Source organism: Budorcas taxicolor, chromosome 2 (assembly GCF_023091745.1).
Source record: "Budorcas taxicolor isolate Tak-1 chromosome 2, Takin1.1, whole genome shotgun sequence".
In the NCBI taxonomy this organism is placed as follows: domain Eukaryota; kingdom Metazoa; phylum Chordata; class Mammalia; order Artiodactyla; family Bovidae; genus Budorcas; species Budorcas taxicolor.
The window spans coordinates 22,013,874-22,158,052 of NC_068911.1; the positions used below are offsets into that span (position 1 = coordinate 22,013,874).

Here is a 144,179-nt window from a genome sequence, read left to right on the forward strand (position 1 = left end):
AATTAGTATCAGCAAAACCAAGAAATTATTAAATGATGCAAGCAGAAGTCTTTTAAATAGGAGACAAAGAAACATAAATAAGGCCTCAGGAGAATGGGAACCAGGAACTTTCTGGATCTCTCAGGAGGAGGATTTTGTGGGCTTTTTTTTTTTTAGTTCCCCAACCCCTCTCAGTCTCAGGGGAGCCCATGAAGAATTTGATTGGGCACTATTATGCCAATGAGCTAGATTTTGGGGGTCAGGTGTCTTCATGTCCAATAAGCCAGCAGCATGAGAGTAGGATTAAACATGAGAGCAGATGTCCACCACTATGGGAGAACAGGCAATTTTCAGAGCGTGTGGCTATGAGTAAAGACGAAATCTTAAAATGAAGTGAACCAACACTTCCTTTTGAGTTAGTAGTACTACTTCTAGGCCACTTAGGAAAAGATACATTTAGATAAGACTCCCCTGCTTCCTTGATGCCTGCTTCCCTGGTGGCTCAGATGGCAAAGAATCTGCCTACAATGCAGGAGACCCAGGTTCAGTCCCTGGGTTTGGAAGATCCCCTGGAGAAGGGAATGGCAACCCACTCCAGTATTTTTGCCTGGAGAATTCCATGGACAAATGATCCTGGCTGGACTATAGTCCATGGGGTCTCGAAGAATTGGATAAGACGGAGCGATTAACAGTACTACTATGCTGTCCCCTGGGCTTCCCAGGGGCTCAGTGGTTAAAAGAATCTGCCTGCAGTGCAGGAGCTGCAGGAGACACTGGTTCAAGCCCTGGGTCGGGAAGATCACCTGGAGGAGGGCATGGAAACCCTCCCCAGTATTCTTGCCTTGGAGAATCCAATGGAAAGAGGACCCTGGTGTGTTACAGTCCATGGGGCCACACAGAATTGGACATGACTGAGTCAACTGAGCATGCATGCACACACACTGTCCCCTAAATGCACAGATTTTGTAGATTTGCTTGCCCAAAGCACTGGTGTAGTGGTCATCTGTTTCTTCTATTTTTTAATCAACATTTATTTCCTCTTGTTCTGGGGACATTCTGAGTTTCCTTTGGAGAACAACTCTGCCTTCTTTCCTAATACTTGAACTGTGGTTCAAGCTGGATTGATCCCACCTCTGGCTCTGGGTCTGGCCAATCAGTTTATCTTACCATACAGGTCACAGTGTTTTGTTCAGGAGTGGGCATGGGCACCAATTTAAGCCAGTGAGAGTCAGGCCCACATAGGATGTCTTCTGAAAGACTGAAAAGGTGAACTTTCTTTACTGTTGGAGCTAGTAGCAGAAAGGACTGTGTAGTCTAAGAAGTGCTGGGAAAATCACATGAGACCTGGAAGCAATAACAGAATAAAGAAAAGGAGAGCTAAGAGATGGAAAGTGTTCCAGCCCTGATGATAACATGTGAGTCTCAGGACCTAGCACAACCCAAAGCTGGGTTTATCTTCTAAATTTTTCAGTCATGTTAGTTAATACATTGGCTATTGTGCTTAAGATATTTTGAGTTCAGTTTCTCTCACTAGAAATCAAAGGAGTTTCAACCAACAATCTACTTGGTTAGGGTGATGCCATCTTCTGCTCCTTAAAGTGTATTCCATATCCAGTCCCAGATGCAGGATCTACAGACTTTCTGGAGAACATTATTTTTATGTCAAATAATTCCAGTAAGGGCCGTCTTTCACAACTTGAGCTTATGAAAAGTGGTGACATAATAGACAATCAGGGCTTCCCCAGTGGCTCAGACAATAAAGAATCCACCTGCAATGTGGAAGACCTGGGTTCAATCCCTGGGTTGTGAAGATCCCCTGGAGGAGGGCATGGCAACCCACTCCAGTACTCTTGCCTGGAGAATCCCCATGGATAGAGGATCCTGGTGAGTTACAATCCATGAGGTTGCAAAGAATTGGGACACAACTGAGTGACTAAGCACACATGCACACGCACATGCACACGCGCACACACACACACACACACCAATCATTCTTATTTCTTAATCCAACCCTAGTGTCCAGTGACCTGAATACTGTTTCTGCACATTGACTTACCTTGGGCCAGTAGCATTACTTTTCATAATAGTAAAGAAATGAAAATCTGGTTACATTAATCTTCGACGACATTTTTTTCTCCAAGGGACATAAATGCTTCTAACAAAAGTTAGCATCATTTTCTAGTATAAGAAACATTATTTTGTTAATCAAATTCTTTAAGGCTCAAGAGACATGCTTATGAGGGGACTTATTGAAAGCACCTAAAAGACAACTATTTCAGGAGAGTTCTTGATGGACTCTATTTCTCCTGGCTGCATGGAATCCATTCCACTTTCTACTGGCAACAGAGCCTGTATTTTCCTTTGGGAAATCATCTTCCCCTAGCTTACAGCTATATGATTCTGGTAGGAGCCCCCTACTTCATCACCAACCACAGCATTTTTCTCTCTGGCCATCATTTGTTCAGGAAGGGTATGCTTCCTGAGCCAGCTGATAAAAACCTTCCCCTTAAGAGAATTTAATCAGCATTTCGCTAACAGGTGAAAAGGCTTCCCAACTTCCTAGCTATGTCAGAAGGGTTTTCACTGCCCTGTATCCAACTTACTTGGCCTTCGGGAATTTCACATTTTATCATACATCACCTAAAATATTTTAGTCTACTTCTAGTACTTATTTGTAATCTAAGTAGAACTCTGTATTTTGAAAGTATCTGAAACAGACAACTCTGAACTAGTTTAGTTTTAAGATGGAACAAATCATCTCATATACTGAGGAATTTGGTTTCAGCTTAGCATAAGCCTGGGTTCAAAAGATGTCACACACACAAAAAGATGTCACCAGGACCTGTTTTTGGCTATGATTAAGTCTTGGCTCTACTTTCTCAGTGTTCGTGCCATTTTCTGTCCAGTTCGATCATAAGAGGATTGCATTAGCTCCACTCTCTAATGTACATAATTGAGTCCAGCAAGACTTGTGGGATAGATTGTAGACTTCAGAATAGATTGTAGAATTAGTTTTGAATTGTCCTTGTTGTTGTTCAGTTGCTCAGTCATGCCTGACTCTTTGTGACCCCACGGACTTCATCATGCCAGACTTCCCTGTCCGTCACCATCTCCCAGAGTTTGCTCAAACTTATGTCCATTGAGTCAGTGATGCCATCTAACCATCTTGTCCTCTTTCATCCCATTCTCCACCTGCCTTCAATCTTTCCCAGCATCAGGGTCTTTTCCAATCAGTTGGCTGTTCTCATCAGGTGGCCAAAGTATTGGAGTTTCAGCTTCAGCATCAGTGCTTCCAATGAATATTCAGGGTTGATTTCCTTTAGGATTGACTAAGGAACTCCTTCGGAGAAGGCAATGGCACCCCACTCCAGTACTCTTGCCTGGAAAATCCCATGGATGGAGGAGCCTGGTAGGCTGCAGTCCATGGGGTCACTAGGAGTCAGACACGACTGAGAGACTTCACTTCCACTTTTCAGTTTCATGCATTGGAGAAGGAAATGGCAACCCACTCCAGTGTTCTTGCCTGGAGAGTCCCAGGGACGGGGGAGCCTGGTGGGCTGCCATCTATGGGGTCGCACAGAGTCGGACACGACTGAAGTGACTTAGCAGCAGTAGCAGCAAGGAACTCCTTGCAGTCCAAGGGACTCTCAAGAGTCTTCTCCAACACCACAGTTCAAAAGCATCAATTCTTTGGTGCTCAGCCATTTTATGGTCCAACTCTCACATCCATGCATGACTACTGAATTGTCCTAATTAGGCTTTATTACCTTGCTTGAAGCATGTCCCAACCTCTACCTGAAAGCTGTGATTAGAATAGAGAATGCGTTGATATGCTTAGGCTTGGATCACATGCTTAGGTTTGGAACCATCTTTACCCAAAACACATGGTTTGAGAGTGAGACAGTGGTTGTTTTTCCAAAAGCAAAATTCAGGTACATTCTGGGTTTCAAAACAGCTAAACTTCCATAATTTCCCCAATTTCCCTTCTTTGGCACTTGCTCTTGATTATTGTCTCAGTGAAACATTGTCTTCTCTGTTGTATCAATTTATCTAAAATTTGCTTCTGCTTTTTGAAAGTTTTTGTAATGCAGAGTCTGCAAAGATTCTGGGTTTTAGAGGATCAAGGTTTGGAGACTCAAGAAGCCAGTCATGAGAAATACCAGGAGATCTTAAATCTTCTGGGGAGTCAGAGGAGAATCTGAAGTGATTTAGAAGGCTCGGTTAAACTGATGCTAAGGCTTAGTCCTCAGTAGCAGAGGATTGGCTAAGTGTGGGAACTCCATCGTAATCATTAAGTATGCTCCCAACTTTGGCTCTTTCCAGGTTTCCTGTGGCTCCAGTACTGTGTTCCTCAGTACTTGTGGATGTTACGTTGATGTTACAAGGATGGGATCAAGAGTCTCTAATCATGCATGCTCATTTACCCAGTTTTGGAAACCTATTCTCTTTGATCATGGAGGAGTAGAGGACAGGATCCTTAGGTTTACTCATGCAAATTTCATAATGATTTTTCTGATGCTTCTCTTGCAGCAAGCTTGCTTTAGATGATCAGCACCATGGACAGCAGCTATGGGTGCAGTCGTGGGTTCTCCCTGTATGCAGGAGGTCTCTTATGATATGTTCCTCTCCCCCAAAATGCCACTTGCAGCTTTGAGATGGAAACTGCAAGAAGGATGAAATAGTGAAAGTGACCTCCTCCAGCCAGCACATGACTGATAAGAGATGTCACAGTCAGATTACCTTTAGAACTAAAAACATAGTTTTTCTTGATATTTGCATTTGAAGTTACAAAGTCATCACAAACACTGAATTAGCAAATACTGAGCCATTACATTACTCTTAGGAGAAACTGAGAGCTAAGTTCTGGGAGCCTCTGGTCACAGTGTATTCATCAACTGATCAAATACATTTTTGAAATGTGTGTTTCTGTTTTAAAATATCTTATTTAATATATATTGTTGGTGCTCCCCTGGTGGTCCAGTGGCTGAGAATCTGCTTTCCAAGACAGTGTACATGGATTCTATTCCTGGTTGGGGAACTAAGATCCAACATTCAGTGGGGCAAGTAAGTCCGCACGCCACAGCTAGAGAGTCTGCATGCCAAAACTACTGAGCCTGTGCACTCTGGAGCCCACACATTGCGATGAAGAGCTGGTGTGCAGCAACTAAGATCTGACACAGCCCAAATAAATAAATAAACATACAAAATATTATATATATATATATAGTTAGTACATCACCATTGATGAACGGTGTTCACCTATGGCGTATGCCTCATGAATGAACAAAGCTTATCTAACACACATTTTCTTTGAAAGGCACATCACAGCCTTCTTGTGGGTAGAACAGTGGACAGCACATCAGCACTACACTTGGAGGCCATTTTAAACAACAAGGTCACCAACAAAAGGCACAAAAGTGGGAAAAACTGGGACTAAATAGGCTCCAAAACCTAGCTTGTTACAGCACGGTGCTCAAAGGCAGAGAAGATGGACATCCCAGCTCAAGAAGAGAGAAAATCCCCCCTCCTCTTTCTCGTCCTTCTATTTGGGTCCTCAGCAGATTAAATGATGCCTGCCTACCCTGGTGAGGATGGTCTTTCCTCAGGCTACTGCTTCAAATGCTAATGTCTCAGAAAGCTTCACAGAAGCACTCAGAAATCATGTTTCATCAGGTTTGTGGGCATCCCTTTGCCCAGTCAAGTTGATACATAAAATTAACCATCTCAGGATACAAAAGGTACTCAAAAGTTATAGACACCAAATCCCATATGGCTCTCTGTGATTTAGTTTGCTCTCCCTTTTCTGTGTCTTAGGGTGGAAAGTTAGATTACTGATTTGATGTGTGTGTGTGTGCGTGTGTGCGCGTGTGTGCGTGCGTGCTCAAACATGTCTGACTCTATGTGACCCCATGGACTGTTAACCACCAGGCTCCTCTGTCCATGGAATTTTCCAGGCAAGAATACTGGAGCGGGTTAACATTTCCTCCTCCAGGGGATCTTCCCGACCCAGGGATTGAGCCCACCTCTCTTGTGTCTCCTTCTTCAGCAGGCAGATTCTTCACCACTGAACCATTTGGGATGCCCTTGAATTGATATCTTTCTTCTTCTATTTTAAAATATAGGTGTTTAAGGCTATAGATTTTCCTCTAAAAACTACTTGAGCTGCATCCCATAATTTTTGATATGTTGTGTCTTCATTTTCACTCATCTCAAAGTACTTTCTAATTTTCCTTGTGGTTTCTTCTTGATCATTAGTTTTTTAGAAGTGTCTTGTTGGGACTTCCCTAATGGTACAGTGGCTAACACTCTGTGCTTCCAATGCAGGGGGCCTGGTTTCAATTTCTAGTCAGGGAACTAGATACCACAGGCTTCAACTAAGAGTTCACATGCCCCAACTAAAGATCCCACATACTGCAACTAAGACCCAGCACAGCCAAATAAAAGAAAAAAAAAATTTTAAGTGTCTTGTTTGATTTCCACATTTCATTTTCCACAATTCATGTGTGAATTTCCCACACTTATTTCTGTCACTGATTTCTAATTTCACTCAACTGTGGTCGGAGAACATATGATATGTGATTTCAATCCTTTTAAACATATTGAGGTCAGCTTTATAGCCTCCCATATGGTCTATCCTGGATCCCTACATGAGCGAGTGCCACTAAACCCGTTACCATACTAACCTCATATCCTACTACTTTCCCGTCATTCCCTCACTTCCAAACTGCCCTCGTCGTCGCTATTTCTCAAACAACCCAGACACATGTATATCTCAAAGCCTTTGCATTTGTGCTCCCCTCTGCCTGAAATGCCGGTCTTCCTAATTTTTCCCAGCTCATTGTTTCACCACCTTGAGCTTTGCTCAAAATTCACCTTTCCAGCAAGTCTTGCATGACCACTCTATTTAAATCAGGTTTGTTCCTCCTAACTGAATTCTAGATATCTACTAGAAGCTTTCAGACTTTTTTTCTAATTGTATATTTTATTGGCTTTTGAAGACAAATCATCAACCTGTATTGTAATCATTTAACCTATTTTACACTCATTTCAGAATTGCTAGTGCTTATTACAAAACTCTACGCCATGAGGTTAATAATGGCCCCCTGGAGTTGCACAGGGCACAACTGATTAAGATTTCACTCAGCTTTGAGTATTGGAAGAACTGCTTAACAGTGGCTTAAACAACTGAGTCTAGAAAATCCAACCAAAGCAGCGCTCAGATGGAAATGTATAACTTTAACACATGTATTTTAAAAGAATACTTCTTGGCAAAGTTGCAGAGAAACTGGATCTCTCATACATTGCTGGTGGCAATGTAAACTGGTACTCTGGAAAGCAGTTTGGCAGTTCCTTATAAAACCAAATGTGCACTTACCATAAAGCTTAGCAATCACATCCTTGGGCATTTTCCCCAGAGAAATGAAAGCTTATATCCAGACAAATATCTTAATGGAAATATTCATTACAGCTTTATTTGTAAGAGTCAAAAACTGGGACTAACTCAAAAGTTCTTCAGTAAGTGAATGGTTAAACAAAGTGATACATCCATACAGTTGAGTAGCACTCAGTAATGAAAGAATGAATGTTGACAAACGTAACAACATGGGTGGATCTCAAGGGCATTACGTTTAATGCACAAATCTAATTTCAAAAGATCATACATTAGAGGATCCCATTTACATAGCATTCTCAATTGACAAAACTATGGAAATGGAGGACAGACTGATGGTTGCTAAGAAGCAGGGATGGGGGTAAGAGAGGGTGAGTAGGAGTATAGCTGGGCAGCAGGACTGAGTTGCTCTGTGGTGGTAGACCAGTTCTGTATCTTTATCACAGCATAGTCACCTAAGTCTATCCATGGGACTGAACTGCACAGAGTTCCCTCCTCTCACATATACAAATGAGCACATTTGAAGCGCATTGAAAACCAAATGGGGTTTGTGGTCATTCAACGATGTTGTACTAATATCAGTTTCCCGGTTTTGATATTGCACTTTAGTTTTATAAGACATCATCATAGGTAGGAGCTGACCAAAGGGATCAAGGAACTCTCTGTACTAGTTTTACAACTCCTTGTAAGTCTTGTACTATTATTTCTTTTGGAAAATATAAATATATATTTACTTATTTGGCTGTGTCGGGTCTTACTGCGGCATGTGGAATTGTTGATTTTCGTGTCAGCATGTGAGATCTTTAGTTTCAACATGGGGATCTAGTTCCCTGACCAGGGATCAAACCCCGCTGCCTTCACTGGGGGCACAGAGTCTTAGCCGCCGGATCACCAGGGAAGTCCCTTGTATTATTATTTCAAAGTAAAAAGTTAAAAAAAATTTTTAAAGACCATCTGAAAATCAACACTCTATGCTACCATCTCAAGAAGCTAGAAGAAGAACAGCAAAGTAAAACCCAAAGGAAGTAGAAGGAAGGAATGATAAAGAGCAGATAAGAATGAAGTAATACAAACAAGCTAATTATAGAAAGCTACCTAATTACTCTGGTGGTGTAAAGCCTCATTCTTCAAGGTGATCTTGGTAGTTCTAGGTCTTCTGCATGTTCTTATAAAATTCAGAGTTAGCTTGGCAAATTCTGTGAAGAAATCTTGCTGTGATTGTGATAGGGAATGTGTTGAATCTATAGACCAAATTTTAAGAGAATTACAATGTTGAGAAATTGACATTACAATTGACATTGTAATGACAATTACAATTTTGTCAATTTACAATTGATAAAATTGACATTACAGTATTGAGTCTAACTGTGAGTTTGGTATATCCTTTCCTTCATTTGGATTTTCTTAATTTCTTTCAACTGTATTTTGTAGTTTTTAGTGTAGAGGTCTTATGTTTCTTGTCTGATTTATTCCCAGATATTTGATGGGTTTTGTCATAAGTGATTTTATTTTAAATTTCATTTTCTGCTTGTGTTACCAGTACCTAGGAGTTAATACAACTTCTCAAGGGTGTCAAGGTCCAGCCTTCTGTTTTCTTTGACTCCATCATCTTTAGGATCTCAGGGTTGAAAAATGACCTCTTCATCTCTTGGTCTGGAAGAGACTTTCCTGGGCGGAAGAAGTAAGTGACAATGTGGAACGGAGAGCACCTAGACTGGAAGAGAAAACTTTTCCAAGAAATCTCTACAGAGGTGTTAGGCATGAGGATGCTGTCTGGCTACTTTCTGGAGGTGAAAATGGTATTTTTAAACCAGGTTCATTGCTACCCCCAACAACAATCAGATTTTATTGTTATACCATGAAGGGAGGGCTTCCCTGGTTACTCAGTGGTTAAAAAACAACAACAAAAAATCTGCCTGCTGGTGTGGTAGACATGGATTCTATCCCTGATCCAGGAAGATCCCACTTGCCGTGGAGCAGCTAAGCCCACGTGCCAAAACTGCTGAGCCTGTGCCCTAGAGGCCGTGAGCTGCAGCTACCAAAGGCCCACACCCTGGAGCCTGCGCTCTGCAACAGGAGAAGCCACCACAGCGAGAGAGCAGCCGCTGCTCAGGGCAACTAGAGAAAGCCCACGCGCAGCAATGGCCAAATAGTAAGTCAATAAAACATTTAAAGGGGAAAAACTCAGAAGGGGAGAATAGATATTAGGTAGCCAACTGGCACTGACAACCATATGTTTAGCATCTTCTTGCTAAATTACTGGGTATTCTTACCAGCCTCTCAATATGGCTAAGGGACAGTCCTTTTTTTGTTATTTTTTAAATGTTCATTGGCGTAGAGTTGCTTTACAGTGTGTGTAAGTTTCTGCCGAATAGCGAAGTGTGTCAGTTATCCATATACATATATTCACACTGTTTTAGATTTCCTTCTACGGGACAATTAGGGACAGTTTAACTCAGTGTTTTGTGTTATTTGACTTATGTAAATATTACTCCATGCTGACCTGTAATTTTACTCCTTCTGAGCTAGCCCCCCAAACCCCAAACTCCTTAAAGGATATCAGCAAAAGAATAGGTGAGGGAGGGACGTCCTAGAGTCTGTGATCAGCTTACGCACAATTCTCTGATTGGGTGATGGTGGGATGATGTTACTGGGTGATGTCACAGGGGTGAACATTATCAGCCCTTGGGCTTCAGGAGGCTACATGCTCATGGTCATCAAGAAGTTAACATCTTCCATTTGGTGGGAGTTTCCACCTCTGTAAAACAACTCAGGAAATTGGAATCCAATATTAATACTATTATCTAGCTACTTCAGAAAGGAGCTAAAGCAGAGAATATGGGGGAAGGGTTTGTCTCAAGAAGGCCCCACAGAGTCTTGTTTGGTAACAATTCAACTTCCTAGGAGATTTCTGCAACTTTATCTTCCAACACTTATGTTCAGTTTTAAAATTATTCCATCAAAACTTTAATTCCCCAAAGTAATTTATATTCTAATTTTTAAAAAATCGTGTTATTGTTTCATAGATACAATATCTTTTCTTATCTCTTTGAGTATGTTAAGTGCAATTTAAACATTTTTTTCTTTAGCTCTCTGCTTTGTCTCAATTTCCTCCAAAGGAAGGAAAATATCCTACTTACATGTCTGATGATCCTGAATTATTTTTCTGTTTAAAAGATGTTTGTAAAGTTAATTAATTTTTAAATTTTTGGCTGTGCTGGATCTTCACTGCTGTGTGCGCAGGCTTTCTCTAACTTTGGTGAGTGGGGCTACTGTTGCACTGCCCAGGCTTCTTTGCTGCGGCGGCTTCTCTTGTTGCAGAGCTCTAGGCACACAGGCTGTAGTTGCAACTCAGGCTCAGGAGTTGCGGTGCATGGACTCAGTTCCTCTGTGGCATGTGGAATCCTCCTGGACCAGGGATAACCTGTGTCCCTTGCACTGGCAGGCAGACTCTTATTCACTGTACCACCAGGGAAGTCCCTGAGCTATTTACCTTTAACAGTAAGGTATTAAAAAGTTGTGAATGTGAGATGTGTCTTTTCAACTCAGAGGGCTTCCATGTTGGGTAGGAATCTACCAGCCCTTTGTGTCAGACTCCCAAAGGTCACTGCATGCAGAGCTTATTCAGACCCCTTCTTCTCTAGAAAAGCATGCTAATTTCCTGCCAATGGTCCTCTGTACCAGTCTGGGTCCAAAAGTGGGTCAGGTTAGGGATGGTTTCACAGTTTTTAGGTGGCTGTCTCTTATGTGGTTCCCTACTTCTCAGAAGAGTTCCTCTTGCCCCCCCTGTACTGGGCCTTGTTTCTCTGAATTTGGAATCTCTCTTGTTTAATGTCTTTGTCAAATATACTTCACGCTGGAAGCTGGAGCTAGAAGCGTCTTTGCTTTGACTGTGCGTGATAAGTGAGGGTACCTAAGGATCTAAATACACAATCTTCATCCAGGCTCTCTATTTTAAGCCCCATGTGACAGTCACTCAGCCATGTCCAACTCTTTGTGATCCCATGGAATAGACCATGGAATCTTCCAGACCAGAATAATGGAGTAGGTCAACGTTCCCTTCTCCAGAGGATCTTCCCAACAGAGGGACTGAACCCAGGTCTCCCACATTGCAGGTGGATTCTTTACCACTTGAGCTACCAGGGAAGTCCTTAAGCCCCATGCTTTACCCCATCTTTTGCTAATGTCTGATGCCCCTCATTCCTAATTCTATTAGTTTGCCAGGGCTGGCATAACAAATTACCCTAGGCTGGAGGGCTTGAACAACAGACATTTATTTTCTCACATTTCTGGAGGCTGGAAGTCCAGGATCAAGGTGTTGGCAGGTTGGTGTCTTCTGAGGTCTCTCTCCTTGGCTTGTAGGTGGCTGTCTCCTCCCTGCGCCTTCACGTGATCTTCCCTTTCTGTGTCTGTGTCCTAATCGCTTCTTACAAGGATATCAGCTGTATTGGACCATGGCTCACCCTAAAGACCTCGTTCTAACTTAATTACCTCTTTAAAGAGCCTATCTCTAAGTACGGTCACATTCTGAAGTCCTGGGATTAGGACTTAGGAAGTGAGGGGAGGGGCAATTCAACCCATAACACTGAGCTTGTAGAACTGTAGAATCTCTAAGATTCTACAATTTCGCTTGCTTATTGTTTTCTTCCTCTGTTTAATGCATGTGTGCTCAGTTGTATCTGACTCTTTGTGACCCCATGGACTGAAATCCGCCAGGCTCTTCTGTTCATGGGATTTTCCAGGCAAGAATACTGGAGTGGGTTGCCATTTCCTCCTCCAGGGGATCTTCCTAACCCAGGGATTGAACCCAGGTCTCCTACATCTGCAGGCGGATTCTTTACCACCTGAGCTACCAGGGAAGCCCAGAGGTGTGTGTGCGTGAAGTTGCTTTAGTTGTGTCTGACTCTTTGTGACCCTATAGACTATAGCCCATTAAGTTCCTCTGTTCATGGGATTCTCCAGGCAAGAACACTGGAGTGGGTTGTCATGCCCTTCTCCAGGGGATCTTCTGGAGCTGGGGATTGAACCTGCATCTCTCCTGTCTCTCCCATCTCCTGCACTGGCAGGCAGGTTCTTTACCAAAATGGCACCCCACTCCAGTATTCTTGCCTGGAAAATCCCATGGATGGAGGAACCTGGTAGGTTACAGCCCATGGGGTCGCAAAGAGTCGGACACAACTGAGCGATTTCACTTTCACTTCTTTACCACTAGCGCCACGGTATTTCTCAGTTCTGCTGATAGCTTTACCTGATTTACAGCTATTGAAACATCCTCACATCTCTCTGCTGGGTTATCTGTTAGTAAGTTGACAGCATCACCTCTCTTTTATGGTTTCCTCTGCACCGCAGGGAAGAAACCTAGAATTACATTTCCAAGAATCTCTTTCATAATGTTTACTCACGAGAGGTACCAACAAAGACTTCAGAAGATAAAAGAGAAATTGCCATTCTCTGTCAACATTTATGGGCAGACGGGTGAGCAGACAGTAAACATGAAGTTCTCAGTATCTTCCTGGTAGGGACAATAAATCACTCCTCTTAATATTATGGGTAGCTGAGCAGACCGCAGGTCCTCCCAGAGCTACTGAGCAGGGGTGGGAAGAGGGTGAAGTGGGCAAGGCAGGATTGTGTAAATGCAGGACCAGATGTTTTCCGTTAAAATGTTTTTAATGAAAAAAAATTAAATTAAAAAAATTCTCTTGTAAAATTTTGACATTTTAATCATCATAGATTTTTTTTCGTGCATTGTTTGGCTTTTAAAAAAATGGTAATAAAACAATCTTCATTTTGCTAAATGAGTTGTGACGGTTAATTTTAAGTGTCAAGTTGACTGGGCTAAGAGCTGCCCAGGTAGCTGGTAAAACATGATTTCTGGGTGTGCCCGTGAGGATTAGCATTTGAATCAGTAGACTGAGTAAAGACCCACCTTACCAGGGCAGTTGGGCATCACCCGCTCCATCAAGGACCTGATTGGAACAAAAAGGTGGAGGAAGGGTAACCTGGATATTGTTTTGCTTGAGCCAGGCTATTCAACGTCTCCTGCCCTTGGACATCAGCACCCTGGTTCTTGGGCCTTCAGATTTAGACTGGGAGTTAAACCATTGGCCCCAGATTCTCCAGCATTTGGACTCAGACGGAATCATGCCACCAACTTTCCTGGTTCTCTGGCTCACAGACAGCAGATTGCAGGACTTTTCAGCCTCCACAACCATGTGAGGCAAATCCTACAATAAATCTCCTTATATACACTTATCTATGCCATTGGTTCTGCTTCTCTGGCGACCCCCTAATACATGAGTGTTTTGGTACCTTCTTAAAGTTGGTGTCCAAGGTGACTGTCTCACTAGTTTCACCCTATGCCCGACCCTGCCCTTGGGATGCACAGAGCTGTCAGATTGTTCCAGAGATTCACTCACTGTTGTGCCAAGGGGTGAGATTGATGACAACGGCTTGCCTGTCCTGTGTCCCCCAGCCTTGCATTGGTGGGGTAACCGCTACATTTCCACTTCCCAATCAAAACACTCAGAGTGGCTTCTATTCTTCTGATGGAACTTTGATTTACACAGTCTATCACTGACTGTATGCTCTTGTTTTTTTCCTAGTTAGAGTATAATTGCATTACAGTGTTGTGTAAGTTTCTGCTGTACAACAGAGTGAATAAGCTATATGTTTACATATCTTAACATATCTTAACCCCTCTTTTGTAGGTTTATATCTTCTTTATTTTTTTATTCCCTCTCTCTCCCCTCACCTCCCTCCACACACACATACACATACAGACACACATACACATACCCTACTTATCGGTTATGATTCTCTAGTATCCTGACTAATACAAAGCATTACTTGATATCAACATGACTTATCTCTGAGTGGTGTTAACCTTCATCACTTGGTTTAGGAAGTGTCTGCCGGGTCTCTCCATCACAAATTTACTATTTCTCTCTTCCCCCATTTTGTTCTTTGGAAGCAAGTCATTAAGTCTCGCCCACACTCAAGAAGTAAATGTGCTTAAAAAGAAAACCTCATATCATTGCATCAAGTAGAAAATTAGTGTGGCCACAAGCAGAAAGTGAATGTAAAAACAAATGGGGGAAAACAAAATGATGCAATTGAAATCTATCCAGACAGGTGTTCAGTTATCCAATCATAACAAATCACCCCACAACTTAATGGATTAAAACCACCCAACAATCTATTTTGCTTGTGAATCTGTAGTTTGGGCAGGGCTTGGCAGGTAAGACTTGTCTTTGATACATGTGCCTCATTGGGTGGAAGGACAGAAGGGTGGGGGACCCTTTTCTGAGTGCTCACTTACGTGGCTGGCAAATTGGTGCTGGTTACCAGCTGGAGTTCAGCAAGGCCCAGGGCTCAGGGTCTCTGGCGTGATCACTTTCCATGTGAGCCTGCCAGTGTGGCTTGGGCTTCCTCACAGCATGGTGGCTGGGTTCCCTGGGTGAGCATTCTGAGAGAGAGAGAGAGACAAGAGGAAGGTATATAGCTTTTATGATATGGCCTCAGAGTCACATAGTTTCACTTCTGCTGAGCTCTCTCAGTCAAGGCTGTCACAAAAGTCACCAAGTTTCAAAAGGGAGGGCACGTAGATTCTACCCTTGATGGGGAATAGCAAGGTTCTCAAAGAGCGTGTGGAATAAGAACCACAAACTACCCGAACTGTGCTGCCTGCTGAAGGCTCTGAACTTGTTTTAAAAGGGAGGGAAAGAAAGAGATTAGCAAATGGTGGAGGGGTTTACAAAATGTACTGGTACCACAGAGAGACTTTTCCTTTCAAAAGGAAATGAGTGACAGGAACATACTTTGCTTAGCATGTATTTCTGAGTTGGTAGAGCTACCTTGAACTTGCATTTCCTTGACACATGAAGATTGTTCAATCTTTCATGAAGATTTTTCATGACCATGATGTTTTTTAATTAATAAAGATGTGCTTGAGCCTAGTTACAATGATTTAAAATTCCCTGTCGAAAACTGTAATTATGTTTATTGTTGTTGTTCTGTCGCTGAGTCGTGTCAGACTCTTTGCAACCCCGTGCACTGCAGCACGCCAGGCTTCCCTGTCTCTCACTATCTCCTGGAGTTTGCTCAAACTCATGTCCATGGAGTCAATGATACCATGCAAGCATTCTCATCCTCTGTCACCCCCTTCTCCTCCTGCCCTCAATCTTTTCCAGCATCATGGTCTTTTCAATGAGTTGACTCTTCACCTAGATGACCAAAGCTGGACCTTCAGCTTCAGCATCAGTGCTTGCAATGAATATTCAGGGTTGATTTCCTTCAGGATTGACTGATTTGATCTCCTTGGAGTCCAAGGGACTCTCTAGCATCTTCTGCAGCACCACAATTCAAAAGCATTAATTCTTTGGTGCTCAGCCTTCTTCGTGGTCCAGTTCTCACATCTATACATGACTACTGGAAAAATCATCACTTTGACTCTACAGACCTTTGTTGACAAAATGATGTCTCTGCTCTTTCATACACTGTCTAGGTTTGTCACAGTTTTCCTTTCAAGGAGCAAGCATCTTTTGATTTCATGGCTGTAGTCACCATCTGCAGTGATTTTGGAGCCCAAGAAAATAAAATCTGCCACTGTTTCCATTTTTTTCCCCCATTTATTTGCCATGAAGTGATGGGACTGGATGCCATGATATTAATTTTTTGAATGTTGACTTTTAAGCCAGCTTTTTAACACTCCTCTTTCACTTTCATCAAGAGGCTCTTTTGTTCTTCCTTACTTTCTGCCATTAGGGTGATATCATCTGTATATCTGAGGTTATTGATATTTCTCCTGGCAATCTTGATTCCAGCTTGTGTTTCATTCAGCCTGGCATTTCACATGGTGTACTCTGCATATAAGTTAAATAAACAGAGTGATGATATACAGTCTTGACGCACTCCTTTCCTAATTTTGAAGCAGTCCATTGTTCCATGTCCGGTTCTAACTGTTGCTTCTTGATCTGCATGCATGTTTATCAGGATGCAGGTAAAGTGGTCTGATATTCCCATCTCTTCAAGATCTTCCCACAGTTTGTTGTGATCCACACAGTCAAAGACTTTAGCATAGTCAATGAAGCAGAAGTAGATGTTTTTCTGGAATTCCCTTGCTTTTTCTATGATCCAGCTGCTGCTGCTGCTAAGTCGCTTCAGTCGTGTCTGACTCTGTGCGACCCCATAGATGGCAGCCCACCAGGCTCTGCTGTCCCTGGGATTCTCCAGGCAAGAACACTGGAGTGGGTTTCCATTTCCTTCTCCAATGCATGAAACTGAAAAGTGAAAGTGAAGTCGCTCAGTCGTGTCCGACTCTTAGCGACCCCATGGACTGTAGCCTACCAGGCTCCTCTGTCCATGGGATTTTTCCAGGCAAGAGTACTGGAGTGGGTTGCCATTGCCTTCTCTGATGATCCAGCAGATGTTGGCAATTTGATCTCTGGTTCCTCTGCCTTTTCTAAATCCAACTTGTATGTTTGAAAGTTCTCAGTTCATGCACTGTTGAAGTCTAGCTTGAAGGATTTTGAGCATTACCTAGCTAGCATGTCAAATGAACACAATTGGATGGTAATTTGAATATTCTTTGGCATTGCCCTTCTTGAGATTGAAATGAGAACTCACCTTTTCCAGTCTTGTGGCCATTGCTGAATTTTCCAGATTTGCTAACATATTGAGTGCAGCACTTTAAGAGCATCATCTTTTAGGATTTTAAATAGCTCAGCTGGAATTCCATCACTTCCACTAGCTTTGTTAATAGCAATGCATCAATCTAATACTTCAATCTGTATGACAATCTTTACATCTATCTGTGTCTCTGCAAATGGCATTATCTCATTCCTTTGTATGGCTGAGTAATATCCCATTATATATACACCACATATCACATATATAGCACAGCTTCTTTATCCATTTCTCTGCCAGTAGACTTTTAGGTTACTTCTATGTCCTGGCTATTGTAAATACTGCTGCAATGAACAATCAGGATGAGTGCATCCTTCAAATTATGGTTTTCTCCAGATCTATGTCTAGGAATGGAATTGCTGGGTCATCTGGTAGCTCTATTTTTAGTTTTTTAACTAAAAAAAGCACAGCTGGGGGGACTGGCACACAGAAAGAGCCAAAGGATCCCATGCATCTGGGTGGGGCACTAATAGTGCCTGCCACAACCCTGGAGCTTAGTGAATGTCTGGGCAAAGAAGGACCGGGGCAGTAGATAAGAGAGTCACCACCAGTGATAAGAGAGTCACCAAAAAACAAAAAAGACTCTTAAGATAATCCTTGTAAGACTATGCTAGGAAATTGGAAAACACGTGTGCTTTTCTAGCAAAATAAAATGACTAAAATTAATTATTCAAGAGAAGAAAATTTAGACAGACCAATATTTTTGTTGAAGTATAGTTGATTTACAATGCTGTGTTAATTACTGCTGTACAGCAAATTCATTCAGTTATATGGATATCTACATTCTTTTCAAAATATTCTTTTTCAAATGGTTTATTACAGATATTGAATACAGTTCTGCGTGCTTTACAGTAAGATCTTGTTGTTTATCCATTCTATATATAAAAGCTTACATCTGCTACTTCCAATATCTCACTCTATCCTTCCCCAGCCCCCTCACCCTTAGCAACCATCAGTCTGTAACTCAATGTCTGTGATTCTGTTTCTGTTTAATAGATAGGTTTATTTGTATCATATTTTAGATTCCACTTATAATTGATACTTTGCTGACTAAGGTCCGTCTAAGTCAAGGCCATGGTTTTTCCTGTGGTCATGTATGGATGAGAGTTGGACTGTGAAGAAGGCTGAGCGCCAAAGAATTGATGCTTTAGAACTGTGGTGTTGGAGAAGACTCTTGAGAGTCCCTTGGACTGCAAGGAGATCCAACCAGTCCATTCTGAAGGAGATCAGCCCTGGGATTTCTTTGGAGGGAATGATGCTGAAGCTGAAACTCCAGTACTTTGGCCACCTCATGCGAAGAGTTGACTCATTGGAAAAAACTTTGATGCTGGGAGGGACTGGGGGCAGGAGGGGAAGGGGACGACCAAGGATGAGATGGCTGGATGGCATCACTGACTCGATGGACGTGAGTCTGAGTGAACTCCGGGAGTTGGTGATGGACAGGGAGGCCTGGCGTGCTGCGATTCATGGGGTCGCAAAGAGTCAGACACGACTGAGCAACTGAACTATGAACTAACTATAACTGATATCATATGGTATTTGTCTTTCTCTTTCTGACTTACTTCCCTTAGTATGAGATCTGGCTGCCTCCATGTTGCTGCAAATGGCATTATTTTGTTCTTTTTTATGGGTGAGCATATATGCACCACATCTTCTTTATCCATTCATCCACACAGACCAATATTAATGGATGGAAACTAAAAACTATTTCAAAGAACTCTCCACCCTACTAGTTCCAGAGAGTAAATGAGAGAATTCTTAAAATCTTTGAAAACAAACACATCATTTAAATTGTTTCAGAACCTAAGGAAAGTAAAGATGTTTCATGGTTGTATTTTATTTTTTTAAAGCTGGTAAAGGTGAAACCTGACCAGGATAGTCCGCACACACACATACACAGACTGCAGGCTGGCTTTCTTACAAAAATAGATTTAAAATTCTATGTAAAATAGTAGCAAGTAAAAGCAAGTAGTAGCAAGTATGGAAGCTGTAGGAAGATATGGGCCTCTTCCTAATTTCCACGAGCTAGTAATCAGACCTAGAATTTAACCCAACCAAATGGATGCTTTCACTTCAGGCTTAGAATTTTCAAGATATGATAGCAAAAGTTCAAGACAATCAGAAATTATTCAGGATTATTTTTATCTGGTACAGCAGAACCAGGGCTTCCCAGGTGGCTCAGAGGGTAAAGAATCTACCTGCCAATTCAGGAGACGCAAGAGACGCAGTTTCGATCCCTGGGTTGGGAAGATCCCCTGGAGGAGGGCATGGCAACCCACTCCAGTATTCTTGCCTGGGAAATCCCATGGACAGAGGAGTGTGGCAGGCTACAGCCCATGGAGTCACAGTGTCTGACACAATTGAGAACACACACACAGAGCAGAACCCAGGGTCCGGAAGTGTAGCTGCCACCGTCCAATGGTGGTGCGAGCTTTGGTGGCAGCAGTGTGTTCAGCTTCTCCAGTGGTGCCAACAACGATATGCCAGATGTTTACGGCAACATTTTCTGGTGCAGGGTCCTACGCACTGTTTTCCTTGGTTTCCCAGGTTTGATTCTGAAACTCTTCCAATAGTTATGTGTGCAGCTTGATATCCATGCTTCCAACAAACTCCCTTTCTTTTTGAGTGAGTGAGTGAAAGTCGTTCAGTTGTGTCCAACTCTTTGTGACCCCATGGACCATACAGTCCAAGGAATTCTCCAGGCCAGAATACTCGAGTAGTTAGCCTTTCCCTTCTCCAGGGGATCTTCCCAACCCAGAGATCGAACCCAGGTCTCCCACATTGCAGGCAGATTCTTTACCAGCTGAGCCACCAGGAAAGCCCAAGAATACTGGAGTGGGTAGCCTATCCCTTCTCCAGCAGATCTTCCTGAACCAGGAATTGAACTGGGGTCTCCTGCATTGCAGGCAGATTCTTTACCAACAGAGCTATCAGGTAAGCCCCTCTTTTTCAAGTTAGCTGAAAGTAGTTTGTATTGTTTGCTACCAAGAACTTTTGATGGGTACACAGGTCAAAGGGAAAAACAGCATATGCTCATTTCTGTTGATGCCCAGAGGCATTTGATAAGCTTCAAGACCCATTTCTGATAATAACTTTTTCTGAAGTAGAAATAAATGGATACCACTTTAATGCAATAAATAATATATATCTCAAACCAAAAGCAAGCATCATGCTTAATGGTAAAGCATAATGTCAGGAACAATGCAGGGTTTCCCACTCTCATTGCTATTACTTAACAGAGTTTTAGAAGGGCAATTAGACAAGAGAAAGGAAAAGAGGAGGTACAAATATTTTAAAGGAAGAGGCCAGGTTATTATTTCATGCACTGATATGGATTCCTGAAAAGCCCAGGAGAATCAGTTGAAAATTATCAGAAACAACTAAAGTACATCAAGGTGGATGGTTACAAAAATAATTTTTCCCTAGAGATAAAAAGCAGAAAATATAATGGCACAAAAATATCCTATTCATAATAGCAACAAATAGGAACAAACTTCTTAATGTTATGCAAACCTACGGAAGGAAACTAGTACTCTGAGAGCCCTTGTCTAACTTCTAAAAGATATATTTTATTCTCAGGAAAGATGATAAATATTATGATGATGTCAATTTCCCTCTAAATTAATCTATAGAAATTAACCCCCCAAATAATTAAATTCATTTGAGAGAGTAAGTGAACAAACAATAAAATACTAGGAGATATTACCCTACCAAATATTTCAATATATTCTGTATCTATATTACCATGGGATATAAAGACACCTCAATAAGAAGAGAATTTTAAAAATTTAAATGCACTGGCTCTCTGCTGTGGTATGAGTTTTTTTTTTTTTTAAAGTTGCAGCATGCAAATGCTTAGTGTGGCATGTGAGATCTAGTTCCCTGACTGGGAATTGAACCTGCATTGGGAGGATGGAGGCTTAGCTACTGGACCACTAAGGATGTCCTGAGAAGAGAATTTGTTTAAAACCCTACGTGTATGTGGAGTTTGACATGTGATAAAAAGTGATATTTTAAAGCAGTGGAAAAAGGTTAGATCATAAAAAAAAAATGGTGCTGGGACAACTGGCTAGCCATGTGGGTGGGAGAAAAGGCAAGATCCTTACCTCATTTCTTATACAAAAATAAATTCCAGATGGAGCTAACATTAAAACTAAGAAAAAGGAAAAAATAGAAACCATAACAGTACTAAATGAAAACACAGATGAGTAATCTTTTGATCTCAGTGTTCCTAAGCATGTAACAAAATTAGAAATCCTTAGAGAAAAAACTGATCAATCTGACTTAGATAAAGTAATTTAAACTCACCATTTGATATAAAAACACTGTAAAGATGGTGAAAGATAAATAACCAAATGAAATTGCATAGACTAAGGAATAACTCATATATAAAGGGCTTTCATTAATGACTATTTATAAAAGGAAAACACCAAAGGAAAAAATAGGCAAAAAATGCATCCAGGTAAATCACAGGAGCAAAAATACAAATTGCTGATAAAAAGGCACAACTACTCATTTTTTGGTTGCAAACAACGGAAGCGGACAATGGTTAGTTTCAGCAAGGAAGAAATTTATAGGAAGCCTATCAGCTTAGCTTACAGAATCAACAAAACTGGAGAAACAGGCTTGGGCAGAAATGCAGGGAGGCAGATACCAGTAAGAACTTGCCTCCAGAGCAGTCAGTTGGACACTCACCACCACCATTCCATGCACTTCACCACCAGATCTTTCATAGACTATAGAGCCACTGCTGCTGCTGCTGCTAAGTCGCTTCAGTTGTGTCCGACTCTGTGCGACTCCATAAATGGCAGCCGACCAGGCTCTGCTGACCCAGGGATTCTCCGGCAAGAACGCTGGAGTGGGTTGCCATTTCCTTCTCCAATGCATGAAACTGAAAAGTGAAAGTGAAGTCGCTCAGTCGTGTCCGACTCCCAGCGACCCCATGGACTGCAGCCTACCAGGCTCCTCCATCCATGAGATTCTCCAGGCAAGAATACTGGAGTGCGTTGCCACTGCCTTCTCCGAAGAAGGTGCTATGGTTCCCTAATTTCTTCAAAGCACATGACAGCCATGGGATTCGAAGTGGCTGGCTTGGACAAGCAAGGAGAACCAAAAGGAGGGCCCAGGCAATGGTGTTACAGTTTGCCCAAGAATGCAGTATAAACAAGAGGGGCAGGGTAGTAAACTTCCTCTGGTCTTTGACTACTCTCAGTTTTATCCATTGAAATAAAGAACTCATTAATACTTATTGTCTGCTAGGCATGCATGGCGGTAAAGGAAGGAATGATGTTCTGGAAAGCAACTCTCAGGACAGTCACGTGGACAAAGTTCATCGGTGGAGAAGGTCAACGGTTGTTTGCAGCAATCCAGTCTGGGCCAATTCCAGAGCTGTCTTGGGTATGAATTCTCCAGCTCTATTTAAAGTAGCTCAGTGTCTCAGTTCGGGTTCCCCTTAGATCAGAGCCTGAGACAAAGACCTGGGTGCAAATAGTCTGTTTGGGAGCTGATCCTGGAAGCAGGACTGTGGGATTAGGAAGAATGAGACGGGAAAGTAAACAAATCCAGAAAAGCGTGCCTCACTGAACCAGTTAATATGGAAGACAACTGGGCTCAATCTTGCTGGAGACTCTGAAGAACTCTGATGGATGCACTCCACAGCTGCTCATTCAAAGGATGGGAGGCTGGGGTGTTTTCCCACCAGCAGGTAGTTCCCACTGGTTGAAGGTTGCCCCTGCTCAGGGGAAGAAGACTTATTAATTCAACTCCACCTTGCGAGTTCCCTGGCTTTAGGGAGAACTCTAAAGCAGACAAACAAAGGAACACCAGGTGTCTGAAGTGTGGTGGTGGGTGTGTGTGTGCTGTCACATGGCAAGGACTTACACAGTTTATAGCAGTGGCTGAAATTAGAGCTGGGCTTAGGGCATAAGATATGAGGGATCAAAAGCTGTTGCTATGCTGTTTCATTCTAAAGCAGTTTATTCATTCAACTGAACATTTATTAGAACCATGGTCAATGCTGGGTATCTGTGGTCAGTAAAACAGAGCTAGTTTCTGCCTTAAAAGCTGACAGTCTTTTGCAAATTTTGAGCAAGTGTGATTCATGCTATGGAGGTGAGTTCAAAATGGAGATGTGCTTAAAAAAAAAAACCAAAGCAGCAGCATAGCGAAGTAACCTAACTTTCAAGTTAGACTGACATCTACAGAGACCACAGCACCAAGACCACTCCCGTATACTAGAAACAAGCAAGCAAGAAAACCAACCTTCAACATACTGGCCCAATATTGTGATACAATGTTGTCAAACTGCTTGAAATTCCACCAAAAGCTACTCCCCTCCCCCACCTCATTTTTGGTCCCTCCCTGCTCCTCAATTTCATATTTGAAAAAATTCAAACATGTCTGCAAGGTTTGAGGGCTGTTGGGTTCACACTTTAGTTCGATCAGACTGCTTTCTTCCTGATGTCCAGATGAGCTCAAGATGCAGTGGGAATGGAGGGATTTGGGGACTAGGGGGACTAGTGCAAAGAACCCACTGAGGGTCACCATAGGAGTCCTGCTTAATACTAGTGGGAGGTCGGAGCCAAAAGCCATTCACTCCAAAACATGGTATAAGGTGGGATTAGGTTTTACAAAGACGACAGGCTCTCCTTTTCCTCATTTCTCCCTTCTGCAGTAACCAGGACTCGGGCGAAGAGTTAGCAAAGAGGAGAATCTACAGAGGTCACAAACCAGTGTACTGGGCAGCACAAAGATGTACTTTTTTTTTTTTTGCATTGTTTTTTTTCCTTTATATATATATATTTTAAGTCAAAAAACAATCTACGTAGAAAATGGACAAGACACATGGAAACGTTTCACCCAGGATGGTAAATAAGCACCCAAAAAGATATTCAGCAGTACCAGGCAGTAGGAAAATGAGATAACACTTTACACACCTATCACAACAGTTAAAATGAAAAACAGTGACAGTACCAAAAGCGGGCAAGAACGTGGAGAAACTTGTTCTCATATATTGCTGGTGGGCAGGTAAAATAGTACAGTCACTCTGGAAAAAAAAGCTAAACATACACTTATTATGTGATCCAGCAAATGCATTCCTGGATATTATCCCAGAGAAATGAAAACAAGTGTTCACACAAAAACCTGTGTATGATTATTCATAGCACTATTATTCAGTTTAGTTCAGTCACTTAGTCGTATCTGACTCTTTGCGACCCCAAGAACTGCAGCACGCCAGGCTTCCCTGCCCATCACCAACTCCTGGAGCTTGCTCAAACCCATGTCCATCAAGTCAGTGATGCCATCCAACCATCTCATCCTCTGTCGTTCCGGTCTCCTCCTGCCTTCAATCTTTCCCAGCATCAGGGTCTTTTCCAGGGAGTCAGCTCTTTGCATCAGGTGGCCAAAGGATTGGAGTTCAGCATCAGTCCTTCCAATGAATGCTTAGGACTGATTTCCTTTAGGATTGACTGGTTTGATTTCCTTGCTGTCCAAGGGACTCTCAAGAGTCTTCTCCAACACCACAGTTCTAAAGCATCAATTCTTTGGTGCTCAGCTTTCTTTATAGTTCAACTCTCACATCCATACATGACTACTAGAAAAAGCATAGCTTTGACTAGATGGTCCTTTGTTGGCAAAGTAATGGCTCTTTTTTTTTTTTAATTTAAAAAATAGACTTTTCACCTTCCTTTAAAGAATCATATGATCTGAGCCCTCATTTCTGCATGGAAACAATTGGCTGGAGGTGAGTGGCAGTACCCCCTTTAGAAGGATGTTGATTTGCAATTTGCCAGTGTTCCCACCATTTCTTATATTCTCTCCAACACTGAGTTAAGTCACTTAAAGTAGTAATGGTCAATATGATGATTGAAACGCCAAAATGCTTTACTCACTGATGTGCCCTTCTGATATTTGAGTGTCTGTGACCTTTTGTTTAGAGGTCAAGTCTAGGGGCTTTGGAACATACTTGGGTTTGAAATGGTTTAAGACTCTACCAAACTCAAAGGGGACAACAGAGGATGAGATGGTTGGATGGCAACACCATCCAACCAACGGACATGAATTTGAGCAACGGTGGGAGATAATGAAGGACAGGGAAGTCTGGCCCCTGTTGCAGTCCATGGGGTCACATAGAGTCAGACACAGCTTACTGACTGAACAACAATCTCAAAGCAACTGAATGGAAGATTGAAGGAGATACTGCACTGCTTAGCACAATGCTTGTAACAGCAGCTACTCTCAGCATCCACTAATAAGAGAGCATGCAGAAACCCTGTTAGCTTCACACGCCGTACTCCCAGTGTCTAGCACGGTGCCTGGCATATAGAGCTCAAAGGGGTCTGGGAAGAAAGGTAAGTGGCGCCGTAAGACATGCCTGCCGAAAGGTGTTAGGCTCTGCGATGGCGTTCGAGGGGCACGCAGAAGGTCGGGGTCCCTCGGGAGCCGGGCGGGGCTGGCTTGCCCAGGATCCGTTACGACCATGTCCATCAGCTCATCCAGGATCTAGTTAAGAAGCGGCATTCTCATTCATGCACTTTCCCAAGGCCTTCACCATCAGAGCAGCCAAGACCGAGACCCTCCCCGGGGGTCCACCACCCTGCGCTAGCCGAGCGTTCGCCGGCGGCGCCTGGACCTTGCCCACACTAGACATGGCCTCTCTCGGGCTTCACGCAGCAGGACCGCGCCCGGAGCCGCCAGTCATCGCGTTTGACTGAGGAGGCAGCTCCGTTCCCTCAGTCAACATGGCGACCGCGGCGGCTTCAGCGCTGGGCGGGCAGCGCTGGAGGCGGGTCACGTGAGCGACCCAGCTGGGCGGATCTCGCGCGCACCCGCCCGCCCAGCCGGCCGCGGCTGGCTAGCTGGCTTGCTGGCTTGCTCGGCGGCGCTCTGAGGTGTGTGGGGCATCGAGCCCCCCGGCCCGGTGAGGCGCGGCGCTGCGCGGCGCGGCGGGATGCGGCGGCGGCCGTGGCGGGGCCGCGGGCCGGGCGGGCGGGCGCGGTGATGAGCGTCGGCGGCCACCGCCATGTCCAAGGTAACGGCGCCCGGGCCCGGGCCGCCGGAGGCGGCGGCGGCGGGCGGGAAGGAGAAGCGCTCCTTCAGCAAGCGGCTGTTCCGGAGCGGCCGCGCGGGCGGCACCGGCGGCGCCGGGGGTCCCGGGCCGGCCGCGCCCTCCTCGCCCTCGTCGGCGCGCTCGGTGGGCAGCTTCATGAGCCGCGTCCTCAAGACGCTGTCCACGCTCTCGCACCTTAGCTCCGAGGGCGCCGCCCCGGACCGCGGCGGCCTCCGCAGTTGCTTCCCGCCCGCGCCGGCCGCCGCGCCCACGCCGCCGCCGCCGTGCCCGCCGCCGCCCGCCTCGCCCGCTCCGCCCGCCTGCGCCGCGGAGCCGGTGCCCGGGGTGGCGGGGCTCCGGAACCACGGCAACACGTGCTTCATGAACGCCACGCTGCAGTGTCTCAGCAACACGGAGCTCTTCGCCGAGTACCTGGCGCTCGGCCAGTACCGGGCGGGGCGGCCCGAGCCCTCGCCTGACCCCGAGCAGCCCGCGGGCCGCGGCGCGCAGGGCCAGGGCGAGGTCACCGAGCAGCTGGCGCACCTGGTGCGGGCCCTCTGGACCTTGGAGTACACCCCGCAGCACAGCCGCGACTTCAAGGTGAGCCCTTGGGCAGCCGCCCGCCCAGGGCTTCCTTCCCTGCTTCTGTCGCGGCCGAAGCACTGATGCTCTGGGTGCCTCAAGAAAGAGGAGTGGGCGCGAGTCCGGGCATAAGATGCGGAATGCAAGGAGAGCCGTTCATTCATTGATTCATCGCGCGTTTAAGGGCTTGCTGCGTGCGGTGGGCGCAGGGGAAGGATGGAACAATGGGCAAGACCGTCCGCTTTCCTGGGAACTTACATTTTTTTGGGATGGGAGTGTTGAGCTTGGGTTCAGATCCTTGTTTTGCCACTTACAAGTGGTGTGACCTCGGGCAGGTTTCTCAGCCACTCTGGGCCACAGTTTTCTGCTCTATCCCTGGTGGCTCAGAGGATAAAGCCTCTGCCTGCAATTCAGGAGACCCGGGTTCGATCCCTGGGTTGGGAAGATCCCCTGGAGAAGGAAATGGCAACCCACTCCAGTACTCTTGCCTGGAGAATCCCATGGACAGAGGAGCCTGGCGGGCTACAGTCCACGGGGTCTCAAAGAGTCGGACACGAGTGAGCAACTTCACTTCACTTCACCTACTTCATAGGTGGTCGTGAGCGGCTTACAAGTTGATATGTTGGGTTGTGAGCTGCTTACAAGTTGGTATGTTGGGTTGAACCCTATGAAGTTACCCATTGTTGACCGCTCTGTCTTACAGATTGGCAGGTTTATAAGGTTCAACCTAGTACCTAAAGTGTTTCCGTTGTGTGTAGTACTGTGAGTGTTTGCTGCCATTATTATTTTTATGATTAAGAAGTTAACGAGGTAATGTCAGGTAGTGGTTTGGAGGAGGTACAGGCTGGCGATGTGACTCCTGTGCTGGCGGGGTACATTACATGGGAAGGGGAAAGGATTAGGACGACTTCTCGGAGGAAGTGACTTTCTGAGACTTGAGTAACCACAGGGAGAGCCCTCCTTGAGGAGCTCTGGGGAGAGCGGTTCCCAGGAGTAAGGAAAGTGCGGACGCCCTGAGATGGGAAAGAGCTTGGTGCCCTTGATCGACAGGGTAATTCTGGGATGGGTGCACTCTTTCTGTAAAGGGTTGCATAGCAAATATTTTAGGCTCTGCTGGTCAAAATGCAAAATCGGGGATAGGAGGTAGTTACTTATATAACAACAGAAAACACATTTCTGCTCCTTTTTTTTTTTACTACCTAAAATAAAAATATAATAATTGAATATAGTATTTTGTGATAACAGCTCTACCAAGGAGAAGAATGGGACTTTTTTTTTTTTTTTCCGGAGAGGATAATGATTAGCTTAATTGGAGTTCAAAATTAATGTTCCCTGTCATCAAATTGATTGCAAGTATTCATCTCTACAAACTATTCTTCGCTCGTGGGCTGTACAGAAACAGGCAGTGGGCTCGATGTGGCCCTTGGATCCTTGTGGGTGTGTGTGAGCCAAGAGCAGAGTGAGTGGAGGGCTGGGGCCAGATGGTGTAGGATCATTTAGGCTGTAATAGGAAATGGGCTCTTATTCTAAGCAAAAGGGAAAGATGATATGGGATTGTTGGGATGATGTGGGATTCAGGTGAGAAACGTATATAAATAGAAGGAAAGCACAGAGTAAGAAAGTTAATTCCTTTTCTATTCTCTTTTTCGATCATACCAAAGAGAAGGTCTCAGCTTGGTGATAGCACGTCTGTAACAGTTCTTGCTCACTCCCCCATCATTTTTTTTTTTTTTTTTAAATAACAGAGAACAAGCTTCCAGTTAAGAGACTTGAGTAGGCAACAGTAGCTAGAATTGAATATGTTTTCATTGGATTTGTTTTTACATTTGTCTTCTATTTATGGCAGATGGTACTGGCTTTCTGTTGGTGCTATGAAGTTTCTTTCTAAAATACTTCTATTTAAGCAAATGATTTGATTAAAATATAAAAGGGTCAGCTATCTAAGGAATCAGCTCTTGGTCGAGGACCTACTTTCTTGCTTTGGAACAACACTCTCTTCCTCTTTTAATACATTTTACTTACATTTTATTTATGTTGCTCTACCCTGTTTTTCTTTAAAAAAGTGGTCGCTATTTGATCTTGGAAATTTGAATGGAAATACTTGACAGGGATAGGGACTGGAAAAAAAAGAGATTCATGTCAGAGATCTCAAAATAAGAAAATAGGAGAGAATGCCAGCCCACCAGCTTCTATCAGTCTTTTTTTTTCTGCTTGTGCCTGAAAGTAGCCACAGCAGTTGCCAACTTTGCAAGGTCATGGCCCAGTGTCTTAAATTTGGTTTTCTGTTCCAAAATGTGAAAATCAATTTCTACAGCGTTTTTGTATGTGAACATTTTCATTGCTTTTTAAGAGGTTGAGTTCACTTTTTTGTCCATTAAAAAGCGATCACAGAAATGGGTCAATAATTCTAGAAAAGTATGCTTTGGCGAAGTTGAACAGATTCTTAGAGACCCTGTTTTTAAAAAATGTAATCTTCTGAACCCTTAGTAGATTTCACTTTGCATTCATTCATTCTCCTCCATCTTTTGAAGGTTTATTCAGTGAGTTAGGAATGCATTTAGTCTAGAAAGAGCAAACCCCAATGAGGGTTCCTTAAGCAGTGTGTGCTGTGCTTAGTTGCTCAGTCGTATTTGACTCTTTGCTACCCCATGGACTATAGCCCGCCAGGCTTCCCTGTCCATCAGCAACTCCCGGAGCTTGCACAAACTCATGTGTCCATGGGGATTCTCCAGACAAGAATACTGGAGTGGGTTGCCATGCCCACGTCTAGGGGATCTTCCCAACCCAGGGATTGAACCCAGGTCTCCTGCATTACAGGCGAATTCTTGACCATCTGAGTCACCAGGCAAGCCCAAGAATACTGGAGTGATTAGCCTGTCCCTTCTCCAGGGGATCTTCGCGACCTAGAAATCGAACCAGGGTCTCCTGCATTGCAGGTGGATTCTTTACCAATTGAGCTACCAGGGAAGCCCTTGCCTTACGCAATAAAGATGTTGAATTAGCTCACCTGTGAGAAGTCTAGAGCTAGGTGGTTCTCAGGTGGTACAGTGGCTTAATGGGCCCACTTAGAACCCAGACCGTTTCTGTGTTTCCATTCTCCTGTTCTTAGGTATTACTGGCTGTTTTCCCTTAATGTTTTTCACCTCAGGGCATTCTACCCAGGCAAGGCAGGAAGTCATTAGGGAAATAAAAGTTCCTCCAGAAGCCCCCTCCACAGGCTTCTGCTGACATCTCATTAACTATAATCATGTTGCTTGACTGCCCCTGGCTGCCAGGGAGGCAGGAAGGTGGAATGTGATTTTCCTGGCTTAAAAGAAGAGACAGTAAAGCAGGGGATTTTCTCATAGGCAGCCCACCAAAGTGCCTCACCTGCCTTGTGCCAGGCACTCTCACTTGGGGAAGACTCTGCACCTGTGAAAAACAAAGAACGTTGAACAGGAAGCCAGTGGATGCTGACACACCGGTCACCACGCCCCCCTCACCTGTTGGTGGCAGGCATTGATATTTGAGGCAGATTCGTTTCTCTCAAGCTCACATTCAGAACCCTGCTGAATTCTGGGCCACTACCAGTTGACAGAGGAGATAAGAAACAATTTACCATCTTCAGATAATTTTCCTTGCGAGCTCAAAAAAAAAATGCTTAATATGTCTTTGAATGTATTTTTGTTGACTTATGACTTCAAGTTACTAACAATTTTGTTTGTAACATTTTCAATTAGGAGTCTGAATACATTGATTTCAGCCTTAGGAACTTGCCAGGAAAACAGATTTTTGGTTTTGGGTAAGCTGGATGGTTGTTAAGGTTGGATTTTCATTTTCCAGAATGAAAGAAGTTGAGTGGTCCAATCTTGGTAAACTATAAGAAACTTCTCTAGCAGCCACTTATATCTTTTTCTCTTTTTGTGCAGACATTTTTCTCCTGCTCTTAAAGTAGTGGTTCTCAGCCAGGGCACTTCTGCCTCCCCTATCCCCCCAGTCCTGGGGACATTTGGTGATGTCTGGAGACCCATACTTGGGTATCACAGCTGGGGTGGGGCTGCTGCTGGCAACTAATGGGGTGATTCCAGGTTGGGGCTGTCATACAACATGGGTTTCCCGGGTGGCTCAATGGTAAACAATCCACCTGCCAGTGCAGGAGACACGAGACACAGGTCCAATCCGTGGGTCAGAAAGAGCCCCTGGAGTAGGAAGCAGCGACCACTCCAGTATTCTTGCTTGAAAAATTTTGTGGATAGGGGAGTTTGGTGGGCTACAGTCCGTGGGATGGCAAAAAGTTAGACATGACTGCGCACAAGTCATGTAAAAGAGACTTTACTGGCAGGATCCTTGGATCACTGTCTTATTAGTAAAACTGTGAGGGTACGTAAATCTTTTTGAAGCTTGAGTGCTCAGTGTTCTAAGAGAAAATAAGTGTATTGTCCTCACTTTCATAGGATGCTCACTTGGGTGTTCCAGGTGTGTACAGATGGTCTCTGATTTCTCGTACTCACTGCCCTTTTGCAGTAAGTGAAAGGCGGATGGTCATCTTTCAAGTAACAAAGATAGGTTTTATAGCAGCAGTTTTCAAACTGTGCTTCCAAAGAACAACTGGAACAGAGTGATCTACTGATAAAAGAACTATGGGGACTCCTTCCAAATCTGTAAAACAAAAAGTAATTGATGAATCGAATTTTCTCTCCTGCATTTTTTTCCTTGAACTTTGGTGCCTGGTAGTGCTTATTTATTAGTGAGAGTTCTTGGGTTACAAAGGGAGTATATGTGTGTAAATGGTTACAAATGGAGTATATGTGTATAAATGAGTAGTGGCAGACAATTTAGCAATCAGGCTTCCACTGGCTCGGATTCACAACTTACTTTGTCACGGACTTATATTGGGGAGCTCTGATTTTATGTACAGACCTATGGTGAAAGTTTTCCTGGTTGTGTGAAGCAGTTTAGTGCCTTGGCATCTCACAGTGGTTCCTAAGAAGTAATCTGACTTCAGGATGTCCCTCAAATTGATTTGAAAAGTAGGAAACAAAATGAAATTGTGTTGCTCACCTTCTGATTTATGACAGTGTTAAATAGAAAGACTGTCCCTTCCTGGTCTGTTTCCTTGTCTGTCAAACGTGGTCACCTCTGTTTGTGAGTTCCAAAGCTCTGAAGGAGAAAGGCAGTGAGATTGTCATCAAATTGTAGACTTGGAAGAAAACTCGGGTGAGGTGTGAGTGATCCTCAGCCTTTCTGGGTGAGGAAACTGAGGTTCACCTGCTGGCCAGAGGTTGAGGGAGAGTTCTGACTGCGAGTTTGTCACCACCCCACCCCTACCATGCCAGTGCACACACGGAGCTCTGGTTCTGTGGTTTCCTTATCAGCACAGCCACTGAAACAACAAGTCTCAACGTAAAATGTACAAACAGGCCGGGTGGACATGCTGAAGCATGTAGCATTTTTTCCCCTCTAAGTTTGCAGTGCCAAATCCTAGTGAAAATAAGGTCAGCTGCAGCTAGCTTTATGCACGTGCTGTTGCTCCTGAGGCTTAGGTACTTTTGGAAGTCTTTAAAAAATTCTCCTTTCAGACCATTTAAATGCATATAACAGACACATCTCCTGCATTGATGGGCTCGCACTCCCCATAGAGTTCTGCAACTTGCTTTCGTTTATGTCCCTGTCCTGGACTTGAAATTATATCACAGACAGCATAGCTTTCATTGTTTTTTGTTAATAACATCCAGGTCCTTGTCATTCTTTTTAACAGTTGTATAGATGCCCTGGTGGCTCAGGTGGTAAAAAATCTGTCTGCAGTGCGGAGACCTGAGTTCAATCCCTGGGTCAGGAAGATCCCCTGGAGGAGGGTATGGCAGTCCACTCCAGTATTCTTGCCTGGAGAATTCCAAAGACAGAGGAGCCTGGCCCGCTGTAGTGGGTCCACGGGGTTGAAAAGAGCCAGAGATGACTTCATGGCTGGCACACACAATAGAGGCCCACTCGTGGTGTTTTGGTTGTATAGTTTTTAACCAGTCTAGCCAATCCTTCACCATGGATCTAGTCTCCCTTTCTAAGCAGTAATTCTTGGCTGTGGTGGGCCTCTCCAGACTGCCTAACCAAAGCCTGTGCAGGACAAGACTCTGACCCATCCACGCTGCATGCTAGGGCCTCGCCCCTGACGTATGTTTCCTCTTACAAGTGGCTGCCCTATTCATCAATTTTCAAACTTACTTTCATGCGGGTCAGGTTTGTGCCTCTAGGTATGCCTATTCTCCATGCTCCTTCAGCATGTGGCTCTCTCTCCAGTACATGCCCAGCTAATGTGTGCAGCTTCATGAGAAAGCACAAGAAAAGCGTAAAGAAGACTAGTTGGGGAACAGATACACAGGGCAATTGTGGAATTGCATGTTTGCTGACTTACACCACGTTTACTGAGCAGTTATTGTGTACAAAGGGACTGGTTTAGGGGAGGGGTTGGGGATAGAGGATTAAGTGTGAGGATTCTGGGACGGAGTTCCAGCCATCAGAGAACTTACCAGTTTTATAGGGAAATTTTTAAAAAATTGTATTGACTGGTAAAGTTCAGAGGGGGTTCAGAGAATGGTGAAATCATGGTGAGCGGAAGTGTAAGTAGAAGATTCATTCATTCATTGTCGGCTGTTAAGCTTCTACGAATGTATGAATTTATGGAGCTCCTAACTCCATATCACATGCTGCGCTAGTCATTGGGTACGTGTGCATGTTCAGTTGTGTCTGACTCTTTGAGACTCCATGGACTGTAGCCAGGCTCCTCTGTCCATGGGATTATCCAGGTAAGAATACTGGTGTGGGTTGCCGTTTTGTTCTTCCGGGGATCTTCCTGACCAGGGATGGAACCCTCATATCCTGCATTAGCAGGCAGATTCTTTGAGCTACGTGGGAGGCCCCAGTCATTGGGTATATAGGGGTAAACCAAGCAGCATGGTAATGTGAAAAAATCGTGCCAGATCCTATGGTCCATTCCTTCCTGAAACTTTTATTGTTACAGAGGAGGCGGATGTATTCATCAGCACACACTGGTAAATGTAAAATGTAAAATTTTAAATTTATTAGAGGACTTCCTTGGTGGTTCAGTGGTTAAGAGTCTGCCTGCCAGTACAGAGGATACAGGTTTGATCCCTGTTCCAGGAAGATCCCACGTGCAATGGAGCAACTATGCCTGTGCGCCACGACTGTTGAGTCTGGTCTGCAGCCTGGGAACCGCAGGTCCAGAAGCCTGTGTGCTCTAGAGCCTGTGCTCTGCAGCAGGAGAGGCACCCCAGCGACCCCTGCTCACTGCCGCTGGAGAGAGCTCTCACACAGCAGCTTAGGCCAAGCACAACAAAAAATAAATACAAAAGCAAAATCATTAGCGCTAAGAAGAAAAAGCTAAGGTGTATGAGAGAGAGTAATGACCAGGTAGGGAGATTAAAATGTATTCAAAAGGCTTTGCAGGAGCAGGGCTGGGGGTATATTTGAAAGTCTTGACAGGCCTTTTTCATGGCTTAGAGAGCTAGGTGGGCCATCTGATAGATGAAGCTGGGAAAGGAGGCTGGGTGTGCAGAGGTGGGGCCTGTAGGACCCCCTTGTAGGGCAATATGAGGGGATTAGGTTTGATTCTAAGAGCAGTGGGGAGCTGTTGCAGATTTTAAGCAGAGTTCTGGCATGATCTTGAAACGTAAAGTGATCGCGTTATGAGTCTGAATAGTGAACACAGGCTGGAAGCAGGGAGGCCAGTTAGGAGGCTTTGCGAAGGTAAAGCTACCTACCGGTGGGGCATGGGATGGAGAAGCAGATGGAGTTGAGATATATCTGGAGGTGAACTCGACAGGACTTGCTAAAGGATTGATTCCAGGGAAGGCGCTGAGGCAGAGGGAAGCAGTTAGGGTAAGTCCCCGGCGTTTGTTTTGAGCAGCAGGGTGGTTACTGGTGCTGTGCACTTACTTGAGGAGCAGCAGCTTTGGAGTTCAGTTTCAGATGGGTTAAATAGGACACTCGAGAGGAGTCTAGTTGGCAGGTGGATAAGGGAGTCTGGTGTTCAGAAGATCGGGACTGGCTAGAGATAAAGATTTGGGACTCTTTGGTCTATAGGTGATATTTAAAACTGTGGGAAGTAGCTTAGAAGTGGGGTTTGAAGATAAGTAAAGCTTGGCCCGTTAAAGGAGAGAGAGATGCCATTTCAGACTGTTGGGGAATAATCTGAGTAAAGGCACAGCGTCTGGGGCCAGGAGGCCCTGGGCTCTCTGCTGCGGGGGCCTGGGATTTGGAGCGGTTTTCCCAGCCATGGCCCTGTTGACATACCTGAATTATTGGCTGGGTGAGTCTTTGCTGTGGGGGCTGTCCTGGTGTTGCAGGATGCTCAGCAGCGTGCGTGTCCTCTCCCCACTAGGCGCGGGTAGTTCTCTCCTGCCCCCACCCCAGTCATGACAATCTAAACTGTCTCCAGACTTTGCCAGATGTCCCCTGGGGGGCAAAACTGCCCCTGGTTGAGAACCACTGATTTGGTGAGAAGAGGAATTAAATGTAGATGTCTGAGGAGGTGGAAGGGGACAGATTAGGTGTGGCCGTGAAAGTGAAGTCGCTCGGTCGTGTCCGACTCTTTGTGACCCCATGGACTGTTGCCTACCACGCTCCTCCATCCATGGGATTTTCCAGGCAAGAGTACTGGAGCGAGTTGCCATTTCCTTCTCCAGGGGATCTTCCAGACCCAGGAATCAAACCCAGGTCTTCTGCATTGTAGGCAGACGCTTTACCGTCTGAGCCACAGCCTACCACAACTATTTAGCCTTGAGGCAGTAGTCAGCAGTGATTCAAGGGAGGCTTCTTGAGCTGGGCAGACTCTGGTTTGATGAAAAAGGATGTTTCTGAAAAATGGGTCTGATGGTGAGCAAAAGCGAATACGATGGAGGAGAAAGTAAGGGTTTGGAAAGGGCAGTCACAGGAGTGACGTGAGGAGGAGGAGGAAAGGGTGCATCCAGAGACATTTTGGAGGCTGTCGTGATATCATTAAGGAGACCCCATTAGGGCTGCCCTGGTGGCTCAAACGATAAAGAGTCCACCCGAAATGCAGGAGACCCGGGTTTGATCCCTGGGTCCAGAAGATCCCCTGGAGAAGGGACTGGCTGTCCTCTCCAGTATTCTTGCCTGGAGAATTCCATGGACAGAGGAGCCTGGCAGGCTACAGTTCTTCGGAATGCAGAGTCTGACACGACTGAGCAATTAACACCAGCTAAGAGATGGAGAGATAAAGGAAACACCAGGGTCAGACCTGGGTGATGGAGACAATAAGGGGAGCGCCAACAGAGACGGAGCAGTCCAAAAAGGGGCACTGAGGGCAGAGAAGATCATGACTGTAATTTGAACATGTGGGGTCGGGGGTCATGGAATACCTAAGAAGGAATCTTAATAGCTTGAATTCAGCTGCATAGAGGTGAACTAAAGCCAGGAGTATTGAGTGTGTAGTCAGAAGCCCACGGCCAGCCCCTTGGGGGAAACTAAAAATAAGGGGATAGGAGGAGGGAAGGACTTGTTGGACTTGTTAAGGGGGCAGAGAGAGAGGCGGAAAACCAAGAAAGCTGAGTCATGAAGCTTGTCTTATTTTGGTTGACTTCCTGCTCTTAGCCCTGAATACAGTGTAGAGCTGCAGAAATATCAGTTTGTATCCATTAAGAGTCAAATTCAGGTTGAGGTATTGTAGACATAATTCATTAAGTCTACAGATTTATTGAGCACGTTGCTTGTGCTGGTCCTGTGTTGGGAGGCACCGGGCTGTACGAGGATGAGTGAGATGGTCCATGCCTGTAAGGTTCTGGGCCTAGAAGGGAAGGCAGGGGGAAAGAATCAATTGCAGTAGGGTCGGATGAGTGCTGTGATAGAGGTGTGTACGCAAGTGCCGTGCAAACCGAAAGGGGGGGTCTGAGAGTGGTGGGGGACTGGAGACATGCCCCTTGGGCTGAGCCTGGAAGGATTTGGTAGGAATCCTCTTGGTGGATAAAGGGTGAGGTGGGAAAGGCCTGTTGGAAGCAGGGTGGAAAACCCATCATGTTCAAAGGCTTAGAACCTCAGACAACTTGGTTTATTCAAAAAATTTCAAGGTCTAGTGTGGTTGGAGCAGAAGGGTACGGTGGTGGATGGGGTGGGGAGTAATGCTTTGGGCAAGGTTAGATCTCTGACCTTGATCTAGTTTGGTTCTCTACACATTCCCAGGGACAGAGCTTGAACTTCAACTCAGGGCAGTGTGATGATAACATTCATGTTCTCACTCTACTGAACATGTTGCCTTGAAGCGCCATCAGTTTACATTTTTGTACTTGTCTACATATATGGTACTTGTCTACATTTTGTACTTATCTACATATATGGTACACGTTTTACGTAGCTTCTGGCCAAGCTGCGTTGGATTATGATTTTTTTTTTCATGCAACCTATAAAACTTTTTCCCATGTTTCTAAATTGTAGTCATTATATTGTTTAATGATACATATGGTGTCATACTGCTAAGTGATAATTTAATCATCCAGTCCTCTTCTGTTGGGCAGTTTGCCCCGTGAAAGTGAAAGTTGCTCAGCTGTGTCTGACTCTTTTCAACCCCCTTTTTGAGAAACTGTAAAACTGTTTCCTGCAGTGACCACACCTTTGTACATTCCCACCAGCAAAGCATGAGGGTTCCAATTTCTCCACATCCTTGCCAACACTTGCTGTTTTCCATTTTTTTCAAATAATAACCATGTTAGCATGTATGAAGTGTTACCTCATTGTGGTTTTGATTTGCATTTCCTTATGACCTAAATGAAATCCTATGACTATATAGTAAGAAGTGAGAAATAGATTTAAGGGACTAGATCTGATAGATAGAGTGCCTGATGAACTATGGATGGAGGTACATGACATTGTACAGGAGACAGGGATCAAGACCATCCCCATGGAAAAGAAATGCAAAAGAGCAAAATGGCTGTCTGAGGAGGCCTTACAAATAGCTGTCAAAAGAAGAGAAGCAAAAAGCAAAGGAGAAAAGGAAAGATATAAGCATGTGAATGCAGAGTTCCAAAGAATAGCAAGGAGAGATAAGAAAGCCTTCCTCAGCGATCAATGCAAAGAAATAGAGGAAAACAACAGAATGGGAAAGACTAGAGATCTCTTCAAGAAACTTGGAGATACCAAGGGAACATTTCATGCAAAGATGGGCTCGATAAATGACAGAAATGGTATGGACCTAACAGATGCAGAAGATAATAAGAAGAGGTGGCAAGAATACACAGAAGAACCGTACAAAAAAGATCTCCACGACCCGGATAATCACGATGGTGTGATCACTCATCTAGAGCCAGACATCCTGGAATGGGAAGCCAAGTGGGCCTTAGAAAGCATCACTATGAACAAAGCTAGTGGAGGTGATAGAATTCTGGTAGAGCTATTTCAGATCCTGAAAGATGATGCTGTGAAAGTGCTGCACTCAATATGCCAGCAAATTTGGAAAACTCAGCAGTGGCCACGGGACTGGAAAAGGTCAGTGTTCATTCCAATGCCAAAGAAAGGCAATGCCAAAGAATGCTCAAACTACCGCACAATTGCACTCATCTCACATGCTAGTAAAGTAATGCTCAAAATTCTCCAAGCCAGGCTTCAGCAATACGTGAACTGTGAAATTCCAGATGTTCAAGCTGGTTTTAGAAAAGGCAGAGGAACCAGAGATCAAATTGCCAACATCCGCTGGATCATGGAAAAAGCAAGAGTTCCAGAAAAACATCTATTCCTGCTTTATTGACTGTGCCAAAGCCTTTGACCATGTGGATCACAATAAACTGTGGAAAATTCTGAAAGAGATGGGAATACCAGACCACCTGACCTGCCTCTTGAGAAACCTATATGCAGGTCAGGAAGCAACAGTTAGAACTGGACATGGAACAACAGACTGGTTCCAAACAGGAAAAGGAGTATGTCAAGGCTGTATATTATCACCCTGCTTATTTAACTTCTATGCAGAGTACATCATGAGAAACGCTGGGCTGGAAGAAGCACAAGCTGGAGTCAAGATTGCCTAGAGAAATATCAATAACCTCAGATAGGCCAGTGACACCACCCTTATGGCAGAAAATGAAGAGGAACTAAAGAGCCTCTTGATGAAAGTGAAAGAGGAGAGTGAAAAAGTTGGCTTAAAGCTCAACATTCAGAAAACTAGGATCATGGCATCTGGTCCCATCACTTCATGGGAAATAGATGGGGAAACAGTGGAAACAGTGTCAGACTTTAGTTTTCTGGGCTCCAAAATCACTGCAGATGGTGACTGCAGCCATGAAATTAAAAGATGCTCACTCCTTGGAAGGAAAGTTATGACCAACCTAGACAGCATATTGAAAAGCAGAGACGTTACTTTGCCAACAAAGGTCCATCTAGTCAAGACTGTGGTTTTTCCAGTGGTCATATATGGATGTGAGAGTTGGACTGTGAAGAAAGCTGAGTGCTGAAGATTTGATGCTTTTGAAGTGTGGTGTTGGAGAAGACTCTTGAGAGTCCCTTGGACTGCAAGGAGATCCAACCAGTCCATTCTAAAGGAGATCAGTCCTGGGTGTTCATTGGAAGGAATGATGCTGAAGCTGAAACTCCAATACTTTGGCCACCTCATGCGAAGAGTTGACTCATTCATTGGAAAAGACTCTGATGCTGGAATGGATTGGGGGCAGGAGGAGAAGGGGAGGACAGAGAATGAGATGGCTTGATGGCATCACCACTCGATGGACATTAGTTTGAGTAAACTCTGGGAATTGGTGATGGACAGGGAGGCCTGGCATGCTGCAATTCATGGGGTCTCAAAGAGTTGGACATGACTGAGGGACTGAACTGAACTGAATGACTAAGGATCGTTAGTTAATGACTTAACTTTTGACTTGGATTATCCTATCAAGTGCTTATTGGCATTTGTATATCTTCTTTGGAGAAATGTCTATCCAAGGACTTTCCTCAGTTTTGAACTGGATTTTGTTGTTATTGTTGAGTTGTAGGAGTTTTTTATATATTATGGATGTTAATCCCTCATGATGTATGATTAGCAAGTCTTTTCTCCCGTTCTGTGGGTTGTTTCACTCTCTTAACTGTCCCTTGGTGTACAAAGTTTTTAATTGGGATGAAGTCCAGTTCGTCTTTGTATGTTGCCTTTGCTTTTGGCATCATATCTGAGTAATCATTGCCAGATTTAATGTCATGAAGTTTTCCCTGTTTTCTACTAAAAATTTATATTTTGGCTCTTACATTTAGATCTTTAATGCATTTTGAATGAATCTTCGTTATGGTGTACAGTTCTTTTGTATGTGGGTATTTAGTTTTCCCAGCACCACCGCTGGAAAGACTACTGCGTTTTCTTTGTTGAATGGTCTTGGTGCCCTTGTCAAGAACCAAGTGTATATATGCGGGTTTATTTCTGGGCTCTCTATTCTATTCCATCGATCTGTATCTCTGTCTTTGTTTCCTGTCAGTTTTTCAGCACACTGTTTTGTTTACTGTAGCTGTGTAGTAGGTGTTGAAATCAGAAGTTTGAGTCCTTCAAATTTGTTCTTCTTTTTCAAGATTGTTTTGGCTGTGGAGTCCCTGAAGGTTCCATATGAACTTCAGAATAGGTTTTTATTTTTGCAGAAAATGGCAGTGGGATCGTTATAGGGATTGCACTGAAGTCTGTAGGTTGCTTTGTGTAGAATCAGTATCGCAACACTATTCTTTCAATCCATGAACTGGAGTGTCTTTTATAAATGTATTGTCTTTAATTTTTGTCACTTAAGTTTTACAGTTTTCAATGTATAAGTTTTTCACATCCTTGGTTAAATTTATTCCTAATTATTTTATCCGTTTTGATGTTGTTATATACTTGAAACTGTTTTCATCGTTTCCTTTTTGGATTGTTCATTGCTTGTGTATAGAAATGGAACTGATTTTTTTGGTATGTTGATGTTATATCCTGCACTTCGCTGAATTCATCTATTAGCTGTCTCAGTTTTCTGTGACTCCTCAGGGTTTTCTACATATAAGATCATTTTTTTGCAAACAGAATTTTATATCTTTCTCTCTAGTTACCTTTTTTTTTTTTAAATAAAGCTTAGTTGATTTACAATGTTGTGTTAGTTTCTGGTGTGCAGCAAAGTGGTTGTTACATATACATATTCTTTTTCATATTCTTTTCCATTATAGTTTACTACAAGATATTGAATATAGTTCTCTGTGCTATACAGTAGGGTCTTGTTATTTATCTCTTTGTAACTGCCAATCCCAAGCTCTTAATTTATTCCCCCTCCCCCTTCCACTTTCTTGCCTAGTTGTTCTGGCTAGAAATTCCAGTATTCTGCTTAATAGAGGTGGTGAAAATGGGCATCCTTGCCTTGTCTCTTCATCTTAGGGGAAAAGCTTTCAGTGTTTCACAATTGAGTGTGACGTTAGCTGTGCGCTTTTTAGATGCTGCTTTTATCACATTAAGTTTTCTTCCTTGTTTGAGTGTCTTTGTCATGGGAGAGTGCTGAATTTTGTCATGTGCTTTCTCTGAATCAATTGAGATGATTATGTGGTAGTTTTCTTTCGTGCTATTGATGTGGCATTTTGAAGTGAAGTTGCTCAGTAGTGTCCGACTCTTTGTGACCCCATGGACTATAGTGTCCATGGAATTCTCCAAGCCAGAACACTGGAGTGGGTAGCCTTTCCCTTCTCCAGGGGATCTTCCCAACCCAGGGATCGAACCCAGGTCCTCCCGCATTGCAGGCGGATTCTTTATCAGCTGAGCCATAAGGAAAGCCCAAGAATACTGGAGTGGGTAGCCTATGCCTTCTCCAGAGGATCTTCCTGACCCAGGAATTGAACCAGGGTCTCCTGCATTGCAGGTGGATTCTTTACCAACTGAGCTCTTGATGTGGCATGTTACATTGAGTGGTTTTTGTATGTTGAACCCCCTCGTTCCAGAAATAAATCCTACTTTATGGTCATGGCATCCCTTGGGATTTTGAAGGTTCTTTTCTTTTGGGAAACTTTATAATAGCTCTTTATAGAATAGTGTAGATGTGTGTAAGGCAACACCTTCATAAACTTAGAGCCATTTGATATAGATACTTCTCTCAGTCTATTGCTCTTTTAGCTTTGTTACTTTTGTGTATTACAGAAGGTTTTACTGTTTTGGAACCTGTCCTTTTTCCTTATTGTTTGTGTTACTATACAGCTGAAAATTTACGCTTTCATACAGGATAATTTTTCTATTTTACTTTTTGTTAGTTTTTTCCGTTATGTTCTGAAATATTTCTCTTTCCAGTAGTTGGGGTTTGGTTTAGTTTAGTGCATGTGGAAAGTGGGGATTTATTTTCAGGTTTGAGATCTCCCATCTTATATAGTATAGTGAGTGGTTGAGAACCTGGACTGTGGAGCCAGGGAGCCTGTGTTTCAGTCATGGCTGCACCACTCACTAGCTATGGGACCTTGAGCAGTTAACTCTGGGCTTAGTTTCCTCATTTGTAAAATGCGGATAAGAATATATCTACCTCATTAAAAAAAAAAAAACAAGAGAAAAACTTGGCCGAGGGCCTGACATGTCATCAGTGCTAGTGAGTGTTAACTGGTATTGTTACCCCAACCTTATTATCACCCTGTTATTTATAGGAGTCTTCTCCGTATTTAGAGCTTTATGGCCTGCTTTTGAATTTTGTATCGTTTCATCAGTACTTTTATTGGTATCACATGGCATTGTTGTTGCTTGTTCTTTTCATGCTAATCTTTTTTCTCCTCCCACTGTGGAACATTTATTTTTGTTCTGCAATAATAGACATGATTACAACCAGTGCAGAGAAGTACTGAGTTTATTGGGTAAGAAGTGTTACCTTGCTCTTCTTTATAAGTTCTCCAGAAAGAGTTTTGAATCATTTTTGTCAGGTTTCAGAAACTAATCCTGTTTGAATTTTAGGGTTAAGTATCTACATTAATTTGGGCAAAGGACTTGAATAGATGCTTCTCCAAAGAAGATGTACAGATGACTAACAAACACTTGTAAAGAGGCTCAACATCATTAGTCAGTGCGTACATGCTCTACATTAATTTGGGAAAAATAACTGTCTTTGCTGAATGGCTGCCTGTCGCTGATAAAATCCACAACTTTAAACAAAACAAACTAATAATAATGTTACAGTGAGAAAACCTGGCTGACTGATAACTGAGGGAGAAATTGAAATAGTTATTAAAAGAACTGCCTGTTCCCCCAGAAGATAACAGAATTGGATGAATTTAGTCATACATTCTTCCAAGGATCAGATAATCCTCGTATTGCATAACTGTCCAAAGGGTAGAAAAATTTCCTCTCAGAGGCAAGAGGATTCTGTTTCCTAAACCTGTTCATGTCTGTTTCCTCCAGGCAACTGCGAGGCCCTCTAGGGCAGCGAGTCTGTCTTGCCCAGCACTTTTCTGTTGGAGGTGCTTGGTTAATCTGAACTGAAGGTGCCTCAGCAAGGAAGGACAGCTTGCAGACCCGCCTCAGCTGTAAACATCGATGTGCCGGTGATGGGCCATTTCTGTTGTACACAGATGGGCCAGACCTCCCTGAGAACTGTGAATTAACGCTGAGGCTTTAGGCCTTGAGAGAGGAGGGGAGAAATTGGAGAAGGGGGTGGTATGCCTCACTATACAGAATTTTTTGAGCAGGTTGTCTGAAAACGGCATGAACTGCCTCACCTCAGTGTATTTTTATCACTGGACAGGTCTCACCAGAGTCCTGGGTGGTCTTGTAAGGGATAGTTACACAGCCTATAATAGACTGGGTTGCATTCAGTTTATGTCTCATTCCTCGTCTCCCGCTCCTTTCCTCGAACTTTTGAACGTATTAAAAAAATGCACATTAAAGCAGAGTTGACAGTGTTTGGCAGCTTAACATGAAGGGTAGAGAGACGAAGAGATGAAGATAATTCGGATGCTTTGAAACAGTGCGCCTTAGGAGGGTGCTTTTTGAGACTGAAAGCACAGTGGAAAGCCATTCTACAGGTGGATGGGTGAGCTCAGTTTTAGACAGTTCACATAGTATGTGAGCATAAGAGCCCTAGGAAAACTTGTGTGCTGGTGTTTTTACATTTGTGGAATGTCTGTCATCTATCAGGCAGGGACTATAAAGTGCATCACCTGAAGTTTTCAGTGGCCCATGCAGAAAGGTGCTGATGTGGTCTGAAGTGGAAATCTCTCTGAAACTGAGAGAGATGTAATAATGCAGATGCTGGTCCCTAGCTGGTGGTTTTCTGTCTTCCTCGGTGGGGCTGCCTCTGCCACTTTTGTTTACGGTGTGTGGTGTGGTGGATTCTTCCTGCCGCCATCTGTGCGCTGGTCACAGTGAGGGGCTGCTGAATGGGGCAGTGTGCGCTGTGCCCTTCTCCACAGCTGTTTCCTATAGTGAGGACTGGAAAACAATGACCTCATGATTTCCACAAAAAAACCTTTTATATATAGTCATGGAAAAGAAATCATTCAAAACCGAGTAATTTAAGGTTTTGTCCCCTGTAGCTTTTTCCTTCAAAATGATTCTTGTTTGTTCTGCTAACTAGTCGTTCATTGGCTGTTCCTCAAATGACCTTTTATGTTTCACAAACAGAGTGTTTGCACTGGAGCACGTGGGGATATCTTGTTTTTTTGTTCGATTGTGATCTTTCTCTGTTTAGAAACCATTGTTTTATGCCACGAACTGAGGCAGTTCCTAGAGGAACTGGCCAGTCACCCAGCATCTGTTGCTTCTTCCCTCCAGTTGTTGAGCTTGGATGGTAGCGTTGTGTCCACAAACAAACAGTTCACGCTTCAGAAGACTGCGTAGGACTGGACAGGAAATGCCTTCGTTGCTTCTACTGTGGGGAACCTTTGTAAGCTCCTTACCAGCTTAGTAACTTCTTTTTTTTTTTCTTCTAACTTCTCTCTCTTTTTTTGGTTTTGTGAATTCTTTGACTTTAAGAGCAAGACAAAGCTGTCTGGTTCTCAGGAATGTAAGAAACGATAATAATCATAATCATGGAAATACCATTTGTTTGTATGGAGCCATATTAAGGTACATTCACATACAACTTTTTCTTTTGGCCACGCCGCGTGGCACGTGGAATCTTAGTTTCCCCTGCATTGAAAATGGGAGGTGCTAACCACGGGGCTGCCAGGGAAGTCCCTGCTCCTCTCCTTTTGAAAAATCTGTGAACCCATGAATTCTGAACTCAGTCAGAAGCCTGGTATGGCCGAGGCCTTGGGGTGGTCACTGAGCCTCAGTTTCCTGATTCTCCTTTTCATTGCCATGTGATAATATCAGTGTCACAGATTGTGTGTTTAACCACTGAACTGCCAGAGAAGTCCCTACAATTTTTTCTTTTAATCTTCATGACAGCCCTGGGAAAGGAGCATTGCTATTCCATTAAAAAAATTAGGATACAGAGCTTCAGTGCTAGTAAGTAGCAGGGCCAGGACTCAAGCCTTGGGTGGGTTTTATGAAGTTAAAGGAGAAGATGTAAAGTAAGTATTCCAGAAATAGAAGGTGCTCATCCCAAGTCTATGGACACCCAAATTACCCTTTCCCATTTCTAAAGTCTATCCTATTGACAGTTTTTCTTGCTGCCAGGTTAATCTTAAAGGTTATCTTTAATTACGTTATTTCTGTTTTCAAAAGTTGCCTTTAGTTTTTGTTTTGTATACAAAATGTATAAGTTTCTTAGCTTTGCCTTTAAACTTTTCCAGGAAGAAGGCATACCAGGCCCATTAAAAAAAAGTTACTCAGTAGACATACAGTTATGTTAATTTGTCCTAAATGTTTCTAATGCTTACTTTGAATTCTGTACTTCTCTCATCTTAGGCTGGTGAAAAAAATTCACAGACAGGCAGCTGTCTGTGGACCACACTTTGAAGAGCACTGCTGTACAGCTTCTCAGGGTCTGATTTTGTTTGTTTATTCCTTTAGTTTCAGTGAAAATATAGTCTGTGCTTTTCCTGTAAAACGGTAGTTAGATCTAGAGGTTTAATGAGATTGAGGGTTGAAAATTTTTTTTTTTTTTTAAGCCCTCTTATTTTTTACTGGTAAAGCTAGTTTCTGAAAAGTGTTAAGAGCTCCATCAGGAAGCCTGTTCTGTCTGGCTGCATCACTCTCAATGTTAGCAGTCCTTGATCCATTAGCTCATTAAGGGTTGAAAAATGGCGGTTTTAATTTTAACATGTCTCTTCCCTTATTAGCTGGAGTGCTTCTGTAGAGATTCTTGCCCTTGTCGTCGGTTTGGTTACCTCAAAGTAAATTTTGAGAAGAAAAACAAGATAAATATTTGGTGGGTTTTCCCCCTTATTTTCTAGTTTTCAAAATAATTACTTGATTTCCAAATAGAGTCAGTGAGTTTTTTGTTGTAACTATATGAACTTATGGATTTAGATTCGTGTTTGAAAGGTGTGTATAGTCAAAGCTATGGTTTTTCCAGTAGTCGTGTACGGATGTGAGAGTTGGACCATAAAGAAAGCTGAGTGCCAGAAGAATTGATGCTTTTGAACTGTGGTGTTGGAGACTCTTGAGAGTCTCTTGGACTGCAAGGAGATCCAACCAGTCAGTCCTAAAGGAAATCAGTCCTGACTATTCATTGGAAAGGCTGATGCTGAAGCTGAAGCTCCAATACTTCGGCCATCTGATGTGAAGGGCTGACTCATTGGAAAAGCCTCTGAGGCTGGGAAAGACTGAAGGCAGGAGGAGAAGGAGACGACAGAGGATGAGATGGTTGGATGGCATCACTGACGTGATGGACATGAGTTTGAGCAAACTCCAGGAGTTGTGGATGAATAGGGAAGCTGGTGTGCTGCAGTCCATGGGGTCACAAGGAGTTGGACACAACTGAGCAACTGAACTGGACTGAGTCAGTTATCAACCTTATTATGCCCAACTTGTCCTATTTTTGGCCATTGAGATAAGTTGGCTACCAAGTCCTTTTGTAATAGTCTGTGATGGCAATGCAAAATACAGAAAGTTAAGATTTTCCAGGCTTATCTTATATGTTTCCTGCTCCACATGTGGAATCAGTCATTTCTTTAGGGAGACTTAGTTCCTTTTGGTAGCAGATGGTTCTGAGAGGCCACAGTCGAGGCCATAGGGGTGTACCTGGTTTCCTGGGTCTCAGTAGACAGAGTGAGGAAACGTGTGATTTATAAGTCAAGAATTCATATTGATAATTTCATTCTTGATGAAAGTGAAAGAAGAGTGAGGAGAGTGAAAAAGTTGGCTTAAAGCTCAACATTCAGAAAACTAAGATCATGGCATCTGGTCCCATCACTTCATGGGAAATAGATGGGGAAACAGTGGTACCAGTGTCAGACTTTTATTTTTTGGGCTCCAAAATCACTGCAGATGGTGACTGCAGCCATGAAATTAAAAGATGCTCACTCCTTGGAAGGAAAGTTATGACCAACCTAGATAGCATATTCAAAAGCAGAGATATTACTTTGCCAACAAAGGTCCATCTAGTCAATGCTGTGGTTTTTCCAGTGGTCATATATGGATGTGAGAGTTGGACTGTGAAGAAAGCTGAGTGCTGAAGAATTGATGCTTTTGAACTGTGATGTTGGAGAAGACTCTTGCAAGTCCCTTGGACTGCAAGGAGATCCAACCAGTCCATCCTAAAGGAGATCAGTCCTGGGTGTTCATTGGAAGGAATGATGCTGAAGCTGAAAGTCCAATACTTTGGCTACCTCATGCAAAGAGTTGACTCATTCATTGGAAAAGACCCTGATGCTGGGAGGGATTGGGGCAGGAGGAGAAGGGGATGACAGAGGATGAGATGGCTGGATGGCATCACCGACTCGATGCACGTGAGTTTGAGTGAACTCTGGGAGTTGGTGATGGACAGGGAGGCCTGGCGTGCTGCGATTCATGGGGTTGCAGAGTCGGACACGACTGAGTGACTGAACTGTACTGAACTGAATTTTATTCAGGAATTCAGGGTTTTTATTTAACCTCATTGATCTTACATCTATATTTCTCCTAAGCTGAAAATCCTATTCTTAACCCTAGTGTAAATTCTTGTTTACATTATCTCACAATGCATTTATAGTCTCATCACAATAATCTCAATATTAGCACCAACAGGATGAATATTTAAAAGTTTAAGATTAATTTTTGTCTCTAGGATATGTCCTACTAGGACTGTGCAGTCATATTTTTGTTTTAAAGTCTCTTGGAATAGTTCTCAAGTGTGACTTAGTCACCATTGTGATATATACATTCATTTGTTCTTTCTGCTTTTGGTCTTTCGGACTTGCTTTTCGGAATTTAGTTTTGTGGTGTAATTATATAAAAAATAAAATTCATTTGCCTGAAGTCAGATATACAAAACAAGATCTGTTCAAAGAAGCCTAGTTTCTGATGACTGTATTCTATTCCCTTTCTCTGTAAATTTTATGATTTATTTTTTCATTGTTTTAGTAGAAGCAAATATGTGTGTTCATAATCTCTCCAACACACATACATACATGATTTTCTTTATCTTGTTTTCTTCTTGTAGGTAACATGGGTGCTTAGCAGTTGCCCTGCATAGCGGGTTATTTTGTGTATTCCTTGTAACAGTGTAAGGTGGATATACCTATTTTTTTCTGTTTTGTGGACGAAGAAACAGGCATTTCTCCAGACCTTTCATCCTCTAATTCTTGTTATTCCCATAGTGTTGGGTGCTGTCCTTTATGTTTGTATTCATAAATGAATGAGCAGGGAACTCACTTTTGTATTTTCTCTGCTTTGAGCAATGATGGGAGCAGAGAAGGACTGTTTTTAAACTGTAGGAAAGGAAATTCAGCCTTTTCTTTGAGGTCAATAGCTCTCTATAGCTGGATAAGAACACATTGTAAAAAGAACCTTTTTCCTGATCAGAGGTGGTCCGAGCAATTATAATGATACATTTACTTGAAACATTCTTTAATGTTACCCTAAAATAAGAGTTCCTTTTTGACAGTGCAGTGACAGCTTGGTAAATCTCCCTCATTTTAGAGTCTTTTATGAAAGTTATAATAAAGTAGGATAGCTAAAGAAAACGCCTTTAAAAGCAACAGCTCATAGGAAATAGCTACCAGTTAATGATTTCAGGATTTTAATAGTGACAGGAAGGAGGGAGGGTAGCCTCATTTCCCTGCAGGCAGGGGAGATTTGGGAGCTTGGGCAGCTTTTTATCTCATATCCAGCAGGAGGAAGGGTTAGCTGAGTTAGAGACCTGTTGGTCGCTGCCCTTTGAGCCTTTATTGTGACGTCAGGCAGCTGGTTAGGCTGTAGTTACTGCCCCACCCAGTTTCTGATGATGCTTCAGTGCCTGAGGCCAGTGCTGGGAGGAGGGTAAGGGCAGCCAGGGTACAGGTCTCCTCCTTTCTTTTCTTTCAGTTTTCCAACCAGGGATCAAACCTGGGCTTCCTGCATTGGAAGCACGAAGTCTTAACCAGCGGATTGCCAGGGAAGTCCCTATTCCTTTCCTTTTGAAAAATCCGTGAACCCATGGATTTTGAGTTTAGTCAGAATCCTGGTATGGTTGAGATGTTGGGGTAATCACTGAGCCTCAGCTTCCTTATTTTCCTTTTTGTTGCCATGTGATTGTATCAGTCTCACAGACTGTGGTGTTTAACAACCTTTGGTTCCTTTACACCTGAGTGATGGAAACACTTTAGCAGGAAAACTCCACCAGCCCAGCTTGTGAAAGCAAGCCTAGAACATGGGAAAGGGAGCTTGGTAGGAAGAAGATGTTGATGCTTTCCAGCTGTGGTCTGGAGAAGACTCTTGAGAGTCCCTTGGATAGCTAGGAGATCAAATCAGTCAATCCTAAAGGAAGTCAACCCTGACCATTCAGCTGCCATACTTTGGCCAGCTGATGTGAGGAGCCAACTCAGTAGAAAAAACCCAGATGATGGGAAAGATTGATGGCATGAGGAGAAGGGGATGACAGAGGATGAGATGGTTGGATGGCATCACTGGTTCAAAGGACATGAGTTTGAGCAAACTCCAGGAGATAGTGAAGGACGGGGAAGCCTGGTGTGCTATAGTCCATGGGGTCGCAAAGAGTCGGACACAAATGAGTGTCTGAACAACAACAGGGAAGAAGATGTGGAGACTTCTTCAAAAGGCCACTATAGTTAAGTGCTGAGGAAAAATAAACGTGTTCCACATAAAATTTTCTCTGGGTCTGGCCTTGTGATTCTGATTGTTTTGAGCTCACCTTTGATGAATGTGTGCTGACCTCTTGAATTGTGGGTTGTTTTTGAAGGCATGGTATTTAAATCTCCAGTGTAACAATGCTAGATGATTCACTGAAGTGTCTGTTCCCCAGAGGGACTCTCTCTGCGTGATACATTCTGCATCATTTTGTTGTCACCCTGTGATTTTTTTGAGTGACAGTAATAATACATTCATCTGACTTTTTGAGGGAATAAGTGTTTTATGTAAGTTATTTCCTAGATAATTATTTAGATATCAAGTCTTTAAAAGGTGAAGTTTTCCCTTTTTGATAGATGGCTTGATAGCATATTTTACATACTCACTTTTCCAGGGAGGGAATCCTGGACATAGTTTATTCTCTCTGGTGATTTGGAGTATTATGAGCTTCATCTCTTGCACTCTTCTGTAATATGGAGGTATCTTTGGGGACAGTGGGACTGTGCAGGAGTTGATAAATGGTCCAGAATTGCTTAGATTGTTTGAATTCTTTCTTCTGCTTTTGGTAATACTCCTCCTTGGTCTCTCCCATCCTCTGTCACGGCCCTTCCTTAGTTTTCTCTTGCTTTATCCGGTTTTACTTTATCCTGGGCATCTTCCTCATTCCTGTGTCTTGCAGTTTTTAATCTGCTTCTAGTTAACTAACCAGATAAATAGAATGGACTCAAGAAACACTAAATATTCTGCATTAGGGCCTGGGATCTGACTAGATTAAGAAACTTTAGTATTTCCTTTTTGAAGTCATTAAAAAAAACCTTTTTAGTGAAGTATGGGACACATACAGAAAAATGCATAACATCATTAGTGTACAACTCAATGAATATTAAATCCTAAAGTGATACTGAAGGACAGAAATGGTATGGACCTAACAAGCAGAAGATATTAAGAGGTGGCAAGAATACACAGAACTATACAAAAAAGATCTTAATGATTCAGATAACCATGATGGTTTGATCACTCGCCTAGAGCCAGACATCCTGGAGTATGATGTCAAGTGGGCCTTAGGAAACTAGTGGAGGTGATGAAATTCCAGCTGAACTATTTCAAATCCTAAAAGATGATGCTGTGATGGTGCTTCACTCAATATGGGAGCAAATTTGGAAAACTCATCAGTGGCCACAGGACTGGAAAAGGTCAGTTTTCATTCCAATCCCAAAGGCAATGCCAAACAATGTTCAAACTACCACACAATTGCTCTTGTTTCACACACTAGCAAAGTAATGCTGAAAATTCACCAAGCTAGGATTCAACAGTATGTGAACCGAGAACTTCCAGATGTTCAAGCTGGATTTAGAAAAGGCAGAGGAACCAGAGATCAAATTGCCAGCATCCATTGGATCATCAAAAAAGCAAAAGAGTTTCAGAAGAACATCTGCTTCATTGACTACGCCAAAGTTTTTGACCGTGTGGATCACAACAAACTGGAAAACTCTTCAAGAGATGGGAATACAAGATCACCTTACCTGCCTCCTGAGAAATATGTATGCAGGCCAAGAAGCAACAGTTAGAACCGGACGTGGAGTAGCAGACTGGTTCCAAATTGGGAAAGGAAGATGTCAAGGTTGTATATTGTCACCCTGATTATTTAACTTATATGCAGAGTACATCTTTCGAAATGCCAGGCTGGATGAAGCACAAGCTGGAATCAGGATTGCCAGGAGAAATATCAGTAACCTCAGATATGCAGATGACACCACCCTTATGCCAGAAAGTGAAGAGGAACTAAAGAGCATCTTGATGAAAGTGTAAGAGGAGAATTAAAAAACTGGCTTAAAACTCAGCATACAAAAAATGAAGATCATGGCATCCGGTTCCATCACTTCATGGCAAATAGATGGGGAAACAGTGAGAGACTTTATTTTCTTGTGCTTCAAAATCACTGCAGATGGTGACTGCAGCCATGAAATTAAAAGATGCTTGCTCCTTGGAAGAGAAGTTATGACTACCCTAGACAACATATTAAAAAGCAGACACATTACCTTACTGACCAAGGTCCATCTAGTCAGAGCTATGGTTTTTCCAGTAGTTACATATGGATGTAAGAGTTGGACCATAAAGAAAGCTGAGCGCCGAAGAATTGATGCTTTTGAAGTGTGGTGTTGGAGAAGACTCTTTGAGAGTCCCTTGGACTGCAAGGAGATCCAACCAGTCAATCCTAAAGGAAATCAGTCCTGAATATTCATTGGAAGGACTAATGTTGAAGCTGAAGCTCTGATACTTTGGCCTCCTGATGCAAAGAACTGACTCATTGGAAAAGACCCTGATGCTGGGAAAGAATGAAGGCAGAAGAAGAAGCGGATGACAGAGGATGAGATGGTTGGATGGCATCACCGACTGGATGGACATGAGTTTGAGCAAGTTCCGGAAGTTGGTGATGGACAGGGAAGCCTGGTGTGCTGCAGTCCACGGGGTCACAAAGAGTTGGACGCTACTGAACTGACTGAACTGAAAGTGATATTATCAACCAGATCAAGAAATGGGTTGTCACTAGCTGTCCAGAAGCTCCCTTTTTTTGGCTCCTCCCAAAACCTATATCCTCCCTCTTCCCCAAATGTAACCACTTTCCTGGCATCTAACATCACTGATTAGTTTTGCCTGGTTTTGAATTTTACTATAAGTGAAATAAAAATATGTTTTTATTAAAGACAGCTTTCCTGAGATGTGATTTATATACTGTGTACTTGCCCATAAAGTGTATATAGAATTCAGTGATTTTGAATATATTCACTGAGTTGTGCATGCAAAATCTCAATTTTAGGACATTTTTATTATCCCCAAAGAAACCCCATATGAATTAGCAGTCATTGTTCATTGCCCCCAACCTCCCAGTGCTAAATGTTCACTAATCTGCTGCTGGTTTCTATAGATTTTCCTATTCTGAACATATCATAGAAATGGAATCATTCAACACATGGCCCTTGCATTTGACTTCTTTCACCTAACCTGATGTTTTTCAAGGTTACGTTGTACCATGAATCACAACTTCATTCCCTATGATGGCTGAAAAATACTCCGTTATATGAATGCACCATGTTCTGTTTATGACACTTGTTGACTGACATTTAGATTGTCTCTTCTCTTTGACTATTAATGAATAATGAGGCTGTGAACATTCGTCCCAGGTGGTGCAGTGGTAAAGAATCCACCTGCCAGTGCAGGAGACACAAGAGACTCGAGTTCGACCCCTGGGTCAGGAAGATCCCCTGAAGTAGGAAATGGCAACGTACTGCAGTATTCTTGCCTGGAGAAACCCATGGACAGAGGAGCCTGGTGGGCTATAATCCGTGGGGTTACAGAGAGTTGGACAAAACTGAGCGACTGAGCATATACCCACACACAAATACTTAACTACAAATTTTGTGTGGAAATATGTTTTCATTTCTCTTGGATGTATACCTGGGAATGAAATTTCAGGGTCATATGGCAACTCCAAGTTTAACTTTTTGAGCACCTACCCGACTGCACAGCGCCTGCAGCATTTTACATTCCCACCATTGCTTGCATGAGGGTTCCAACTTCTCTGCGTCCTCGTCAGTATTTGTTATTGCCTGTCTTCTAGTATAGCTATCTTAGTGGGTGTGAAGTGGTATCTCAGTGGCTTTTATTTGCAGCAGGGAGTCTTTTGTGTCTGGTTTCTTTTGCCAGAATTCGTTATGAGTAACATCTCTTCTGGTAAGTGTAATATCTAAAATATGATAGAAAACTTGGAAAATATGTGACAGTTGAAAAAGGAAAATTGAAAATGTATAAAAGTTGTTTAGCATATTACTTTTTTCTCCTTTTTTGGTGTGTTTTAACATAATTGAGATCAAACCGTGTAATTTTGCATTGTGTGATTGTCTTCATATTGTATTATATAAGTCATTTTTTTAAAACAACTCTTTAGATGAAGGTTCTAGTACCTATTTTTGGATTGTTTCTGGTTGCAGTGAACATATTTTTAACATACATTTTCATTTTGACTTTTTCTTCAGGATATTTAGAAGTGAAATTCCTGTCAGAGATTATTTATTTTGAAGGTTCTTAAATCATGTTGTTTCTTCATTTTGGGAAGGGTTGTGCCATTAGTAGTGTAAGAATGTCTGTCATGCCCCACTGTTGCAGGAAAGAAATCCTGAAGTTGATAAGTGGGGAAGAGTATTTTATTGTTTTGATTTGCGTTTCTTCATTGATAGTGAAGGTCACACAGCTTCATCTGTTCTTTAAAGTGGGAGGACGCTTATATGAGAGTGACATTGGGATAATTTAGGGAATTACCCAGTTTGAATTTCACAGACTTCTTTTTGTTTGCTCTCTGTGTCTTCACATACTCTTTGAGTTAGCTTTCATGTTCTACAGGCAGATGAATAAGTCCTGTACCGACTGTGTGTGCGTGCCTGTGTGCTAAGTCGCTTCAGTCATGTCTGACTCTCTGCGACCCCATAGACTGTAGCCTGCCAGGCTCCTCTGTTCGTGGGATTCTCCAGGAAAGCATTCTGGAGTGGGTTGCCATGCCCTGCTCCAGGGGAGTCTTCTCGACCCAGGGATCAACCCTTGTCTCTGGCATCTCCTGCATTAGCCGGCGGGGAGTCCTCCCTGTACTGACTAGCATTGGCTGAAATTGGGGCATGTCAGACCAGGTCTAGACTAGAAAGGTTCTAGCACTTTCCCTGGGAAAGCACAGAGCCCGAACAAGCTGGAGGCTGCCCCTGTGGTGGTTGTGTGCTGCCTGCTTCTCGAAGTGAGGGTTGAAGGAACCTGCGGAGGCCGGCCAGATTTGGAGACTACAGCCGTGTCAGCCTGGCTTGGCTGTCAGGTGTGCACAGTGCTGGGCGTGGAGGAGAGTGATATGGCAGGTGCATGACCTGAAAGCCTCTTTAGCCAGTTAAAATTTATTGGGAGTGCTCATGGTTTATGGCAATATGAATGTGTAATTCATAGTAAAATTGACTGGGTCTCTGCTTATGAATAACATCTCTTGATTACTAGTAATTAATGTTTTAGTTATCAAAATGCAATCACAGAATATTGATTCAAAACAAGGCTATTTCCAGAATAATTTGAATCCCTTTAGAAAATTGTCTGTTTGGTCAAAAACATTTTAGATCTGATTATCATCAAATACCAACATATTCAAAATCACGAGGACGTATACTTTGCCAGTGAACACACACACACTGATTATAGAAGAAGTTTATTTGGCCTTGGAGTAGTTCAGGGCCTCGTGCCTCCCCCACTCTTGTCTTTGCCACACTGTTCCACCTCCAGTTATGGGTAGGTCTCTTTGTTGCTGTTGTTCGGTTACTAAGTCATATCCAATGCTCCCGACCCCATGAACCATATAGCATACCAGGCAAGAATGCTGGAATGTTCAAGAATACTTCTCTGTTCATGGGGATTTCCAGGCAAGAATACTAGAGTGGGTTGCCAGTTCATTCTCCAAGGGATCTTCCTGGACCAGGGATCGAACCCATGTCCTCTGCATTGACAGGCGGATTCCTTACCACTGAGCCACTAGGGAAACCCGTAGTTCTCTTTACTTCCACCCCACAGGGGAGTGACACTCAGTTGAGAACATCACTGGCCTCTGTGAAGGTGAGCAGGACCATGTGCTGAGTTCATAAGCCAAGCCCGTTTCCCCCTTGTCTTCCCACCACTTCATCAGGAAGCTGAGGCTGCTGCTCTTTTTTTCTCTTCCTAGAGCTGAGCTTTCACCTCCCACTCCGCAAGCCGGGAGGCCTAAAAAGACCCCTGGTGGGTGGCTGGAGGCATAAACTCTTTTTCTTTCCTCTCTCTTTCCCTCATTTTTCTTTGGTCCTGGTTGCTTTTCCCCCTACTGGTAAGATCCAAAGATTGATTTAGGTTTTTGGTTTATGGTTAATAAGGCAGGAAACTTTGATTTAAAACTCGCAAGATCTGTCTAGCAGAGAAAAAAATTCTTAGCATAGTGCAGCCTGACTCTCAGGGATTTGGGGCCAAAACCTCAGCTAGAAGTAAGGTCTGTGTTTGTTTTGTTGGTGTTTTTTTTTTTTTTTTTCTTTTTGCCAGCCCTTTCTGTGAATGAGATTTGGTTCCTTGGCCAAAATACTAGGGTGTACTAAGATCACCCTGTGTACCACTTGGTTATCGTTATCAACAAATTCATTTAGAAAATGTGGAAAACAGTGAAATACGTAAAGGAAAAATCATTCCAAACTTGCCCCTTTAAGGTAACGGTCATTAATGTTTTGGTGTATATTTACAAGGATAAAAAGCTAAAAGGTCTTTAAAAAATGTTTTTTCAAAGTTTGAAACCAAACTCATATGTAGTTTTGTATCTTCTTTCCACTGAATTTTATTATATATGTATTTTTAGTAATTTCTAAAACTTTGAAACGTTTGTAATGTTCTGTGGGAGGACTGTACAGTAACTGCTTGGGTTTTTAGATGGCTTTTCCAGTTTTTGTTTTGAGTGTGTTTATGTTCTTTGGCTGTGCTGGGTCTCTGTTGCTGCGGAGGGCTTTCTCTGGTTCTGAGTGGGAGCCCCTCTCTAGCTACAGTGTGCAGGCTGCTCACTGCAGTGCCTTCTCTCACTGTGGAGCATGGCCTCCAGGGCCCGTGAGCTTCCGTAGCTGTCGGCACAGGGGCTCAGTAGCTGTGGCTTGCCCGGCTTAGTTGCCCATAGCATGCGGAATCTTCCCAGACCAGAGATCAAACCTGTGTCCTCTTCATTGGCAGATGGACTTGCCTCCACTCTGCCTCTAGGAAAGTCCCTGTTTTGAATTTTAACTGTTGAAGATTATTGCATTTCCCATATGATGACCTTTTAGTCACATCAGGGCTTGGGTGTTTCCTTTTTTGATTGTGTTGATAGCTAAAATTCTCCCTCTTCCTTCTTCTTCTTCTTCTTTTTTTTTTTTTGTTAAGTTTTTAAAAAAGCTCTATTTTACTATAGTTGGGAAGAATCTTAGATTGTGTAGGAAAATGTCCAGGAGACTAAAAAGAAGACACTTGAGTTTCTTGAGTTAGTTGATCGGATGCATAAACACATTTTGGTGACCCAAGTTAACTTTGGAATTGGCTCAACTTGGCCAGTTAGAGGGTCCTAGGACGGATGGAATGACGAGATCAGAATCATCACCACCAGCAGGCCAGCCTGAGCGTTATAAGGTGAACGCTCCCCTTTGTATTTGCTATTGGCAGACAGATGCAGCTCTCTCAGGGCAGATGGTTGACTCTCTGGTTTGCTTTCTGTAGCAACCGGGACGCTCAGGCAGGGCATATTTCTTCACATGCTGCAAGCTGACATAGTCCGAATTCCTCCTTACTCCTTGAATAATAACATTTCAATTAGATAGACTGCATTTTTCTTTCTGGGCCATATTTCAGTCATAGGAAAAAAAATGCTAGTTAGAACAAAACAGACACTGATTAACACAGATTTATTTAAAAGCAAAGCAGCTCCCAGAAGCCTCAGGCTTGGTGCCACTGTAGGTCAATCTCCAGCACATGTTTTGTGTCTGCATTGAGACTGGCGCTCAGGATGAAGAACCCAAGCCCTACATGATCCTGAGTTGTATAAGGGAAAAACCATTCATTGAAAAAAGTTATTATGGGTAAAAATGTTTCAAGGTCATTTTAATCAGATGTGGGCTTCCCTGGTGGCTCAGCTAGTAAAGAATCCGCCTGCAATGTGGGAGACCTGGGTTTAGTCCCTGGGTTGGGACGATCCCCTGGAGAAAGGAAAGGTTACCCACTCCAGTATTCTGGCCTGGAAAATTCCATGGACTTTATAGTCCATGGGGTTGCAAAGAGTCAGACAGGACTGAGCGACTTTCACTTTAATCATATGAGGTTGGAGAATAGTGATAACACTGGACAAGTTACTTTACTGAGCCCAAGGTCTGTAAATAATGATGTTAATACTGTACTTAACAGCCTAGGGAATTTCTGGGGATTAATTTTTATAGGAAATAATACCTATAAAAGAATTAGTACAAAGCCTGATACATTAAAGACACCCTAATATTAACTTGTTGTTATTATTCTTTGTGTCACGTACTGTATTTGCTAGTTTTCTAGGAAATAATACTGAATAAGACATCCCCGAGCAGTCTAGTGGTAGAGACGGATATGAGATTATGTATCCTGGTGTTTTGAATAAAATGCAGTAATTGATATAATGCAGTTATGACAAAAGAGCCTCCCATAAGTTTTCAGTGCTTTTGGAACTGAAAATTTAGGGTTTTTTTTAGCATGGCATGCTCTTTCTCAGTCTTGGCTTCACATTAGAAATAGAATTGTTAAATCACATTTGAAAAACAAAACTGTTGATGAACAGGCCCCACCATAGACCTAATTAAGTCAGTATCCCATGGCTGCTGCCACGTATGGTTTTTATTTGTTAAATAAATTTTCCCAGGTGATTCTGTTGTACCACCATGAGTCAAGAGCCAGTGCCTTAGATATTTCCTTCTCTTTTTCTTTGTCATTTTCCAGGATTATACTATACCATAGGCTAATTCCTTGCTTTTTTCTTGACTTTTGAAACTTACATGATGACAGGTATTTAGAGTTTAAAATGCTTTTGTGATTTCATGAAAGCCTCACAATGGTCAATTTAAAAAAGTATCATCATCCCCGTTTTGCAGAAAAGATAGCCAAGGCTCAGAAAAACTACACATTAAGTAAAAGTTGGACTTAAACCCAGGTATTCAGAATCCAGTCTTTCTGTTTCTACTGCATTTCTACCAGAAATATTCAACCAGTGTCGAAATACTTGAAGGTCTTCTCTTGCTGCTGTGTTTTCTATTGATACAGCTTTATGATCTGTTGAAAAATCTTGTTCATTGTTCATCTAGCTGAACCGCTTGTGGTCTGTTTCTTTTATTCTGGCTCTAATGCTCTTGACCATACTTCCAGCCTTAGCTATAATTTCTTGAAATGCACTAGCCATTTCTCAGTCCTTGTATTACAAGTTTTTCTTTTATGAAAGAATAGTAAACCCTTTCCTAATTTTTGTTTCATCAGTAAGTCCCTGCCACCAAGTTGTTCTGGTATATATTAATTTAATATTGAAAACTAGTAACTATAAGTATCCCTTGCTGTCCAAATCTGTTTTCTTTTCTAAGTTTGGAACTTGAGAACTTGGACACAGGGGACACCTGTGGTTGAGCTACCCTTTGTTTGGCTGTCGGTCTGGAAGGATCAAGGAGCTCTGTACCAGAATAACTCACTCGTCCTTATGGCCAAACGTGTACACATGAACAAGTGGTGTGTGGCGATCTCTACAGTTCTCCTTGAGTTGTCTTTCCATCCTAGAAGGAAACTCCTTTCCCATTGCCTCCTTCCTCCTCTGTCTTTCTCCTCTCCTCCCCAGGGACCCAGCTCCATCTTTCTGAGAAGGAGAGGGAGCAGAGGGAGACCTTGGGGGGTGGGAGTGGAGGGCATTCCAACAGTAGGGAGCATGGAGGCCGTCCAGTCTCTTTCAAGGGCGGTGGTTGCCCCGGCTGGCTTAGTCCTGAGGGCCTCTCTGCCTCGTTTGCGCTGTTATGTGAATAGACCTCCCCACCACAGGTGAAGATACAAGGAGGAAGGGCTGGATGAAGGTCACAGAGAGCCCTGTTGAGTGTGGCTGTGTCCTATACCCTGGCATGGAATTCTGTTTTACAGGCACTTTGTCTGTCACTGTTTTTTATGGGTCGTTATCTGCTTTTACGGTTTTCATCGATTAGTACCAATTGCATCCCCTATGTTTTTAGTTAGTTATTCATCAGCTTAAGAAGGTCAGATACAAGAGATGAAACTTTTCTCAGGACAAGTGCTTATCGTTCTGTTCTTTCCAGCACAGCCCAGAAACCAAGTTTCAGTTTTATATCTTTCTCTTAAAATGTAAATATATTGTCCTCCCAAGTTCTTCTGTTCTTTTCCAGAATCACTGAAAGTAAATTCTGTGTTCCTTCTGGCATAGAACCAAGGAAAGTGAGTGGTGATTTGGTTTGATAAGTTTTGGCAAGCTACCTTTTCTCCTAAAGAGTAAGCCAACTCCTGATCGTTCATGTCAAATATTGCCACATCCATTCCCCATGGAAAGAAATCACCAATAGCCATTGCTTTGTCATCTTTTTGGAGTTAGGTAAAGGATGTCTTGTACCAGTTACTGTATTTTCCCTGGAGCCCAGGATTCTGCTGCTTCAGTCCTAGGGCTATATGGAATGAAAGGACCTCATGTCTAATTTTTTTCTTAAACTCCAGTTGGATAGACTTCATTCTTTTTCTTTTCTGCTTCCAACTCATTTCCGCCCCCCTCCCCCCCACCTTTAAGGGAGAAAAAACATTCTCTGTAGTTCTAGACCTTAAGGTTTTATTTGAAGTGTGAAGAGAAATTTTAAGAGGTTTGAAGGCCCTAAAAATGTGTTTTGACTTTTACTCATTGTTTAGTAACTAGATGTTAGGGATCATCTTGAATGAAAAATTGGAGAGATGGTTAGGTTTATTTATAGTAGTACATAAAGTATTTAAAGCAGCAGTTTCCAGTTTAATGTTTTTACAAATCAGCGTCACACCCAGATTCTGCAGAGTAGACACAGACGTGTAAGGTTACACAGATGTGTGATTTTACAGATGTGTAATTTTAAGAAGGTTCATACTCTGTCATAGAAGTGACAAATTTATATGATTTCTCAGATGGCAGAAATATTTACAGATGACATATTCTAGTGATAATCAACTTTTAAAAAACCTGCAAAACTAGAGGAGGATTAACTGTATGACATCAAATAAACTAAGATTTAATTAGAAAAAAATGATAAAAGACAAACGACAACAGTGCCAGATGAGGCCCCGAAGAAAAGGCAAATCACTTGCTGGTATTCTAGGGGCAGAGTTCGGGTAAAGATGTGAGATGCCGGGGTCTCTACGATGGTCCAGCTCAAGTGCTTCCTCGCGTGAGCAGCAGTCAGTTCAGTGAGTCCCCGAGATAGCCAGCGGTGTGGGGCGGGGCCGTGCTGGAGCCCAGGCTCCTCGACTCCTATTACGTTTCCTCTTCTGTAACACACATTAAAGGATGGTTCCTACATTATTCTGTGTTTTGGTTTGTCTGGGGAAGAAGTGAAAACGATCCCAGTAGTCCCTTGGGTCTCTGCAGTGGGAAGAAGTCACCACTGAGAAGAGGGAAAGGAGCCTTTGTGTTGTGCTTGTTCAGTGAGGTTTCCTGTAAAATCTCCTTTAATTTGAGATGCTGTGATTTAGGATGGGCTTGGCCCTAGAGCAGATTTGGCTGTAGTTAGAGAGGGCTGTGGAAGTCCTGTTGCTTGTCAAGTCGTGCCCAACAAGAATCTTGCTGAGCAGCTTCAGCCCAGCACCTTTTACACAGCGACTGGAGAAGTGCTGGATGAGTTGAAGTGATAATGGCAGGAAGCGTAAATCAAGTTTCATGCAATCTTGATAAAGAATTGAATGTTGTCCCCACCCTGAATTTGATGGACACTGTGCATAAAGTATCTGTTTTGACACATAGAGAAGTATTTTATTTCCGCTAATTAGTTTCTTAGGACGCATATGCTGGGAACTACCCCTCCTCTACTTTGGAAGTAAATAAAGGAGAGGGTCTTGAGCAGAAGCTGGTTATGCTGCCAGCATTTTGCGTGCCTCATCTATATGCCAGGAGGCTTGTCTTTATCCCTGTTGAACCTAAAAGTTCCTCTTGGCAGTTGGCCTCTGCTTCCTCCAGAAAACAAAAACAGCGTTCCTGCCGCCCTGTCTATCACTTCTCTGAATCCGTGACTATCCTTCCCTCCTCTGCTGTCTCTCCCTGCTCCTGTTCAAGGCAGTTCCTCTGCCTCTTTTCTGAGTCCTTCCTTCTCCCTTTACTGGAGAATCCTTTCGTCAAGGATGCCCTTTCTGCTAGCTTCTCCCCTCAGCACTTAAGTCCCTCTGTCCTGTAAGTGTGCCCTCTGGAGAAGTAGAGCATTGGTCTTCCTTCCTTTTATAACGCAGCTTCTTGGATATGCAGAGTGGTATTCTTGGTACCGTTCAGCTGCCTTGCCTTTTCTCCTGTACCCTCTCTGATCTGTGTCACTGAAATGGAGCAGGAATCACTCTCTTGATTTGCTGTTCTGAAGTACCCCCCTCTGTGCTTGTCGAACCTGGCTTTCCTGCGGTGGTTTGAGTCGGTTCCATCCCCTTTAGGGTTCTTCTCCCGCGCCGTGTGGTGCCACTCTCCTCTGGCTGTTCCCTAGGGTCCTCTTCTCGGGCTTCTTTTCTGGGACTTGTCCCTTCTATAAGATTCCGTCCCAGATGCCCACCTTTTCTCATTAAATGTTCCCTGGATTATTTCTCTATGCTCATAGGATAGAGTGTCTTCCCTGTGGCTCAGATGGTAAAGAACATGCCTGCAACATGGGAGACCCAGGTTCGATCCCTGGGTCGGGAAGATCCCCCTGGAGAAGGGAATAGCAACCTACTCCAGTATTCTTGCCTGGAGAATCCCACGGACAGAGGAGCCTGGAGGGCTACAGTTCATGGGGTTGCAAAGAGTCGGACACGACTGAGTGACTGACTCTTTCACTTTCACAGGATAAGTGTACGTGCTCTGATTGAACTTACCAGCTGAGATCTTCTCCCTGAGCACCAGACCTCTCCTCACTGGGGATCCTGTGAGTCCCTCAGACTTAACTTGTTCAAAGTTCCGCAGGCCTCCGCCTCTTCCTCTGTTCCCAATTTCTTTATCCACCGAAGTCAGAAGCTAAGAACCTCAGTGTCATCCAGATGTCTTCTGTGTATCACTCAGTATAGCGTCATCGCTCATGGGTTTCTCTTCCCGCCTGAATCAGCTGCAGGCTCACCTGCCAGTGCTGCTGACTTCTTTTCTTTCTTTCTTTTTACAGATTCATTTTTCTTTGCTAGGAGGTCTCTTTCTTCTGTGGATCACATTTTTCCACTGTCCATCACAATGGCTCTAGTTTTGATTCTGCTAAATGGGAAAATAATTATGGCCACAAGCCAAACCATTTCAAAATGGAGCAAGATGTCAAGTATGTGAGATGCTACAGAGGGATTGAGGAAAATGAAGGCTGAGAAAGAAGGAATTAGATTCGGTGACTAGGTGGTGTCAGACCTCTGGTGAGTTCTGTAGTGCAGTGATCTCGTTACCCACACCCACTCCCCCTTTTTTATACCTGCTTCTGAGGTGGTGTCCGCATGGTATCCTTCAGGTCACACAAATTCTTGTTTGTTACCAGGGTCCTTCCTCTTCCTTGTTCACTTTATTCAGTTAGTGAGCTTTGCCCATGACACCTCCATATTCTCTCTCATTTGTGTCCCTTTAAATTTTTTCCTCCTTAAATTCGAATTTTGTAAATCATCTTTTTGTTACTCACATTGAATTTGATCATCAGTTTGGGATGGTTCTTCCTAAGTAAAGATTTATCCGTTTTCATCTCTGTTATCATTATCTTAATTAGAAAATACAGTGGATAGTTGTTAGTTCTTTGGCTTACTTTGTCATTCTTCAACTTTTAACACTGTTGATCACTCTTTCCTTAGCTGTCTGCTCTTGACTCTTGGGACTTCATTATCTTGATTTTCTTGCCACATCTTTGATGGCCTTTTCTTGGTCATCTTTAAGGGCCTCCTAAATAGAGCAGTCCTCTGGATTCTGTTCTCTGGCGGATCTCTCATGCTCTTGTCTGGACAGTGTCAGTCATACTCATGATTTCAAGGACCACTCATCCCTTCACCCCGAAATCCTTATCCTGAGCACAGACTCTTTCATTGAGTGCAAGACCTGTTTTTTTCAGTTGCTTACCAGGTATGTCCATTTGGAGGTTCCACAGAACTTCAGATATAGTGGATTCTAATAGGAACGCATCACTCTCTTTTCCAGACTTCTTTTTTTTTTTTTAATCTTGTCATGATGAAGAGACCCAGCAGTGGCCCATCATTCAGATAAAGACACATGAATGACGCTAATGCCTCCTTCCTCATTTTGCACATTCGTTAGGTCACGTGCTTGGGTGTGCTAAGTCGCTTCAGTCGTGTCCAACTCTTTGTGACCCTATGGACTGTAGCTGTCCAGGCTCCTCTCTCCATGGGATTCTCCAGGCAAGAATACTGGAGTGGGTTGCTGTGCTCTCCTCCAGGGGATCTTCCTGACCCAGGGATCAAAGCTCATGACTCTTAGGTCTCCTGCACTGGCAGGTGGGTTCTTTACCACTTGCACCACCTGGGAAACCCTCATTAGGTCACAAATCTTATCAATTCTGCTGCCCCAATTTTGGAATCACTTTCAAATTCGCCCTCACAGACTTAGCTTAGACCCTTAATCTCGTCCCATAGTTTCATTTGTCTCCTAACTGTGCTTCCTTTGTGCAGTTGTCTCCCCTTCTTTCTCCCTGCTTTCAAATCCATTACTGATAGCTCACATTTGAGTGCTTATTATATGTCACTTATTTGTGAAATGTTTTGCATGTATTCACACTTAACCATCACACTAAACATTTATTATCCTTTTTACTTTGGAGCAGAGTAGGCCAGGCCTCACCAATAGTAAGCGGCAGGACAGAGATCTGAATTCAGGCTATATGCTTCAGAGCCTGTGATCTTAATTTTAATTCACTGCTTTACCTGCAGCCTTTCACTGGCTACTCCTCTTTGCAAAGACTAGAATCTTTGGAAGCAAGTCACTGTCACAGTCCATATTCAAGGTGGTAGGGTTGGGGTTGTCGGGGTTAAGGTCCAGCTTCTGGAGGAGAGATTCTTGACACATTATTTAGAATTATTCTTTAAGGGAGATTTGCCTCTTCCTACTTATTTACTCAGTCATTTACCTTATGTGGACTTATTTTATACTTTGGCTTATCATCCAACACTGTAATACTTACTTTTACCAATTCTCATTTTTTCTTTTACTTTTAAAAAAATTGAAGTTATAATTGGCATATAACATATTGGTTGCAAGTTAACATAATGATTTGGTATTTGTAACAGTTCTTATATTTAAGATGTTCAAGTTTTAACTATTCTTTTTTTTTTCTATTAGTGAATTAGAAGTGAATTTTTTTTCTATTAGAGGTCTTAGCATGCTGTTTTGATTGTTTCCTTTAGACCGTGTTCCTAAAAGCAGGATTGTTGGGTCGGTGCATTTAAAAGTTTTTGGTGCACAGGTGGGGCTTTTCTGGTTTCATATCTGCTATCTTTACAGGAAGTACTCACTAACACCCTTGAGATCTTGCATTCCTCTTTGGGATTATGGATGGTTTATTTTTAAAGCCAGAAACTTACTATTCATGCTGATTTATCTACTCGTTTAGAGTATTGTGTCAAAAAATGCACTGCAGTATCGGGGAAATTCCCAGCACGATGCCCAGGAGTTTCTGCTGTGGCTTTTGGACCGAGTTCACGAAGACCTCAATCACGCTGTGAAGCAGAGTGGTCAGCCTCCTCTGAAGGTAAGGGCACGCCCCTGGGGCACTCAGGGAGTGCTGAGCTGAATGGAGGAAGGAGGGAGTGTAAATTCTTCCAAAGCTCCTCTGAGTAGTTGTTGCAGTTTGTAGTTAGTTAATACTGTGAAACTGACTAAGTGAGTTTCGTGGATACTTAGAGGCTGTCTCCCACTGCGCTGGCAGCTGTCAGGAACAAGAGTCGCTGTCTCCAAGGAGCCTATACTCACGAGAGGGGACACATGTGCCTATATACCTTTAGACTGACATTAGACTCAGTAAACTGTCTTTAAAGCAAAAATTTGCCTTCTATTCCAATGAGACATAGTCTGTAGATCACTGGAATGTGATCTACACACAATCAAAGAGGAAATGTATGGACGTCTCTGCTGTTAGGATTAGACTTGAGTGTAGGAACTGAACCCTTAGAATTTTCTTACTGAAAATCAGTGATTCATTATCATTTTTTTTTAATGTCTTAATATGACAGACAAAATGATTTATGTAATGGAAATAAAGTGTTATTCTCCTCTCATAGCTTTAAAAAATTTTGATAATTCTATTCTGTACCTCAGATTTTAAATTTCTAGTTTTGGTAAGCTGTTAAATTATTCTGACTCAAGGTCCTTTGACCCTGAACATTCTGTACTGTCATATGACTGTGCGCTTGTCGCTGACTCTCCCTCCAGACTGAGACGTGCTCAAGATCAGGCGCTGTGTCTTACCTCTCTTTGCATCCTTATGCCTTTTGCAGCTCTCTCTGCACGTGGTACCTGATGCTCAGTAACTAACTGTGGTGATGGGGAGGGGGATGAAAAGCTTAGGTAAAATGTGAGTAGAATGATTAGGCCTAAGTAGGCAGCAGAGCTAATAGGTGCTAGAGAACAAATTCCCTTTAGGCAGGAATTGGTACTTTTGAATGGTTGAGATTATTCCCTGGAAGAGGTTGGAGGGAGCCTGTTGAGAGCCGGAGGAGGATTGCAGCGCTCAGGGGAAGGACTGCCCAAGGGCCTGGACGGTGTGGAGAGACAGACAAGCGCTGTGTCTGGGAGAGCCTGTGAGGCCATGAGTCCATGCGACCCACGTCCTGGCAGCTGTGTTCTGGTTCCTTGAGCAGGTGCCTGGCAGCTGTGTTCTGGCCCCTTGAGCAGGTGCCTTTCCCTGAAACATCTGGATCTGATGCAGATCTGGCAAAGGCAGTCTGGGACATTTGTGACATCTTTAAGCTCATCATCAGTCAAGACCTGGCACTTCTAGTCTGTGAAGTTGTACTTTATTTTTCTTTTAGCCACCATCAGAGACTGATATGATGCCTGAGGGACCATCTTTTCCTGTCTGTAGCACTTTTGTACAAGAACTTTTTCAAGCCCAATACAGGTATGAGCAAATTAAATTTCCCTTATGTTGTCTGCTTATATAGTTCGAGGTGATCTTAATGGGAGTGTCTTACATTCTTATTTTTGAAGATCTTCTTTGACGTGTCCTCATTGTCAGAAGCAGAGCAACACCTTTGATCCTTTCCTCTGCATTTCTTTGCCAATTCCTCTACCCCACACAAGGTAAGAACAGAGTTAATCAAATTAAAACTATGTTCCTATATGTTCCTTTTCTTCCGTAGGCTCCTCTATTGGGGCTTCTTACATATTTAGACAAGTAATAGCATTAGTGATAAATTGAATACAGGCATTACTAAAGCCTTAGAGAAATTTATAAATGCCAGTCTGAGCCTGTGGGGTTGGCAGGTACATGGGGCAGGCAAGTCTTTTTGGTTGGTCTGGTTGTATTTTGTTGAGCTGGTTGTCCACCTGTAGTATGGGAGCTGGAGAAGGTTGTCGAATGCCTCCTAGAGCCTCTCGAGACCTTGCATTACACTTTTGAATTAGCTGTTTTATTTGAACTGTTGCTCAAAAAAAAAGTTACGCTGTTTTAAAGAAACCACAAGGCACAGGACCAAGTATTGGTACGCTGTATGGTGGTTTTAGAAACGCTGCCCTTTCCAAGGCGTTCTTCAGCGCTCTCACAGGGGCCCGTGGGCACACGTCCATCTCCTCCGCCATCTTGAGCCGGTTCTCTCGAGTTGTTGATTATCGATGGATAGTTCTGCATGGGTCCAGCTGAAGTGTGGGTTCGCTTTAGTGCTGTTGATTTCATGTCAGAGTTGTTTTGCTCGTTCATTTTAGTTGAAGTAAGTGACTAATGAGAAGGTCTGACTTTGATCTGCACAGGCCTCTCTATGTCACCGTAGTGTATCAGGGGAAGTGCTCTCACTGCATGCGGGTTGGTGTGGCCGTGCCTCTGTCTGGGACTGTCGCCAGGCTTCGGGAAGCAGTGTCCATGGAAACAAAGATCCCCACTGATCAGGTAATAAGCTTGCTAAGACCGAAGACACACGAGCCACAAAAATACTGCTTTCTCTTCGTCTGGAATTATTTTTTTAACAGTTCTCAGCCAAACATGGTTGGATAGAAATTTAAAACTAGTTGCTTGTACTGTTGAAGATAAAAACATCAAGATCCAAAAGAGAAAAATATACACAAAAAACTTTTCATGCTTCATTTAATTGTGTGTATATATATATTTAAAAGGAAAAGCTGTGACTTTACACCAAGACCTTCTTTCAGCTTTGTTTATAGAGTATAATTAATTAAACCACCACCACCTTAAATCATTCTGTGGATGCTCATGTGGGCCACAGGGAGAGCATCCTGTGGTATTTGAAGGTCAGAGGCTTAGAAAACCCAACCAGTTGTTCTTGAAAATTCCTTCCCATTATGGTGAAAAGAATGAGCATATTGTTAGTACTGTACATACAGGGGTCAGTGTGGTTTATTTTCTGATTAGAGTGTTTTACCTTGTTTAGATAAAAAAAAGGAAAGTTGTAACCCCCTCCAACCCCCAACCTTTCTTTTTTGGGTAAATATTAGAAACACAGTTGTATTGACCCGAATAATTTTGGCCTGTTTGTGACTTGACATACTTTTACATACCTCTTTTACTCAATTCACTGTTAGAGTTTTATTCGGGAAAAAATTCCCCATTTAAAATTTACCAAGGAAAGATGATTCAGTGGCTGAGCGGCTTTTCCCTAGATAACGTCTGAATGCTGCTATGTAATCATGTAAATAATGAAGGTGTTTCGTATTTTGGCCTCCTGTGACCTCATCTGGGAAGTACTGCAGTAAAACAAATACCACCAGCAGTGCTGCCCCGATGCAGCAGTATTTCATATTTTCGTAGGCCAAGTGCTCACAGATTGATAAAATGTTCGTGAATTTCCTTACTTTGAAATGCCCGTTCATTCTTTCTTTTTTTTGTAAATTCAAGGCGAGGCGAGAGAGAGAGGGAGGCTTCGGTGTGTGTCTGAGGCTAATCTGGTTGTATCTTTAAAGCCTGCAGTGCTGTCTGGCTCTTTTTGCATTGTTTAAGTGAGTGGTATAATTACAGGTTTGTCTTTGACCTCAGCTTGCTGGAGAAAGTGACGTATACTTGGATGTTCACCTGCAGGAAAACAGTGTGTTCATTAAAATCATTAGAAGAAAAATGTGAGAGGATTGTTGTTCTTGGATTGCTTGTGGACTGTGCCACCAAGCCCCTTTCACCTCATTGACTCCTAGTATGTTTGTGATAGTAGAGGGGGCCTTAGGGGCCCAGTCCAACCTCCTCATCTGAAGGAGGCCTCGAGAAACCATGTGACTTGTTCAGGGTCACGGGGCTGGTTGGTGGCAGGTCGGAACTGGAACCTCTTCAGGCCTGGTCCAGTCCTTTTTCACTGGACGGTGCTGCTGAGCATGTAGTGAGGTCTCTACGTGTCTCCATTGTCTTTTCCCCCATCTTTTAATTTTCTTTCTTTATAAAGCAGTCAGCCATTTCAGAAGCTTAATAAAAGTTAGTGAAAATGAAAGTACCTTGTATTAAGGATCTTAGAACTAAGGCTTATTAACTTTACTACTGTGTTGTATATTCATTTATATTTTGTCTTGTGCATATACTTTATTTACTATTTTATGAAAATGGAACCGTGTACTCATACTTTCCTTTTCCGACTTTCACTATTTACTTAGGAGATCTTTCCATGTTAGTGCAAATATTTGTAGCTTATTCTTTGCAAGAACTTTTTAATTCCAGTAGAACTATAGTATAGTTAACTAGTTCCTTTTGTTGGGCATTTGAGTCAGTTTACTTTTTTTTCCAGTACAAATCTCTAGGTTATTTGACATTTTTTAATCTGAAAAGAAGAAAATTTAATGGTAGAAAATCTCAGAATCAGATGTAGACTCTTATCATTGCTGTGAGGCTGGATAGTTGTATAACCTTAGGCAAGTCACTCCATCTCTCTTTAGTTTCTTCTCCCTGTGAAACAAGGGCTTTAGACTTTGTAAGTGCTGACTCTCTTCACCAAAGCTGGATATAGTGCCCCAGCACTCTGAAATCAGAGTTTGTTGTTATAAAACCACAGAGGATATTGTGCTTCCAAGACTCTCTTATTAAGGGCAGATCCCCCGGGCGTGAGGAGGTGTTTCCACGCCCTCAACTCCCCTGCAGACCTGCTGATCTGGAGAAGTTCACAGCTGGATTAGGAGATCAATTCTTACTGACTTTCCAGTTACCCAACTATTTGCATTTTTCCCGTTTTTAGATTGTGTTAACAGAAATGTACTATGATGGGTTCCATCGTTCCTTTTGTGACACAGACGACCTGGAAACAGTCCATGAAAGTGACTGCATTTTTGCCTTTGAGACTCCAGAAATATTTAGGCCTGAAGGAATTCTCAGTCAAAGAGGTAAATGAGCATCTGTTTCCCTAATACCACCTGGGTTTGCAGGTTTAACAACTGTCTACTCTTTTAGCTTATTGTATGATGGTATAATTTTTTGAAATTGTGGTGAAATACACTTAACATACCTTTTTATGATGGTATCCATTTTAGGTAACATATTTCCCTCGAAGAAGGTAATTCTTGAAAAGAACTTTGTTCCTGGCCTTAGGTTCTTCAGTTCCTAGGGCTTCTGTTCTTTTCACTCTGCTCCAGGGGTTGTCAAGGCACCAGTGCCACCTGGGAACTGATGAGAAATGTAACCTTTTAGGTGCCCCTCCAGACCTACTGAGTGAGAAACGTTGGGGGCAGAGCCCAGCAGTCAGTTAACAGGTGATTCCGATGCAGGTCAAAGTTTGAGAACTGCTGCCAGTCTTACCAGTTTTTTGCACTGGTGATTTTTAGAACTAAACTCTCTTCTAGCCCCTATTTTTCTTCTGGTTGCGTGCCCTGACTTTCAGCGGTCCACTGGAATCTCTGCTTAGAGCTCCGCAGCATCTCACACTGAGCATTTCTTTCTCGCTCCTCTTGTGTTTCTTCTGTGGAGTATCACTGTCCTTCTTTTCACCCAAGCTTGGCCCAAGTACTTTTCTCTCGGATTTTGACTTAAATTCACAACTGATCAAATGCTCTGTAGTTTTCCTCTTCATTCTACTGCTGCTGACACGGTGCAGACCAGTCTCAACTGGGCTTTTCTGGTAATTTCTTTACCCTTGGGCTTTCTCTTGTTCAATTATTTCTTCACAGTGCTACCAGGCTTATTCTTACATAGAGTTCTGATCATGTTACATGCTTATTGATGTCCCAGTGGTTCCCTTTTGTCTGCAGTTAAATCTAAATACCTTGGAAGAATGCCTGGCCCCTTTTGTCTGCATTTAAATCTAAATACCTTGGATGAATGCCTTGCTTTTTTTCTAGCCTCTCTACTATTAGGTTGGTGCAACAGTAATCACAGTTTTTGCATTGTTGAAATTGGCCATTTGATAAATTGGAATACATTCTAAATAAATGTGGTGATTATTTTATACATCATTTTAATGTGTGTTTCTTGCTTTGTGTTTTTTTTTGTTTGCTGTTTATTTTATATTTATTTTAGACTATGGAAAGAATGTTAGACAAAAAGCAGATTCAAGCGATTTTATTTGAGTTCAAAATGGGTTGTAAAGCAGTGGAGACAATTTGCAACACCAACAACACATTTGGCCCAGGAACTGTTAACAAATGTACAGTGCAGTAGTGATTCAAGGTGTTTTGCAAAGAAGATGAGAGCCGAGAAGATGAGCCTAGTGATCAGCCATTGGAAGTTGATGGTGATGATTGAGAGCCGTCATCAAAGCTGATCTTACGACTACATGAGAAGTTGCTGAAGAACCCAGTGTTGACCATTCTATGGGCATTCAGCATATGAAGCAAATTGGAAAGGTGAAAAAGTGCAGTAAGTGGGTACCTCATGAGTTGACTGGAAATAAAAAACATCGTTATGAAATATTGTCTTCTCTTATTCTACACAGCAACAACGAGCCATTTCTTGATCAGATTGTGACATACAATGAAAAGTGGATTATAAACGACAGCTGGTGATGACCAGCCAGCTCAGTGGTTGGACTGAGAAGAAGCTCCAAAGCACTTCCCAAGGCCAAACTTGCTCCAAAAAGAGGTCACGATCACTGTTTGGTGGTCTGCTGCCCATCTGAGCCACTTGAGCTTTTTGAATCCTGGCGAAACCATTACATCTGAGAAGTGTGCCCAGCAATTGATGAAAACTACAGTGCCTGCAACCAGTATTGGTCAACAGAAAGGGCCCAGTTCTTCTCCACAACAACAACTGACCACACTTTGCACAACCAACGCTTCAAAAGTTGAATGAATTGGTCTACAAACTTTTGCCTCTTCCACCATATTCACTTGACCTCTCGCCAACCAACTACCACTCGATAAGCATCTCAACAGCTGTTTGCAGGGAAAATGCTTCCACAACGAATAGGATGCAGAAGATGCTTTCCAAGAGTTTTTATGCTACAGGAATAAACAAACATTTCTTATTGGCAAAAATGTGTTGATTATAATGGTTCCTATTTTGACGAATAAAGATATGTTTGAGCCTAGTTATAATGATTTAAAATTCATGCTACAAACCCTTAATTATGTTTGCACCAACCTAATATATTCCATCTTCTTTCCCATGTACCCTATCCAGATTTACTCTTTATTCCTTGAACATGCCACATGCTTTTGTACTTTCCCTCCTGTTTGCTCTGCTGAAAATTCATTTCTGCAGCTTTCATTAACACCTACTGTGTCTCCCCTAAGCACACATTCCAATCTCCTCATCCCACTTGTCCTAAGCAGGCACTATTCTGCTTTCTGTCTCTGTAGATTTTTCTAGTCTAGATGTTCATATGAGTAGAATCATATAATATGTGGCCTTTTGTGACTTGTTTCTTTCACTTTGCATAATGTTTCCAGGTTCATCCATTATAGCATATATCAGTCCTTCAGTTCTTTTTATGGCTGAATATTATTCTGTTATATGTATATACCACATTTTCTTTATCCATTTTTCTGTCGATGGGCATTTGAATTTCCACCTTTCGTCTGTTATGAAATAGTGCTGCTGTGACCATTCATGTACAAGTATTTGTTTGAATGCCTATTTTCATTTTTTTTGGAGTATATACCTAGAAGTGTAAATGCTGGGTCATATGATAATTCTATGTTTAACTTTCTGAGAAATTGCCAGACTGTTTTTAATAGAAACGGCATCATTTTTTCCTTCCCACCAGCAATATATGAAGGTTACAGTTTCTCCACATTCTTGCCAATAGTTGTTATTTTAGCCATCCTAGTGAGTGTGAAGTGATATGTTATTGTGATTTTTATTTGCATTTTCCTAATGATAAATGACGTTGGTCATCTTTTCATGCATTTTTAGGCCATTTCTTCTTTAGAGAAATGTCTGTTCAAGACCTTTCCCTCCTTTAAACTTGGGTTGCTTATCTTCTGTTTTTCAGTTATGTGTTCTTTATGTTTGCTGGGTACTAGACCCTTGACAGATATATGATGCAGATATTTCCTCCCATTCTGTGGGTTATCTTTTCACTTCCTTCATACTGTCTTTTGATGCATAAAAGTCCTTAATTTTGATGAAGTTTAGTTTATCTTTTTCTTCTTTTGTTGCTTTTGCTTTTGATGTCGTTTCCAAGAATCCATCACTAAAGCCAAGACCACGAAGATTTATCTGTTTTCTTCTAAGAAAACTGTAAGTTTTAGCTCTTAGATTTAGGTCTTAGATTCTTTTGAAGTTAATCTTTGTGTGTGGTGTGAAGTACCATTCTTTTGCATGTGAATGTTTGGCAGCCCCAGTACCATTTGTTGAAGAGATTTTTCTTTCCTCGTTGAATGGCCTTGGTGCCCCCGTTAGCAGTTCTCTTCTTCCTCTTTTCCTTCACCTCTGCTTCCACAGGTCTCTGGTGCCTTTAGTTTCTGAACCTGTGGTAATTCTGTATTGTGGGTTGGTCAGCTTTCCCCACTGCCAGCTTAGGATTCAGTTTCCTCTCTGTATTTTCAGGCATATGCTTTTGTTTTTTTTTTTTAAGTTGCTTTCTAATTTTAATTGCGTCATAGTAAAAGGCCAGAAAGCCTGTCCTCACTTCCCCAGCCCCACACTGGCAGACTGACTCCTGCTCTTCCGTGTTCCAGCGTGGCTGCTGCTGGTCTCTGACACTAGCGTCTTGTGTGGAAATGCTGGTTTCTTCTCTGTCCTTCCTACCATACTGTGAAATTCTTTGTAGCTGGGACTGCATTTTGCTTCATCTTTCTGTACCCAGAAAGATGAGTATAATTCCTAATACATGGTCAGAGCCTTTCCCCAAATCCCCTTTCATATCCCAGTTGCTTAGGGTTAACACTGTTTCTATTTATAAATGAATTTGGTGAGGTCCATGGTTATATAAGTGCCTTTGTTGGAAGAATATAGCACTTAGCGAATATGTGTAAGCCTCTGCTCTTTACAAAGGCCTCATCAGTATTTCGTTGATGCCTGTGAGGCTATTCTTTTCCCCATTTTACAGGAGAGGGAGCTGAGACTTAGAGAGGTTAGGTCAGGGGCCCAGGTCACACAGCTGGTAATGGTGGGGCTAGACTTTGAATGTGGAGCTTGATTTTTCAGCAGCTGAGTGTATCCTCTCATCTCGTTAGGAATCCTGATCACTTTTAGCAGAACAGGTCTTTCCAACCTTACCTCTGCTAAGAACCTAGGAAAATGAGCCCATTAATTGTCTCAAATTCAGTATTGTCTCAAATTCAGTATTTTCTCATACCAAAGTTTAAAATGGTTATGAAGTGAAACCTGCTGCTCTTTCGTGATTTCTTTATGGTATTTAAGCTTAAGAGGTTTTCTTTACTAGCTTGGTGAAGATTCAATTCTTCCTTATTTCTAGTTTCTGTGTTCTCATTTTTAGACTCTAACTAATTTGGAATTTATTTGGTATTAACTAGATTCAACAAATGCATAGTTAATACCAAAATAAATTTGTTCAATACCTGTTGCTGGGTATTTAGCTTATTGCTGGAGTATTGCTATGAATACTTTTGTGTAAACCAGCTTTTATTTTATTATCTTTCTGGTAATACTGTTATTATTTCTTTGGTGTGGTGGTGGTGGAGGGCTTCTTTTCTCCAGTTGGGATATCATTTCCTTAGGCTGTCCTTCCAAAGGATTAAGGAAATGAGCGGTTATTTAGTCAAGCACTTACTGAGCTAAGTGTAAGACCTTGTACTAGATGCTAACTTCCTTAGTACCTCTGATTGGCAGATAGCTCTGCTCTGGGGCATGTTCAAAGACCTGGATTTTGAAGACCTGCACAGGCCAGCACTGTGCCTGTCAAACATACATTTTTGTTCACTTTCAGTTCAGTTCAGTTCAGTCGCTCAGTCGTGTCTGACTTTTTGCAACCCCATGAATCGCAGCAGGCCAGGCCTCCCTGTCCATCACCAACTCCCGGAGTTCACTCAGACTCACGTCCATCGAGTCGTTGATGCCTTCCAGACATCTCATCCTCTATCATCCCCTTCTCTTCCTGCCCCCAATCCCTCCCAGCATCAGAGTCTTTTCCAATGAGTCAACTCTTCGCATGAGGTGGCCAAATTACTGGAGTTTCAGCTTCAGCATCAGTCCTTCCAAAGAAATCCCAGGGCTGATCTCCTTCAGAATGGACTGGTTGGATCTCCTTGCAGTCCAGGGGACTCTCAAGAGTCTTCTCCAACACCACAGTTCAAAAGCATAAATTCTTCGGCACTCAGCCTTCTTCACAGTCCAGCTCTCACATCCATACATGACCACTGGAAAAACCATAGCCTTGACTAGACGGACCTTAGTAGGCAAAGTAATGTCTCCGCTTTTCAATATGCTATCTAGGTTGGTTATAACTTTTTATTGTAGATCAATCCAGTCTAGTTGATTAAAGTTCTGTAATGGCTGTGAGCGTCTTAGACGCCTGGGTCTAAATCAAAGAAAAGGAGCTGCCTTTGGAATATTTAAGATTGTTCCACATATAGTGGTCTTTATTGTTTATTAAAAAAAATTTGGTTGCTGGTTGTATGGACTCACTTTAAGTCTGTCCTGGAGAGTCATCCTGCAGACTTGCCATTCTAAAACCAATATTCATTGAAGTGAATCGTTTTAATGTTCAGTTTTTAAGGTAGGTAAGGCTAGTTTAAATGATATAATGGATGCCAAGAATTTTTTTAAGGGCTGGATGAGTAATCTCAAAGTCAGTCATTTGTTCCTCATTCAGTTGCTGTGTAAATAACATAGTGACAACTTAACTTCTCTGATGGGTATGTTTTTTATAATGAAAGAAAAAAGACATTTGAAGAGATAAAGTAAGTTTTCATTTTATTTTAGGAATTCACTTAAACAACAACCTAAACCACTTGAAGTTTGGCTTGGATCATTATAGACTGTCTTCTACACAAGCAGCAGCAAAGCAGGGGAAAGCGGACTTGCCCCTCTCAAGAGCAGGAAGCGACAAGATCGTTCTGTTAGTGTGCAACCGAGCCTGCACTGGGCAGCAAGGGAAAAGGTGACAAGCAACTTACTTTCCAATAAGTATAGAGACTTTAAAAGCCTAACATTTTCAAATATTTTAAAAAGGAGGGATTAAAAAATCCTTACTCTTGAGTACTTAATTTTTGATTCTGATATTTAGAAAGAACATGTGTGTAAGTTGACCTGATTTGAGGGGTTGACACGGGGAGAATATAAAATTAGGATGATAGGATCTGAGTTAGGATGGCTTTCAAGCTCACGTAGTTTTCAGAGGCACGTTTCTTATCTGTATTTTCAGCTCAGGATCCTCCTGGAGCTCTAGACTTCTAGACCTGTATCCAGCTACTTTCTTTACAGCTTAAAAAAAAAAAAATCTTAACAAAGCTGCTTGGAGGGCATGTGCACCTCAATCTTGTGTTCCAAGCTGAACTCATTGTCTTTCCCTATAAACCTGACCCTCCCATCATTTCCTGTTCCGGCAAATGGCACCACTATTCATTCAGCTGTATTTAGTCAGACGTTTGGGAGTTAGATATCTCTCTTAAATCTGTTTCCCTCTCTAAGGATTTATGGGAGTTTTAGATTGTCTTTTAAAGTAACATTATCACACTAGTAATGTAACTTGAGTAATAACAACATATGGATGTGTTTCAGGGAGGAAGGATACAGTGTTTCTAATATTAGAGTAGCATTTATATTAACCTTTTAAAATGTTTTGAAATAAGTTTCTTATTTAAGAATGGAAAATAACATAACTGCAAAATGTGTTGATTTGTATATTTATGATGTTCATTAGCGAGTGTTTATAGTGTGTTGGGCACTATTCTAAACACTAGGGGTACAGCAGGATCTGTATTCTCTTGGTGCTTGCAACCTAGTTAGGACAGAGCCACTAAAGACAAGTAAACATTTAATTTCAGACAGTTATTGTTACTTTGAAGATATTAAAACATGCTGGTATGATAGAATGTGCTGGTGGGGGTCTGGCTGCTGCTGCTAAGTCATGTCAGTCGTGTCCAACTCTGTGCGACCCCATAGACGGCAGCCCACCAGGCTCCCTCGTCCCTAGGATTCTCTAGGCAAGAACACTGGAGTGGGTTGCCATTTCCTTCTCCAGTGCATGAAAGTGAAAAGTGAAAGTGAAGTTGCTCAGTCATGTCTGACTCTTAGCCACCCCATGGACTGCAGCCTACCAGGCTCCTCCATCCATGGGGTTTTCCAGGCAAGAGTACTGGAGTGGGGTACCATCTGGCAAAACTACATTAATGAGGAAAGTGAAGGAGGGCCTTCCTGAGGAGGCGGTAGCTGGGCCAAGCCAAGTGAGAAGTCGTGAGCTATGTGAGCCTCTGGGGAAAAGATCTCCTGAAGAGGGAACATTGAGTACAGAGTTGCTGAGATTATGGCTGAGTAATATTCCATTGTTGGAGAAGGCAATGGCACCCCACTCCAGTACTCTTGGCTGGAAAATCCCACGGATGGAGGAGCCTGGTAGGCTGCAGTCCATGGGGTCACTAAGAGTCAGACATAACTGAGCAGCTTCACTTTCACTTTTCACTTTCATGCACTGGAGAAGGAAATGGCAACCCACTCCAGTGTTCTTGCCTGGAGAATCCCAGGGACTGCAGAGCCTGGTGGGCTGCCGTCTATCGGGTCGCACAGAGTCGGACACGACTGAAGCGACTTAGCAGCGATATTCCATTGTATGCGTATAGTACATCTTTATCCAGTCCTATGTCCATGGACATTTAAATTGCTTCCATTCTTGGCTATTGCAAATGTGCTGCAATGAATATTGGGGTGCATGCATCTTTTTCACCGGGTATTACTGGCTGAAAGGGAAGGGGAGGAATAAATTGGGAGATTGGGATTGACATACACATACAACTATCAATATATTTATAAAATAGACAGTTAATAAGGACCTACTGTGTAACACAGAGTTCTACTCAATACTCTAGCCTATGTGGGAAAAGGATTAAAAAACGAGTGGATATATGTATATGTAAAACTGATTCGTTTTGCTGTATACCTGAAACACAACATTGTTAATTAACTGTACTGGAATAAAAATTTTTTTGAAGAGATGCTGAAATTAGCAGGAGCTTGGCATGTTTAAGGACAGAAGGAAAGGCAGCTCATCAGACTTAATCTAAAATAAAGAACTTATGGAATCCCTTTCATGATGCTGATCTCTTAAAAGTAAAGACATTGTCATATGAAAAGTATGGCTGCTGATTTACACATCATGCTTATAACATATTTCACATCACAGTTGTTTTTAGGCAGGTAGGCTTACTGTTGAATTCTACTGTGAGTAAACTGGTACTTGTTAGGAGCAGGTTTCTTGGTGACATTAGCACCTCTGCTTTGGCCTAAGTCAGGCTCAGTCTGTGTATTCATTTGTTCATTCATTCATTCAGCATCTACTGTTTTCTAGGCATCGGCTCTTTGGGCTAGTAAGATAAATCAGTCATAGTGCCTGCTATCAGATAACGCAGTCTGTTGGTGGAGGCAGGATAAGCAGGTGGTATTTGCAGTGCAGCAGTGCTTGGTTCCCAGAGCTCGGGGTACCACTGGGTCCTTATATGGGCGAGTAGGAAATAGCTTAAGAGTGACAAGGCTTTTCCAAGCTGAGGGAATTGACTGCCTGTTGAGGGTGTGAATTGGATGCAATCAAGGCAACAGCAAGTAAGTCTGAATGGCTGGGGCTTGGGTGAGAGTTGAGGCTAGACCAGTGCTCCCCAGCGTGGCTGCATCTTAGAGCCATCTGGGGTTGGGGGGCCTAAAACAGTCTCAGTACTCAAACCACAGACCAGAGCGATTACAGCAGAATCTCATGGGTGTCACTGTATTTTAAAGTTCCCTTGCTGATACCAGCCTGTATGCGTGGCTGAGAACCATGGCTCTGCCTCTCATTCTCCTTGTGAGCTCAGCATGGGATAGGAAACCTGGCAGTGGCCACATGGCTTCTCCCCTTGACTAGAGCTGACTTTTAATGTCACTTGCTTGCCAGTGTCTTCCTCGTCAGACCACCAGGATATGGCCGCCTCCCTGCGAGGCCTCCCAGCCCTCTCTCTCTATTCCTCTGGCACCTAACCCCTTACGTGTTTGATCCATGTTATTTGCTAGACTCTCGTCCATGCCCACCTGCCTTTCTCACTGTCTCCACTAATTCTGTCATCTTACTACCTATTATCATGGTAGCATACTTTATTGGAAGCCATTGTGGTGTATAAGTTGTTAAATTTCATTTATAAATCTCAGTTTCTCTTCTGATTCTTTTCATCCACTTAAAGAGTGTTAAATTTCCTATTTGCTTTCTTTTGAAAACTGCCCTAAAACTAGTTGTATTGTGATTCTGTTTAAAAAGATCATGAGAAAAGAGTTACAGTATTGAAAGAATTGTCATACTTTTTAAGGTGATGACAGTTATTTATGTATGTTAGATTTGGACTACCTTTTGTGCTGCACCTAGAGAAGACAATAGCATGGGACCTTCTGCAGAAGGAAATCTTGGAGAAGATGAAGTACTTCTTGAGGCCTACAGTTTGCATTCAGGTGTGTAAGCCTTTTGATACTCCAGAATAGCATGTGTGTACCCCATGCAGAAACAGTCACCACAGTGAGATGGGAAGTTCAGACCTTTGACCTTGGGAAGACTGGCCACTGTGCTGGAGTGTTGGGGAGCCCCAGAGAAAAGCTCCTTAGCAGAATCTGCATTCAGGTTTTCCAGACTGAGAACTTATCCCTTGTTTTATGAAGGGAGCTGGCTCTTGCAAAGTTTTCTGTGAACTGCCGGGTATTCCTTTATGTTTGTCTAATAAAGTTTAGCACGTGATCAGCTTTTGTAGAGAGAGAGATTTTGTAGATAAACTATGTTTTCAAAATTTTGACTACTTTGTTAAGGCGTCTGTGGGAAACTTAATGTTAAGCTAAAGCAGCATGTTACTTGTCTTGCATAACATTTGATATGTAAATTGCTTTTGGGTCAGTCATATTTAACGTGTCTTAGAGTGGCTTGGCAACCTCACGGAATATTGCAGAGAAGCATTTTGTAGAACAGTGTGCTTTCCCGCTAACCTGGCTGGGAAATGCCCCTGTGAACCACATACCCTGGAAGAGAAACCGAACCTGATTTGCCTTTGCCGTTTGACGCAGGTGTGTCCATTCAGTTTGCGTGTGGTCAGTGTTGTGGGAATAACGTACTTGCTGCCCCAGGAGGAGCAGCCTCTGTGCCACCCGACGGTAGAAAGGTAAGAAAAAAATCGCCTTCTAGGATTTCATGTATGCTTGTGTGTAATTTCTAGTGATGTTTGATGTAATTTCCGTAGAAGAGTGGTAGGTTCTTCAGGCTCATTTAGAAAGTAAACCCTTACTTTACTTTGATTCATATTTGAGTGGGATATGTTTTATGATCATTTTTGGAATCAGGAAAACCTAGAGTACTTATGTTAGGAAACTAAATTGGTCTAAGTCTCAGGATGATAGATGAATTACACTTGCATATTCACCAAGATTGAAGTTTTCCAAAGTAGAATTCTAATCACAACAATTTCCTCCTTGAAATCCGTAAATGATAAGCCCAGTTTCTCTACAGTTTCAGCCCTGACTGCTGCTTTTCTGTCAGGCCTCATTTTTTCCCCACTGTCTCAGACCTTCAGCAGCATCAAAGCGCTGAGGGTTGTTTGAACGTAACAGCACGGGTCTACATGCGCCTTCCCATGTGCAGCCTCTCTGTTAATAATTCCTTTCCTTTGAGACTCTCTTCACACTGTCCCCTCCCCCTGTTTGCCCCCAGAATTAGTCTCTCCCCTATGCTACTTCTGTGCTTTTTATACACTTCTGTCCTCTTACAACACTCTACTGTATTAATAAAATAATAGACATATGTGTACACAGACACACTACACATATATGAATATATATAAAACACAGTATTGCCTCTATTATAATGCCTTTTCCAGTAAATATTGAAGTGCCTGCATTTCAGGATTCCAAAAGAGTATGCAACATAGTTCTGTTCGAAAGGAATTCACTGTTTGGCTTTAGAAATTAGAGTTAATAGATTAGATAATGATCTAAAACATTGCAAAAAATAAAAAGTATTTGAGAAGTAATATTGACTGTTAATGCTGAGTGTTTCAGAAGATGGCTGAGGAGCCAAGGAGCTCAGGGGCAATAAAGAGGTAAAACTTGAGGGGTCCCTTGCAGGAAGGCATAGTTTACATTGGCATGGGCACAGTCCTGGGACCAGGCATGATGCATGGAGGGAGGTGGAGAGAGGCGGAATCGTTCTGATTGTTGTCTAGCCTCTGGTTTGGTGAGAAATTAGACAAAAATTGGAAAGAGCATACCCTCTAAGAGTTACATGGATAGCCTTATAGTGTGGTACTAAATTTCTTCCCGTATCTTTATTTCCATGTCGAATGTTTTAATTTAAGGATTTCTCAGTCCAGTTGTAATCAAATCATTAAATATGAGGTTATAATGGTCAGAAACTTTTTCTGATGGGGACCAATGATGAAGATTTTCAGCAATCACACTATGATTTCAGATGGTTCACATATTTAATTAAAATCATTTATTTGGAAAGTAATATGTGACTCTCTTCTCTATCCTATAGGGCACTAAAATCTTGTGGACCAGGCGGTACTGCTCATGTGAAATTAGTAGTAGAATGGGACAAAGAGACAAAAGATTTGTAAGTATTTTCTTACTTAGTGTTTATATAGTCAATTGTCTTGATGCTTATTTTAATAGCATACGTTTGAGCTTTCAAATTAGCTGAAACACAAACCTCTCTTTTCTTTAGCTAACTATCCAAGTGTATTGCTAATCCTTTATTTAAGCAATGTATTATTTCTCTCCTATACATTCTGTTGTCTGGATCCCCAAGTCTTAGAACACTTGTTTGCTGGTAATGAGACAGAAGCTATATATTCAAATTACTTTGATTATTATTACAGGCCCATTAACTGTAGCTGCCGCTGCTGCTACTAAGTCACTTCAGTCATGTCTGACTCTGTTCAAGTTACGCCAAAGGCATGCCCTTTAATACAAAAGGATAAGAATATATGAATTAATCAGCATAGTGTGTGGCTAGTCCCGGAAAAACCAACTGCAGATTATCTCTTGAAAATGACTTTGTAGATTGAGAACTTTTCAAGAACATTTTGGATCCTGGAAAAGCTGGATTGCCCCTTTGCTCTCTTACATGGTGATCTTCTCAGTTATGAATTTACAGGCAGGTTGTGAAGCGGTTAATCCTATTTTCGTGTCAGTTTGCATGACCGTCTCTGATGTGTGCTTTTCTGCCCCTCACTGCAGTTTGTTTGTAAATACTGAAGACGAGTATATCCCTGATGCCGAAAGTGTCCGGCTACAGAAGGAGCGTCACCATCAGCCTCAAACTTGCACTTTATCCCAGTGTTTCCAACTCTACACCAAAGAGGAGCGGGTAAGGGTGGGCAGCGTTCGCTGGGTGATGAGGGTAGTAGGGAGGCACCAGCGTGGGATGACCCTGGAGAAGAACAGATTATGCCCGAGATGACCTCAAGAATTGGTTGCATTTATGTAGCTTCTGCACATGTGTTAGTGTTAACACGCATCTTAGTGTTAATCCTTTTAGGACTTTAACAAAAAGCAGTTTAAATTTCTGGAATTTCTGGAAAAAAATGTTCTAGACACATATCTTTGTATAGTTCTTTTTTTTCCTCCTCTTTAATAGTTAATGATTAAGTTATTTTTTTTTTGGTTTTAACTTTGAGATTAAATTATTTTCCTTTGTAACTAGGTCAGTGGTTCTCAACTTTTTGGTAGTGAAAACATGGATGCCAGGACTTATTAAAATTAATTAAAATGGAAAATTCAGTTCCTTAGTTGCATTAGCCGCATTTCAAGGGCTCAGGAGACACTGGCTGATTGCTCTTGTTTTGGGCAGTGTAGATACAGACGTGCATCTGTACAGTGTAGGACAGTATGGTTTAGACCACTTAGCATGGTGTTTGCAGGTTATAGGGATTTGGTAACTGAGATAGTGGATGGGACCCTTGACTGTGTGTTTTTTCAACAGGAATATTTAATAGCAAGGTAGATAACATATGCTTATCTAACATATTTTTATATAACGAAGCTAAAGCAAAACATCCTGTTCATTGGATAAATATAGCCTGCTTTATGTGTGTATAATTCAGAGCAGTTTAAAATACACTATAATTTCAAAACTTCAGAATTTGAATAGGTGCCAGTGTTGTCTCATTTTTTCCTATGAGAAAAGAAAACGCTTCTGAAAATCATTTGAGGCTTGGATCAAAATTCTATACCTATTTTCTTAGGATCACTCTGTAGAGTCTTCATGATTCAGATGATACAAGGGAAGCTTCAATTCAACTTTCCTTTTAGAGGAGACATCCCAGCTCTCATAAACTCATCAACCAGGAGAATGTTGGTGGCAGTTACAGGGCAGGAGTGATGAAGCTGATTCTTTACATAGTGGTCATCTCGTATGCCTTCCATTGGCTCATCTGCGTTCAAGTCCACACCCACAAGCTGACCTGATTCTGAATATTCTGCTTGAACTTAACCTGGTGTTTCCTGAAGGTCAGAACCCAAGTTCTGAGCAGGAACCTTGTGAATAGTGAGCAATTCACTAGCAATACTTGGACTCCCAAGTTGGGCCCTGCCCCTTACACACTGGACTTGTATACAGGCCAGGCTGTCATCTGCCACTGCCACGCCCGCTGCACCAGCACTGGGGCGGCACAGCCATCATCGTAGTAGCTGTGTAACAGCCCTCAAGCCATCTTTTATTGCCTCTTTGATTTGCATGAGTGTGTACTTATTTTTTCCTTTGACCAGTAATGTCACAGATGTTGCATTTCTCAATAAAGGCGAACTTGTCTTCTCCCAGTGTGTAGCCATGACAAGTTCAGCATGTCCCAAACAACCAGGATTCAGGTTATCAAAAGAATTTAGAGCTACTCCACCACAGGCCAGAGTCAGCTTCTCCACCTTGCTCTTAGCTCTGTGCACAGCTACTAGGCCTTCCTTAGCAAGAGCATTTAAGGCGAAGGAGTCAGTTCCCTTTTGATTAACAATAGCACACCTTTTAAGTCAACAGCCACACTTTATTTTGTAAAGTTTTATTACTTTTAAAACTCCATCTTTAGTGAATTTTCTTTACTAATTTCTCTCTCTCTCGCCCCTGCACTCTTATTTTTAAAAAGCCAGAATTCACTCCTTTTTTTTGTATTCTAATGGCACATTGCATATAAGGATATATGCATCTTTTACATTTTTTTTTTTTTCCACATCAGGATGGCATGTCCCATCATCCAAAACAAGATCTCTGATTAAGCTTATGTAGTTTCAGGTTTATGTTCCATCTCCATGATCTCAACCATGAAGGGGTCACTATGTTTATCTTTTTTGTTAATGACCAAGATGGAATCTACTGCTGCTTCTGTTAAAACATCAGCAAGTTTAGCATGAATTTTAGTATATAGAGATGTTTTGGCCGTGTCAGTAAATGTTTCCTGTCCATCTCTTAGTGTATTTTGATTCATTGACAAAGCTAAAGTGCCTTTTCCTTTGCAGTTTTGTAAAAATCCTTCTGTTATTATTCTGAGATGAAAACACACAGAATTAAACACACAGTTAGAAAGCTACCACTAACTTGGAGATCTTTAGTTAGATGCAACTGTAGTTCATGATAAAACAAATTTATGGAGGGATATCCTGGATCATTCATACCCTTTCATGCAGCTAATATAATGTGCTGACTTTCTCAATACTTTTAAAAGGATAAATAAATAGCCCCTTTAGTGTAGAGAAAAAGAACAGATATTACAATGGCAGAGTCAGAACCAAGGAACTAAAGCACTCTTGGTGCTCACTGTGCAATAGGCCTATGTGGTTTTTAAGCCTTTTCAGGTTTAGACACTTTGAGACACCTTGATGAGAGCACTTAGAGTTCATCTGATTTTGAGTTGATGTTTAGGATCATAATTCCAACTACTGATTGTTACTACTCATTCTTGCATGTAGGGAATCATGGAATTTCAGAGTTGGAGGGGGCTTCAAAGCTTTTTTCTAATGATTGAGTTCTTCTGCCTAATTTCAAATAGATGATTGTCCAGCCGCTGTTTGTCAGAGACACTATTTCTTCTTTGGATATCTCTGATGGTGACTGACTGATGTTATCCTGAAATATGGCCTCAGTTGCTACAACCCACAGGCAAACTCTCAGGTCATTAAGAACAATTGAGAACAGGTCTGCTTTCTTGTTTATCCTTCAGATGTGAAAGTAGTTTTCATCTTCTTACTGAGCCTTTTCTCCGCCACTCAGTTAATGGCAGTCCCTTTACTAGTTTCCATTAGACATATTTTTCTAGTCTTGGGCTTATATAAAACAATTGACATCGACCCTGACTGATTGCATGCTCTGTGTAGCCCCTTATCCTATTTAGCCTTTTTTTTTTTTTTTTTTTGATTTGGGAGATGTTCAAAGATTAAAGTTGGGCAGATCTGCTAGGTGACGATGAATCGAACCAGGTCTCCTGCATCGCAGGCAGATTCTTTACCAACTGAGCTATCAGGGAAGCCCAAATGACAACATTGGTGTTCTACAAAACATCTCACTGATCTCGTAATCAGGATTTGTTCATTCAGTACCTGTTTGTTGAGTACATACATGTGCCAGGTCCTGTGCTTGGGGTTATAGCAGGGGCCAAGACAAACAGCATTTTTGCCCTCAGGCTGTTATAGTGTAGTGGGGATAAACAAGTAAATAAAGAAGCAAAGCCCCTCGGGTAGAAGAAAGGTTGAGAAACAGAAATGAGGCCGATGTGGTGGGGCACGGCAGGTAAGAGACTTTCTCCTGGTCATAAAATAACCCTAGCAAGTACTGCAGGGTCCAGCCCTTCCATAGAAGGCTTTCAATAAATATATCCTGCAATGAATGAGTGAGTGTTCCTTGGGAAGCTCAGTCACTGGGTCCAGAAATAACAGTTCAGATAGGAAAGAGAAGAAGGCCAGACTGAGGCTGCGTGGTGATAATTTTGGGGTCAGGCTGTCTGCAAGCTCAGTGATGGTCAGCAGCATCTGCGAGTGTCAGTGCATTTGGCCGCCGAAGGATGCTTTGGAAACAGTGTCCAGGTCTCGGGTGGTGACAGCCCTGCTCTCACCACCCTGCTTTATCACCTTGGCTGTTCACTGTTAAGAGACTGACATCCCGGGGCACGGGCAGAGTGTGGATCGTGGCTGGTGCGTCTGGAAATGCTGGCACGGCTAAATGTGTTTTGACAAAGGAGACTTAAAGTGAAGATCTGATAGTTATTTTCATCCATTTCATCTTGTGGATGAGGATTTGGACTTCTTTTAACTAAAAAACAGAATTAGAGACTGGAAATTGCAGGGAGAGTAATTTCATCTTAATCTGAGGACGAGCTCTGTAACAGACTGAACATGGAGCAGCGGCCTCCTGAGCCAGCGCCTTCCCTGCCAGGAGTTGGCAAGGCCAGCCGTGCTCCAGCTGTGCTCCGTAGGCCCGGCAGCTTTGTGGCAGTTTATGACGAGCTCAGTACAGGAATAGGGCATTGCTGTAGAAACTGTCAAAACTATCGCACATTGTCATGACGTTCTTACCGTATCTTATAAAGGAGTATCTGCTCACGATGTGTTGAAAATGCAAAAACAAACAGCCTGCTTCTTTACCAGAAGCACTGGGCCAGGTGGCCACGTACTTATGTAGACAGTTTGCATGTTGCCAAGATGTGGACTTGCCAGATGACAGTGCAGGTCCCTCCTGTCTAGCGATCTCACTCAGCTCCAGACGCCAGTCCCTCCCCATCTTTCCTGCACACACAACTGGGTCTCCCTGTCATGAAAGAAATCCCCTGAGCTCTGCTTCCCCTTCAAGCCTTCTTGCCAGTCTCTCTTCTTTTCTGCCTAACTTGATCATTAGTGGTTTCAGTGTGTTCTCCCTCCCTCCCTCCCAGACCTCTCATCATCGCTCTGACTCGGCTTTCTGACAGCTGTCTGGGGTCCTCGGGGCCCTCCTGGGCCCAGTTCAGTGGCTTTGCTCAATCTGCGTTCAGCCTCTCCATGGGATGTGGTTCTGATAACCAGCCTGTTCTTGCCACTCTTAACGTGGTTTGCATGAAAGGATTGTTTTTGACTTGCCTATGTTTCTGACTATGCATCCTCAGCTTTCTGTGACTTCTCAATCTTTGTTTCCCTTAGAAGTCCAGATCCCCCCAGGTTCTGTCCTTGGCCTCTCTGACATCTCAGAGGGCACGGCTATCCATTCCATTCCCATGGCTGCCCTCACTTCATTGTCTTAATGGTTCCAGATCTGAGGCATCTTCTGAAATCCAGAATGAAATTTAAAAACCTCTCCCACCAGACATGTCCTGTTAGTACCTCTATATCCCCTTCCTGAAACCCTTGCCTGCAGAGGGGACACCCAGGGATTTGAGGCTTCAGACTGGTATTGAGAAAGACCTCGGCGGTAGCAGGAGGGGGAGGATTGTCTCGGACAGTTGGGTGTTTGAGGAGGAAGAGCAATTAAGAGACTAGAGGAAGAAGAGGTAAGAGTGAGTGAGGACTTTGAATTAAGCTGGGTTGAGGGGATGGAGAAGGAAGGAGACAGGTGTGAGGAATGTTAGAGGGGCGTTATCTTGGATGGATATGGAGTGGGGGAAGAGGGAAGGATTTGAGGCTTTAGGATGACCCCTGTGTTCTGTGGTAGTGATATTTGCTGGGGTAGGACATACAGGAGGAGGAGGAGAAAGGTGAACTGTATTGACAGAAAGGCGATGAGTTGAGTTTGGGAGTATGATGAGCTTCTGTGACATTTAACATCTTTATATAGGATTTACTTCATTGGTCATTCCTTTTTGAGAGTCTATTCAGCAATCATTGGAAAAGACCCTGATGCTGGGAAAGATTGAAGGCAAAAGAGGAAGAGGGCAACAGAGGATGAGATGGTTACGTAGCATCACCGACTCAGTGGACATGAGTTTGAGCAAACTCCGGGAGCTAGTGAAGGACAGGGAACCCTGGCGTGCTGCAGTCCATGGGGTCACAGAGTCGGACACAACTTAGCGAGTGAACAATAGCAGCAGTAGCTGTTCAGCCAGTGTTTGGGTGCCAACCCTAGCCCTTTGATTGTGTTTTTCCTTGACTCCCGTTAAACGTAGTTTGTGGAGGGATTCAGAGTTGTGCCATGCCTTGGCCCAGAAGTGAGGAGACAAGGCTGTCTCCTGTATGGGTCCTGCTTAAGCAGCGCTAACAGCGTCGTGCTCCTTGTTTCCAGCTTGCCCCCGACGACGCCTGGCGGTGCCCGCACTGTAAGCAGCTGCAGCAGGGCAGCATTACGTTGAGCCTCTGGACTCTGCCTGACGTGCTGATTATACATCTGAAGAGATTTCGACAGGTAAGGAGGTCCTCTGGCCTAGAGGAGAGCGCTGTGACCAGGTGTCTTAGGCCCCCTACTGGCGGGCTGTTGGGCATGGTTCTTTTGTGTCCCCATGTGAGCCCACGATCTTGTGTTGTTACAGACCCACATTTTCCCCTGCGTTTGGGGCCCTGTGTTGTTCTTTCCCAAAGCAAAGTTCAAGCGTCCTGTGACCTTTGAATCCTAACCATTTTAGTTCATACGGCAGATGTTTTACTTTGTTCCTGAGGATTTGCTTTAGATTTGTAAATGTTGTGCTCAAGTAAGTGTGCTTTAGGATTTAAAAAAAAATTTGAGCTCCTTTCTGGGGGCGGGAAGAATTCTGTTTCTACCTAAATTAATAACAGGTGTTGTCCTGCTTCCAAGGAGCTGTTGTACAGTTGGGGAGATGAGTCATACATGTATACGAAGAAAATCTGCTTTGCATTGTATGGCTTTGTGAGTCAGTTTTCCCAAAAAGGCTTGTCTGTTCCTGAGGTTAGAGCTGTCCCGGGCTGCCCCCTTGTAAGGGAGGTAAATGAAAGGTAGATGCTGGAAGGAGTCTCTGAGCCTGGCTGCAAGAAGGTATGGATCTGAAAGATTAGGAGGAGGCCTGCAGCAGGTGACGGAGGAGCACGTGTATAGTACCTGGATGCAGTGGGTGCAGAGCAGGGCAGGAGTCTGAGAGCCGAGGCCAGTGTGGCTAGAGGTCCGGGGGGTCGGGGAGAAAGGCGTGAGTCGAAGTAGAAGAGGCCGGCGGTGGCTGGTAATCCAACCCTTGTAGGCAGAGTGGGATTCTGAACCAGTGAAGCAACATGACCAAAGGCGTGATTTGAGGAGACCATTCAGGCTGCTGTGTGGAGAATTAGAGGCTACAAGGATGCAGATGGGGACGTCTGAAGGAGGCCATTTATCCAGGGCAGGCCCGGCTGATGGCTGGCATTGGAGTTGCGGCAGTGGAGGTGGAGAGACCTGGATAGATTTGGGAGATGTCTAGGACTCGCTGATGAAGTGAAGATGTTGGGCCCCGCTGGGACGGGGCTTGCACACGGAGGTTTGGAGTCCAACCCCTGTGCTAGTGAGGAGTGAGCATTTGCCTTGAGTGTCCCAGCTGCACACCTCCATTGAGGTCTGCAGGTGGACGGCCCGCTGGGGGTTTGCCCAGCCCTCTGTCTCTTTCCACCTACACAGACTGATGTCCTTTGCTTTCTGTTTCTTTTGAAGACATATAGTCACGCCTCCAGTGCCCCAGCTCAAAACTGTAGTGTCATCTTTGACTATTCTTTCTTGTCCCTGACACCTAGGCTTGCTTGTCCTCCCCACTTCCTTCCGTATGTGTCCTCTTCTCCCCATTCTTGCTGTCATCCTGCCAGTTCCAGCTTTCCACTCCTTCCCAGCAGGTTGCAGTTGTGGTGTCTTTTTATTGGTTTTGTAACCTACACTGCTCTTCCCTCTCGAGCACATTTTGGCCACTACTTCATGACAGCTCTGATCACATCACCTCCTGCCTCAGAGCCTCCCCTTGACTTCCCCCAAGCTTCCTCCCCAAGCTTCCCCCTTGACTACAGAGCAGGATCCAGGTTCTTAAGCCTGATAATGCAGGACCTGCCTCCCTTTCTCTTAGGAACTTTTCTCTCCCCTTAGAATGGGCATTATCTGTACCTGATTCATTTTTTTAAAGCCCCCATAGACACAGGAGGGCTTCCCTTGTGGCTCAATTGGTAAAGAATCTGCTTGCAGTGTGGAAGACCTGGGCTTGATCCCTGGGTTGGGAAGATCCCCTGGAGAAGGGAAAGGCTACCCACTCCAGTATTCTGGCCTGGAGAATTCCATATAGTCCATGAGGTTGCAAAGAATCAGACACGACTGAGCGACTTTCACTATAGACACAGGAAACATTCAGTAGATATGTTTCAACTCATGGCAAGATTTCCAGATTGCCTAAGGTTGTCAGCTCAGTGAAGGTAGCAAGCTAAGTCACTGTTAACTTTGCATGTACTTGCTGGAGGAGGTGGGCCAGGAAGAGGCCCTCTTCCATGAGTTTGGTGCCAACACTGTGCTGTCCCTTGACACATGTTGTTACTCCATTCCTTTTCACGCCTCTGGATGAACCACCGGAAATTGTCATTTTGCACGTTAAAAACCTTTATTAGGTAAGGGCCAGAAGGCTCATTATCCTCTTACATGTAGTTAATCGCGGGTTCCATTTTTGGTGATATTAAAACCCTCTAGGTATTGGTTGGCCAGAAAGTTCGTTCAGGTTAGTCTATAGCATCTTACGGAAAAACGTGAATGAACTTTTTGGCCAACCCCGGTAGTTAACAGTGTTAACCTGTTCCCTGTGTCGTATGTCTTTGGAAACATCAGATAGGAAACTCAAACCTGCTTCAGCCGATAGAGTCTGCCTTTCACGCTGAACTGGCCTACCCTCTGCTCACATGAACATGCCATCAGGACTTGTTTTTCTTCTTGCAACAGGAAGGAGACAAGCGTATGAAACTTCAGAACATGGTCAAGTTCCCTTTGACCGGCCTGGACATGACACCTCACGTGGTCAAACGAAGCCAGAGCAGCTGGAGTCTGCCGTCCCACTGGTCTCCATGGAGACGGCCCTACGGACTCGGGAGGGACCCTGAGGACTACATCTATGACCTGTATGCCGTGTGCAATCACCATGGCACCATGCAAGGGGGGCACTACACAGGTCTGCAGCGCGAGAGGCCGGGCGCCTGTGCTGATGGTCCCCCGACGTGTTGTGCTTGCGACAGGGTGGCTGTGCTTTAGAACCTTGCTTTCTCTTCCAGCGGGAAGCGTGCCGACCACGAGGGCAGCTTTCACCTTCCAGTTTTCTGTTCCCTGGCCTCATCTGGTCAGGCTCTGACCCGAGCAGGGAGAGTGGTGGCCTGTGCAGAGGGGTGGCCTCGTCTGGCTCACCCAGGACTTGCCTTCCTGACCTCACCTGCACAGCCCCGTTTAAGGTTCTGCTCTGCTTCCTTGAGGGCCTAGCATCTCCCTGATTTGGAGTGTTTGTGGACCACTTTTTTTTAACAGTGTCTCTAAAGTGACTTGTAAGGGTTTTTCTTTTTGCTTTGTGTTCAAATTTATTTTTTTTTATTTGTCAAAGCAATAGTGCTCATCATGAAATTTAGAAACTAGAAAGAGGCAAAAAGAATAGTGCCATCAACCCATGAGGATACCACTCCAAAATAATTTGTGAGATTATTACTCAGAAAATGGTGGTGGGCATTCCCTGGAGTCCAGTGATCAAGACTTTGCACTTCCACTTTAGGGGGTGGGGGTTCAGTCCCTGGTCGGGGAGCTCAGAGCCCACATGCTGTGTGGCATGGCCAAAAACTTCAAAAGAAAAAAAAAGGTAATATTTTTAGAAACTGTGATAAATAACACACAACAGAATTTTCCTTTTTAACTATTTTTAAGCATACGGTTCCAGAGAAGGCAGTGGCACCCCACTCCAGGACTCTTGCCTGGAAAATCCTATGGACGGAGGAGCCTGGTGGGCTGCAGTCCATGGGGTTGCTAAGAGTCGGACACGACTGAGCAACTTCCTTTTCACTTTTCACTTTCACGCATTAGAGAAGGAAATGGTGACCCACTCCAGTGTTCTTGCCTGGAGAATCCCAGGGACGAGGGAGCCTGGTGGGCTGCCGTCTATGGGGTCGCACAGAGTCGGACACGACTGAAGCAACTCAGCAGCAGCAGCAGCAGTTCAGTGTCATTAAATTCATTCATCTCTTTGTGCAGTCATGCCCACTGTCCCTCTCAAATTTCTTTCATCTTCCCAAATTGAAACTCTGTATCCATTAAGCAGTAACTCCCTGTTGACCCCTCCCCAGTCCCTGGCAGCCACTGTTCTTTCTGTGAAGCTGATTACTCTGGGTACCTCGTGTAAGTGAATCATACGGTATTTGTCCTTTTGTGTCTGGCTTACTTCCCTTAGTGTAATGTATTTAAGAGTCACCCATGTTGTACTGTGTGTCGAATTTTCCTTCTTTTTTTAAGGCTGAATGATATCCATTGTAAGTAGGTAACATTCTGATAAGTGGCGTTTACTTCCAATGTTTTCTGTAAGGTTTGGCTGTTACTTTATACTGTTGTGATTTGTACTGATGGGCTCTGTTCAGGTGAACCTCTATGGAGCACCTGCTCTGTTTCTTGCTTACCGTGGGCCATAACATATCACAGGCATGTTGGAAACTAAAAAAACCTCAGCCTCTGTCTTCTAAGAGTGTAAACAAATGGTTGGGACGGCGTAGGCACACATAATATGAAAGAGTGGAAGTGTGTATTAGGTTCTGTGATTGAAGTGTGCACTGTGGGTTCCGGGAAGAGAGAGTGGGTGAAGCACCCCCTTCCTGGAGGGTCAGGGGTAGTTGCGGTTAGTAACCTGCCACCTACACTCACGGGGCAGACAGTTAGTTTTTGTAAATGTTATTTTTAATGCCTGCAGGATATTCTGATGATGAAACTCTAGTGTGATGTATAACCATTTCCTGTTGTTGAACACATACATTATTCCTGGTGTTTAACTTTGAGGATGACAGTGGTGAACACCTTTGTACATAGTCCCCTTCTGTATGTCTTTGAGATTGAGTCTCAGAAATGGAGTGATGGGGTTCAGGGCATGCATGCTGGGGAGGCACGTATACTGGGGAGGCACGTATACTGGGGGCTTCTTGCCTGGACATCTGTGTGTGTGGGGAACTTGATGTGTGGGTGGCCAGGACTTGGGTTTCTGCGTCCTTCCCACTCAGCCCGTTTGGCAGAAACACTTCTCTGGGACTTTCTTGTGTCCTCAATTCAATGGTTTCCACCACAGGGCCCCAGAGTGCTGTTGGTTCGTAAATGCAGGGGGAGGTGGAGGAGGGTTGGCCCTGTCCTTGGCCTTGCACACTTCCTCTCTTAACTTGCTCTTCCTCCAGGAGGCAAGAGCTTGAGTGTGACTGGACACAATCTTTTGTTCTTGAAACCCAGTAAGTTCAAATTCTTTCAATATTTAGATGCTGCAAGCTGCAGTCAGTTGTGAAAGGAATGATCCAACTTGGAGTGTATCTCATCGTGGAGTGCTTTGGATGGCCTCTACTTGCCCTAGGAAGCACTTTCTAGGAGAAAAAGGAGATAGAGGATCTACTGAAAAAATCTATTAAAGCCAGATTTTAATACTAGATTTTGTATCTTACATATTTTATGTTTATATTCAGTGGGAACCCCTTTGTGTATCTAGTTGGATTTTTCCTCTTGGGGCATTCCTGGTCATATCTCCATTCCTTGATACTAAGTCACAGAGTTATGTACTCAGGGACTCTGAGAATTGAAAGGGACTTAGAGGGAATTTAATTTCACTCATTAGCTGGTGAAGTAACACCTCCAGCATCCCTGGTTGGTGTTTGTGTAGCCTCAGCTTTGGTAAAGAATCTTGCATGCGGAACACTGTTTCTCAGGAAAATATGGACAAGCGTGTTGCATGGTTTCTAGCTAGAAACTGTTGAGGAAAATAGGACATGCTAGCCTCATGTTGCTCTTTTTATGGGATAGACTGGAAAGTGCCTGGAAACCCATAGCTACCTTGGAGGCAGTACAATTAGAGGAGTGTGGACTAGAAGCTAGACACGTCTTCCTAGCTCTGTGACGTTAGGCGAAGAACCGTATTCTAACCTAGTGGCCATGCAAGGGAGCTGAAATGCTCATGTCTGCTTCTTGGGGCCTGTTAACCTAGGAGTGACTCAGATATTTCCTGCATTTATTTCCCCTTTCCCATGCTTAGACGGTAAAGCGTCTGCCTACAATGAGGGAGGCCCGGGTTCAATCCCTGGGTTGGGAAGATCTCCTAGAGAAGGAAATGGCAACCCACTCCAGTATTCTTGCCTGGAAAATCCCATGGACGGAGAAGCCTGGTGGGCTATAGTCCATGGGGTCGCAAAGAGTCAGACACAACTGAGCGACTTGACTTACTTTACTTCCCATGCTTAGACCATACCGCTGCTTCTTGCATAAGAACATTTAAGTACTTGAGCATTGTTAAGTTAAAGATACCTTACTTCTAAGCTTTCACTTGGGATGTTTATTTTACTGTGTTCTTTATTTTGCACTGGTTCTACCTATAGTTACATGGTATACGTATGGCTGACTTGTAATGATTCTAGAACAGTGCTTCTTAAACGATCTGCAATGAAGAACCTTTTAAAAGATTTCTTAAATCTTTTAAAAAATTTCCAGTCCTTCGTGAGCCAGAACTTACTCAAAAACACAATAAAAACATCAGACTACTATGAATGTTTTTAAATGCTCACCCCGTTTTGGTGCTTCTCCTGTGGTCTGGCACCAGTCTGTGAGACACAATTTGCATAGCACTGGTCTAGAAAACAATTTAGGAAACAGCGCTGGGAAGAAAAGCACACAGAATTATTTTATAAATACATCATTAGCCCGTTGTTGAGCCCCTGAGAGTTTCCATGCTGTGTCTGAGGACAGAGCACCCCGAGGAGAAGCAGACTGGAGCTGGGACACGGTTGCCCTGCCACCTTCTCTCGGGCACGCTCCTCCGTACAGTTGCCCTCCCGCCCCTCCTCTCACTCCGGAACAGCACCCCTCTCCAGCTGGGCCACAGTGTATCAAGCCTGACCACGCCACTGACCAGACAGTTGCTGATTTAGCAGCTCCATTTGCACTTTCCCCTCTGGTTCCAGTGAGTCCACAGCTGCAGACGACTTCCTACCCTGCAGTCATAGATTCTTCGCCTGCTCTTCTTTGTTGGCACCTGTCTGGTGTAGCCCTGCCTCGCCTGGTCCCTTTCATCTCCTCGGAGTCCATAGTCATCCTGTGGTTGTGGCCTATCAAGGCTGTCACTCCTGGTGCCACTCGGGGACCTTATGTGTCCTGCCCCCTGGGGCCCTGCTGAGTCTGTTCCGGCATTCAGCCAAATGTTGTAGCACTCATTTATGTTCACCCCAATAAGTTAGAAAGTACTGGTACGCATATAGCTTTCTGGATCAAGATTCTTGCTGGTGCTTCAACACTCTTGATTCTTATCTCAGGCTTAGAATTTGATCTGGAGAGAAGGCCGCATGCATTCATCAGCCCCCATTCTCAGTTTGCTGGGGGACTTCCATGAGGCACCGTTTTGCTGCCTCTGAGGGAGGCAGGATAGGGTGGGGGTTTAAGAACAAGCTCGAGGACTAGATAATTCTGAAACAGACTGGACCCCGTGCTTTACCAGCTGTGTGGCCTTGGGCAAGCTGGTTAATCATTTTGAGCCTCTGTAAAATGGGAGTAGTGATAGAACAAATTACATAGGATCAAATGAGATATACATAACAAGTGTTAAACAAGTATTAGCTGCTGCAGTGGCCACAGGACTGGAAAAGGTCAGTTTTCATTCCAATCCCAAAGAAAGGCAGTGCCAAAGAATGCTCAAACTACCGCACAACTACACTCATCTCACATGCTAGTAAAGTAATGCTCAAAATTCTCCAAGCCAGGCTTCAGCAATACATGAACCGTGAACTTCCTGATGTTCAAGCTGGTTTTAGACAAGGCAGAGGAACCAGAGATCAAATTGCCAACATCTGCTGGATCATGGAAAAAGCAAGAGAGTTCCAGAAAAACATCTATTTCTGCTTTATTGACTATGCCAAAGCCTTTGACTGTGTGGATCACAATAAACTGTGGAAAATTCTGAGAGATGGGAATACCAGACCACCTGACCTGCCTCTTGAGAAACCTATATGCAGGTCAGGAAGCAGCAGTTAGAACTGGACATGGAACAACAGACTGGTTCCAAATAGGAAAAGGAGTACGTCAAGGCTGTATATTGTCACCCTGCTTATTTAACTTATATGCAGAGTACATCATAGAAATGCTGGGCTGGAAGAATCACAAGCTGGAATCAAGATTGCCGGGAGAAATATCAGTAGCCTCAGATATGCAGATGACACCACCCTTATGGCAGAAAGTGAAGAGGAGCTAAAAAGCCTCTTGATGCAAGTGAAAAAGGAGAGTGAAAAAGTTGGCTTAAAGCTCAACATTCAGAAAACGAAGATGGCATCTGGTCCCATCACTTCATGGGAAATAGATGGGGAAACAGTGTCAGACTTTGTTGTTTTGGGCTCCAAAATCACTGCAGATGGTGCCTGCAGCCGTGAAATTAAAAGACGCTTACTCCTTGGAAGAAAAGTTATGAACAACCTAGATGGCATATTGAAAAGCAGAGACATTACTTTGCCAACAAAGGTCCTTCTAGTCAAGGGTATGGTTTTTCCTGTGGTCATGTATGGATGTGAGAGTTGGACTGTGAAGAAAGCTAAGCGCTGAAGAATTGATGCTTTTGAAGTGTGGTGTTGGAGAAGACTCTTGAGAGTCCCTTGGACTGCAAGGAGATCCAACCAGTCCATTCTGAAGGAGATCAACCCTGGGATTTCTCTGGAGGGAATGATGCTGAAACTGAAGCTCCAGTACTTTGGCCACCTCATGCGAAGAGTTGACTCATTGGAAAAGACTCTGATGCTGGGAGGGATTGGGGGCGGGAGGAGAAGGGGACGACAGTGGATGAGATGGCTGGATGGCATCACTGACTTAATGGATGTGAGTCTGAGTGAACTCCGGGAGTTGGTGATGGACAGGGAGGCCTGGCGTGCTGCGATTCATGGAGTCACAAAGAGTCGGACACGACTGAGCGACTGTACTGAACTGAACTGATTGTTAATATCATGATTTCTAGTTCTCGAAACACTAAAATGTTACAGCACCCTTAAAGCAGAGCTTCTCAGTCCGGGCACATTAGCATGTTTGCTGGTAGCTCTTCGTTGTGGGGCCTGTTCTGCGCAGGGTAGCCTGTTTGGCAGCAGCCCTGGTCTCGACCCCCGACTCATCGTTAGTATCCTACCTGCCCTGCCAACCCCCAAGTTGTGACCGTCAAAAATGTCTCCATTCATTTCCAGGTGTCCCCTGGGGCAAAATCATCTCTGGTTGAAAGCCGTTGGTTTAAATTAATACTCATTTTCTAAGATTGAGTAGAATTTCATCCATTTGGAATAGGTTGGAATTTCGTGAAACATCTTGCCTGTGTTTGATTTGGAATTTGGCTTTTTTTGTTTAATCCTTTCTCTGCATTACTGCCTGCAGCCTTAAAAAGTTATTAAATTATGTGAGGCAAGGAAACGGTGTCTGTGGGTGGAGCGGAGCAGCCAGAGTGGCCACGCCGGTGCTGATGGCTGGTGGGCTCTCTTTGGCAGCATTCTGCAAGAACTCCGTGGACGGCCTCTGGTACTGCTTCGACGACAGTGATGTGCAGCAGCTGTCGGAGGATGAAGTCTGCACGCAGACGGCGTACATCCTTTTCTACCAGAGGCGGACGGCTATACCATCGTGGTCGGCCAACAGCTCGGTGGCAGGTAAGACAGTTCTACTCCAGGGGCGGTTTTTCTGAGAACGGAAGGTGGTACTTGATGATCCAGAGGACTTCTCCAGAAGATCCTCTGATTCTGCCGGTTGGATCAGGTTAATTGTCACATTTGCATTTAATCTGAAGACAGAATGGTTGCAGTCAAGGAGACGGGGCTGGAATGTGCGAGCACCTGTGACCAGGAGTTGCCTTGGAGGTGGAGTGGAGCCCGGCTCAGTGCACGCTCGCGTGTTTACTTGTGGAGTCAGTGAGCGAGGGAGCTGAGGAGCACCACCGGGCGCTCGAAGAGTAGAGGGACCGAGCGATTTGGAAACAGAACCAGACTCGGCTTTGCCACCCCTTGGTCGGGTTATCTTGGAGCATGTCCCATCTAAGCCACATATTTGTCATCCATGACATGGGTGTAATAATACTACCTACCTCATGAGGTCGTTGTGTCCAGCAGATCAGGTAAACTTGGCGTTAAAGCCTTTTGTAAAGGGTAAAGCACCGTTACAAATTATTCTTTTTTTCCAGTAAGATTGGCCTGTTCTGTTAGGGGAAGGATTGAAGGCTGTAATAATCTCAGAGGGCTTGGGTTTAATTTGATGAGATCTAGTCTGTTGTGTTAAACAAACACAAGAACCAGTATCCACACTTAATGTTGATGCAGCCACACACAATCCAAATGGGGAGAAGGCGTCTTAATGCCACGTTCGGGTTGAGAGAATAGGACAGAGTTCTGGAATGTGGCAGTGTGTGATCAGTTATTCATCCCTGCGCCCCTCAAAGCTTGTGAGGGATAAGCCGGAAGCCGCTCAGAGAAAGCGTCGCTGAGGCAGAGAGACCCCTGGTGCGTCACGCCCCACGCGATACAGCACTCAGTCTGAAGCTGCTGTCTTCGTTCACAGAAGGCGCGAACTCACGGCTCTAGTGCCGTCCTGCAGTGCTTTCCAGAGTCAGAGGTGCTCGGACCCGACACCCCCTTGAGGTCTCCTCGAGACGGTCATGCTGCTGCACGTTCTCCATCTCAGGAGTGGTTTCTGTTGTCCTAACTCATATTTAAGGGCCTTCCTGGAGCAGACAAGACAGAACGACACGTGGCCCTGTGTGTGTGTGTGTGTGTGCTTGCTTGTTGTATATTAATACTGTGGTTTAAATGATTTAAAAATTTCACCAAACAGGCCAAGAAAGTAACAGTACACCGCTGCTTGCTTTTGTCTCTCTGGAGTATTACTGCAAGTGCTTAGAACAGTGCTGTAGTGCTCAGTAAACGTTTCTAGGGTAGATGGAAGGTATGAACAGTTGTGTCTGTTCCATTCTGTTGCTGGCTCTTAAGACTTTGCTTTATGAAGTGTCCGTCCCTGTACTTGGATTTTACAGCTACAGACGTGAGTGGGAGTCTGCCCTCTTTTTCATCCTCACAGCGGGCATTTGGGCGGGCATGGTGTGGGGTCTGGGAGTTAGCGCTGGCCTGACAGTGAGGTCCCCGGGCTTCTGCCTGACCTCAGTGCCCGCTTCCTTTCCTGCAGGCTCCACGAGTTCCTCCTTGTGTGAACACTGGGTGAGCCGACTCCCGGGGAGCAAGCAAGCCAGCGTGACCTCTGCGGCTTCCTCCAGACGCACCTCCCTGGCCTCGCTGTCTGAGTCCGTGGAGATGACCGGGGAGAGGAGTGAAGATGACGGTGGGTCTGGGTTTCGGTGACAGATTTCCAAAACGGCGACTTGTGGACACACACACAGGCTCCCTCGTATTGAGGAGCCAAGTCCCAAGAAGGGGTTGGGGGAACATAAAAGAGGGTGACAGTGAGGGGACTGCGTGGCTGTGGTCACCATCGTGTGTAACCTTTTATATCACCGGGCCTTTCGCTTTCCCTCTGGGATCCAGGACTTTCTCCTTCCACTTTGTCGTTTTTCACTTTTAAAATCTAAATGTGGAGGTTAGAACTTTAACTCTGTACGGTAACAGGTACAGTTTAATCAAAGTGCTTCTTAAACTCTTCAGAGTAGCTGTGAGGGGACTCAGCGAGCTTGCAATTTGCCGAGGGCTTTGCGGGAGGCTGCCTGGGGATGAGCTGCTATGCGGGGCCTGGTGTGGGGGCGCCTGACTTGCTCGGCTTCTGCTTCCCACCACGCTGTCTCCCTGGAGGGGACTTGTGGTGTGTGCTTGGGGAGTGCAGAAACAACTAGAACAGAAGCCATTGCCTTTGCATAAAGCTGTTTGGGGGAATTTTGAAAATAGTCACAGTATGTAAGCTTGGAAAAGCTGATAAAAATTGAGCTCTGGTGTTTTCGCCTTCAGCTCCTGCTGGACTAGTGGCAGCACAGCCCTCCGTTCCACCCAGGACCCCAAGCTGGGGGGAGGTGATCAGGCAGCTGGAGTCCTGAGCGTTGGGAGGGGGAGAGAGTGAGCTCAGCCTCTGTGGGATACCATGAGCTCGGTGACTCACCCCCAGCAGGCCTCAGTCTGTGGCCTGCATTTCCATCGCTTCTAGTAAACTGCTGCTTGCTGGTGGTGGTGGGTAAATCTGAACACAAACTGCAGGAAGAAAACGGGAGTCTGGAAGAAGGCCCGACGTGGAGAACTCCGTCCCACCTCCAGCTCTGCCCCTTCTTCCAACTGTTGCGTCTTCATTTGTAGCGTAAGAGTCTTGGGATGTAACCACCAAGCTCCTGGCTGGCACTCCTGACATTTCATGAAAAACTGACAGTGCCCCTCGGCTTATTATTTAGAGGTGGTTTTCAGCAAAGCCTTTAAACTTCGAGCTCACTGTTTCAACAGTGAGCCTAGATATGGTTTGCCTCCAGTCTGTTTTAAATGGCGGAGTTGGGGGAATCGGTATCCTCTTTGGGGTCATCATCATACAGTCGTGTTGGGTGATGCCCATGGACCAGGGCCTGTCTCTCAGGGTCTCATCCAGGTGGAGCTGTATTAATACCACAGCTCCAGTAGCAAGTGTGGAGAATTTCATTTAGAATATTTTCTTTGGAAGTTCAAAGTCACTTACTGCTCTAATTATGAATATTTTTCTTGAAAGTTTTAAGGCACTCAGGGTAGAAGCGTATTGTCTCTAGTCCTTTCCACTGATGGCATTCACAGTCAGCAATCACAGGCCCGCCTGCCTGTGATGTTGAGTTGGGGGAAGGGGTTGTGGTTCTGTTGCTGGCTCTGCCTCTAATTACCTTTGTGGTCATGGGCACGGACCTTGCTGCTGTGGGCCTCAGCGTCCTTAGTAAGATGAACTGCTCACGTTTATTGAGCAGTGTGCAATGTCAGGTACCTTGCCGGGCACAGGACTTTGAAGACTTTATTTAATTCTTCTAGTAGCTCTGTGAGTTACAAGGGTCAGGAAATTATGGCCCACGGGCCAAATATGGCCCCTGTCTTTATTTGTTAACAAAAAAAAGTTTTGTTGGAACACAGCCACGCCTGTTTGTTTATTTGTTGCCTGTGGCTGCTTTTGAACTAGGGTGGCAGAGTTGAACAGCTGCCCCACAAAGCCTAAAATATTTACTGTCTTGGCCGTTAGAGTAAAAGTCTGCCGAGCCTGATGTTGAGCAAGAAGGTGCTTTGCTGCTCCCGAAGTTAGAATGCCCCTATTTTATAGGTAAAGGCTCAGAAAAGTTAAAACCACGTGATGACTCACTGACCCCAGACGCACTGGCTCTGAAGGTCACGCTCCCGTCATCCCCTGAGGCTGGTCTTCCTTTGTTCTGTAGATGTTTCTAGCTCATCTTGTTGGCTTGGCTTAACGGTAATCTCTTTGCTGCATTCAGGAGGCTTCTCAACTCGTCCATTCGTGAGAAGTGTCCAGCGCCAGAGCTTGTCATCCAGACCGTCTGTCACCAGCCCCTTGGCCGTCAATGAAAATTGCATCCGGCCTTCCTGGTCCCTGTCTGCCAAGCTGCAAATGCGCTCCAGTTCCCCTTCCCGCTTCTCAGGAGACTCTCCGATTCACACCTCTGCGTCCACCCTGGAGAAAATCGGGGAGGCAGTGGATGACAAGGTCTCCATCTCCTGCTTCGGTAGCTTGAGGAACCTGTCCAGCAGCCACCAGGACTCGAGTGACAGTCACAGTCGGCGGGAGCACAAGGCTGTGGGTCGAGCCCCTCTGGCTGTCATGGAAGGTGTGTTCAGAGACGAGTCAGATGCCCGCAAGTTGAACTCCAGCGTGGTGGACACACAGAGCAGAAGCTCAGCACATGGGGATCACTTGCCCCCTGTCTCTGATCCATTTGATAACAATAACCAGATTGCTTACGTGGATCAGAGCGATTCTGTAGACAGCTCTCCAGTCAAAGAGGTGAAATCCCCAAGCCACCCAGGCTCCCTCGCAAAGAAACCAGAGAGCACAACCAAGAGATCCCCCAGCGCCAAAGGTGCTTCTGAGCCAGATCGAAGCTTGCGGAAGGGGAGACCAGCCTTGGCCAGCCAGGAGTCCTCTCTTTCCAGTACGTCCCCTTCTTCTCCCGTTCCCGTGAAAGTGTCCGTAAAGCCCTCCCGCTCCCGAAGCAAAGCCGATTCTTCTTCCAGGGCCAGTGGACGGCATTCCTCCCCTGCCCCTGCCCCAAAGAAGGAGTCCTCCCCCAAGTCCCACGAGTCCGTGTCGTCCCCTTCGCTCCAGAAGCAGAAATCGGCTTCTTCCCTCGCTTATACTGCTTCCTCCACATCTGCAAAGAAAGCCTCAGGCCCCGCCCCGAGGGGCCCCTTCCCTCCTGGGAAGAGCAGGACTTCAGACAGGAGCTTAAGCCGAGAGGGCTCCAGACACAGCCTGGTTTCCGACAGGGCCAGCGTCACCTCCAGCTCCAAACCCAACTCCCCGCGCGTGAGCCAGGCCAGGGCCGGGGATGGCAGGGCGGATAGCAAGCACGTGCGGAGCTCCTCCATGGCCAGCCTGCGCTCCCCCAGCGTGAGCGTGAAGGCTGGTCTGAAGAGGGACAGCAAGTCCGAGGACAAGGGGCTGTCCTTCTTCAAGTCGGCCTTGAGACAGAAAGAGACCCGGCGGTCAACAGATCTAGGCAAGACCGCCTTGCTGTCCAAGAAGGCGGGCGGGGGCTCCGTCAGGTCCATCTGTAAGAGCGCAGTGGATGACAAGGCAGAGAAAGGCTCCCAGTCGCCAGGCTCCCAGCAGCCAAATGCCAGTGCGGTTGGGAAAGAGCCGCTTGCCTCCAAGGACCCCGCTGCTGCTAAACTTTCCCTGCTGTCTGCTCGCAAGCCCAAGACTTCTCAGCTCGATTCTGCAGCGCCCTCGTCTCCTGGGTGCAGGCAGCCTGCTGAGAAATCCTCCAGAAAGTTACCTTCTAGCATGCAAACCTCTGCACGGCCTTCTCAGAAACCTCAGTGATACTTCTGCAGTCCAGGTGTTTTATCTGTAAAGATGTTAATTTATTTAGAACCCCTTCCCTCCCACCAAAGCCCTTTATGCTTCTGTTTTGTATTTTTTGGGAGTCATGTGCCTGCTGTGTGTGTGTGTGTGTGTGTGTGTGTGTTTGTGCGCGCGCGTGTGTATATGGAGAATTCAATTGCAAATTGTTAAAAGCGTCGCCTTATTCTGCCATTGAACCAAATAACAGCCATAGGCAAAGCATTGACACCAAGCTAACTGAAATAATTATAGACGATACCCTGGACGGTCCCTTTAGTACATATTTCTTTCTAGAGAACTCTTAACGACTTTCATTGGACACTAGGGATTTGAAACCTGTGAAACCAGTTAAGCTATCACTAGTGTGCTCTGTAGAAGGATGAATTACTTGACTCTCGTTTCATCTGAGCGGAATTTGTCGTCAGCTGTGGATTGTCACGTGGCACCAGGAACTCTTACGAACTGTGACACTAACAGTGAAATAAACCGAGGGGAAAACTGTCGCTTTCTGCACTTTGGCCCCATCTTACCAGTTTTTGTCAAGGGCAATATTTTCACACTAACGTTTCTCAGGTATATACTCAGCTAGTGTAGGACGGTTGCGCATCCGTGAAAGGATCAGAGAAGGTGGCCTGTGGGTTGCTGTTGTTTCTCCTACTGCCACAGAGAGAAGTTTTTAGAGGTAGAAATGAAATCTTTCACCACCTTCCTATCTGCAAAGACGTGCATTGCCATAAGCTGTCTTGACCTGTGGGATGTGTTTTAAGAGATGGCAAGTCGGATAGCCAGAAAGCCAGTCACTAGTAGTTAAAAATTTTTTTTTTCCCTTGTAAATTTGCTCACTAAGGGTTTTGAAATGGACTAGAGAAAATTCCTGGAAAAAAAGAAATGAATTCTAGACTGGATGCATAAATCTGTGCCATTTCCTTCTCTGGTGTTGCTTTTTCTCCTATGTTAGAAATGGAAAGCCCCATGCTGCCCCGAGTGCGCACACCCGTGTTTCCTCGTCTTGTAACCTGGAGAGGAAAGAAGTCGCCTGATGCCAGCAGCCAGTGGTGGTGTTTTCGAGCAACGTGTGACAGTGTTATGTGCACACTGGTCCTGCCTGTCAGGCTTCGTTGGGATTGTTTTTCAGGAATACATTTATTTCTTCTTTGTGCTGAAGATGTAATGAAACTCACAAGCAGGCTGGAGCCTGTTTCATCTGGCATTGTCAGTGAAAATTGCATTTCTTGTTTAGAGAAAAAGGGAACCTCAAGAAATTCACAGATAGGCAAGATATGTATATAGATTATTTCAAGCTTTTAGGAGATGTTTTGGGATTTTTAGCTTTTTTATTTTCCATTTTTTAAAAACGTCGAAGAGAGTCATGGTTCTGATTCTCTTTGAATAGCATTTGTCACTTTGCTGTGAAATATGGCATGCTAAGTTTATACGCGTTTACATATTAACTTTTTTTTTAAGTCATGGACTCTTCAGGTTCTTCCTGAACACCTTGTACACGGATCCATTCATATAATCTCCCTTTTCAGTATTGGCGTGTGCGAAGTAACTAGAACATACATTACCTGCATAGCTATGGGTTCTGCACTGCCCTGTTTTTCTTTTCTCCCCCTTTCTTTTCTGTGAATGCCTCTAGGGAGATGCTTCTAGTAGGTTGCTTTATTTTGCTGCTAATTTGAGCACGAGCAGGTTAACCTGCAAGTCTGGAGGCCACGTGTGTTGAGGGTAAGCTGAAATTGTAGACCCCTGCGACGTTTAAGAGAACACATCTGGCCTTGTGAGAGTTACGCTAGTGCTCCGTGAAATCCACTTACTCTGAGCCTGTTGCGCTTGATCCTGACTTCACCACTCTACCAGGAGTCCTCATCTCACCGTGCAGGCGCCTGGCTCCCCAGAGCAGCCTCACTCTCCCCTGCTGGGCTGTGACTGCCTTCCATCTTGATCTTGTTGCTTCGAGCAGCACATTGACAGCTCCATCAGTGTTTAGCCACTGTGAGTTTTCCTATATCACTTTGATTTCCTAAAAAGATTGCACCAGATGTGGGGTTGTCAATATCTGGAATTGAGTATTTGTCTATTTGAACCTCTCATCTTTCTTTAATAGGTAAATCTCATTTGAAATCTTTTATCTGAAGCTCTGAAACAGTCTTAGAATCACAGTTGGACTACTCAGTGTTTTAATAACACTTTTTGGAGGGGAGGTGGGGAATATAAACAGTTAAGCATTAATAGAATGCAATATAATTTTCCCAGGGGTAAATATTTCGGAGTTCTCCAAGAATGGGTTTTCTGTTGTGTTTAGTGTCGTTATAATAAAAAAAAACCAAACCAAATCTATGAAATATATTAAAGTTCCATGGGATCTAGAAATAAACTTTGCATATCTATAAACTGTATGTCTATGGAATTTAGTTCCTGTTTCAGATTTTAATGGTAAAGAAATCAGGAAGTATGGCACTGTCTAGGCATCTTGGTAAGCAGTGAAAATTTCATCCTTAGTTATTAGGTTGCAACCTTTAAGCCACAGAAAAAGGATATTTTGCCCAAAAGTTTGGAGATGCTCTTTGTGATGTGAAGTATCTTCTAGAAAAATTACACTTGGTTCAGTTCTGTTCTTTGGTGGAGTTAGGGACTCGGTGTTCTGTTTTTTCTCTTAGTGATGTTTGGCACAATGAGCTTATATGTGTTTTGGGGTTAAAAATCATCTGCTGAAGATGGTAGACCCCTTCCTAGTTGACAACCAGGTGGGCCTGATTAGAGCAGTCATATTTCCTGATAGGCACAAAATAATCACCAACAGTAGTGTTGCATCTGTAATGTTTGTTTGCTTTTTAAAACCTTTATCCTTGATTTCTTTTCCCGTGAACATCGGGTGCACTGAGTCTTCATCATTCCTTCCGACAGCCCTACACCTTGCCTTTGTAACCCCTAATGTAGTTTGGAAGCACAAAGAAACTTAAGCTTGTGGCACCTCAAGACCGTCTCCCACCTTTTTTGTGTATTTTCTCATCCTAAAAGCAGCCTAGCTGAAAGTAAGTAATGCTCCACTGGGCCAATAGAAATGGGTGTGGGAGTGTTTGTGGTATTGCAGAGTACTGTTACTGTCTGTGAGGCTGCCCTCACCTCTTCTGCAATCCTCCTTTCATCATTCATTCGGCAAACATTCGTTGAGGGCTGCTTTGCTTGTAAAGGCACGCTGCGAGCTTCAGGAGTTCGTGCAGCTGATGGGCCCTGGGGGCACCGCTGAACCAGGGGTGCCAGTGACGTCCTAGACGGGGCGACAGTCCTCCCAAGCAGGAAGCTCCAGTGGATCCTGGTGATCGGCCGAGGCTTGGGGGCCTCCTGAACAAGTCTGCTCTGTTCTGGAAACCAAAAGTGCCCTTCTTCATCTTTGGAGACATTTTACTGTCACATCCTCTGTTTCAGACTGTGCTGTCTCGACTAAGAGGTTGGAAATCCGATCTGCAGTCCCTCTTCATTAAGAGTTTGGTCACCTGCATTTGTGTGAGGTGGATGTGGGGGTTTCTGTGGGTGGTGGGGGGGAAATGGTCATCCCTCTAAAATCTATCATGAAGAAAACAGGACAGAATGTAAAGGAAACAGAAGTGGCAGCCTTTACGAAAAAAGGAACAGAAGAGCTGTGAACAAAGCTCATTTATTTCAAATAAACGTGTTTTAAAAAGTAGATTGACATCCGATGTTAAATTTCATTCTGACCAATTACTGAGCAGCTGGAGATACTGTTTTCCTGTGTAGGTTATAATAATTATTGGATGCAAAGATTATTAGTGTTCCCGGGTTGGATTTTTGAGCTAGTATGCAAATCACAAGCACAGTTTCAATAAAACGTATTCTATGAGGCACACTGAACTTTGTATTACTTGGAATTGAGAAGAGCAAAAGTTGCTGACAAACCAGTGCCTATATCATAAACATAAACACAAAAAATAGCTGTTACTGTGCAGGCTGTCTGTCTTCAATTTCTTAAAGGGTAATGTTATTGCTAACTTCATATTTTGGGGGGGAAATCCCATGCGTTTATTTAAATGGACAGTCCATACTGCCGTTTGATCAACTCTCAAAGTGTTTTTGCATCTGCATTTTGAGCATGACCAATCATTTTTTTCCCCCAAGTAATGGAAATAATTTTGCATGGCCTCCGTCTAACCCAGAAAGCATGCTCTTACTACCTATGCAAACAACTAAGAAAAAATACAGACTACTTACACTCAATGTGAGTTTGAAAAAAAAAAGACATGTTAGATTCTGGAGCTCTATTTTTGAATCTGTAATTCTATAATCAGTATTGAAAAGCATGAATGTGATTTTTTGTTTTGCTTTGCATGTGTTTCTCTTGGCTGGGTTTTGTTTTTTTTTTTTAATCATTGGCAAGATTGTGTGTAAAATAAGTATTTTGGAAGCAGGAGTGGAAATGGGTGTGTTGAACACACAGTGGTTTATATACTGTATTTAGCCAGAAGACTTTCCTAAAGTATTTTGTTCTAAAAATAACCTGCCATTTTCTATAGATCTTAATGTTTTATATCTTCTAGGGTTCTATCGTGGTCACAAGGAAAGAATGTGACTTCTAACAGTGCTAACAATTCTCAGACACTTTTGTAGAGACTTAGCGCTGCTCTGGAAAGCTTTGGCACTTTCCCCACCACTGGTCACAGTGCGACTGCGCTGTGAGTGTACGGTAGCGTCCACGGAGGGTTGGGTTCTAGAGCTGCTCACAGTCGTCTAAGACTGGTGTTTCCCAGTTGAGGGAGATGGGAGGTCCAGACTTGGGAGGCTTTTTTCGGATCCCACGTACTCTCCCGGATTCCATCAAGCCTCTTGCGAAGAACTTGTCTGAGGTTGGGATACCCAGCGCTCACTAGAATTGTCTGGGGAACTTTTAAAAATGCCTCGGTCCCACTCCTCAGCTTTTGATCTAATTAGTGTAGTGGCAGGTCCCAGGAGCTACCATCAAGATATTTAAAGCTCGGAAGTGTTTCTAATTTGCAGAATTAAGAAGCACTGTGATACACCTTCCCTTTGCTGAGAAATATGGCGAGAATCACTGCCTTGTGAAGTACTCACAAATGACTCAGAGTCCTCTGTTGCTTTGGAGAGAGAGACAAGGGAAAAAAAAAAAAAAAAAGGGTTAACTGACCAAACTCCTGTTTGAAATAAGGGGGGCTGCCTTTCTGATGTGAGGAGCTCGGAGCATTGAGTGCCTCAGCCCTTGCCCGTCTGGTGGGAGCCGGGGGTCTGTAGTTCACTGGAGCTGTCAGTGTTCTGTGGGGCTTGCCTGCTTCCCACAGCCTCTCTACCAGAGGCCACAGCAGGGCCAGACCTTGGCAGGGAGCAGGGTGGTCACTCTGAGTTAGAAAATGCTGAAGTAAAACCTCCAGTGGCTTTGAAAGAGCTGTCCCTGATTCTGATAGACCATGGTCACCTTGTAATAGTTATAGTAGCAAACCCTAGGCTGCTGCCCAATTTCCTATTTAGGAATATTTAGCTCACTCTCTTACTATCCAGAATGTAGTTTCAGGATTTTTTTTTTTTTTAATGACTGTGAAGCATTTTATTTGGGGTTTTTTTTGGGGGGGGGAGGGCGGTGGTCAGTAACCCTCAGTATTTTTTTCATGTAACTAAAAAAATGACTATGCATCCAAAAATTTGGCAGTACATGTTACCTGTGGAGGCGAATGAAATTTAGTTTTAATCTGTGGTGAGCTGAATGCACTAAGAATATATTCAAAATAAGCTGCTGTGCTTCTCAGGTGATTTCTTCCTGTTAAGCATGATGCTGCCTACAGAAAAAGAAAACACAGTTTACTGGAGGTTTTCAACACTTCAAGGAATAAGTTAGAAGTAAAAACCCAAGTTGGAAATGCTCCTTTAGAAAGGCTGCCCTGAGCAGTGATACCAGTTGTAACGGTGAAAATGCAATATGAAATCCCCTAGGTGCTATTCTAAATGGTGAGGTGTCATTATACCAAATGGGGAGGCAGTTACTGTGTTTCTGGAGCTGAAGTTCTCTTTGTAGGCCTTTCACATATGCATTTATGTTCCCTTTGGTTTTGCTCACCAACTGTGCCTCTCACCACTGGTTAAAATTGAATTCAAGCCCCATTACAAAAGTAGTTTCTTGATTGAACTCTTAAGTTTTTACAGTGGAATTTCTATAGTTGTCTTAAAAGCTGCATGTCATATCACTGTATAACAAAATGCTTTGGTGGTGGTCATGCACCATTCATAGTGCTTTGTGTATGATTTTCTTTTTTAGTTGTACAGTAATATGGAAGGCAGGATGTCTTTCCTTGAGGCTGGGAACAAAGTGTATCATACATTTTAAATTATTTTAGAACAAGTGCATGAGATGTGTCACTGACTTCTGTTATTTATTTGTATGTTTTATTATTCAAAGTGTATGCACTTTTAAGAAGCAAAATTTATATTTTTATGTTTAAAATGTTTATTTCTGGAACAGCAGTTGATTATATAGTATACAGTTGGAATTTAAGAGAAAAGTGGAAAAATGTAATGAAATATAATAAATTTATTACATGATGCCCTCTTCAAGCCATATTCCTCTTTCTCCCCTTGCCAACCTCCATATTTTTGGTGTTAAACTAACTTTGGAAATTAAACAGGTACTTGTACTATACTGATGGATACAAAATGCTTTAAAGTTGTAGTATTAAGTGAAAACAAGTTTCAGAAGGATACATACATTGTGTAAGTAACATTTTAAAACAAACAAAAAATCTCATCCATGCTTATTTAATTTTCATAACCAAGAGTAAATGCAGCCATTTTCTTCAAGAGGCATGGGCCCTGGAAGTAGATAAAAACTCACATTTTAACTGAATTCCAGTGGGCTTTCAAACTTTTGTATTATTTCTCTCTTCTACCAAGATTTTATGATGGGAGGCAACAGCGGTTTAAAAGGAACCATCTTTTCTGGACCCTCTTGCCCCCGATACCTTCTTTTTCCACCATCCTGAAAATGTCACCTCTTAGGATGACTGCCTATTGAGGATGTCACATCACTTACAACCACTTGGGGGCACTAGAGATCAGCGTTATCAACGGTGTCCGTCCTTCAGGTTCTTAGCCTATGTGGGAATGCTTCTTTGTGAGTTGAGGAGCATTATAAGTGGACAGGGGTTTCAGTTTAGATAAGTACCACCAGCCATCATTTTTCCTAAGAATTGTTGGATACAGATCACAGGACAGATCTTATTTTCCTATGGCCCAGCATTATGGTTTAGGGTTAGGGCGGGGAGGCTGTTCCTAACCAAGGATGAGTGGACCAGAAAACCTAAAGTACAGCACCATAAACCTAATTTTAACTGGTAAGATTGTGCTCTAGGTTGTATGAGAGAATGTAACCATGTAGTACACTGATCATTTGAGAGGCATCTTTAATGTCCGAAAATGTTCACGTTGTAAAATACATAGATACCGTAGTCATTTTAATAATAAGGCAAGTATTGAAAGATCACTGTCTCCTTAGAATTTGGAAGATGATTTTCAAATATTTGAATGATCAATATCTCCCCACACATGTTTCCCTTCTGTGCCAGTCTTCCTGGAAAAAGCAAAGACCTGATAAATCCCCTCTCCCTGGCACAAGTATTCCTGTGGGTCCCGTGACTGATTCCAGGTCACTGTCACTCCACAGGGTGTGGCTTGAAGCCACCCTCAGCCCCCAGGATGCCCTTTCTCCTTCCCTGGCACCTCCTGAATTCTCCCAGGTGGACGTCTCGGGTTTTCTTTTCGTGGCTCTGTTCTCTGTCTTGAGATGGGTCTTCTGGTAGGTGTGCCCTCTTTGGGTGGGTTGGGTCTTCCTCATTTAGAACCCTCTGCAGCTCAGTCCTGACTTGGTCTGGCCTCAGCCGTGTTTCTCACCCCCTCCCCACATTTCCACACAGAGGACCAGAGCTCTCCTCTCCCAGACAGGTTTTTGCCTGATGCAGCATAACCCATCAGCTTGGTACCCTGTCTCTTGGCATATGCAGGAGGCTGACATTAATTTGACTAGCTCTTTGGATTTAAAACAACTCAGTTTTTTCAAGAAAGTGGGAAGACAATGTGAATGAAACCAGTGTTGCGGTCAGAATTGGGCTTCCCTGCTGCCAGCAGGCTCTCCTGTAGCTTTCCTTGGTTTAGGAAGATTTCACAGAGGCCCTCAGTGTACAGATCCAGTTCCTAGGACACAGGGGCATCATGTCAGAGTCCTCATCTCCAGAGAGCAGGAAAGGGAAGGCACGGGGTGGGCAATGATGCTGTGTGGTCAGCGCCAGCCTCAGGATTCCAAATCCATAAGAGTGTGTTGGGGAAAGCACCCCTTTAATTGTCTGATTCAAAATTAAAGTCCAAGCTTCCCTGGTGGCTCAGATGATAAAGAGTCTGCCTGCAGTGTGGGAGACCCAGGTTCGATTCCTGGGTTGGGAAGATTCCCTGGAGAAGGAAACAGCAAACCACTCCAGTATTCTTGCCTGGAAAATCCCATGGACGGAGGAGCATGGATGGAGGAGCCTGGCAGTCTACAGCCCGTGGGTTCCCAGAGGGTCAGACACGACTGAGTGACTTCACTTTCACTTTTCTTTGTTTAGCAACGCCTCCTGTCTGTCTGGACACAGGACCGTTCTCCAAGGAACTCGCTGTCTAGTCGGGGTCAGGTTGGTGGATAGATAATGAAGATTTCAGCATGTGGTTTCTGCTTTTCCTCCCTCAAGGCACCTCCACATTCCCACCCCATCTCCAGCCACTTCCTGCTGTTGTGCTCAGAAGCCTTTTCTCTTGAGGTGCCCCATGGCTCACCCCCTTATCTCCTAGTGTCTTTTATCAGATGTCAGCCTCTTAGCTAGGTCTGCCCTGGCCACCTTTTAAAACACTGCACCCAGCCTCACATTTTCTCCCTCCTCCCTACTTTGCTTCATGTCACTTAGTACCAACAGCCACTATCTGTACAGTATATATGTAACATACAGTCGTGTGTGCCAGGTCGCTCCAGTCATGTCCGACTCCGTGGCCCTACAGACTGTAGCCCACCAGGCTCTTCTGTCCATGTGGATTCTCCAGGCAAGAATACTGGAGAGGGTTGCCATGCCCTCCTCCAGGGGGTCTTCCCCACCCAAACATCAAACCTGCGTCTCCTGCGTTGGCAGGCGGGCTCTTTACCATTAGAGCTGTGTGTGGGGTACAGTGTGTATACCTAAAATGGTTTGTGTGCTCACAGGAGGGCAGGGCTGTTTGTTCTGTTCTTTTCCCACCACCTAGGAGAGTGCCAGGCACAAGTAAGTAACTACTAAGTAGTTACTAAGTAAATATGTACCAACTGGAGGAGTGGATTTGCTTGGGTAATCCACTTAGCCTTTCTGCATTTGGCTTTCTGTCTAGAAGATGAAGAGTGATGGTACTTCATGGAGTTAAACGGGAAAGATGCCCTAAGCATTCAGCACAGGGCGTGGCACAGAGAAAGGCCTCGGGATGGGGAGGAGGGGATGACCCTGACCTTCAGGGGACCTCTACAGAGGAGCAGGCATCTGAGCATAACTTGCTCATCCCAGGCTGGGGAAACTGCTTGCGCTTTCTGGAAACCTCAGGAGTCCAGTCTTCTGGAATGTAGGACAGGAAGGCAGGAAGCAGTGGATGAAGGGGGAGGGAGGTTGCCAGAGGCTTCATCTGGAAGGATCTTTTATGACCATACACATTTGTTCTGAAGTAAATGAGAATCCAGGAAGCGATTTTAATTTGGAAGAGAGATGAGATCCAGTTAGTGACTTAGCATGGTCACCATGGCAACGACGTGGCACCAGCAAGCCCTGGTTAGGAACTTGTTACAGGAATCTGGTAGAGTCCTGTGGAAGGGCTGACCTGAAACAGTGTTGGGTGAACAGAGGGGAAGTGGCGTGCTCAGGCCTCGGGGGCAGGCTCCTAGGTTTGAACCCTGGTACCATGACTTCCTAGCTGGACAATCTTGGACAGCTCACCTCTCTGTGCCTCAAATTCTTTACCTGTTAGTTGTGGCTAACAGTATCTGTATGATGGTGGGGAGGCTAAATTGGTATGCTTGGTTTATTTACTTTTAATATGATCACTAATGTATTTAGTTTTACCCTATCTGTTTTGTATTTCTTTTTCTCTTCTTTCTCTTAGATTCAGTTCAGTTCAGCTCAGTTGCTCAGTCGTGTCCTACTCTTTGTGACCCCATGAATCGCAGCACGCCAGGCCTCCCTGTCCATCACCAACTCCCAGAGTTCACTCAGACTCACGTCCATCGAGTCCGTGATGCCATCCAGCCATCTCATCTTCTGTTATCCCCTTCTCCTCCTGCCCCCAATCCCTCCCAGCATCAGAGTCTTTTCCAATGAGTCAACTGTTTGCATGAGGTGGCCAAAGTCCTGGAGTTTCAGCTTTAGCATCATTCCTTCCAAAGAAATCCCAGGGCTGATCTCCTTCAGAATGGACTGGTTGGATCTCCGTGCATTTTAATCAGCCATTTTTTAAATTCCAGTTTTCACTTCTGTATTTCATTCTTTTGCTCTTCTTTCAGTGGTTATCCTTGTGATTTCAATAGGCATTCTTGATTTTTAACAAGAGTGTAAGAAAAACTGGTAATTTTTACCCCTTCAGGGTTTTAGAACACTTTAACCCCATTTTACTCTTTCTGCCGTTTGCTATTTGTTGTGTATTCAGATTCAATGTGTGTTTAGCATATATATACACGCAGTCAGCCCTCCCTTCTGTGGCTTCTACACCGTGATTGGTTGAATCCACAGATGGGGGACCCGTGAACATGGACAACTGACAGTACTATGCCATCCTTGGACTTGAGCATCCTTGGATTTGGGTACTCACGAGGTGGGGGTGGGGGTCCCGGAACCAATCTCCCATGATACTGAGGGATGGCTGTATATATAACTTATACAACAAACATTAGTATTATTTTCTCTATCCTGTTTTTGCATTCATTTATTTTTGGCCGTGCTGGGCCTTTGTTGCTTTTGGGTGGACTTTTCTCTAGTAGCAGGGGGCAGGGGCTCCTCTCTAGCTGCAGCGGGCAGGCTCAGTAGTTGCAGCACCCGGGCTCTAGAGCACAGGCTTAGTAGTTGTAGCTCAGTTGCTCCTTGGCATGTGGGATCTTCCCAGACCAGGGATCGAACCTGTGCCCCTTGCATTGGCAGGTGGATTCTCATCCACTGTGCCACCAAGGAAGTCCTCACTGACATTATTGTAATTGATGTTAGAAGCCAGTATTCACTTAGACTTACCAAGATATTTACTGTCCATCGCTCTTCTTTCCTTCCTGCATTTCAGTGTTTCTTCTGTGGTCAATTTCCTTCTTGCTGAAGAATTCCTTTCGTGTTTCTTTTTTAAGCCCATGCTAATGAAAGTGAAGAGGAACTAAAAAACCTCTTGATGAAAGTGAAAGAGGAGAGGGAAAATGTTGGCTTAAAGTTCAACATTCAGAAAACGAAGATCATGGCATCCAGTCCCATCACTTCATGGGAAATGGATGAGGAAACAGTAGAAACAGTGTCAGACTTTATATTTTTGGGCTCCAAAATCACTGCAGATGGTGACTGCAGCCATGAATTTAAAAGACGCTTACTCCTTGGAAGAGAAGTTATGACCAACCTAGATAGCATATTCAAAAGCAGAGACATTACTTTGCCGACTAAGGTCCGTCTAGTCAAGGCTATGGTTTTTCCTGTGGTCATGTATGGATGTGAGAGTTGGACTGTGAAGAAGGCTGAGTGCCGAAGAATTGATGTTTTTGAAGTGTGGTGTTGGAGAAGACTCTTGAGAGTCCCTTGGACTGCAAGGAGATCCAACCAGTCCATTCTGAAGGAGATCAGCCCTGGGATTTCATTGGAAGGAATGATGCTGAAGCTGAAACTCCAGTACTTTGGCCACCTCATGAGAAGAGTTGACTCACTGGAAAAGACTGATGCTGGGAGGGACTGGGGGCAGGAGGAGAAGGGGATGACAGAGGATGAGATGGCAGGATGGCATCATGGACTCGATGGACGTGAGTCTGAGTGAACTCCAGGAGTTGGTGATAGACAGGGAGGCCTGGCGTGCTGCGATTCTTGGGGTCGCAAAGAGTCGGACAAGACTGAGTGACTGAACTGAACTAAACTGAACTAATGATGCATTCTCTTAGTTTTTATGTGATTAGAAATGTCTTTATTTTGCCTTTGCTTTTAAAAGTTATTTTCAGTGAGGATAGAATTCTATGTTGGAAGTTATTTTCTTTCATTTTCATTCCGTGGTCTTTTGCTTTTTATTAGTTCTATAGATAAGTCAGTTCCTTTGAAGGTGTGTATTTATTTTCTAAATGCTTTGAAGATGCCTCTCTTTGTTTTTCTTCAGTTTCATCATGATGGGCCTGGTGTGGGGTTATTTTCTGGTTTGTTTCTATCCTGCACTTCATGAATCAGACTTGGGAAAGTTTTCAAGCATTATCTCTTTAAATATTGTTTCTGACCCATTTTCCCATCTGCTTTTAGGGCTCAGTAAATGGCATCACCATCCGCTCCAGGTGATCAGTCCAGAAACCAGAGATCCATCCTTGATTCTGCTTTTCCCCTCAGACGTATCTTTACATCTAATCCATCTGCAAACCCTGTCTAAGCCTGGCTGTTTTCAGTTGCTAAGTTGTGTCCTACTCTTTGCAGCCCCGTGGACTGCAGCATGCCAGGTTTCCCTGTCCTTCACCATCTCCCAAAGTTTGTTCAAACTCATGTCCATTGATTCAGTGATGCCATCCAACCATCTCATCCTCTGTCACCGCCTTCTCCTGTCCTCAATCTTTCCTAGCATCAGGGTGTTCTCCAATGAATTGGCTCTTTGCATCATGTAGCCAAAGTATTGGAACTTCAGCTTCAACATCAGCCCTTCCAATGAATATTCAGGGTTGATTTCCTTTAGGATTGACTGGTTTGATCTCCTTGCAGTCCGAAGGACTCTCAAGGGTCTTCTCCAACACCACAGTTCAAAAGCATCAATTCTTTGGTGCTCAGCCTTCTTTATGGTCCAACTCTTACATCTGTACGTGACTACTGGAAAAACCTTAGCTTTGACTATGCGAATCTTTGTTGGCAAAGTGATGTCTCTGCTTTTTAATATGCTGTCTAGGTTTAACATAGCTTTTCTTCCAAGGAGCAAGTGTCTTTTGATTTCATGGCTGCAGTCACCGTCTACAGTGATCCCACAATTTTGTACTGAATCTGCCCACCTTTCTTTCCACTGATGACATCTGACTTCAGGTCACTATCGTCTCCTGACTGAGCTTCTGCATCAGCCTCTTAAATAAATCTGTCCACTTCTCCAGTCCTGTCTCATGTCACGCTCCTTCACTGCAAGCATAGAAACCACCAGAGTGTCTTGACCACAAGGCCTTGGCACTGGCTGTTTCCTCTGCCAGGAATGTTCTTCCCTGGCATGTCCATATGGCAAGTCCTTTCTCATCCCAAATGGAGTCCCACATCCAGCATCATTGTCACCTGACTCTGCAGTCATTTTTTAAAATGAATACCTCTATATTCAATTCTTTAATTCTTTTCATTCTTTATTTCATTACCCTATTGTATTTTCATAGCACATCCCAGTCTCTGATATTCTTATTTCTTCACTGGTACTAATTTATCATGAGTCTTCCCCACCAGAATGTAGTCACCATGAAAGCTGAGTCTCTGTCTTTAATGTGTTACTTATGTCATTTTGTATGTTTTCAGCTCTAAGGAACAAAGTGTACAACCAAATTTGACTGTGCTGCTGCTGCAGCTGCTGCTAAGTCCCTTCAGTCGTGTCTGACTCTGTGTGACCCCATAGACGGCAGCCCACCAGGCTCCTCCGTCCCTGGGATTCTCCAGGCAAGAACACTGGAGAGGGTTGCCATTTCCTTCTCCAACGCATGAAAGTGAAAAGTGAAAGGGAAGTCGCTCAGTCATGTCCAACTCTTCGCGACCCCATGGAACGCAGCCTACCAGGCTCCTCCGTCCATGGGATTTTCTAGGCAAGAGTACTGGAGTGGGGTGCCATCTATGCATGTATGCTGAGGTGCAGAGAGAGTAAATAACTTACCTAACAATCACACCAGTCTAAGTGGTACATCTTGGATACAAACATAGGCCCACTACTTCAAAACTTGTGTGTTTTTTTCATTATTACTCCAATACTCTATACTATTATTAAGGAAATTTAATAATCAACCTATACAACTGCATTTAGTAATGCAGTTACTAGAAGAGGAATCCTTCTACATTGTATAAAGTCCTCTTTTTTGTGGAATCTCTGAGTAAATTTTTACTACAGTGAATTCCAGAAGTGGGGAAATTGCTACTTTTTGGAAACACAGTTTAGAAGAGTGTCATTGGCTTTTTGAAACTTAAAAATTAATTTTGGACTCATAGAAAAGTTGCAAAAAATAGCTCAGAGGATTCCCATATATTCCTCCCTCTCTTCAGTTTCAGTTCAGAGCTCAGTCGTGTCGGACCCTTCGCGACCCCGTGAATCGCAGCACGCCAGGCCTCCCTGTCCATCACCAACTCCTGGAGTTTACCCATACCAACCTGGGGAGTTCCTCTTTCAGTATCCTATCGTTTTGCCTTTTCATACTGTTCATGGGGTTCTCAAGGCAAGAATACTGGTTTTCCATTCCCTTCTCCAATGGACCACATTCTGTCAGACCTCTCCACCATGACTCATCCGTCTTGGGTGGCCCCACACGGCATGGCATAGTTTCATTGCATTAGACAAGGCTGTGGTCCATGTGATCAGATTGGCTAGTTTTCTGTGATTATGGTTTCAGTGTGTCTGCCCTCTGATGCCCTCTCGCAACACCTACCGTCTTACTTGGGTTTCTCTTACCTTGGATGTGGGGTATCTCTTCACGGCTGCTCCAGCAAAGTGCTAGCTTCCCCTAATGTCAGCATTCTGCAGAACCAAAATACTTATTGAAACTCAAAATTAATATTGGTTTACTATTATCAACTAAACTAGACTTTATCTGAATCTTACCAGTTTTTCCACTAATGTCTTTTTTTTCCTATTCCAGAAACCAGCCCGAGACCCCATGTTATGTTGAAGTGACATGTCTCCTTAGTTCCTCCAAACTGACAGACCTCACTCTTTCACAAGGGGCTTCCCTGATAGCACAGTTGATAAAGAATCTGCCTGCAATGCAGGAGACCCCGGTTTGATTCCTGGGTTGGGAAGATCCACTGGAGAAAGGATAGGCTACCCACTCCAGTATTCTTGGGCTTCCCTTATGGCTCAGCTGGTAAAGAATCCACCTGCAATGTGGGAGACCTGGGTTCAATCCCTGGGTTGGGAAGATCCCCTGGAGAAGGGAAAGGCTACCCACTCCAGTATTCTGGCCTAGAGAATTCCATGGACTGTATAGTCTATGGGATCGCAAAGAGTCGGACACGACTGAGTAACTTTGACTTTCACTCTTTCAAAACCTTAACAATTTTGAAGAGTATTAACCAGTTATTATGCAGCATGTGTCTCAGTTTGGATTTATTTCATGCTTTGTCATGGTCAGACTGAGATTTTTCATTGTTTGGCAAGAATATTCCAAAAACAACGTATCAGAGGGAGAAGGTAACTGATAATGTCCTTTTACTGGTGGTGGTAAAACATTGGCCATTTGGTTAAGGTGGTGTCTTCTGGGTTTCTACACTGTAAAGGTGCTGTTTTTTCCCTATGGACTTAATAAATGTCTTGGGGAGGTAACGTTAGGTCATGCAACTGTCCCATCTCTCCTCCTGTGGCCCACTAATTTCAGCATCCACAAGTGGGTCTTGCCTGCAACAACTTTTTTATTGCAGAGGTATTCTTTTTCTTTTTGGGAAGGGAGGTTTTTATTTTTACTTTTTGGCTGCACTGGGTCTTGGCTGCTGTGCGGGCTTTCTTCTAGTTGCAGCGAGCAGGGGCTGCTCTCTGGTTGTGGTGCACAGGCTTCTTACTGCGGTGGCTTCTCTTGTTGTGGAGCAAGGCTGCAGGGCAGGCAGGCTTCCATCGTTGTGGCTCCTGGTCTCTAGAGCACAGGCTCAGTAGTTGTGGCACACAGGTTTAGTTGCTCCATATCATGTGGGATCTTCCCAGACCAGGGGCGGCACCCACATCTCTTGCATTGGCAGGTGGATTCTTCACCACTGAGCCCCCAGGGAGGCCCATGGGGGTATTCTGGTGGTGAAAGAAAGACATGGTAAAAACCTCGCTAAATGAGAAGGTCAGAAGCAGGGAAGTGCAGGGCTGGCTCAGTGCCTTAGCCTGGACCAAGGCTCTCCTCTCTGCCATTCTCAGCAGGTCCTCAGATTTGGCCTTCAGTGACGACATCCAGCAGAGAAAGATGGGGCCTTTCTCTACCAGAGTGTCTTGACCAGGGAGGGGAATGTTTCTTAGATCTGCTTCCCCACCCCAACCCCTCACCATTTTCTGAAACCCTCCCCTTGGATCCATTGACCAGGATCTTGGTTACCTGCCCATGGCCAAGCTACAAGGAAAGCAAAGGAAGTGACTAACCACCATTTCCAGCTAGTGTTGGGGGAGGTGTGGGAGGGCAGGTTCCAGCAGAGAAGCAACTTAGGGGAGCTGGTGAGCGCTGGGGAGAGAGCCCGGTGTCTGCCACACTGCACTGTCCCCGGCACCTAAGGCAGTGCCCCACACCTGCAGGCACTCAGTTAATCCTTGTGGAGCCTGTGAGTTCTTTGTCCTTGGCTGGAGATGTAATCTGCCATGACCTGGAAGCATTAGAGCTTGGGACGGTGGTCCCAGACAGACGAGAGTGACGTGGGGAGTGGATCAGGGGATTGGTGAGTTCAGCATGGCAAGGATGGCGGAATGGCAAGGGGGGCCCGGAGGGAGTCCCCTGCTCATAGCGCCTTAGCTTCCTCATGCATCGGTCTCCAGCAGGGTCACGCACCTCCAGCCCCCACCCCGTCCCCTCCAGGCAAGCCTGGGGAGAACCTACAAAGGCATTCATGCAAGAAGGGAGAGAGACCTGTCTGCCAGACCCACTGAGAAGGTTCTCCAGAGGAAAAAGGGGTGCTGGGGTGGGGGGAAGCCCTGCTCTGTACACGCAGGAGCCAGGCTCTGGGGACCTCGGACACAGCCTGGTAGCTTGTTTGGTAAATAATGACATTGTTATAAATATTTAATAAGTCAAGGGACTGCAGCACATGAAAAATGGATGAGGTCCCTGAGTGGGAAAGCGCAGGCTTTCTCCCCACGTCTGCTCTGGGGGAGGCAGTTAGAGGCTGACGTCTGTTTGGGCTGACACCTGTATTTGTGGTGGGGCTGATGAATGGCTGGAGAAATAGTCGCCATGTTTAGGAAGCATCAATCCATCAAGCTGGAGTTTAGTCTGAGGGAGGAATTCACAGCCATCAATATTCCCGTGTTTATTAAGCAGCGCGGGTTTCAGGAGGCAGCGAGCCTCGAGTTGGTCCTGGGAGCAGCGCCTCCAGAAAGGGCACAGTGGCTCCTTGATGAATGACTTTAATAAGAAGCAGCTTAGAAGTACCTTCAAGTAAGAAACTAATAACAATAATTAGATGTTTCTTAATCATTTATTTATTTTATAATTTATGCCCTGCCTGCTTCTGGAAAAAGAATGGAAGTGGCTTGCAATTAAAACACATCTACCCAGGATGGTTCAAATGAAGATAAACATGCGATCAGAAGCCGTATTGAGGGAGTGAATTTTTCTTAATCAGCTTGCCTGCTACCCGCTGAGAGTGTTGTGTGCCCTCTCCTTGCCAGTCACCTTTGGCTCCTCGGTGCCACTGGGATGTGGCAGGTGCAAAGTGGCGGCTGCGGGCGTCATGGGACAGGTGGGTGAGGCCGGAGCAGGGTGTGACCCGTGGTCTCCGCATCTCAGCCCTGTGCCCCCAGCCACATTTGCATTTCGTTTGTCATCGCTCCTAACAAATCTGTGTGTCTGTGGCAGAGTGGCATGAAAAATTAATCCCCTGTGTCAGAGCTTGTCCAAGTGACAGTGCAGAAAGGGAACAACGGGGGCAACACGCGTGGTGCTTCCTACTTAACCACTCTCGTGTTCCCTGGCCGCCTTCTCCCGAGCCTGCGTGTCTGGGCTAACAGGGTTTCAGCAGCCAGACCCTCCCTGTGGGCTGAGGCCAGAGAGCCTGCCTTCACACAGTAGCTCAAACTGTGTCTGGTCTGTGCTCACCCTCCTCCCTGCCCAGTGGAACAGAAGTGGCTGTGGTCAGAGCTGGGTGGCCAGTTGACCAGTCTTGGCTGAAGCATCCTGGGCTTAGAGAAGGAGGAGGAAGGTGGGCAGAGGGTGGGCAGAGGGCAGGGTGAGGCAGAGATGTTCTGGTGAGGCTCTGGTGTGGGAGAACCTGGCAAATAGGTGGGCAAGGGGCAGAGAGGGGATTGGGGAAGGCTTAAGTGTCTGCTGCTTCAGAACCTCCACGAGTGGCAGAGTCAAGTTTCCCTGCACATTGAGACGTTCAACAAATGTTTGTTCACTCTGAATCTGAGGTTGGCTTCTTTCTGACCTGAGGTCATGGGGACGGGAGAGGCCACCTCCTCTCTGCGGCAGGTGTGGTCTCATGTAACAGATTAAAATCATGGATTCTGGAGCTAGACCACCTGGGTTCAGATCTCAGTGTTACCATGCCCTGAATTTGTGAGTGAACATCGCTCAGTTGCATCCAATTCTTTGCGACCCCATGGACTATACAGTCCATGGAATTCTCCAGGACAGAATATTGGAACGAGGTAGACTTTCCCTTCTCCAGGGGATCTTCCCAAACCAGGGATCGAACCCAGGTCTCCCACATTGCAGGTTGACTCTTTACCAGCTGAGCCACAAGGGAAGCCCTAGGGCCCAAATCTGTGGCCCTAGGCAAATTGTTTTACTTTTTTTTTCAGTGCCTCAATGTCATGTATGTAAAGTAGGTAGAAGAATGCCTGGTGCTTGGTGTTAAATGGATTAGCAGCTGGATTTCCCTGGTCTTCATCCAAGGTGAATGGATGAGGACAGGCCCTGGAGCTCAGTGACCTGGCCTTGAGCTATGTGGGCAAGGTCGTGTGGCTGGAGCTCTGGGGAGGGAGTTAGGAGCTTGTTGGCTTGCTGAATGGCCTTGGGAAGATACACATCCTCTTCTGTCTGCTTGGCCAATTGATCAAAAGAAATCCCCTTTGCCTCCCTATCTATTTAGATGAGTGTGAACACAATGTTAGGGTTAATTGAGATGAACTACCCTCATCCAAGCCAGGGCCCAGCCAGGTTCCCTGCTCTGGCCCGTAAAACTTCTGTCAACACCCAAGCAAGTGCTAATAGGCATTGAAGAAGTGAATTGATTTCTCTGGGTTAATGATCTTGTTTTCTGCAGTAGATACTGGCAACTGTTCTGCATTATCCCTTCCCTATGCTACCAGAGGCTGCATCTCCCAGCCTCCCTACAAGTAGGTATGGTCACATGACTAACTTCTGCCTGAAAGAGTGTAAGAAGAAGTGGTATATACAATATCCAAATCACATCTTTTTTTTTTTTTTTTTTTTTTGCTGCACTAGGTCTTTGTTGGGGCTTCCCTGATGGCTCAGACAGTAAACTCATAGCTCAGTTGGTAAAGAATCTGCCTGCAATGCAGGAGTGAGTGAGTGAAGTCACTCAGTCGTGTCCAACTCTTTGCGACCCCGTGGACTGTAGCCCACCAGGCTCCTCCGTCCATGGGATTCTCCAGGCAAGAATAGTGGAGTGGGTTGCCATTTCCCCCTGTTCAATTCCTGGGTTGGGAAGATCCACTGGAGAAGGGATAGGCTACCCACTCCAGTATTCTTGGGCTTCCCTTGTGGCTCAGGTGGTAAAGAATCCGCCTGCAATGCAGGAGACCTGGGTTCGATCCCTGGGGTGGGAATATCCTCTGGAGGAGGGCATGGCATCCCACTCCAGTATTCTTGCCTGGAGAATCCCCGTGGACAGAGGAGCCTGACGGGCTACAGTCCATGGGGTCGCAGAGAGTCAACATGACTGAGCAACTAAGCACAGCACCAGGACTTTGTTGTGTCATGAGGGCTTTGCTGTGGGATCTTAATTCCCCAACCAGAGATCAGACCCACATCTCCTGCACTGGAAGGCAGATTCTTAACCACTGGCCCACCAGGGGAATCACATCTTTTAAAAGGGAGTAGGTTGCCCTCCACTTCCTCCCTTTCCCCCTTCCTGCTGGCTGGCCCCTGGAGCAGACATGGAAGCCACATGTGGGGGTGGGCAGTGCAGTCCTGCAGTTCCAGACTGTTGTGTGAAAATAAAAGCCTGTTAATTTATTTAAGGTAGCACATTGTTAGGTCTTTTGTTTCAACAGAAGAGCCTCTTCCCTAACTGACATAGGCTTCCTTTGGCATAACTTTGGCACACTCAGAATTCTAAGACAAGGACTGGAAGAGTAGAAAGAGGAGGCAGAAGAAAAAGAAAAGAAGAAGGAAAGAATAGGATGTCCCCCTCTCTTTGTCACCTGGTTGATCCATATTAATTTCTTCTCAAGTACCAGAAAAGTCTTCCCTGACTTCTACCTTCCTCCAACGTCACTATCAAATGCCTCTCTAGCTCCAAGTAACCCTAACACAGCATTTATCACAATTGCAACACACACTCCTTTGGCTCCTGTTTCATCTTCATCTTTGCTCTCAACTGACTCAGATTCTAGGTCTGTTGTCCAAAGCCTGCCAGGGCAGGACCACATTAGTCCTTGACCCCTGGTCCCACTAGCATTAGGAAGCAATGATCTACAGCCAGGCTCTGTGCCCTCTCTTGGGGTCAAAAGATGGAACTGCAGGATCAACTGAAGCCCTCCATTTTCATCATAGATTCCACGTGGTTGCCCAGTGTTTGCTGAAGATTTGATCATTCTTTCAACAAAGGTTTATGAAATGCCTTCTACATGTCAGCCAGAGTTCACTAGACTCTGCTGTCGTTGCTGTCCAGTTGCTAAGTTGTGTCTGACTCTTTGCCACCTTGTAGACTGTAGGATGACAGGCTTCTTTGTCTTCCACTATCTTTCAGAGTTTGCTTAAATTCATGACCATTGAGTTGGTGGTGCTAACTAACCACCTCATCTTCTGTTGCCCCCTTCTACTTTAACCTTCAATCTTTCCCAGCATCAGGGTCTTTTCCAACAAGTTGGCTCTTTGCATCAGGTGGCCAAAGTATTAGAGTTTCAGCTTCAGCATCAGTCCTTTCAATGGATAGTCAGTGTTGGTTTCCTCTAGGATTAACTGGTTTGATTTCCTTGCAGTCCAAGGGACTTCTCCAGCACCGCAATTCAAAATCATCAATTCTTCAGTGCTCAGCCTTCTTTATTGACCAACTCTCACATCCATACATGACTACTGGAAAAACCATATCTTTGACTATATCGACTTTTGTTGACCAAGTGATGTCTTTCATTTTTTATATGGTGTCTATGTTTGTCATAGCTCTTCTTCCAAAAAACAAGCATCTTTTATTTTCATGGCTGCAGTCATTGTCCATAGTGATTGTGGAGCCCAAGAAAATAAAATCTGTCACTGCTTCCACTTTTCCCCCTTCTATTTGCCATGAAGTGATGGGACCAGATGCCATGATCTTAGTTTTCTGAACATTGAGTTTTAAGCCAGCTTTTCATTCTCCTCTTTCACCTTCATTAAGAGGCTCCTTAGTTCCTTTTCACTTTCTGCCATAAGATGGTGTCATCTGCATGTCTGAGGTTATTGATATTTGGCAATCTCGATTCCAGCTTGTGATTCATCCAGCCCAATGTTTCACATGATGTACTCTGCATATAAGTTAAAGAAGCAGGGTGACAATATACAGCCTTGATGTACTCCTTTCTCAGTTTTGATCTAGTCTATTGTTCCCTGTAAGTTTCTAACTGTTGCTTCTTGACCCATATACAGGTTTCTCAGGAGACACATACGGTGGTCTAGTATTCCCATCTCTTTAAGAATTTTCTACAGTTTGTTGTGATCCATAGAGTCAAAGGCATTTGTGTAGTCAATGAAGCAAAAGTAGATGTTTTTCTGGAATTCCTTGCTTTCATTATGATCCAATGAGTGTTGGCAACTTGATCTCTGGTTCCTCTGCCTTTTCTAAACTCAGCTTGTACATCTGGAAGTTCTTGGTTCAGATACTGCTAAAGCCTACTCTGAAGGATTTTGAGGATAACCTCACTAGCATGTGAAATGAGAACAATTGTCTGGTAGTTTGAACATTCTTTGGCACCGCCCTTCTTTGGATTGGGATGAAAACTGACATTTTCCAGTCCTGTGGCCACTGCTGAGTTTTCTAAACCTGCTGACATATTGCGTACAGCACTTTACAGGCATCATCTTTTAGGATTTGAAATAGCTCAGCTGGAATTCTATCACCTCCACTGCCTTTGTTTGTAGTAATGCTTCCTAAGGCCCACTTGACTTCACACTCCAGGATGTCTGGCCCTAGGTGAGTGACCACACCCTCATGGGTATCCGGGTCATTAAGACCTTTTTTGTATGGTTCTTCTGTGTAATCTTGCCATCTCTTCTTAATGTCTTATGCTTCTGTTAGGTCGTTACTGTCCTTTATTGCGCCCATCCTGCATGAAATGTTCCTTTGATACCTCCAATGTTCTTGAGAGATCTCTAGTCTTTCCCATTCTATTGTTTTCCTCTACTTCTTTGCATTGCTCATTGAAGAAGGCTTTCTTATTTCTCCTTGCTCTTCTCTGGAACTCTGCATTTGGTTGGATGTATCTTTCTCTCGCTTTTTGCTTGTCTTCTTTCCTCAGCTATTTGTTAGACAACCTCTTTGCCTTCTTGCATTTCTTTTCCTGGGGATGGTTTTGGTCATTGCCTCCTGTATAATGTTATGAACCTCTGTCCATAGTTCTTCAGGCACTCCATTTACCTATATATATGCATAAATAAAATAAGAGAAGTAGGATTTTCACAGCCTGAAGGTGGTCATATGCTGTAAATGAGAGGTATATTTATCTCAAGTTTCTGTAACTGAGGTCAATTAGATAAACAAGCAGTCTAATGTGGAATTTCCTTTTCCTTTGGTCTCACAGTTCATCAATGCAAAGAATTATTAATGCAACTGCTTCAGCTACTGGCCTTAAACTATCTTCACCTTATTTCTGAGAAAGCTCTCTAGACACGTGAAAACATTCATCAGAGTGAGTCTCTGAGGATTCAAAACAAGTGCCATCTTATGAAGCCATACTGCCGCAGTGAGACTGGGGAGGATACGGCAGTGACGTAAATAAAAGCAGGCTACTAGGAAAAGGCATTATCAGAGAAGCAAAGGGAATTTTTAGAGCCACAAAACATGATTGAGAAAATAGACTAGCACAATTAAATTAATTCATTAAAAAGCTCTATTTAAGAAGCTCCTCTAGCACTTGGTTAAAAAAGACAAAGAAACAACAATCCTGAAAGACAAAATAAGATATCAAACTAGATAGAATGATTCAGTATTTATGGAAAAGGAAGAAAATATATAGTGAAAGATAGAGGAGAAAAAATAATCAAAGAAAAAATGAAAAATTACTTGACCTGAAAATCTATTTATGTTTTTGACCTTAATATTTAAATCTTTGTGCCAAGAGGGTTTCCTGATTTATCCTCAGAATTGATTGGAAAAAAGTCTGTACGTGGATGTATTTTGTGGATTTTTATAAATCTTCCGTGTTAACATAGTAAGAGCAGTTCAATAGGTTAAAATGTGATTAAAGAGGAAAGAAAGATGCATTAGATTGTTCCCCTTCAACAGGGAGTCTTAGAAGGCAATGGCTAAAAGTTTACAGAATTTTGAGGAAAAATGATTGCAACTCTAGAATTCTATACCCTTCCAAACTATTGTTTGTGCATAAGAATAAAAGACAAATTTTTCAGTTTTTCAAAAACTCAGAAAAGGTATTATCCACATATAGCCATAAGAAATTTACTGGAAGCAGGTCTACAGCAAAATGAAAAAATTCAAAGTGAGGAACTGAACAAAAGGAAGACTTGGTATTCAGAAAACAGTAGTTCCAACTTATATACATAATAACATTAAGTGTGAATGAGTTAAACAATCTAATCAAAAGGCAGAAATTGTCAGACTGGATTTAAAAACAAGATATCATTATCTGCTATTCATAGAAGATACACTTTAGACTCAAAGATAGAAGTGGGTTGGAAATAAAATGATGTAAGAGAAATAACATGCAAATAGCAACCATAAAAAAGCTGAATGGTTATATTAATACCAGAAAAAAATAGACTTTTAAACAAAAAAAAGATACTAAAGTAGGGCATTTGATAATGAAAGGATTGATACATTAGGAAGATATGGCAAGTATATATATTCACCTAACAACGGTGCCCTCAAATACATAAAACAGAAATGGACAAAATTGGGAGAAAAATAAATAATTCAACAGTCATAGTGGGAGACTTCATTAGCCCATTTTCAGGGATGGGGATGGATAGAACTAAACAGAAGATCAACACGGAAATAGCAGACCTCAACACAAATGAATTAGACTTAACAAATACCTATAAGACACTCCATCCAACACACAAGTGGGACACTCTCCAAGGTGGATCATACAATACACCATGAAACAAGTCACGATAAACTTAATAGGATCCACATCATACAAAGACTGTTCTCTTTATATAATGGGGTAAAAGCAACAGAAAAAATTTCTGTTTTTCACAAATTCACAAGTATGTGGAAATTAGAAACACCCTCCTCAATAGCCAATGTGTAAAAGAAAAAAAATCACAGGGAATTAGAAAATACTTTGAAATGAAAGGAAAAGAAGATGCAACATGCCAAAACTTATGGGAAGCAGCTAAAACAGTGACAAATGTACAGCTGTAAATACCTATATTTAAAAAAGAGAGAAATATCTCAAATCAACAACTTTCTGCACTAAGAAGTGGGGGAAAGGGACTTCCCTGGTGGTCCAGTGGTTAAGAATCTGCCTGCCAGTGCAGGGTAGGCAAGTTCAATCCCTGGTCTGGGAAAAATCCCACAAGTGCCTGGGCAACTAAACCCTTGCACCCTAACTATTGAGTCTGTACCCTAGAGCTGGGCTGAACCTACTGAAGCCCACAAGCCCTAGAGTTCATAATCGACATCAAGAGAAACCTGAGCATCACAACTAGAGAAAAAGCCCATGGGCAGCAAGGAAGACCCAGTGCAACCAAAAATAAGTAAATAAAAATTTTAAAAAAAGAAATGGGGAAAAAGAACACACTAAGCCCAAAGAAAGCAGAAGGAAGCAATAATGTGAGGAGTAGAAATTAATAAAGCTTAGAAAAACAATAGAGAAAAAACAAAAAGTTGGTACTTTGAATAGGTCAACAAAAGTGGCAAATCTTTAGTTTGATCAAGAAAAAACAGGACTCATTAAAATCAAGAATGAAAAAGGGGACTTTGTGATTTATAATAAGAAATATGTACTTGGTCTCCATCAGGTTACTGACAACAGAACTTTTGAAACCTTCGGAATCTCCTAAGTGATGAGAGATAATGATGAAAGGAGTGCCATGTCTTTTTAGTCCCAACACTCCCCTTTCAATCACACCCGAGTTTATGATGATGTGATAAATTTGGGAAACCTCCTAAGGGTTGGGGCAGGGAAGAACTGGTTGCCAGGAGAACCAGCTACTTGTTTAGAGGGTTGAAAATTTCAATCCCACCCCACAACTTTCTGAGAGGAGTTGGGGCACGCTGGAAGTTGTGTTAATCATCAATGGCCAACGATGTCATCAATCATGCCTACATAAAAATCTTTAAAGTACCGAGTTTGGAGAGCGTCCCTGTTGGTGAACACAGGTTGCTGGGAGTGTGGCTTGCTGGAGAGGGCATGGAAGTCCCTTGTCCCTTCCCACATATCTTTCCCTGTGCATCTCTTCCATGTGGCCGTCCTGAGTTGTATTCTTTTATAATAAACTGGTAATCTAGTAAATTGTTTGCTGAGTTCTGTGAGCCATTCTAGCAAATTATCAGAAGGAGAGGTTGTAATAGGAATCTGTGATTTATAGTCAGCTGGCCAGAAGCACAGGCAACACCTGGAATTGCAATTGGCATCTACAGTGGGGGCATGTGTGCAGTCCTGTGGTGCTGAGTCCTTTGTCTGTGGGATATTTGCTAACCCTAACAGACAGTGTCAGGGCTATTGCACTGTAGGGCATCCGGTTGGTTTCTACAGAAAATTGGAGGATTGCTCGGTGTTGGAAAAACCCTCCCATATTTGGGTGTCAAACGTTAAGTATTGAGAAAAGGCATAGAGTAGAGATTTGAGAGAAGAAGCTTTTCTTCTTGTTCTTCTTCTTTTTTTACAGCATAACTATTGACCTTACAGAAATAAAAAAGATTATAAGAGAATACTCTGAACACTGTAGCCAACAAATTAGATAACTTAGACAAAATGGACAAATTCTTAGGAAGATATAAACTACCAAAACTGACTCAGGAAATAGTAGAACATCTCAATAGACTTTTAACAAGAGATTGAGTTAGTAAAACAAAACAAAATTACCCACAAAGAAAAGCTTTGAGCCAGAGGGTTTCATTGGTGAATTCTACCAAACGTTTAAAGGACTGATACTAAACTTTTCCAAAAAACTGAAGAGAGGGGAACACTTTGCAACTCATTCTTTGAGACTAGTATTACGCTGATACCCCAATAAGGTAAGGCTTTCACAAGAAAAGAAAACTGTGACTATGAATGCAAAAATCTGCAACAAAACCTAGCAGGCTGAGTCTAGCAACATATAAAAAGGATTACACCCCATGACTAAATGGGATCTGTCCCTGCAATGGGAGGTCCCAAACTCAATTATTTTAAAAGACCACATGAATAGAATAAAGGACAAAGTCACATGATTATCTCAGCAGCTGAGGAAAGGGATTTAACACTATTCAACACTCCTTCATTATAAAAATACTTAACTAGGAATGGAAGCAAACGTCCTAACCTGATAAAGAACATCTATTGAAAACCCACAGCTAACATCATACTAAGTGGAAAAAGACTGAATGTTTCTTCCTAAGATTGGGAACAAGAAGGATATCTGTTCTCTCTCTTTTTTTTTTAATTTCATTTTGACTTTTAATTGTAATATTCTCCTTAATAGCCAAAGCAGATGTCACCGTTACTGATGTTAGTTTTTCTTTAGGTAGAAGAAGATGCAAGAATTGAGACTCATAAAAATTTCTCCTGAAAATATCTAATGTTTTGAAGACCTGTTCTGCCAGTTTTTCCCAGAGCACAGAGTGCCTCATTCCTATCTCCACCCTGAACTTCTTTCAGGGGATGTTGAAGGTCAGCAGCTTCAGTGGCCAGGATTTAATCCTTGTAGAGGTAGATGACAAGGTCCAGTTTCCAGTCAGCAGGAAATCTGACCATGGTTTGTGGGGCATTTCATGACCATTTTATCCCATGGTGCTAGGAATGCTTATTCCCAGTTCTGGCGAAGCTTTCACTGATAGACCACTCAACGTGCTGTTATTGGGGTAGGCCTCATTCACAGTGCCAAAAGTCTACAGACCACCTCCAGATGACTTGCCTCTATGGTCCTGGAAAGTATTCCCTCTTGTTGCTTCTTTCCGTATCTGGAGTTACACTATTACAATCATTGATTTCATATGTTCTCACCACTTTTACTAAACATTGTACTGGAGGTTCTAGTCAGGGAAATTAGGCTAGAAAATGAAATAAAAGACACAGATTGGAAACAACCAAGTCAGATTACCTCTAGTTGCAGATAACATGGTCTTATATATAGAAAATTCTGAAGGAACCCACTAAAAAAGCAATTAGAACTAATAAATAAATGAAGTTTGCAAGATACAAGATCAATATACAAAAACTAATTGTATTTCTATGCACTAGTGATGAACAACCTGGAAATGAAGTTAAGAAAACAATTCTATTTACAACACCATCAAAAAATAAAATAGGAATAAACTTAAGAAATGCAAAGTTTGTATGTTGAAATTACAAAACATTATTGAAAGAAATTAAAGAAGATTTAAATAAATCAAAAGACCTCCCATACTCATGGGTTGGAAGACAATATTGTTTAGATGGCAATATTTCTCAAATTGATTTACAGAGTCAATGAAATCCCTATCGAAACCACAACTGTCTTCTTTGCAGAAATTGACAAGCTGATACAAAAATTCATATTGAAATTTAAGGGATCCAGAATAACCCAAAAGAAATCTTGAAAAAGAAGTTGGAGTACTCCTATGTCCTAATTTCAAAACTTACTAGAAAGTTATGGTAGTCAGGGCAGTATAGTACTGGAATAAAGACAGACATCCAGGTCAATAGAACAGAACTGAAAATCCAGAAATAGACCCTCATATTAATAAAAGTCAACTGACTTTCAACAAGAGTGCGAAGACAACCCAGTGAGATGAAAAACAAATACTGTAAAGGCAACTGGATATCACATGCCAAAGAATGAAGTTAAATCTCTATCTCATACCATGTGTGTTGGTATGAGAAGCAATCAGCTCATACTCAGTTGCTTCAGTTGCGTCTGACTCTGTGCAACCCTATGGACTGTGGCCAGCTGGGCCCCTCTGTCCATGGGATTCTCCAAAGCAAGAATACTGGAGTGGGTCGCCATGCCTTCCTCCAGAGGATCTTTCCAACCCAGGGATCGAACCCGCAGTGTCTCCCGTGTCTTCTGAATTGTGGGAGGATTCTTTCCTGCTGAGTCACCTGGGAAGCCCATCTCACACCATAAACAAAAATTAATTCAAAATGAGTCAAAGACTAAAATTAAGTGATAGGGACATGGTGGCCCAGTGGGTAAGAGTCCACAATCCCAATGCAGGGAGCCTGGGTTCACCCTGGTCTGGGAACTAGATCCCACATGCACGCTGCACCTACGAAGTCCACACACTGCAACCATGAGACCCTGCATGTTGCAGTGAAAACTGAGGATCCTGTCTGCCACAGCTAAGACCCAGCACAGCCAAATAATTAAGTGATAAAACTATTATGTTCTTGAAGAAAATATTGATGTAAATCTTTGTAAAGTTGACACCAAAAGCACAAGCAGAAGGAAAAAAATAGATACTTGGCATCATTAGATTTAAAAACTGTTGTGCTTTGAAAGTCACTATCAGAAGGCAAAAAGACAACTGAGAGAATGGGAAATAATTTTTGCAAATCATATTCCCAATAAATAATTTGTGCTAATATATTTAAAGGACTCTTAACACTCAACAATACAAAGACAGCCTAACTTAAAAGTAGACAAGGAATTTAAATAGACAGTTCCTCAAAGAAGATACAAATATGACCAATAAACATATGAGATGTCAGTATCATTAGCTGCCAAAAAAAAATGCAAATCAAACCCACAATGAGGTATTACACTCCCTCCAAGAGCTAAAATAAAAAAGATAATAACAAGGGTTGGAGAAGATATGGAGAAATTGAAATCCTCATAACTGTTGGTAGGAATGCAAAACGGTGCAGCCATTTTAGGGAGCAGCTTGGAAGTTTCTCAAAAAGTTAACATTGAGTTAACATACAACTCAGCAATTTCGCTCCCAGATGTATATCCAGAATAACTGAAAGCAGGTCTTTAAATGAACACTTGTATAATAATACTCATTTCAACATTATTCATAATAGCAAAAAAATGGAAACAAATCAAATGTCTTTCTACCAACAAATGAGTAAAAATGTGGTATATTCATACAGTGTAATAATATTTAAGAATAAAAAGAAATGAAGTACTGATACATGCTAAAACATGAATGAACTGTAAGTGGAAGAAGCTAGTTTAAAAGGCCACATAATGTATCACTTCATTTATATGAGATGTCCAGAACAAGCAAATCCATAGAGACAGAAAACAGATTAGTATTCATCGAGGGCTGTGGGTGGGACTGGAGTGAAGAAGGAGTGAGTGGGGTGTGGGGCAGGCTGGGGTGAAATAGGCACTTCTGGTGGGTACAGAGTTTCTTGTTGGGGTGATGAAAATATCCTAAAATAGATTGTGGTGATGGCTGCACAACTCTGTGATCATACTAAAATCCATTGACTTACACTTTAAACAGGTGAATTTTGTGTTTATGTATTGTATCTCAACAAAGCTGTCACTGCAAATAAGAACAGTGAAATCTAAAGTTGTCTAAGTAATTGTTAGTATGGTTGTTAAGCCTATTATGTGTGTGTCAGGTGTGTTGACTCTTTTCAACCCTATGGACTGTAGCCCATCAGGCTCCTCTGTCCATGGAACTCTCCAGGCAAGAACACTGGAGTGGGTTGCCATTCTTTCTTCAGGGGCTCTTCCTGACTCAGGGATCGAACGTGGGTCACCCGCACTTTGAGCAGATTCTTTACCATCTGAGCCACGTGGGAAGCCTAAGCCTATTATAACTGATAAAAAAAGAGAGGGAGGGAAAATAGTTTCTCTGTGCTATAATCAGCAACATTTTGCAAATCTTATTTCACAGCGTATTTTTAAAATTTATTATCTATTTTTATTATTTTTGTTTTTGCCTGCACTGGCTTCATTGCTGCTCATGGGCTTTCTCCAGTAGCAGGGAGCAGGGCCTGCTCTTTGTTGTGGTCTGTGAGCTTCTCACAGCAGTGGCTTCTCTTGTTGCAGAGCACAGGCTCTAGGGTGCCCAGGCTCTAGGGTGCCCAGGCTCTAGGGTGCCCAGGCTCTAGGGTGCCCAAGCTCTGGGGTGCCCAGGCTCTAGGATGCCCAGGCTCTAGGGTGCCCAGGCTCTAGGGTGCACAGGCTCTACGGTGCCCAGGCTCTAGGGTGCCCAGGCTCTAGGGAGCCCAGGCTTCAGTAGCTGGGGTGCACAGGCTTAGTTGCGCCATGGCATGTGGAATCTTTCCAGAGCAGGGATTGAACCCATGTCCCCTGCATTGGCAGGTGGATTTTTAACCACTGGACCACCAGGCAAGTCCTCACAGCATATTTTTAAGGATAAAGATTTTGTGACATTTGAAATCCCATAAACTCTTTTGCATATTTAGAAAGCACTCAGGATTGTGTTTGGCTGTCTACAGATAAACAGGTAAAGGTCACCCCTCTTGTGTCTTTCATCCTTAACTCTCATACTTACTACTGCTACTGCACTGACAACACTCTGGCATAGAAACTTCTGTCCCAGTGGAGTTGGGGTGAGTCACCTTCCTAATACATGGATGTGTTCAACCTGGATGTTTTCTAAACCCTATACTATTGGATTTTTTAAATGGAGGCTTCCTCACATAGGCATGATCAATTATTAACTTCATTGGCAGCCCCTCTCCCCTCTCTGAAGAACTGGGAGTAGGGCTGAAAATTCCAAGCTTCTAATTATGTCTTGGTCTTTCTGATGACTTGCCCCTCCCTCATCCAGCAGTACACAAAGAGTCCCTTTTGAGAACAAAAGAAACTATCACTGAGGGAATTCGTGGCATTTAGGAGCTCTGGTCAGGAACTGAGATCAAATACCAAATACTAGAACAAAAGATGCTCCAAATGCTCTTACCAGTCCGAAAATTACAAGAGTTTTAGGAGCTCTGTTCAGGAACCAGGGTCAGAACATATATATGTGTGTGTGTGTTAGTTGCTTAGCTGTGTCCAACTCTTTACAATCCCATGGACTTTAGCCAGCCAGGCTCCTCTGTCCATGGGATTTCCCAGGCAAGAATGAAACAGACAACCAGTCCAAGTTCAATGCATGAATTAAGGGATTCAACCTGGTGCACTGGGAAAACTTGGAGGGATGGGATGGGGAGGGAGGTGGGAGGGGGGTTCAGGACAGGGACACATGTACACTTGTGGCTGATTCATGTCAATGTATGGTAAAACCCACCACAATATTGTAAAGTAATTAGCCTCCAATTAAAATAAATAAATTTAAAAAAAGACGAATACTGGATTGGGCTGCTATTTCCTTCTCCAGAGGATCTTCCTGACCCAGGGATAGAACCTGGGTCTCCTGCACTGCAGGCAGATTCTTTACCATCTGAGCTACCAGGGAAGCCATATATACATACATACATACATACATACATACAGATAAATTCCAATATGTATATATTCTATATTCTATTATCTCATAACAGAATACTTCCAAAGGATTATTATTCACTGAAGATAGAAACTGTCTATCTTGTTTATATGCTGAATTATTAAGTGGATCAGAAATGCTTTCAACGGGAAGCCAGCTTGGTGCTCTGTGATGACCCAGAGGGGTGGGATGGGGTTGGGGCAGGAGGGAGGCCCAAGAGGCAGGACATGTGAATGCATATGACGGATATGACGGATTCACTTCATTGTACATCAGAAAGTTGTGTAACATTGCAAAGAGCTATACTTCAATAAAATAAGTAAATCACTTCACTTCACTTCAGTTGCTCAGTTGTGTCTGACTCTTTGTGACCCCATGAATTGCAGCACGCCAGGCCTCCCTGTCCATCACCATCTCCCGGAGTTCACTCAGACTCACGTCCATCGAGTCGGTGATGCTATCCAGCCATCTCATCCTCTGTCGTCCCCTTTTCCTCCTGCCCCCAATCCCTCCCAGCATCAGAGTCTTTTCCAGTGAGTCAGCTCTTCACATGAGGTGGCCAAAGTACTGGAGTTTCAGCTTTAGCATCATTCCTTCCAATGAACACCCAGGACTGATCTCCTTTAGGATGGACTGGTTGGATCTCCTTGCAGTCCAAGGGACTCTCAAGAGTCTTCTCCAACACCACACTTCAAAAGCATCAAATCTTCAGCACTCAGCTTTCCTCACAGTCCAACCCTCACATCCATACATGACCACTGGAAAAACCATCGCCTTGACTAGACGGACCTTTATTGGCAAAGTAAGGTCTCTGCTTTTGAATATGCTATCTATGTTGGTCATAACTTTCCTTCCAAGGAGTAAGCGTCTTTTAATTTCAAGGCTGCAGTCACCATCTGCAGTGATTTTGGAGCCCAGAAAAATAAAGTCAGCCACTGTTTCCACTGTTTCCCCATCTATTTCCCATGATGTGATGGGACCAGATGCCATAATCATTGTTTTCTGAATGTTGAGCCTGAAGCCAACCTTTTAACTCTCTTCTTTCACTTTCATCAAGAGGCTTTTTAGTTCCTCTTCACTTTCTGCCATATGGGTGGTGTCATCTGCATATCTGAGGCTACTGATATTTCTCTTGGCAATCTTGATTCCAGCTTGTGCTTCTTCCAGCCCAGCGTTTCTCATGATGTACTCTGCATAGAAGTTAAATAAGCAGGGTGACAAGATACAGCCTTGACATACTCCTTTTCCTATTTGGAACCAGTCTGTTGTTCCATGTCCAATTCTAACTGTTGCTTCCTGACCTGCATATAGGTTTCTCAAGAGGCAGGTTAGGTGGTCTGGTATTCCCATCTCTTTCAGAATTTTCCACAGTTTATTGTAATCCACACAGTCAAAGGCTTTGGCATAGTCAATAAAGCAAAAATAGATGTTTTTCTGGAACTCTCTTGCTTTTCCATGATCCAGCAGATGTTGGCAATTTGATCTCTGGTTCCTCTGCCTTTTCTAAAACCAGCTTGAACATTTGGAATTTCACGGTTCACATATTGCTGAAGCCTGGCTTGGAGAATTTTGAGCATTACTTTACTAGCGTGTGAGATGAGTGCAATTGTGCGGTAGTTTGAACATTCTTTGGCATTGCCTTTCTTTGGGATTGGAATGAAAACTGATCTTTTCCTGTCCTGTGGCCGCTGCTGAGTTTTCCAAATTTGCTGGCATACTGAGTGCAGCACTTTCACAGCATCATCTTTCAGGATTTGAAATAGCTCAACTGGAATTCCATTACCTCCCCTAGCTTTGTTCGTAGTGATGCTTTCTAAGGCCCACTTGACTTCACATTCCAGGATGTCTGGCTCTAGGTGAGTGATCACACCATCGTGATTATCTTGGTCATGAGGATCTTTTTTGTACAGTTCTGTGTATTCTTGCCATCTCTTCTTAATATCTTCTGCTTCTGTTACGTCCATACCATTTCTGTCCTTATTGAGCCCATCTTTGCATGAAATGTTCCCTTGGTATCTCTAATTTTCTTGAAGAGATGTCTAGTCTTTCCCATTCTGTTGTTTTCCTCTATTTCTTTGCATTGATCACTGAGGAAGCCTTTCTTATCTCTTCTTGCTATTCTTTGGAACTCTGCATTCAGATGCTTATATCTCTCCTTTTCTCCTTTGCTTTTCGCCTCTCTTCTTTTCACAGCTATTTGTAAGGCCTCCCCAGACAGCCATTTTGCTTTTTTGCAGTTCTTTTCCATGGGGATGGTCTTGATCCCTGTCTCCTGTACAATGTCATGTACCTCCATCCATAGTTCATCAGGCACTCTATCTATCAGATCTAGTCCCTTAAATGTATTTCTCACTTCCACTGTATAATCATAAGGGATTTGATTTAGGTCATACCTGAATGGTCTAGCGGTTTTCCCTACTTTCTTCAATTTAAGTCTGAATTTGGCAATAGGAGTTCATGATCTGAGCCACAGTCAGCTTCTGGTCTTGTTTTTGCTGACTATATAGAACTACTCCATCTTTGGCTGCAAAGAACATAATCAATCTGATTTTGTTGTTGACCATCGGGTGATGTCCATGTGTATAGCCTTCTCTTGTGTTGTTGGAAGGGTGTTTGCTATGACCAGTGCATTCTCTTGGCAAAACTCTATTAGTCTTTGCCCTGCTTCATTCCATATTCCAAGGCCAAATTTGCCTGTTACTCCAGGTGTTTCTTGACTTCCTACTTTTGCATTCCAGTCCCCTATAATGAAAAGAACGTCTTTTTTGGGTGTTAGTTCTAAAAGGCCTTGTAGGTCTTCATAGAACCGTTCAACTTCAGCTTCTTCAGCATTACTGGTTGGGGCATAGACTTAGATTACTATGATACTGAATGGTTTGCCTTGGAAACGAACAGAGATCATTCTGTCATTTTTGAGATTGCATCCAAGTACTGCATTTCAGACTCTTTTGTTGACCATGATGGCTACTCCATTTCTTCTAAGGGATTCCTAGCTGCAGTAGTAAATATAATGGTCATCTGAGTTAAATTCACCCATTCCAGTCCATTTTAGTTCGCTGATTCCTAAAATGTCTATGTTCACTCTTGCCATCGCCTGTTTGACCACTTCCAATTTGCCTTGATTTATGGACCTAACATTCCAGGTTCCTATGCAATATTGCTCTTTACAGCATCAGATCTTGCTTCTATCACCAGTCACATCCATAGCTGGGTATTGTTTTTGCTTTGGCTCCATCCTTTCATTCTTTCTGGAGTTATTTCTCCACTGATCTCCAGTAGCATATTGGGCACCTACTGACCTGGGGAGTTCCTCTTTCAGTATCCTATCATTTTGCCTTTTCATACTGTTCATGGGGTTCTCAAGGCAAGAATACTGAAGTGGTTTGCCATTCCCTTCTCCAGTGGACCACATTCTGTCAGACCTCTCCACCATGCCCGCCCGTCTTGGGTGGCCCCACAGGGCATGGCCTAGTTTCACTGAGTTATACAAGGCTGTGGTCCTAGTGTGATTAGATTGACTAGTTTTCTGTGAGTATGGTTTCAGTGTGTCTGTCCTCTGATGCCCTCTTGCAACACCTACCTTCTAACTTGGGTTTCTCTTACCTTGGACGTGGGCTATCTCTTCACTGGCCACCCCTCTGACCTTGAACGTGGAGTAGCTCCTCTTGACCCTCCTGCACCCATGCAGCCACTGCTCCTTGTACGTGGGGTAGCTCCTCTCGGCCGCTCCTGTGCCGTCACAGCCTGGCACTCAATAAAGTAAATCAATAAAGATTAAAAAAAAGAAAAAAATGTCCTCAGATGCAGGTAACAAGAAACAACCACAGTGGCTTGTCCAAACCTGAATTTAGTTTTTCTTCATATGAGAAATCTGAAGGTAGGCTGCTGCTGGTTTTGGTTCAGATGCTCAATAATGTCAAGCATCTGGGATTCTTTTGGCCTTTCCCACATTAGCAGTCAAGACAGAGAGAAGGAGGAAGAAGACAGGGCAGCACCAATATCAGAAAAGCAAACTCTTTCCCAGGAACCCCACCAATTTCCACTTATGTCTGGGTCACATGGCCACCTCTGGCTGGAGAATGGATGGGAAAAGGAAGCAGGACTGGAGCTAAAAGCTGTCTGTCCAGATCCCAATGTCTATAACAATCTAGGGTGTACAGTAGGTGTTATCCCCATAGTCCTTTATAAGTATCTGTTGAATGCACATGGTAGAATGCTTATTCGTAAATACTCACTACTCCTCTCTTTAGAGGATAAGACATCCATGCTCCATATGTAAAATAGATAGCCAATGGGAATTTGCTGTATGGCTCAGGAAACTCAAGCAGCGGCTGTGTATCAATCTAGAGGGGTGGGATGGGGCAGGAGATGGGAGGGAGTTTCAAGAGGGAGGGGATATACGAATACCTATGGCTGATTCATGTTGAGATTTGACAGAAAACAACAAAATTCTGTAAAGCAATTATCCTTCAATAAAAAGAGTAAAAAGAAAAGACATCCATGCTCTGTTGAACTGAGGAATCTGAGTTTTCTTTAAATGATGAAATGGGCACAGAAGTGGTTTAAAGAGCCAGGCTTTATTATACGAGCAAACTAAGTCAGAAAGAGAAAGACAAATATTGTATATTAACACATATATATGGAATTTAGAAAGATGGTAATGATGATCCTACATGCAGGGCAGCAAAGAAGACACAGATATGAAGGACAGACTTTTGGACTCAGGGGGAGAAGGCGAGAGTGGGATGATTTGAGAGAACAGCATTGAATGTTTAAAATAGATGATCAATGCAAGTTCGATGCATGAAGCAGGGCACCCAAAGCTGGTGGTCTGGAGCAACTCAGAGGGATAGGGTGGGGAGGGAGGTGCGAGTGGGGTTCAGGATGGGGGGAACACCTGTCTACCTGTGGCCAGTTCATGTTGATGTATGGCAAAAACCATCACAATATTGTAATTATCCTCAAATTCAAATTAATTAATTAATTAAAAAAAATAAAGAGCCAGGCTCTTTTCTCTGCCCCTGTGATCATGGAAGTATGTGTCAAAATGGCGATTCCATCATATTGGGCCCCTGAATGACTGCGCTGAGAAGAATTCTCAGTTTACCCAAGATATTTAAACCACTGGTGTCTTAGGTGGGGTGTTTGGACTGCAGCTTAATCTAACTTATCCTGACTGATATACAATACAAATATCTGGTGAAGAAATCCACAACAAATCTCCAAATTAAAACTTTACAAACTATATTTCCTGGTCACATTAATAGCAAGAGTATGCCTAGATTAAGATAAATGATATTCAGAAATTAAACAAAATAAAAAATAACTCTTCTATCAAGATGGAAATCAATACTGAAAAGACAGACTACTTAGACATTTAAGATGGTGAGAGCACTGTATAAAAGTACATATGGGAATCTGACTAAAGTTACTCTCAGTAAAATCCATAATCTAAAGCTGTTATTACTAAAATAAATATGCTTAAATGTTGAAATATTGAGAATAATTGGCTTAAGATTTCAAAATCAGAAGCTGGAAAGCAAATAGCAAAATACCAGTGAGAGGAAGAAATTAATAAAGATAAGAACCTACATTAATCACAAAGCAAAAAGTCAAGGAATTGATTAGTCAAATCAAAAGCCAGAACTTTGAAAAGATAAATCAAATAGACAAATCTCTGGGAAGTTTGACTCCCTTCAAAGCAGATGAAAACATGATAGATACTCAATGTAAGGTATGAGAAAAGGACAGTATAAATTGGTACATTTCCAGTGGGACGTTTAACATAACTGTTGAAAATGTAAAGTTTGCCAACCTTGAAAATTTGATGAATACATAAACGTTGGACTGAACTGAATGAGGTTCTCAAATGTGAAGTCTCATGAAAAAATAGTCTTTTATAAGAAGTTTGTAACTGTATACCTGGTGAATAGGAGATAAAGTGGAATGCCCTCTCCAGCAGACTTTGGAGAAGAACATGTCTCAAAGATTCTGGTCCTGGAGATGGGCCACCTGGAGGCTGACCCCATGATCCTATGTGTCTGTACAAACAGAGTGGTCCTGGCTATACCACCTACGTTCCCTTTTTCCCTCAAGAAATTTTGCTTGATTGACCTGGTTCTCAAACAGATAAGGTCATCCCCAGGCTCCCAGAGCACCCACAGACTTTATGGGTATTCACAGCAATGCCTCATTTTTCTCTGAGCTGTCCTCACCTCTGATACCTCTGGGAAACTCCTTGAGTCAACTTGTCCCTTCTCATGCTGTGAACCAGAGCATCTTTTAAACTCAAGTTTAAGCTCCCTCTCCTTTCACCATTTTGCCCCCCAATTAAATAGACACAACTGGAAGGTTAGGGCTTATTCTAAGCTCTGGAGCTTACTTGGAAGATGCTCACTGGATGATGCCCCTACCGCCTCCATCTCCCATGGGAAGATTTTTTTGATACCCAGCATGCTAGGATGCAAAGTGCAAATACATCCAGGCTCAGTCACTAAGTCATGTCCAACTCTTTGTGACTCATGGACTGCATCACACCAGGCTTCCTATCTCCCAGAATTTGCTCAAACTCATGTCCATTGAGTCAGTGATGCCATCCAACCATCTCATCCTCTGTCATCTCCTTCTCCTCCTGCCTTCAATCTTTCCCAGAATCAGGGTCTTTTCCAATGAGTTGGCTCTTTGCATCAGATGGCCAAATTATTGGAGTTACCGCTTCAGCATCAGTTCTTCCGAAGAATATTCAGGGTTGATTTCCTTTAGGATTGAGTAGTTTGATCTCCTTGCAGTCCAGGGCACTCTTGAGTCTTCTCCAACACCACAGTTCAAAAGCATCAATTCTTCGGTGCTCAGCCTTCTTTCTGCTCTGACTCCCACATCTCTGCATGACTACTAGAAAAACCATCGTTTTGACTATATGGACTTTTGTCAGCAAAGTCTCTGCTTTTTAATACACTATCTAGATTTGTTATAGCTTTTCTTCCAAGGAGCAAGCATCTTTTAATTTCATGGCTGCAGTCACTGTCTGCAGTGATTTTGGAGTCCAAGAAAAGAAAATCTGTCACTGTTTCCATTGTCCCCCCATCTATTTGCCATGAAGTGATGGGACCAATGCCATAATCTTAGTTTTTTGAATGTTGAGTTTTAAGCTAGCCTTTTCACTTTCCTCTTTCACCCTTATCCAGAGGCTCTTTGGTTCCTCTTTACTTTCTGCAATTACAGTGGTATCATCTGCATATCTGAGGTTGTTGATTCATTCATATACATTTATTCCATTCACTCAAAAAATATTTCACACCTACTTAGGGCCGGGCATTTTTGTAAGCACTGGGGATTCAACAGTAAAAAACAGCAGAGAATAATCCTTGTCCTCCTGGAGTTAACATTCTAGGAGGGCAGATAGACAATAAACAGAATAAACGGGTGAACTAAAAAGGTATGTCAGCGGTAAAATCTATGGAGAAAAATAAAACTAAGTGGGAGGATAGGGAGTGTGGGGTAGTGGGAATTTTAAATGGGATGATCAGAGCCCCCCACCCACCCAAGCAGAGGTGACATTTGGATGAGACATGAAGGAGTAAATCTGCGAGCCTGCAGATTTCAGAGAGAGACAAATTTCAGGAGGAGTGAATGGTAAATGAGAAGCCTGGAGGAGGAAGCATGTGAAGAGTATCCAAGGAGGTAGCTAGGAGGTCAGTGAGGCTGGAGCTGAATGAGCAGAGGGGAATTAGGAGACAAAGTCAATAGGAGCCACAGGGTGGAGGCCATTGTCAGAACCCTGGCTTTCTTCTGTGTGAGCTGGGGGCCACTGCAGGGTGGGGAGGGGAGAATGGAGGGACTCCAGATGCTGGTGGGAACAGATGGTGGCAGGGCTGGGATAAACAGAAGAGGCCAAGAAAGAGGTTTCTGCAGTAATCTGGGCAAGAGGGGAATGTGGCTTAGATCTGGATGATGGCCTGGAGGTGATGAGATGTGGCTGGATTTTGGTGACGCTAAAGGTAAGGCTGCTGAGAAGGGTTGTGGGAGAAAGGTGTCAGCAATGGCTCTGACACCAGCTTTTAAAACCATGAGCCAGCTCTTTCTATAGGAAACCCTACAGGGTAGTGTGAGCTGTCATAGCTCATCTTTTAACCACCCAGGTCATCTCCGAGGACTGGCGTGAGATCATCTCCGAAAGCCCTTCCTAAGAACTCAGTGATTCTCCCTCCAGAGGGCTCTGCTTCCTGTTGTTGGATGAAAAATGAATAGGATGTGAGCAGGGAGGGAGCCCCGGCTCATCTGAATTCTGCCTCGGTCCCGTGCTCTCTTCAGTGACGAAGAGAAAAACGCTACTGTGTAAGCTGCTCAGTGAAAAACAATATTTAATCAGGACTGAGAGAGTTAGACGAGCAAACAATTAAATGTTCTATTACGATCAGTCTTGAGCCGTTTAAGCTTCAGTTCAATAAGAAATCATTATAAAGGTCTAATAGAAATGAAAATATAAATAGTGTCGTTTTCTGTTGCATTTCAACTGTCTCTTCAGCCTTGAAGATCTAAGAGTGGGTTTGGCCATGGTGGGTGAAGTCTCTCAGCCACAAGGGGATTTAGCACAAACAGGAAGGTGGGTGTGTCCACCAGCTGGCTGGGGAGCTGGCAGGAGCCAGTCAGCTCAGCTGGTTAGGATCTGAATGACAGGGGCTTTCTCGTCTTATTTTTTAATGTCTGTGGAGCAGCATGAGGATTCTTCCTGGGAGGGAGGAGAGGCAGCTTAAAGGAAATCCCTGGATGTCTTGTGAGAAGCTGGGTTACAGAATAGAGACGTCTAATAAAGTCCCCCTGGCT

General features: G+C 43.6%; 1 protein-coding gene across 1 annotated transcript; it reads left to right on the forward strand.

Annotated features, from left to right (window-relative positions):
• The first annotated feature begins 26,075 nt into the window (after positions 1-26,075).
• On the forward strand, positions 26,076-104,082 carry USP31 (ubiquitin specific peptidase 31). Its single transcript, XM_052661533.1, has 16 exons — positions 26,076-26,702; positions 65,118-65,255; positions 66,535-66,623; positions 66,713-66,805; positions 67,472-67,607; positions 69,883-70,027; positions 75,966-76,143; positions 79,556-79,667; positions 80,268-80,362; positions 81,733-81,810; positions 82,437-82,566; positions 88,426-88,545; positions 91,024-91,249; positions 97,794-97,952; positions 99,475-99,627; positions 101,720-104,082. The coding sequence occupies exons 1-16, from the start codon at positions 26,076-26,078 to the stop codon at positions 103,285-103,287; spliced, it is 4,047 nt and encodes a 1,348-aa protein (XP_052517493.1). The 3' UTR covers positions 103,288-104,082.
• The last annotated feature ends 40,097 nt before the right edge of the window (positions 104,083-144,179 follow it).

Excerpts from the sequence above, each read along its gene's own strand:
- USP31 (XM_052661533.1), top strand. The coding sequence starts at position 26,076 with ATGTCCAAGGTAACGGCGCCCGGGCCCGGGCCGCCGGAGGCGGCGGCG. Across the intron at positions 66,624-66,712 it reads CTTTTTCAAGCCCAATACAG|ATCTTCTTTGACGTGTCCTC; the intron begins GTATGAGCAAAT and ends TTATTTTTGAAG. Across the intron at positions 66,806-67,471 it reads ATTCCTCTACCCCACACAAG|GCCTCTCTATGTCACCGTAG; the intron begins GTAAGAACAGAG and ends TGATCTGCACAG.